Source organism: Oryctolagus cuniculus, chromosome 2 (genome assembly GCF_051225735.1).
Source record: "Oryctolagus cuniculus isolate XC-2025 breed Fujian yellow rabbit chromosome 2, ASM5122573v1, whole genome shotgun sequence".
NCBI lineage: Eukaryota > Metazoa > Chordata > Mammalia > Lagomorpha > Leporidae > Oryctolagus > Oryctolagus cuniculus.
The window spans coordinates 164,740,223-164,880,239 of NC_142868.1; the positions used below are offsets into that span (position 1 = coordinate 164,740,223).

The 140,017-nt window shown below is 55.7% G+C and overlaps 5 long non-coding RNA genes across 10 annotated transcripts; 4 read left to right on the plus strand and 1 right to left on the minus strand.

Moving 5' to 3' along the window:
- The first annotated feature begins 11,234 nt into the window (after positions 1–11,234).
- Positions 11,235–37,502, plus strand: LOC149128126 (uncharacterized). Of its 3 annotated transcripts, none has more exons than XR_016230421.1 (4): positions 11,235–11,601; positions 11,830–11,922; positions 24,481–24,651; positions 37,067–37,502. It is a non-coding gene; the product is annotated as an uncharacterized LOC149128126 (long non-coding RNA). The 3 variants fall into 3 exon arrangements; XR_016230422.1 differs by having other exon boundaries at positions 11,848–11,922; XR_016230420.1 differs by having other exon boundaries at positions 11,235–11,922.
- On the minus strand, positions 17,382–21,145 carry LOC149128127 (uncharacterized). The gene is made up of 2 exons (XR_016230423.1): positions 21,039–21,145; positions 17,382–17,502 (listed from the first exon to the last, which is right to left on the minus strand). It is a non-coding gene; the product is annotated as an uncharacterized LOC149128127 (long non-coding RNA).
- Positions 37,503–41,331: 3,829 nt separating the features above from the next.
- LOC127488766 (uncharacterized) lies at positions 41,332–44,168 on the plus strand. The gene is made up of 2 exons (XR_007916614.3): positions 41,332–42,056; positions 43,325–44,168. It is a non-coding gene; the product is annotated as an uncharacterized LOC127488766 (long non-coding RNA).
- A 196-nt stretch (positions 44,169–44,364) lies between these two features.
- On the plus strand, positions 44,365–106,725 carry LOC108176363 (uncharacterized). 4 transcript variants are annotated; one of them, XR_016230425.1, is made up of 6 exons: positions 44,365–45,368; positions 53,583–53,695; positions 65,941–66,011; positions 67,772–67,870; positions 102,486–102,659; positions 104,464–106,725. It is a non-coding gene; the product is annotated as an uncharacterized LOC108176363 (long non-coding RNA). The 4 variants fall into 4 exon arrangements; XR_007916606.3 differs by having other exon boundaries at positions 102,489–102,659; XR_016230424.1 differs by lacking the exon at positions 102,486–102,659.
- LOC149128128 (uncharacterized) lies at positions 84,709–85,318 on the plus strand. Its single transcript, XR_016230426.1, has 2 exons — positions 84,709–84,866; positions 85,092–85,318. It is a non-coding gene; the product is annotated as an uncharacterized LOC149128128 (long non-coding RNA).
- Positions 106,726–140,017: the final 33,292 nt, after the last annotated feature.

The following is a 140,017-nucleotide window of genomic DNA, read 5'->3' on the forward strand; positions in this document are numbered from 1 at the left end:
CAGGGGGGCTGGAGCAGGCCAGGCCGAGGGGTGCACATAGTGGGCCTTTGCAGCAATGCTGAGTCCAGCCCCAGGAAGAGGGCACCAGGGCGGACCCGGGAGGGGAAGGTCCCTGACATGGTCACCAGGCCTCATCCCAGCTGCAGGGGCCGAGGGAGGGACCCAAGGCTGTGTGGCACTTTGAGACTAGGGTGGGTGGGAGGAGACCTTGAGGGGCTTCAGAGCAAGTGCATTTGAGGAGAGGGACTGGGAGAGGGACAGAATGGGGGAGGGGTGGAGAGAGGGCTGTAGGGCTGGGGTGTATGCCAAGGAGCAGTCAGAATTTGTGCCCACGGTGGGCTGACAGCAAGGAGCACAGGCCTTGTTCCCAGGCTGGGCCAGCTCTGGCCTCCAGGACCCAGAGGTGCAGGCGGCTCTGCAGGAGAGGCCAGGAGGCGGCACCCCACACCTCCTGTTCTTGCTCAGCCTAACGCTCCCCACTGGCTTGCCGCACACCTGAGTGGATTCATCTGCTGGGAGCCTGGCTGGGTGCGAGGGCGCATGCGTACATGTGTGTGTGCACGAGTGTGCGCATGTATGCAAGTGTATGCGCGTGCATGCACACGTATGTGTGTGCATGTAAATGTATGTGTATGTGTGTGCACATGCGTGTGCATGTGTGTGTGTACCTGGGGCATTTCTAGATCTGAGAGTGCACAGAGGCCCTGCTAAAGGTCACCCTGTGAGGGCTAAGGGCCCAGCCCATGCTCTCAGGCCCTGGCACCCAGATAGCATCTCTCCCCGCAAGCTGACAGGCCTCTGAGTCAGGCAGGGCAGGGGGAGGGGCCACCGAGGGGCTCCACCCTCTTCTGAGTCTCAGGGTGAGGGATACTTGCTGGGGGGCTTCCTGCCACCAAAACCACGGCCAGCCTCCTTCGTCCACTGGGGGCTGGGGGTCAGCAACAGGAGAGGATATGCTCTGGCCCCTCCCACAGCCCCCCACAGCTGGGAAGGTCTGCAGTGGCGCTCCAGGAAGGCTGTGACCACACATGGCACTGGGGGGGGGGGCAGCCTGCAGCACCCATGCAGGGGAGAGGAAAGCTTGGGTCTGAGCTCTCTGAGGGCCTGGGAGCACCCCTGCAAATGTCAAGGGCTACACCGGGCTTCCTGGTCCCAGGGTGCAGCCTCTTGGGCCATGGCTGGGACCTCTCTCGGCTACAGAAGCTGCCTTTGAACTTTCTAGGAATGCTGGCCTGGGGTAGAGCTGCAGAGGGAAGGGAGGGTGTGGGCCAGAGGTTGTATGTCGGGGGAGAGATATGTTCCAGAATAGACTTGGACCCAACCTTGTTCCCACGGCCTCATGCCTGGCCACTCAAGAACCAGGAGGTCAAAGGGGATGTACCTGGCAACCCTAGAATGAGGTAGGCTGTGTGTGTGTGTGTGTGAGAGAGAGAGAGAGAGAGAGAAGGGGAGATTCGTTGGTTCATTCCCCAAATGCCCACAACAGCCAGGGCAGGGCCAGGTGGAAGCCAGGGATGTGGACGTTGCAAGTGGGGATTCAACCCACTGTGCCACCATGCATGTCTCTCAGGTTTTTTTTTTCCAGTAAGTTAAAGGGGTGCTTTTGACCTAGTGATTATGACAGAGTGAAGCCACCCACGTTCCACACTAGGGTGCCTGGGCTCAATTCCCAGCCCTAGCTCCTGGATTCGTTTTCCCGCTCATGTAGGCCCTGGGAGACGGTGGGGATGGCTCAGATAGTTACAGAGACCTGGATTGAGTTCTTCACTCCTGACTCCGGCCGTGGCCTAACCCCAGCATGGCAGATGTTTGAGGTGTGCATCAGCAAGTGGATGCTCTCTTTATCTTTCCATCTTGCTAATAAATAGATTTTTTAAAATAAATAAAAATAAGTTTAGCAAATTAAGCAACCACTTAGGACACCTGTATCCCATATCTGAGTGCCAGTTCCAGACCTGGCTACTCTTTTTTTTTTTTTTTGACAGGCAGAGTGGACAGTGAGAGAGAGAGACAGAGAAAGGTCTTCCTTTTGCCGTTGGTTCACCCTCCAATGGCTGCCATGGCTGGCGCACTGCGGCCGGCACACCGCACTGATCCGAAGCCAGGAGCCAGGTGCTTCTCCTGGTCTCCCATGCGGGTGCAGGGCCCAAGTACTTGGGCCATCCTCCACTGCACTCCCGGGCCACAGCAGAGAGCTGGCCTGGAAGAGGGGCAACCGGGACAGAATCCGGCGCCCCGACCGGGACTAGAACCTGGTGTGCCGGCGCCGCTAGGTGGAGGATTAGCCTAGTGAGCTGCGGCGCCGGCCCCAGACCTGGCTATTCTGCTTCTGATCTAGCTTCCTGCTAATGTGCCTGGGAAGACAATAGATGGTGATCCAAGTGCTTGGGTTCTTGCCACCCACCCGGGAGACCTAGGTGGAGTTCCAGTGTTGTCCAGGCCTGGCCATTTGCTGAACCAGGGGATAGAAGTGTGTGTGTGTGTGTGTGTGTGAGAGAGAGAGAGAGAGAGAGAGAGAGACTCAAGCCTTTCAAATAAATACTTAAATCTTTAACTTACAGAAGAGGGAGGGGCCAGCAATGTGATACAGTGAGTAAAGCTACCACCTGCAACACTGGCATCCCACACGGTGCCAGTTCGAGACCTGGCTGCTCTACTTCTTATCCAGCTCCCTGCTTATGGCCTGGGAAAGCAGCAGAAGATGGCCCAAGTGCTTGGGCCCCTGCATCCATGTGGGAGATCCACGGGAAACTCCTGGCTCCTGGCTTTGATCTGGCCCAGACTTGGCCACTGTGGCCACCTGGGGGAGTGAACCAGTGGACAGAAGATCTCCCTCTCTCTGCCTCTGCCTTTTTCTTATAACTCTGACTTTCAAATAAGTAAATCTTTTTAGAAAAAAGTTCCAGAAGAGACACAGTGAAGTGTTGTGGCGGAAATTGTAAGATCTGGATCCAAACAACCTGACTTGGAAGCCTGGCCGCCCGCCTCTAGCTGCTGTGGCTTCAGGAAGTTAGTGGAGCTGCCTCTGTGTCTCAGTCTCCACAGCTGTAAAATGGGCACCAGAGCCATGTCTGCCTCACAGGGCCATGGCGAGGACAGTGTGAGCACCTACAAGAATCAGGGTTAGAAATGAGCCTGATACCCAGGACACACTCGAGGACACACCCTCTGGCCCTGGCAGAAGGCGCGAGAACCCAGGTCAGTCAGCCAGTGGCTGCCAGCGTGGAGCTCTGGCCAACTTGGCCCATGTGGGGCGTGGCAGGGCAGCCATCGTCAGCACATCCAAAGTCCCCTGACCTGTGGCATGGCCCAGGGCCTGCCTGGGCACTCCCCAGCCCTGAGGAACACCCTGGAAAAGTGGTGGGGTCTCCTGAGGGGGTCAAGCCCCCAGCCTTGACTGAAATCCCCTTGCATTGGCCTCAGGACCCCCAGCCCTTGCTGAAGGGTGCCTCCCCCACCTTTCCATGGCAAACAGAGGCCATAAGGGTGCAGGGCCCTCTGCAGCCTCCCTGCGTGGCTGTAGTCATGGGCGTGCCCTTGTGGGCTCCAACCCCTCCAGCCCGTGGGTGCACCTCTGTTCTGACCAGAACCCCAGCACATGGCCCAGCATGGCCCATCGGTCACCAGTTCTTAGTGGACTTGCGGGCAATGGCTCTATCCAGCTTGTCAGTCAGTCAAAAAACATTTATTTGAGACACTATTGTATATCACACTATTAAGCTTGTGGGGTACAGAGGGGTATTTTTTTAAAAGATTCATTTTTATTTATTTGAAAGGCAGAGTTAGAGAGAGAGAGAGAGAGAGAGAGAGAGAGAAGCAGAGAGAGAGAGAGCTCTTCCATCCTCTGGTTCATTCCCTGAATGGCCACAACAGCTGGGGCTGGGCCAGGCCAAAGCCAGGAGCCAGGAGCTTCATCCGGGTTTCCATGTAGATGCAGAGGCCCAAACACTTGGGCCATCTTCCACTGCTTTTCCCAGGCCATTAGCAAAGTGCTGGATTAGAAGTAGAGCAGCCAGGACTGGACCGGCACCTATATGGGATTCCAGCACCGCAGGTGGCGGCTTTACCCACTGTGCCACAGCGCCGGGACGGCCCTGTCTTGAATGAAAGGAGGGGAAACGAGTTCTTGGCTATAGGAAGAGTGAGACAGGGTGTGAGGAACGAAAGGCCTGCCCAGGGCATGAGCAGGAGGCAGGCTCGGGGCTGAGATCAGCAATGACCCTGTGGGCACCTGGGTCCCCGGGGCCGGGGCCATGAGTTGTGCAGTGAGCCTCGGCTTCCTAGTGACCGCTTGTGCTCAGTGGGTCTGAGCATCCAGGTGGCCCCAGGCGCTGTAGACAGAATTGTATTTTCACCTGGAGTTGCGCAGTGGGTGGCCCTGTGGCGGCCGGGGGCGTGGGTATTCATGACCGTGTGGGTACCTGCGTGGTCAGCAAGTGTCTGTGGGACTGTGAGGCCACCACGGCCTGTATGCACATGTGTGCGGGCATCGGCCAGGATCAAAGGGCTTAGCCCCTGCCCATACCTCACCTGTGCACACCAGCTTGGGCTGGGCTCCCCGCAGTGGCAAAAGCCAGGATCTTACCTGGCAGAAAGGCGAGTCTCTGGGCACCAGGCCAAGCAGGTGTTGGCTCCCCGGGAGCCTGGCCTGGAGAGGATGCAGACAGAGGTGGGGTGGGGGCTCTGGGAGGGAAGAGCTCAGTCTATGGGCCCTTGTGGGCTTCCAAGAGTGACTTCCGGAGGAAGGTCTGGTGTCCCTCTTGGCCAGCTCCCCCACAGTGTTCATCCCCATCTGGCCATTGCAATCCTCCATCTGTGAGCCACCTTCCCCTGGCCTTCAGTCCATCTGTTAGTCTATCCATTTGGCCTCCTGTCTGTCCTTGGTCCCCTCTCCCATGGCCTGTGTGTTCTCCACTCATTGTCTGCAGGCTCCAGCCAGGGGCCTGTCCCAGCCCACGACACCCCCTCCTCAGTCCAGGTGCCCCAGTCTGCCCAATCAGCCTGCCTGTCATCCAGTGGGGGTTCTGAGGTCCCAGCTCAGACATGGTGCTCCTGGGCCAGTCCTGGAACCCAGAACGGTCACACCAATCAGCTCTGCCCCAGGGGTCCACTCAACTCTCATCTGCACCAGACTCCTCTCCTCCAGGGAGTCCTCCCTGATCGCCTACTTGGGGTGCCCCGCTCCACCACCAAGCTCTGCTTGTGTCTCCTTAGGTCTCAACTGGTCACTGTGGGAAACCTGGCCACTATCTGATGGGGATCTTCCATGACGTGGGCCCCACCCAGAATCCCATTCCCTCAGTGAGTAAACAGGAGTCCTCGCTTACCTCTCAGAGGCGCGAAGCTACTGTTTCCCAAAGTCCTGAGACTGTTCCCCCGACCCCGGCTTGGAGTCGGAGCATGGGGCAGCCAGAGAGAGAAGCAAGGCCCCTTCACACTGCCCAGTCCCGGGTAGAACTTGGTCCCAGGGCAGGCGTGGGGGCAGCAGGGGTCACCAGTCCCTGCATGTGCGCGTGCCAGAGTGTGTGGCGGTCGCTTCCAGAGCAGGGCACTGAGGTGACAGCAGGGAACAGGCCCGGCAGGGCCCTGTGCTGCAGAGGCTGCGGGCCGTGTTGGGGAGTGTGAGTGTTTGAGGATGAGGGGCTCCCATTGAACGGGGCCAGGCCTGAGCCAGGATGTGCACAGGTTCACTCGAGAGGGTGTCTTGGGGATCCACCAAGCCCATGCCAAGGATTCCGGGTCTGTGCAGGTTGAGAACCTATGTGCGGGTATGGGCCAGGTTGGGAGGCCATGGGGCAGCCACACTTGCCTGATTCCCAAGCCGCAGGGCTCATGACAGCCTGTAGATCCCACACACACCTGCCTAGGTGCCCCACTGCGGGGGAGGGCCCAGCCGGGCTGCCTGCAAAGGGCACCTGTCTCAGCCGGCACCACCGCTTCTCTGCCACGCAGGCCACACTGCAGACAGAGCAGCCCCGGCCTCTGCCTATCCAGCGTGGGCTGTACCAGGGCTCCGCTGGTGGATGGAGAATCCTACCCCCTTGTCTAACACCTGCAGCCCTAGCTCCTGTGCAGGAGGCCCGGCTCTGGAACCCTCCGAGGGCTCAGTGGGTGCAGCACGCCCAGCCCAGTCACCCCAAGAGGTGGGCCGCCCGGACTGGAGGTGGGAAGAGAAGGGAGTGTGGGGGGGTGATCTCTCATCTCACCACGTAGCTGGGCGCCTCCATCACTGCCTCCTTCCAGGGGGCGTGTCCTGGCTGCAGGTGCTCCAGCCAGAGAGGCAGAAGCTGGGCTGCCAGCGCGCCCCCCTCCCCGGCCTGACACCTCCTCATTCTCTGTCCCCAGTGTCCCTGTGTCTGCCTTTCTCTCTCTCTCTCACTTGTCATCTCTGAGTTCCCAACAGCCTACACTGAGCACCAGCTCCACAGGAGCCTGCGGGTAAGCGTTTTACCCAGAGAGCTTCTCATTTCGCTCTCCACGCAACCCTGCCGGGTCGGCGCTGTGATTGCCCTCGGCTAGGAGGCATCAGGTCGGCCCAGCAAGGAGCGCAGAGCGGGGCTGGAACCCAGGCCGCGGCCCCTCCTGGTGGTGCTCTGCCCAGACCAGATCGGGGTCTCTGTGCGTGGGCTGAGCTGGGGGAGGGAGGGGACATGGAGAGACACATTTGGGACTCCTGCAGTGACCGTGCCACGGCCTCCCAGGCTGACTTCCTGTCCTCTCGTGCCTCCCAGGCTGCCAACCCTCAGTGGCTCCCTACAGGCATTTTCCAGAGCAAGCTCAGGGTCCTCTCGGTCTGGTGGGTGTCCATGCCAGCACCATCCTGGCTCCTCCTCTGCACCAGGCCAGGCCCTGCTCAGGCCGCCTGCCCTCTCGTGCTGCTGCGGGCTGAGAAGGAGAGCCCTGGGCCCCCAGACCACCTTGCTCCATTTCGTCGGCATCATGTCCCTCCAGGCCGGTTTCCCTTCTCTTTACAAACGAGGAGACTGAGCTCAGCGGACGTACACAGCTGGTACCCGGCACAGGTGGGGTTCACAGCCAGGCTCGTTGGTCTCCCCCCAAGTGGAGATCTACACGGCGTGTAACTCAGTGCCAGCTGTGTGCCCAGGCCAGAGGGGAGAGGCAACACTAGGTGAGGGCTGGGCATACGGACATGGGGTTCAGACGCGACTTCCCACTGGAGGGAGCTGGGACGTCCTGTAGTCCTCTGCCATCCCCTCTCAGCCTAGGTGGGGAGGGAAGGCAGACGGGGAGGAGGGGCAGGTGCAGAATCACTCACCTCCCAGTCTTAAAGCCTTCACACGTGTGACCCGGGCCCCAGATGGTCCTTTTCAATGAGCTCCATTTCCCTTTAAAAGAGGGAGAGGGCATGAGAGAGGAGACAGTTTGTCCTGCAGTTTCGGGCCTCACTGGGGACAATTTGTCCCTTTGCCTCCCTCTGTCTTCCTCCTCCCCCACCTCCTGCCCCCAGTGGTCCAAAGGCCACAGGTAGCGTCTCCTCCATCCTCAGGGCCATGAGCACTGGGCTCCTCCAAGTTCCTGGGAAGCCAGGAGGATGGAGGGGGCACTTCTCACTTTTGCTCTGTTTAGTTTCATTTGTTAACCGTAAGTACATACCTCTTTTTTGATTTCATGATACAAAATCCAGTTAACAAACAAGTAACGGAGCCCCAGAGGAATGAAAGAAATCACCAGATGAACAGATAAATGAGTGGGTTCTAGGTGTCCCATAGGGGAGGGGCTCCCGCCCCCTGGGAGAGAGGACACAGCAGAGAGCCAGGGACCTCTGCCCCTGTGCGCTGGGGGAGGGCTTCCCCCGGGGGCCCGAGGATGCAGAGGCTGAGCAGGAGGAGGGGGGTGGGGGTGGCAGTGGAAGGTGCACGGGGTTTGTCCTGATGGGGCCTCTTTCCACCCCATCCCTACCCCTAGCTTCTCCCTACAGTATCTCGAGTCTGCAAAGTTCCAGCTCTTATCGTGGTACCTGGCATATAAACTGTGGCAAAAAAAAAAAAAGTGGTTGATGGAAGGGACTCAGTGTTAGTCACTTACATCTCTTCCCAACACCTGCCCCCACCCCAACAAGAGATGACTCTCAGGGCTGCTGTGTACAGCTGTGCAGGCTGCCCACTGCACAAGTCCGGGAGGCGCTGGTACAATTCTCGCTGACTGCCAAGTGATTGATGCTTCCTGGAGCTGCACGGTGCACTTGCAAACTGCTGTTTCTACCTCTTCTAAGCTCTGGGGGGGGGGGGGGGGACTGCCACCACATTGAGTGAAAGGGCAGCCTCCCCCACTCCCTTTGTTCCAGTGCCCAAGGCCCCTTCCTTTGTCCTTGTTAAGAAATTTTTTTAAAAAATTAATTTACATTTTATTTGAAAGGAAGCAAGACAGGGGAGAGAACGAGAGAGCGCGCACGCTTCCTTCTGCTTCTGGAGCCCAGAACTCCACCCACATGGCTGATAGGGACACATGCACTGCTTCCCAGGGCGCGTGCTAGCAGGAAAGTGCATTTGAAGCAGAGTAGCTGGAATGCTGAACAGGCACTCCAGTGAGGCAGGCGGGCCTCCCACACAGCCACTTAACCGCCCACCAAACGCTGCCCCGCCTCCGTTCTGCTCCAAGCTGGGCTTGAAGTGGCTCAGGCAGATCTGGCCGGTGACTCTGTCCCGTGCTGTGGAGAATGACCCTGCGAAAGAAAGCCCCGGGCGCCCCTCTGGGTCTGCTCCCCGGGGTGAGAAGGGAGTGCACGTGTCGGGGGCAACTCTTGACCACTTCCATTGGCTTGCAGGGACCTTAGGGGAGATTCCAGGTTGAAGGACGTCCTCCTGGTAGGACCTGGCATTCTCAGGGGGGCCAGGCCCAGCGCCCTGGCCTGGAAGGAAGCAGCGAGCTGGAAGCAAGCGGACTGTGTCCTGGCTCTGATGCTAATCACTCCGTGCTACTGAGCAAGCACAAGGCCCACCTGGGCCTCGGCTTCCCTCTTGACGTTTTAGCTTAGGCCAGACGGTTGAGTGGCAAGCGCTAGACCACGTTTGTCACTGCCTTTTCATTTTCTCTGTAATTTTTATATTTTTGTCTTTATTCTCTAAAAATATTATTTATTTTACTTGAAAGGCAGAGAGAGAGAGGGGGGGGGGAGAGAGAGAGAGAGCGCTCATTACTTCACTCCCCAAACACCCACAATAGACAGAGCCAGGCCATTTGAAGCCAGGAGCCAAGAACTCCACTGGATCTGCTCTGTGGGCAGCAGGGACCCCGGTACTGCTGCCTGCCAGGGTGCATGTTAACAGGAAGCTGGAGCAGAAGTGGAGAAGGGACTCGAACCCGGGTTCTCCAGTATGGGACGCAGGTGTCCAGGCAGCATCTTAACCAATAGGCCGAACGCCCTCTCCCTCTTTATTCCTGCTGGTTGCTGCCAACATACGCGCTCATGAAAGTTCAAACCAAACTAGGCAACCCAACCCTGGGTGACAATTATCCCTAAGTCACTGTGCAGGTTTTTTTGGGGTGACTTCTAATTCTGATATAATTTCAAGTCTTCAAAAAAGTTGCTAGATGACAAGATTAGGGCAGACTCTGCAATAACTTTCACGCAGATTCGCCACGCATTAACATTTTGTTCATGTTGCCTTACTATCTCTGCATATGCACACGAGTGTGTGTGTGCGTGTGTGTACAGTTTCCCCAAATTCCTCAGTTTGATAGTAATTTGCAGACAGTGTGCCCCTTCACTGCCAAATACTTCTGGGTATATTTCCCAAGAACAAGGACATTCTTTTCCAAGGCAGACTTACACAACCCCGCACAACATGAACAACATCAGGAAAGTCAGCATTGATGCCATACTATTATCTAATCCCAGGGCCAGGTTCAAAGTCAGTTGTGCTATGACCTTGTCAGAAAAATCAGGAGTTTTTCAACAGAGCTAACGTGTATGAGGGCGCTTCAAAGGGTGGTGGGAAATGAAGGTCCCGTACTGGAACGCTGGTGTGAGTCCCAGCCGCTCTGCTTCCCACCCAGCTTCCTGATGGTGCAGTCTGGACGCAGCAGGTGATGGCTCAAGTGCTTGGGCCCTGCCACCATGTGAAGTTTTGGGCTCCTGGCTTCATCCTGTCCCAGCCCTGCCTGGCTACTGTGGGCATTCGGAGAGTGAACCAGTGGATGGAAGATTTCACTTTCTCTCTTTCTCCTCGCTCTCTCATTCTCTCTATTTGTGCTTCAAATACAATGAAAATTACAAATAAAATTTAGGGGCTGGCGCTGTGGCTGCAGCCTGCAGTGCTGGCATCCCATATGGGCACTGGTTTGAGACCTGGCTGCTCCACTTCTGATCCAGCTCTCCGCTATGGCCTGGGAAAGCAGAGGAAGATGGCCCTAGTGCTTGGGCCTCTGCACCTGCATGGGAGACCCGGAAGAAGCTCCTGACTCCAGGCTCCTGGCTTTCAGCCTGGCCCAGTCCTGGTCATTGTGACCCCCCTACCCTGCCTCTGCCTCTCTATAAGTCTGCCTTTCAAATAAATAAATAAATCTTAAAAAAAGAAAATGGCTTTATTAAAAAAATAAAATTTAAAAAGTAATCTCAAATAAATGTGTTTTTAAAGTTGAGCCGATTTTGGCACAAAAAATTGACATCCATGCATATTATGAAAAAAACCTATGCGTGCATTTCAGCCTGGCTCAGACTGGTCTGCTATAGGCATTTGGGGAATGAACCAGGAGATGGAGGATCTCTGTCTCTCTGTCACTCTCTTTCAAATGAAACAAAAATAAATTAAAAAGTTTAAAAATATGCCCTGCCCTTTCCTTGTGTTTCTGTTGGTGTTTAAGATATTGCTTTTTTAAGATTTATTTTATTTATTTGAAAGACAGTTACAGAGAGAAGGAGAGTGAGAGAGAGAGAGAGAGAATGTCTTCCACTCACTGGTTCACTCTCTAAACGGCTGCAACAGCCAGAGCTGAGCCAATCTGAAACCAGGAGCCAGGGCCTTCTTTCTGATCTCCCACATGGGTGCAGGGGCCCAAGGATTTTGCTGCTTTCCCAGGCACATTAGCAGGGAGCTGGTTCAGAAGTGGAGCAGCTGGGACTCGAATCAGTGCCCATATGGGATGCCGGCACTGCAGGCTGGTGCTTTAACCCACTGCACCACAGCACCAACCCCAAAATGTTGCTTTTTAATGAGTTGATGGTAAGAGTAGAAAATGGTTTTTATTTATTTTCAACTTTTAAAATTTTACTCTGCAAAATAAAATGTGGGTGACTTTAGGTTGGTCCTCAGACTTCTGGCAGAGACCCCAAGGTGTGGGCCCCAGCTGCAGCTGTTTTCAAATTTCACCTGAGCTCCACGAAGAGTGCACCTGTTCCTAATGCTGGGGTGGGAGATGGGACAGGCAGCCGCAGGCTCTGCGCCCCCAGCAGGTGGTTCCCCCGACTCAGTGGATCTTTACCTTCCACAGACTCCACCTCTCTGTCTCCCCAGCAGCAGAGGCCCTGCTACTATAGAAACCAGAGCTCCCTGATCCCAGCCTCCTTTGCATCTGCTGTGGGCATGTGACCTGGCTCAGCCAATCAAGGACACCCACCCCAGAAAGCGGGCTCTGAAGCAGGTGATAGGTGATACAAGGAGGCAGGGTGGGAAGGACTGGGCCCTGGTGGGGCAGCAGCAGTAATGTTGTCAGGGGCAGTGAGCCTCAGGACCAGCCCCAGGGTCAAGTACACTGCTGTCCCCCGTGGGCTGGCCGTGGTGCAGCATGATTGGGGCTGGGATTCTGGCTGCAGTCCAGACCTCCGTGGTCCCCAAGCCTGGCTCTCTGGTTAACATGAGGAATCTACAGGCTTTCTGTCGCCTACAGCCAAGGACCCCAGGAAGCCAGTATTGATGGGGATGGAGCGCAACAGGGCCTGGAGTGTGGCCCCATCTAGCCCTGGTAAGCAGTGATTCTGAGGGGTGGGCAGCCACAGGCTGAAATGTGGACGGAACCTTGAGTGCCAGGTGCCACGCCCAGGCAGGAAGTGTTGAGTGGGGTGGGTGGCGGGAAATGCAGGATTGGCAAGCCTGGAGCTGGGTCCTGAGCTTGGGGCTGGGAGGGGGGAGCAGGGCTGAGTCAAGTCTACCCCTCCCCCAATGCCTTTTCACTCCTCTCTATGTGTCAGTGTGTTGGTAAATCAAACAGTTCAGGGATGGACGTTGTTATCGCCCTTTTAGACGTAAGGAAAGGGCACAGAGAAAGACTAAGTAACTTGTACGAGAGCAGGAGAGCTGAAAGGGCCAGGGTCAGGGTTCGAAGCTGGTTGTCCAGTGCTGACCCTGCCGCACTCAGGAACCTGAATGGATGCTCAGAGCGGAGAGGAAAGTCTGCTCAGCCTCAGAGTTTAAGAAATAAAAAAAATACTTAAGAGGGAGAGAGAACCCACGCGAGTGCTTCCATCCACCAGTTCACTCTCCAAATGCCTGCACCTGCAGAGAGCGCAATCTCCCATCCCCTGCAGGTAGCAGGACTGCACACAGCTGGGGCTGCGTTAGCAGGAAGCTGGAGTCAGGAGCCAGAGCTGGGAATTGAACTCAAGTCCTCCGGTGTGGGGTGCAAGAATCCGAATCTGCATCTTAACTATTGGGCCAGACACCTGCTCCAACTCCAGCTTAAATATATATATATATATATATTTGAGTACTTTATAATATATATATTTTATATATAAAAATATATATACTTGAGTACTTTATAATCTAATTGCTGTAAGTGCTTTGTGAGGCAGTATTGTTGAGTAAGAAAATTGGGGCCTGGCTCCCTCTGTAAATACCAATCATCCTCTTCTCTTTCCCCACCTGTGAAAAACGGGGCCCAACAAATGCGCGCCAGCACACACGGCTCAGTGCCTACTCGATGACTTGTCTGCCTCCCCTTACTCCGAGCCCGGCTTTGCTCCAGTGTTTGTCCCTCTCCTAGGCCCGAGGTTATGGCTGAGGCAGTGGATTCAGGCACGAGATGTGGCACGACTCTGGCCAACGGCCGATGAGGGAGCTTCCTGGGACTTCTAGGACAAGTTTCCCTGCATCTTAAAACGGGGTGCAAGGAGGCGTCGCTCCCCACTGTTGATCTGTTTCTGCAGCTGTGGACGTTGTTGCGTGATGCTGCGGTGCCTGGGTGGTGGCAGCCGTGTTGTGACCACGCTGCGAGCTGACCCAGGACAAGGCAGCTGAAGCATTAGGGAGAAAGGAGAGAGTCCTGGGTGGTGTGCTGAGCTTTGGATTAACCTCTCTGGAAACCGCCTTTCCTCTGGACTTCCTGCTCTGTGAGACAATACACTTCCCTTATCTGCCAAGTCTAGGGAATACAGCTGCTCTGTGTCTTGTCGCTAAAACAGCTTTACTGAGGCGTGAGCCCGGGATCAGCAGAATCAACACCCCGCACCCTCGGCTGATGTGTTAACGGCCACCGGCAGGAACGACAGTCATCCGTTACACCAGGAAAACCAATTCCTTGACCCAGGGAGGCCCTGGGCATTCCTTTCACTGCAGGTTTAGAGGGGTGGGGAGGTAGCCTGGAGCCGAGGCCCTGGCTCTGCCTCTCATCCCAGCACCAGGGCTGCCTTCGTCCAGGGGGGGCCCACCCCCCTCCTGACCTGTTTCCTGTGGGGTCAGCAGAGACAGGGGCTGGGGGAGGCAGAGGAAAGCAGCTTTATTTACTGATTCGGGATGGAAACCAGATGTCCGAGGGCCCCGCTGGGCCCAGGCTCACTCTGGACAGAGGCTGGGCCTGTTCTCGGCTCTGACCTGTGTGCCAGCCCCCTGTTCCCTGCCTCCTGTCCAGCCTTAGCTTCTCGAAAGCTCTGATACCCACTTTGATGTGTCGTCGTTGTTAAGCAACCTTTAACCCCTAGCTCACCCTCAAGTGACCAACTCTAGGAGGGCAGGAGGAAACACCCCCCCTCACCCCCCCCCCCCCACTGGAGCCTGCAGCGGGGCCCGCGTGGCTCCAGCTGCAGCCGTCTCGGGCTTGCACCCGCTGTGTCAGTTGTCAAGTGCTGCATAGCAAGCCCCACAAGCGTAGGGGCTCAAACCAACAACTGTTTCTTAGCTCACCGTCCTCACCCAGGCTTAGCCGAGCAGCTCACTGATCTCCACATGCTGGGGTGTTTTGCGAACCGGGGGTTGCCAGGAGCAGGGAGCATGCGCAGAGGAGACAGCGAGGCACGTGCTTGTCCCCCCCCCCCCACCCCTCTTCCATCCTCTCCCGCCATGGTCCTCTTTCCTTTCCGTTCTGCCATACCCGTGCGTGCGATGTCAGGCAGAGCAGTAAAAGTTGAGTGATTTTGTGTGGTGTTTCTTGTAAGAATAAAACGTATTCTTGTATGCAAATACGAGGCACGCCACCCACATCGCCTAACGCTTGATTGTACATGCGCACAGGGCTCTCCTATTCGCATGATATACAGCTGCACGGCACAAGGCACTCAGACTTTTTTTTTAAACATTTTAATTTCTCTTAAGATAACATTAAATAATCAATAAAAAACACCATGATGAGGTCAGAGAGACAGACCAGCCAAGAAAGGAAGAAGCTTCATAGTTTAGTACCTCTAACGTTTTTCCTTGCGGTCTGGTTTGACTCCTGCAGATCACATGGCTAGCCCCGGAGCCAGCTGTCTCTTAGGAGCATCACTTTCGCCACAGTCTGGTGGTTAAAGCAGGTCACAGGGGCAGCCCCAAGCCAGGGTGGGGGCGGTGACCATCGCGGGATGGGGATTGGGCTCCTGTTGAAGGGAGGCACAGGCTCTAAAACAGAGGGGCGAGGTGGGCATGGCTGTGTTTTCTCATTGTGGGACTCCTCGGTTTAGGATGGAAACAATCCTATTCACCTCCCAGGTTGTTTCAGAATAAAGGAAAGTAGTGGCTGCAATTCCTCCCCAGGGTCACTCCCTCCCCTTCATCCTTTAAATTATTTATTTGAAGGGAGGAGAGATACAGAGAGAGATCTCCCGTCCACTGGTTCATGGTCCAAGCACCTGCAACAGCCAGGACTGGGGGAGCCAGGAGCTGCAGACTCCATCCAAGTCTCCCTCGTGGCTGGCAGGGACCCGCATACCGGGGCCATCACCTGCTGCCTCCCAGGGTGTGCAGTAGCGGGAAGCTGGCGTGGAGAGCAGAGCCAGGACCCAGACCTCGGCACTCTGGTATGGGATGCGGATGTCCCGTGTGGCAGCTTAGCCACTGCGCCAAATGCCACTTCCCCTTCTGCCGTTCAGTCTTGGCTTCCTCAGTGCTTGCCTGTTCGCCATGTCCTTGTGTCCCAAGGGCCAGGCACTGTTCTAGGAGTGAGGGATCACAGCAGAAAACAAAACAGGCGGAAGTCTCTGCCCCCACAGTATTCATAAGAGACAGGCAATGGATAAGGCAAATAAAGCGAATGTTTAGGGATCTGCATTGTGGCACAGCAAACCTGCCACCTGTGATGCCAACACCCTGTATTGTCGCTCCCCCTCTTCGTGGAGGAACGACACAGAGTCCTGCCTAGGCTTCATATCCGAGTCACGGCACCATTATGTCGCTCCCCCTCTTCGTGGAGGAGCAACACAGGACCCTGCGCTGTTCTTTCGTCTGCTCGGCCCTCCCCGGGTTTGCTGCTGGTTCTTCCCAGGTTGGCTACTATCCCTTCCACCTCCGTGGAAGGGCGGTTCCCCCTGCCACATTCCCCACTTCTGCAGGGGAGCGGCACACCGCCGGCCGGCTCTTCTCGGGGGCTGCACAGGTGTTCCTTCAGCTAGATGTTCCCCATAGATGTTCCTGGTGCATGCCGTCTCTCTCCTCCTTTATAGTCCTCCTCCGCCAATCCTAACTCGGCTGCCCACACGCCGAGTACGCTGCTCTCCAATCAGGAGCAAGTCCTACAGTTTATTAGTTGAACTGGAGGCAGCTGTGCGGAAGCTGTTTACTTCTCTCCCAGCGCCATATTGTGGGAGAGCAGATGCATAGAATAAGTCTTAATTCGAGTAACTTAGTCTAGTCCGGATTGCTCCCCACACTGTATGAGCACTGGTTCGAGTCCCAGCTGCTCTGCTTCCAATCCAGCTCCCTTCTAATGCACCTGGGAAAGCAGTGGAGGATGCCCAAGCCCTAGGGCCCCTGCACCCATGTGGGAGACCCTGATGGAGTTCCAGGCTCCTGGCTTCAGCATGACCCAGTCCCTGATGTTGTAGCCATTTGGGAGTGAACCAATGAATGGAAGATCTCTCTCTCTCTCTCTCTCTCTGTCACTCCTTCTCTCTGTGACTCTTCAAATAAAAATTTTTAATGGAATTGAAAGATTTTTTTTTAAAGCAAACATGTAATATGTTTGGGATGAGATTAAGAGATGGGGCCAGGTGGAGGGAGCCCTGAACAGGGCACAGGGTTGGCTGGGGAGGAGGGGACACGAAGCTATCCCGGCAGAAGGCAGGGCCAGTGCGATGGCTCTGGGAGGGGAGCCGGTGTGGGAATGCGAGGAGGTGGGGAGGGCCCATCTTGCCGCCTCTGGGTGGGATGAGATGCATTGAGAGGTCTGGAGGGAGGCGTAGTGGCTGCAGGGTGGCCCAGAGACTGTGGCAGGGATGAGCGTGGAGACAGCTGGGATGGTGGCCTGGCGAGGGTGGTCGCAGTGGACGGGGAGGAAGTGGCTGGATCGGTGACAGTTGTTTGGAGTTAGGTCCCTGTGCCAGCCACAGCCACACGCACGGGAGGCCTCATGCACACGGATGTGTTCCATACACAGAGCGGCCCTGGGTACCGCCACAGCTAACCAGCTCCCGACACACCACAGGGGAAGCCCGGCTGCGCGGGGCCAGGTCACGCCTTCCCTCAGTCCTGGCTGGTCTGGTCTTCCTCAGGGTCTTTGTTCTGGCCGTTTCCTTTGGTGCGTTCCCCGCAGACCTGCTCGGCTCCCTGGTCCCCAAGCACCTGTTGAAGTGTCACTTTCTCGTGGGCCCTGCCTGGGCCACCCAGGTTACTAGAGGGCTCTGCGTGCACACACACAGTCGTCGCCTGCTTCCTGTTGCTGTAGCAAAACAGCTGAGTGCAACACATTTCTCTGGCACTCGGCGCTGGAAGTCTAAGCGCTGGCACTCTGCTCGGCTCCTGGCGAGGGTCTGGCTGCTGTCACCACGTGCAGAACGCCGTGCACCTGGGTCTCTTCCTCCTCTCAGTACCAACGCCACTGCAAGGGCCCTGCCCTCGTGACATCATCCACTCCTAAGCCCCTCCTAGAGGCCTGGCCTCCAGATGCCACTGGCATGTGACTGTGGGGACCCAGTTTCCAACATGTGAAATCTGGGGGGCGAACATCCAAAGCCTTGCACGTGTGCACACACGTGTGACTACACACACAGAGCTCTGCTCAGCTTTTCCCCACAGTACCCACTGCCTGTTGTCTCTCCCACCTCCACATGTGGGTCCCTCAGAGCAGGGGTCTTGGCTCCATTCCCCAAGGTTTCCCAAGTGCCTGGAGTGGCGTGGGCTGTTGACATCGGTCCGGCTGTTGAGACAGAGAAGGGAGAACTGTGTAGGAGAAGTGGGAGTGGCCTGGCTGTGCCTCGGAAGAGAGGGAAGTAGCTGGGGGGGGCACAGTCTCTGGCCCTCTGGACTCATGCTGGGGCTGGGGGAGGCCTAGCTCCCTTCTGTCCCACCAACCGCTTGCCTTCCTCCTGGGCAGTCTGCCAGGGGTGGGAGCTGCACCTCCACATCTGCCCCGCACACGCATGTTGGCAGAGCTGCGTGCGCCGCCTACGTGGCCCCACTTCCTGCCCGGCCCCTGTGCACGCGCCACTGACGTGGTTGTGGTTTTGAGGCCCCGGAGGTACAGATGAGAGTCGGGGCGTCCTGTCCTCTGTGGCTGCCACAGCAGGTAGGGACGGGGACGGGCTCCCCCACAAACAAGCCCCCGCAGAGTGCCTCTCTCCCCAGCCACATAGGCACACATGCGTATGCACGCACACATGCACAGATGGTGGCCTGGGATGGGGCCAAGGGAGATGCCCCCGCCTCGCCTCTGAACTTTACCTCCAGTGCTCTGCCCAATACATGAGCACCCCACTTAATTCTCATCCCTGGGGATCGGGTGCCACGTTAGCCCAGCTCATCTGGCCGGGGCCCCAACAGGCTTGTCCCCTGCCCAGAGAGCTGACCCGGCTCTCCAGAGCCTGCAGGGCCCAGCCCGACTCTTGGGTCTGGCACCGCAGGCCCGTGTGCCGCCTGCTCTGCTCCAGGCATCCCTGCTTTGATGGCAGATGCATGGCCTCAGGAGCCAGACACCCACGCGGGGCCCACTGCCAGCTCTGCACGAGCCAAGGTGAGTCCTGCAGCCTCTCCATGCCCTCGCCGAGTCAGTGCCGGGCTCAGTGCTGTGCAGGGAAGTGTCAATACAAGCTAGCTGCCACCAGGACTGTTTCCTGCCTCAGAGCCGGGAGGACCCCAGCAGTGGCCTCATCAGGCTTTGCAATGCAGCCCTGACTGTCCAGACTGAGCCAGCTGCCTCCTGGTCACCCAGGAGCTTGTGGGAGTCCCAGGGCCCCCAGAGATCCTAGTGTGGAGTGGGCTAGGTCAGGGGCTTGCATGTTGGCCTGCACCGATGAGCCTGGCAAGCAGCTCCCCCAGCCCCAGGCTGTCCACCTGCCAGGGATGCTCTCCCACAAGAAGAGTGCCCGTGTGGCTGCTGGCCCCGCCCCCAGTTCCTGAACCTCAGTTTCTCCAGCTGTGAGAAGAGCTATAGGTGCTCCCGTGAGGGGGTTACTGTCAAGTGGGCCATGCATGTCAAGGTCCCTTGCAGCCAGCCAGGCCAGCCGGCATCACTCCCCTCACTGTTCTTGCCTGCGCCCACACTGGGGGCACCTGCTTGCTATTCTAGCAGGGTCCGAGAGCCCACACTCCCAGCAGGCCTCAGGAAAGGCCTGTGGCACACGGTGGGTGCTGGTGGAATTGCTGCCTCATTGCCTTGGCCCTGGCTGAGCCGAAAGGTGGCACAGTGCCAGAGTCTGGGGTGGACCGCGCTCCCCCAACACAGCCGGAGTGAAGGAGGAAGGCAGAGAGGAGAGGGCCCCTCTGGAGGAAGCTGAAAGCTGGGCGGTGGTGTCACAGGCCCCGCCCCTTCACCCCCCACCCCAGCCTGGGTTGGCAGGTGCAGGTAGACACAGGGGTCCTCACCCCGCTGCTCTTTTATGAAAAGCGCCTCTTCTAGGGCTTTCTAGGACAGCCCTAGAAAATATCTACGGAGCACCTCCCATGTATCGGGATCTCACATCCGTGCCCTCGTTTAATCCTCAGCAATGCCCTGGCACGTTCTAGGAGAGGGAACCGGCTCAGAGATGCCAAGCATCCTGCCGAGGTTGCACAGCTCCCAGGCGGCCGTGCTGGTCTTCCCACCCAGGCTCCCGTCACTCCTCGGGCCCCCGCTGAGTGCATGATGCCGGCGGAGAGCCCTGGGCGAGCCAGTCCACCAGGGCCTCTTGTTTGTTAGGGGAGAACATGGATGCCAGCCCTGGGAAGTGGGCGCTGCAGGCTCCTGGCAGAAGCAGGCTGGGTCCTGAAAACTTCTTCTCACGTTGGGTGCCTGGAGGGTCCCCTCCCTCACTGCCTCCAGGTCTGTGCTCCGAGCCCAGGTCTTGGGACGGAAGCCCGTGTGGATGGTGCCAGCTGAGGCAGGGCCCTGCCCCCTGCCCCCTGCCCCCCGCCCGGCGCTATTCTCCGCTGTGGCACTTGCCCTCACTTGGAGTCTCAGGTATCAGGCTATTTGTTTCTTCCCCAACTGGAACGTGACCCGCATGAGCTCAGGGGGCGTCTGTCCCGTTCCCTCGCCTAGAATAGAACCTGGCACGAACTCAACAATTTTTTTGTGGAATGAATGAACGAGTGAGTGAATGAATGCAGTCAGGTGGTGAAAGAAGCCTCAGTGGAGGAAGTTGGCCGTGAAGATGAGCTTGTTCAGGGCAAGGTTGTTCTAGGTGGCTGGGGGTGAGGAGTCACTTAGGGAAGGGAGGGGGTGGGGCCGCCACAGGCAGCCGTGCAGCCTGGCTGTGACCTGCAAAGTAAGGGGGTGCCCCTTCCAGTTGCACAGTTCTTGACTTGGACAACTGTTCATGGTGCCCCTCCCCCACCAAGAGATGGGGAAAGGCAGGGCCGGAGGCAGCAAGGGGGCTGTGTGTGGGGGTGAGTCTACAGGTGCTACAGCAGGAGGAACGGGCTGTACCCCTGCGAGGACGCCATGTGGTCGCGGTTAGCAGCTTGCCATCCGGTGTTGTCTCTACACAGGCTGTCCCACCAGGGCCAGCAGCCGCTAGAACCTGGAGCAGCCAACAGGACACAGGAGGGAACCGAGCCCGGCCCACCCTCGAACACACACCCAGCTGTGGTGCGAGGGCGGGCCGCTTCCTCTCGAGGCACAGGACACCGTGTACCCAGAGCTCTGGGGAGCAGAGCGCAGGACTCGGCCCCTCCCCCTCCCCGCCGGTTGCCCCTTGGCGGTGGGGCTGCCTGCGGTGAGTCACCTTGCCCCCGCTGAGGCCGGCCAGGCGGTGTCATCAGCGCCTCTGCTTTCTTCATTGCGTGGCTGACATCACCAGTGCCCGTGCCCTCCCGCTCAGCACCACCACCTGCAGGGCTCCTTCAGGGGCTGCCAGGGCAGGTGCACAGGACCTGCAGATACTTAGCGTCGCTTCCTGCTGTGCCCCACACCACACCTGGGATCACCCCCCAGGACATGATTTCTGGGGTCCCATGCAGAGAGGCTGCACACCCGCTCCCTGTTGGCCTGGGGTCTCCTCGCGGGTGTGTCCAGTGGACTGTGGGACAGTAACCCCCAGGGCCAGCCCTCTGCAGGCCACACCTCTGCTCCCGGGTCGGTCTAGGGCAGGCCCAGCAGCCTTGCAGGCTCGGGGCCCCAGGCTCAGGCTGAGCCACCCACTGGCCTCTGCTTGCCTCTCTGCTGGCCAATCTGCCTTAGAGCCGCCCCTCCTGCCTCTGCCCCCTCTCCCCGACACCAGGCTTACCCTCCAGCCTCCCCTCCCCTCCCCTCCTCACCTTCTCAGTGCTACCTGCGGTCAGTGGCACCTGGAAGGGGCCTTCGGGACAATAGAGGGTGAGAGAGGTGACTAGATAGGTGCTGTTCCCCTTCAGCCTGCCCCGCTCTCTTCCTCTGAAACCTGGCGGGATGGGAAGAGAGAGGTTCATCCCCGCCCCCTATCCCCTCCCCCCCCGCTGCCGCCCACGGGCAAGAGGGAGGGCCCCCGCTTCCAGCTGACCAAGCGCACCCTCGGTGACCCGGGAGACAGCTCCTCCAGTGTCACTGCCAGGGCCTGGGACAAGGGGAGGTCTGTAAACTCCAATTGGACCAAAGTGAATTAATTGTTCCTTAGAAGCAAAAAGAAACACAGCAAACTGCCATTGAGGTCATGCCCGTGACCCTATCAGCAGAGGAGCCAGTCCTGAGGGTGGGTGACAGGCACACCTGGGTGGGGCAAGCCGCCCACTCCACACGGTCCGGCAGAGCAAGGCGTCGGGGTCTGGCTTGCTGCTGCGCATGCGCACACCATTCTTCCACCCTTCGGAACACTGTGGCGTCCAGAGACAGCCCCGGGGGAAGCAGCCTGGCTCAACCACATGGCCTGGGCCCCCGGGACTTCTGGTCTCCTCCTGGTGAGCACCGTGAGGTGCTGAGTGTGGAGGCGTTCGGAGCTGTGGTAGCTGCCAGGGGCTGTGCTCTTGCACACAAGGGAAGCGGGAGCGAGGGCGGGAAGAGAAGAGATCTCAGGTCTGTTGGCTCCAGCCGGTCTCAGATGTGTTAGGCTCCCGGTGCGTCCCTAACGGAGCGCTCATCTGTACGTCCAGCAAAGCGAACACCTTGAGAGTGATGGGCACCATGGCTGAGCTCGGCCCCTGGATCCTTTCCCAAGCTCTAGAACCCAACCTGGCCGGGTCTGGTGGGTGTCCTGTTGTGGTTCTTCCTTCTTGGTGGACTGAACTCAAATTCTGGGGGCCGGCGCTGTGGCATAGTGGGTAAAGCCCCAGCCTGCCGTTCTGGGATCCCATATGGATGTCGGTTTGAGTCCGAGTGCTCCACTTCTGATCCAGCTCTCTGCTGTGGCCTGGGAAGGCAGTGGAGGATGGCCCAAGTGCTTGGGCCCTTGCACCCGCATGGGAGACCTGGAGGAGGCTCCTGGCTCCTGGCTTCGGATCGTCCCAGCTCTGGCTGTTGCGGCCATTTGGTGAGTGAACCAATGGATGGAATCTCTCTCTCTCTCTCTCTCTCTCTCTCTCTCTAACTCTTTCAAATAAATAAATATTTAAAAATATTCCGGCAGCTGTGGTGGACGGTGTTGCCTGACTTTGGACTTGGTTTGAGCCCAAAGCTCACCTCCCTTGCTGTAGCCCAAATACCTCAACTCGGTTGTCCCAGCTGGAACCTATCATTCCCTCCTCGGCCCATTCCTCCACCGGCTGCTGGATCCCAGCTTCGGCCGCACCGCCCCAGCTCCCAAGCCAGGAGCTGAGTCACCCTTGGCCGCGGCATCAGATCAGCTGCCTCATCTGTGGATTCTAACCCTGGGTGTGAGGCTGCCCCAAGTCTCAGCCTCACTCAGTTCCTAGAGTATTTCAGGCCAGCCTGCCTGACTGCCTACCTGCTCTCCCCTCCCCCCCCCCCCCCAATTTATATATTTATTTGCAAGGCACAATGGCAGAGAGAGAGGAAAAAGATCTCATACCTGCTGGTCCACTCCCCCAAGGGCTGGGCCAGGCAGAAGCCAGGAGCCAGGAGCTCCATCTGGGTCTCCCATGTGGGTGGCAGGGATGCAGGCGCTTGGGCCATCTCCCACTGCCTTCCCAGGCACACTGGTGGGGAGCTGGATCAGAAGCAGAGGAGCCAGGACTCAAACCCAGTGCTCTGATATGGGGCGCCAGTGGCGTAAGCAGCAGCACACCGCGGTGCACCATGGTACTGAGCTTTTCTGATGCCACCGTGCCCTTCCCTCATGGTGGCTCCCCGCAGGCCACTCCAGCATCCTGCTTGGGCACTGCCGGACACAGCTGGGCCTCGATGGCCTCCCTGCGTCTGCTCAGGTTCCTCCTGCCAGAGCCTCCCTCTGCACCTCTCTTCCCCCTCCCCGCCCCGCCAGGCCTCTCCAGGCCACAGCCAGGAACTTATCCTCTCCCCCCCAGCCCCCAGCCCTCTGAGAGCATGGTGGGCGTGCGCCAGGCACACCTGGGAGTAGCCACAGGTCACTTTTTCTCCCTGGGTCTCCTTTCCTTGGCCATCAGCAGGACGGCTCTCAGAGCCACCAAATGCTGGCCACGGAGGCGGTAGTGGGTGGTGTCCGTGGCATCGCTGTGGCTAACTGCCAGGACCAGGAGCAAGGTACATCAGTGGCTCCCTGCCCTGCCCACCCCTCGGCCCCATTAACTGCTGTCCCCTCAGCTAGACAGGCAGTGAGCGAGGCTGCCTCTAACCCTTGCTACCACTTCCTCCGGGCACCCAGCCCTGTCCATGTGGGGCTGCCGTGTGCAGCATCCTCAGAGCTCCGCTCAGCCTGGGCACGGTGTGGGCGTCATGCTCTTCTCCCTGACTACAGGGGTTTGCTCAAAGCCCTAGAAGTTGTCCCAGGCACAAGGGGAGCAAGATGCTGACCTGGTCTTCAGGTCCCAAAGCCACGACTCCATCCTCTTTGCCCTGCTACCGCTGCATAGCCTTAGTCTTCTCATCTGCAAAATGGGCATAACTGCTTCTCCTCCTCCTTCAGCCAGAGGAAGGAGCCCTGTGAGGAGCTGGAGAACCTGAGGTGTACAAAGAAGGCAGGTGAGGCTGGGGTGGCTGATAGAACAGGAGTCCTCACCACCAGGCGCCTCCCTTCCAGGGCCGGAGTCCTGCCTGTGCCTGGGTCCACAGCGCCCCCTGCTGGCAGACCAGCCCAGAAGCTCCCTGTGGGCAGCTTGCCTTGAGCACTGGAGAGTGGCCTCTGCCCTCAGGGAGCCCGTGGTGGGGGGAGCCATGCCCACGTGTGAGCAGGGAGCGCCCCAGGCCACGGTGCTCTCTATGGCCTGCCAGGAGGCCTGGCGGGGTGCTCCAAGCCCAGAACAGCCCCTTATTTAGGACTACACCTGCCTCTCCTCACCCCCACAGCAGCCCCCCGGTCCTCCCAGCCATGCCCTGCACAGCCCCGGCCTCTCCTGCATCCTCTCCTTTGCCTGCTGTGCTGGGCGCGTGGGATTGGCCCCACCCCGCCATCTCCGCTCCCCTCCTTTATCCCCAGTGTCTGGCCTGCTCCCTGGCCTCTGAGATGCACCCTGGGAGGGAGGGAGCCTTCGCAAACAGACGGACTCCAGATGAAAACCCCTCCAGCCGTGCCACCTTCTTTCCTGTCCCTGGATGGTCTCTCGCTCACCCCCGACCCTGGGCTCTGCTCTTCTCTGAAATTGCCTCCTCCCCTGTTGTCTATGTGAGACCTATACAAAATTCTTCCTCTTCCAGGAAGCCCTCCTGGGTGGACCCCAGCCTCTGATTTCTCCTGGCTTCTGACTTTGGAAGGATCTCCCAGCACACCCTGCTTTGTCCTGGGAACATGCATCATCCCATCGGCCTCCCTAGAAGCTGCAGACCTCGGGAGGGAAGACCCACGTCTGCTCTTCTCCTGCCCCTCTGGTGAGACTCAGGGGCCGCTTCGTATTTGCTCCAATGCGTCCATTTAAATCAGTGGTTCTCCACAGGGCGTGGTTGTGCTCCCAGGAGATATTCGGCTGTTTCTAGAGATAATTGGGATCGTGACAAGGGGGTGGAGGGATGGGTGTTGTTGTGGTTGGCGAGTGGAGGTCAGGAATGCACAGACCTACCCACCTACCCCTGCACCAGGAGCTGTGCGTCCCGGAGTGCCAACAGCGCTGGGTTGAGAAGCCCTGAACCATGTGGTCATTCAGACTCAGTGTTAGGAGACATAGCAGCCAAAAAGGGGCGGGGGTCGCGCCGGAGACTGGTTCAGCCGGGAGACACCAGCCTTCCCTCTCTGTGCCTGCCTGTTGCTTGCGTCCCTGTGGGCAGAGGCTGGGGAAGGAGCTGGGAGTCGGGGGTGGGGGGGGAGTGCTTTCAGTTTTGGAAGTTGAGTGTCCTTGGCTTCCTCCGGCTGCAGGCTGAGGAGGCACTGCCCTGTAGCCCCCTCCCCAGGCGTTGTGGGGGGGTGGCTCTGTTGGCCTCCCCGGCGACAGCTGGAAGGACGGGAAGGCTTTGATAGGCTCCGGCAAGGCAGACTCCAGGGGCTGACGGGGCAGGCAGCAGAGGAGCCTGCAGCTGCGGACAGCTGTTGGCCAGGCCCCAGCGCAGACGTGGAGGCCGGGCAGGGTGCTCCCCCTGGGCTAGGGGTTAAGAATGTCCCTGAGGCTGGTGGCCCGGAGACAGCGCTCTCAGAGGCTGTCCAGGGCTCTCTGCACTCTGGGTGGACGCCCGTGGCCCAGGGCTCCTGCGAGCTGAGTGGAGGCGGCTTCCTGCCTGGCTCCTTTGCCTGGGGGCCTGGCTCCTTTGCCTGGGGGCCTGGCTCCTTTGCCTGGGGGCAGGGGAGAGCCAGCCCTGCCCACCTCCCGCCCCAGGCCCTGCGGCCCTCTTAGCTCAGAGGTGGCCTGGGCTCTGGCTAGCGAGGGGCGCTTCGCTCCCAGACCTCACAGATGTGCCTCCTGGAAGGCAGCCCAAACCTGACTGGAAGCAGAGCTAACTTGGGGTGGCTCCGTCAGCCCACAGCCCTCTAGAATGTTCCACAAGGAGAGTAGCACCTCCTGCGGAGGGGTGCGCGTGCATGCGTGTGCACACGCGTGTGTGGTCACACGCTGCGGGCTGGGCTGGAGCATCTGGGGTCTTACTGTGTGGTTTCATGGGTAACGGACTGTTCTGGAGTTAGCCCTGGGGCCAGAAGCTGGGCCCCCCCCCAGCCTGTGTCCCTGCCTGTGGGTGAGTGTGGTTAACAGGCCCTGCTGTTGGGTGGGGTCTGCGTGGGGACCGCGGCGCTACAGTGCCGCCGAGAGTGGTGTTTGCTGCTATGGCGGTAGCTGTCGTTGTCATCAGTGTTGTCACTGTGTGGATGAGCATCTTGGATTCCAGAATCTAGAGTTCACGCCATCTACAACCTGATGGAAAATCCAGCAATCGCTTGGGGAGCACTGTCAGCACTGTCACCTTTGTTGTTAATTTTTTTTTAATGATTTTTTATTTTCTTTGAAAGGCAGTCACATAGAGAAGGAGAGACAGAGTGAGAGAGAGAGAATCTTCCATCCACTGGTTCACTCCCCAAATGGCCACAATAGTCAGGGCTGGGCCAGGTTGAAGCCAGGAGCTCCATCCGGGTCTCCCACATGGGTGACAAGGGCTAAGGACTTGGGTCCTCCTCTGTTGCCCTCCCAGGCACATTAGCAGGGAGTTGGATTGGAAGTAGAGCAGCCGGGACTCAAACCAGCACCCGTATCGGACACCAACATTGCAGGCTGCAGCTTAACCCACTATGCCACGGTGCCAGTTCTCATTTTTTTTTCTTTTTCAAAGCGGCTTTGTAGAGCTGTCCTTGGGGGAAGGCTCAGTCCCACAAACACCTTGGACACTTGGGGTTCAGGATGAAAGCCACAGCTGTGGGGTGGCTGGGGCACAGCTGAGCCCATCTGTGTCCTTGTCACCTTAGCAGCAGGTGTGTGGAGTGTGTGTGGCAAGTGTGTGACCAGGCTTCGGAGTGATTGGAGCACTGTTTGGGTGTGTGCGAGTGTGTGTGGCAAGTGTGCACAGTCCTGGTGGGGGTCTTTGCAGGCTTCATGCATGCTGAGCGTGGGCCACATGGGAGGTCTCTCGGTGCTCAGTGTGTGGGGTGTCTCTACGGGTGGCCCACGGGGTTTATCTGCCTCACTGTTCCCAGGTGAGTGTCTCAGTTCCACTGCTGTGTGTGTTTTGTGGGTCTTTTGTGAAATTTTAAAATTTCATTTTATTTGAGAAGTGGACGATGTAGAGATAGAGATAGAGATAGAGATAGAGATAGAGATAGAGATAGAGAGAGAGATCTTTCATCTGCTAGTTCACTCCCCAGTGCCCACAACAGGAAGGGCTGGGCCAGGCTGAAGCCAGGAGCCAGGAACTACATCTGGTTCTCCCGTGTGGGTGGCAGGGGCCTAAGCACTTGAGCTATCGCTGGCTGCCTCCCATTAGCAGGAAGCTGGGATTGGAAGTGGAGAAGCCAGGACTGAACCCGGGCTCTCTGGTCAAGAGGCATCTTAACCACTGCACCACACAAACACTGTTTGTGGGTTCTTCTTCTTTTTTTCTTTTTTATAAGGATTGTATTTATTTATTTGAGAGGCAGAGTTATAGACAGAGAGAGGGAGAGATGGAGAGAGAGGTCTTCCATCACCAAAGCCACGCCAATCCAAAGCCAGGAGCCAGGAGCCACGAGCTTCCTCTGGGTCTGCCAGGTGGGTGCAGGGTCCCAAGGACTTGGGCCATCTTCTACTGCTTTCCCAGGCCATAGCAGAGAACTGGATGGGAAGTGGAGCAGTCGAGACTCGAACCTGCACCCATTTGGGATGCCAGCGTCCCAGGCAGAGGCTTAGCCTACCACTGCACCTCGGCACTGGTTCCTGTGGGTCCTTCCTAATGGTGTCCTTGAAGGGTGATTTGCAGGAGCTTCAGTTGGGTGAGGGGCTCCAGAGCTGGGCTGAATGGAGGCTGCGCAGCCCACTCCCCAGGGAGGGCTGGGCTTAGGGACCATGGAGGGTCTCTGCATAGGGGTTAAGGGCTCTGCCTTCCTCAAGTGCCTTCTAAACCTGACCGTGAGCAAGGAGGGACTGAGGGTTCACCCAGGACTTGTGCTCTCATTTACGGCCTGGGAGGCTGAGGAGCAGTGTCAGCAGTGGCTGGAGGCGTGGCCCTGGGCCTGGGCATGCTGTCAGGTGTGTCCCCAGCTGGGGGACAGACCACAGGTAGAGGCAGCTTGGACACCGTCTCCAGTGGGCCCGGGCAGCGATTGCCCGGGGAACAAGCCTCTGGGAGGCAGGGCTGCAGGTGAACAGGGAAGGTTCTGTTAGTGCAGGTTGTGTCCCAGATGCCGCACGGGACAGACATACTTACGCCGAGCAAGGAGGCTTCTTCATGGAGCTGGAGTGCAGTGCTGCAAGCCTAAATGTTCATTTGTTGAGCCGGCAGCCGAGTGCCAAAGGGGCCCAGACGCTGGTGGGAAAATGGGGAGGCTGAAGCTGTGTCCCGCCTGAGGCCAGCCAACCCTGGTCACCCCATGTCAGCTCATCTTGTGGAAGGTTTCGTGGGCCGCAGGCTCATGTGAGAACGTGGGGGTGAGTCTGAGATCCGCGGCCTTTGCCTGCTGGATCCACGTGGTCCGGCCCAGTGGGCCAGCGCACAGGGTCAGGAGGGCTCAGCGGGGCTCCAGCCGCCAGACTGGCCAACCCCAGCTTTCCTTCCCATGTGGCAGCTGTTTTTCAAGTGTCCAGAGATACTATTGTGATGAACAACATGCACATTTGTTGCAAGGCAAGCATTACATAATGGCCTTTGGCTAGTAAAGGTCTTTCTCAATCAAGAGAACACCATAGAGTAGAATTGCTAGTGGAGAGGGACTCTGTGGGTGTGCACTGGGGCCTGAATTTCAGTACGGAACGAGAACCCCAGATGGCCTTGCATGTACCCTGCACCCAGGCACACCCGGTGAAGCCTGAGGACCCCTTCTCAGAATTTGGTTTCCGAATGCATGAAACCAAGGCTGCGGCACTGCCAAAGTAACTGGTGATACCAAAGTGCAGACGCCAGAACACTAAAGCTGGCAGGGGGAATTAGGCTTAGGGGATGAACCACTGGTTAGGATGCGTGTGTCCCACCCAGGAGCACCCAGGTTCAATTCCCTTTTCTGGTCCCGATTCCGGCTTCCTGGGAGGAGGTGGTGATGGCACAAGTAGTTGGATCCCTGCTGCCCATGTGGGAGACCTGGATTGAGTTCCCAGCTCCTGGTCTCCGTTCCCCTACTCTCTGGCTGTTGTGGGCGTTTGAAGAGTGGTCTGGTGAATGGAATCTCCTTCTCTCCATCCCTCAGAAGTAGAAACATTAAAAAACATAGGAAACACCCTATGATAAAGTAACATATGGGCTTCTTTGTTGAGACTTGCACAGTGGTCATTTTGAAGTGAAGATGGGTGTAAATGGTACTTTAAAAAATCTGGGGGCCAGTGCTGTCACAGTGGGTAAGGCCACCGCCTGCAGTGCCGGCATCCCATATGGGCGCCAGTTTGAGTCCCGGCTGCTCCACTTCCCATCCAGCTCTCTGCTATGGCCTGAGAAAGCTGCGGAGGTTAGTCCAAGTCCTTGGGCCCCTGCACCTCCATGGGAGACCCAGAAGAAGCTCCTGGCTTTGGATGAGTACAGCTCTGGCTGTTGTGGCCATCTGGGGAGTGAACCAGCGGATGCAAGACCTCTCTCTCTCTCTCTCTCTCTCTCTGCTTCTCTGTAACTCTGACTTTAAAGTAAATAAAAAAATCTTTGAAAAAATAAATCTGCCACAGAGCCAGCGTGGTGGCACAGCAGGTTAACCACCGCCTGCAATGCCAGCATCCCACACAGGCACCAGTTTGAGTCCTGGTTGCTCCATTTCTAGTCCCACTCCCTGCTAATGCACCTGGGAAAAGCAGTGGAGAATGCCCAAGTCCTTGGGTCCCTGCACCCATGTGGGAGACCTGGAAGAAGCTCCTGGTTCCTGGCTTCAGCCTGGCCCAGCCCTGGCCATTGCTCACATCTGGGGAGTGAACCAGTAGATAGAAGATCTCTCTCTCTCTCTCTCTCCTCCCTCCTCTCCCTCTCTCCCTCTCTCCCTCTCTCCCTCCCTTCCTCTCTCTCTCTCTCTGTAACTTTGCCGTTTGAATGAATAAGTAAATCTTAAAAAAAAAAAAAGGTCTGCCACAACCCATGATACAGTCACAATTTCGCAAATACCATCATAAATTTCCCTACCATTATTTTGATAACAAATACTCAATTCTAGTTAGAGGCTAGTGAATATGCAGATACATATTTTCCCGCTCAAACTCACGTGCCCTTTGAGGTGGGCATTTGGCACAACAATTAAGATACCACTTAGGATACCTACATCCTGGCTGTGAGCCCCTCTGCGGTCTATTCCAACTTCCTGCTAATGCGCACCCCAGGAAGGCAGCAGGTGATAAGTAAATACATCTATAAAGTTAAAATTCATTAATAAACTGCAATCTAATTAATTTAGTTAATTTAAAAATTCATTCATTAACTAAAAATATTCACAAACCCTGAATTCTCTTCTCAGAGCTCTGGGGGGAGAGGAACATCTTTGGACTGAGGCTAGGAACACCTGCTCTGGAGGGAAACCTCAGGAAGATTAGAAGAGGAGTGGGCAGGAGTCACCCACACTCCGATGGCATGGGCCAGTGTGCAGGTGCACTCGGTGGCTGCCCCCAGGAGCCTCAGGGAAGACCCTGGTGTGTGCCCATCCACGCTGCCTGGCCCACAGTGCTTGGGTCAAACCACCCCCCAACCCCGCCAAGGCTTTGCTCAGTGTGGAGGGTGTGGTCAGACTTGATCCATCCTGGGCAGGCAGCCCAGGGCCACTGAGGCCTGGGATGGGGGCTGTTCTGGAGGGAAAGCCAAGAGGGGAGGGCCGCAGGCAGAGCTGGTGACCAGGTGAGACCAGGGCCCTGGTCCTGAGCGGAGCCGTGGCACCTTTGGAGTGAGAGGGAGGGACGGAGCCTGTAGTCATGCCAGGGCGGCTTTTGTTTGGATGAGATGCACAGGGGAGGGAACCATGAGGAAGTTTCTGGAAATCTGTGCCTTTGGCTTCCTTCCTGAACTTCCTCTCCACACTACCCCTCCTCCCACCCAGACCCAGAATCCAATTTCCTCTTCTTTCAAAGTACAACTCAAAACAGATTTGCTTTAAAATCTATTTATTTGTAGTTTATTTGAAAGTCAGGGGGAGAGGGTTGGAGGAGTGTGTGTTAGGGACAGTATCTTCTATCCATTAGTTTACTCCTTGGCTGGGCCAGGCTGATGCCTGAGTCTCCCACGTAGGTGGCAGGTACTGGAGTACTTGAGCCATCACCTGCTGCCTCCCAGGGTGTGCATTAGCAGGACTCTGGATTGCAGATAAAGGAGCCAGGCCTCGAGCAGGCGCTCAGAAATGGGGTCCCGCGTGTGGTGACGAAGCAGACTGAGTCCTGCAGGGGAAGCTGAGGAGGCGAGCTGCTCTGATGCTGTGAGGGGTACACGTACAGCACGTGGAGGGAGCTGGATCTCTGGGACACAGCTCGCAGTTGGTGTCCCTTCCCCATCCCACCTGCCCCTAGGCGGCTCCACCCCAAGGGGACCATTCAGAGACAACCACATAGCAACCCTAAATTCTGATAGGGACTGGCGCTCTGTGACCTATGGCAGATCATCAAGGCAGAGGCTAAGAATGCACATTCCTGGGCTCTCCCCCCCACCTCCACCACCAACCTGGGTGCCTTGAAGTCTGCTAGTGGCTGCTGGGACTTCTGCCCCAGTTCCCTGGCGGGTGGCCTGCTTGCTCAGAGAGCTCCGGGAGCCAGTGGGTGTTGGAGGCCTCTCAATGCTGTGCTGTAGAGATTGAGCTTCGGAGCTGGGCTTTGAGGCCTTTAAACAGTGCCTCTGAGAGCCTTGGGCATTCTGCAGTGGGGAGGTGGTGGCACGGGTGTGGCTCAGCCTGTGTAGCATGTGGTACACTCTGGTAGTGCCAGGTGATGGAGGGCACGGGGTGACATGTGGTGTGTTGGGGTCAACAGGCATATGCCACTACTCAGGTGGCATAGACATGATACTCCCTGACCCCCCACCATTCATGACCAGTGACCAAGGAAACAGATCATCCCATAGAAGTCCCTGGCTTTCCATTCCTCCAGGGCAAACTATCTCTGGTTCACCATGGCCACCTCTGTTTGTGACCTTAGAAATGCAAAGGCCTTCTCCACCAAGTTCTTTTTTCCTTAGAGACAGGTTTCTTTAAAGACTTTTATTTATTTATTTGAAAGTCAGAGTTAGAGAGAGAGAGAGAGGGAGAGAGAGAGATTGATCTTCCATCCTCTGGTTTACTCCCCAAATGGCTGCAATGGCCCAGGACTGGGCCAGGCCTAAGCCAGGAACTTCTTCCGGTCTCCCCTGTGGGTGCAGGGCCCACACCCTCGGGCCATCTTCCACTGCTTTCCCAGGTGCATTATCAGGGAGCTGGATTAGCACACAAACAAATGGGATGCTGGCACATGATGATGCTTTGAATGAATGCTTTGACTACGATTTAAATGTATTGATCAAATTAAAAAGATTGCCTTTCATGATGTGAGCCTCAGCCAAGAGATTTGAAGGCCTGAGCAGAACAAGGTGGCTCTTCCCTTGAGCAACAGAATTCTCCCATCCCAGGTCAGCAGCTCCACTGACGGCAGCAGCCTGCTGGACGCAAGGCTGAAGCGGCGCCCTCAGCTCTGCGGAGTTTGCACTTGCCAGCCTCTATGATGACTTGAGCCACTACCTTAAAAATATTTCTTCATTTACTTATGGGGGGAGAGAGAGAGAGAGAGAGTTACAACCCACTGTTCCAACCTCAAATGCTTGCAATGGCTAGACGGGGCTGGACTGAAGCTGGGAACTGGGGACTCAGTGTAGGTCTCCCTTGAGGGCGGAGGCAGCCCAACCACTTGAGCCATCACTGTTGTCTCCCAGGGTCTGCGTTAGCAGGAAGCTGAAGTCAGGAGCCAGCGGCAGGTACTGAACCCAGACACTCTGATATGGGATGTGGCATGTTAACTGTTAGGCCAAAGCCCTCCTCTGGAACCATTATCTTATACTAATTTTCTCTCCACGTGTGTGTGTATTCCATCTATTTATCTATATGGTAGATTCTGTTTCGATTTTCCTAGAGAATATTCACCAGTGTTGGTACTGAGAGGGAGGTGCTACTGTGACAAATTCCCAAGTATGCGGAAGTGGCTTTGGAACTGAGTATGGGCAGAGACTGAAAGGGTTTTGAGATGAACACTAGAAAAAGCCTGTTCGGCCTTGAAGAGACTGTTGGACGACAAGAACAATTCTGGTGAGGGCTCGGAAAGAAAAGAGGAGAGCCATAGAGAAAACGTCTATTATCTGAAAGAACACACTTCTCATCATGAATAGAGAACATTACATGTGCTTCTAGGGAGGTTTCAGTCAGAAATGAGGAACATGCTATTTCAAATTTCAAACTGTATTTTAGAAAAGCAATGCTTGTTATGAAGTGCCAAAGAATCTGGCTGAATTGTAGTTTTTATAAATGATGACCTTAGATATTTAACAGAGGAGATTTCTCAGAAAAGTATTGAAAATGTAGCCTGGTGTCTCCTCATTGCTTATAATAAAATGCAAGCAGAGAAAGAGAAATTTAAAGAATTACTAGGGAAAAAAATCAGTACTCAAAGATTTGGAAAATTTCCAGATTAACCATATTACAGAAGAAAAATAAAATGAAAATGTTTCTCTTCCCGGTGAAAACACTAAGCATGTGGCTAGAGATGCAGAGAGACAGAGAGAGATTTTCCATCCTCTGGTTCATTCCCCAAATGGTCTCAATGGCCGGAGCTGGGCCAATCCAAAGCCAGGAGCCAGGAACTTCTTCAAGGTCTCCCATGTGGGTGCAGGAGCCCAGGCATTTGGGCCATCTTCCACTGCTTTCCCAGGCCATCAGCAGGGAGCTGGATCAAAAGTGGAGCAGTGGCCGGCGCCATGGCTCAATAGGCTAATCCTCTGCCTGCGGCGCCGGCACACCGGGTTCTAGTCCCGGTTGGGGTGCTGGATTCTGTCCTGGTTGCTCCTCTTCCAGGCCAGCTCTCTGCTATGGCCCGGGAGTGCAGTGGAGGATGACCCAAGTCCTTGGGCCCTGCACCCACGTGGGAGACCAGAAGAAGCACCTGGCTCCTGGCTTCGGATCAGTATGGTGCGCCAGCTGCAGCGCGCCAGCCGCGGCGGCCATTGTGGGGTGAACCAATGGCAAAGGAAGACCTTTCTCTGTGTCTCTCTCTCTCACTGTCCACTCTGTCTGTCAAAAAAAAAGTGAGCAGCTGGGACTTGAACCAATGCCCATATGGGATGCTGGCACAGCAGGTGTCAGCTTTACCAGCTATGCCATGGCACCAGCCCCAAGGCTGTCTCTGCTACCAATCTCTTACGTTGATCTTGCGTACTCCTTAAGCTTTGGTCACATCCAGTTTCTGGTGTGATTTCTGTGATTGTTAATTTTATATGTAAACTTGATTGGGTCATGGGGTGCCCAGATATTTGGTCAAATATTGTTCTGGGTAATTCTGTGATGATGTCTTTGAATGATCCTTTGAGTGGGGTCTAAATAATTCCAGCTGGGATTAAAGGGGCCAGGAAAAACGAGAAGAAATGAAGGCAGCCTGCTGGACCTCTGGGGTTCCACACACAGAGTCCATGCACAGAGTCATGCAGCTCTGAACAAGCTTTCTCCTTCAGGACGAGGGTGGGAGGACCCTGGAGGTCATTCCGAGGTCATCAGGGCTACCAATGCCATCACAGGCCAAGGGGACCTGGTTGCTTCCTCTGCAGCTTCAGAGGGTGGGGCCGCCTCCGTGGTTTCAGTGGGCCAGGGGCAGATCCACCCCCAGAGCAGTGGGACTGGTTCTGTTGCTCCAGGGGGCCCGGGGCACAGCATCGAGCCCCAGTGTCTCCTTCTTGACCTCTATGAACTGGTGGGATTTGCCTTCCTGGGTTTTGGATTTGAATTTGTGACTCCTCCTTTCCAACTTCTCCCCTTGGCACTGGGCTTGCCACCGCTGCATTTGGGAAGCAGGTCAGCTGTTGGATTTCATGGATTCACAGCGGGAGAGGAACTGTGCCTCAGAGCGCATCGAACCTCAAGTTTCACTGCTCTCTGGTTACGATGTCTTGGAATTAATGCTGGAATGAGTTAGGACTTTTGGAGTGGGGTGAATGTGTTTTGGATGTCAAGAGGACATGAATTGGGGGGTAAGGGTGGAATATTATAGACTGAATTTTGACTCCCCAAATCCACATGTTGAAGCCCTGTGTCTCAATGGAACCGTATTTGGAAATAAGACCTTTAATGAGGTAATTAAGTTAAGTGAGGCCATGATGCTGGGGTTCTACTCTGATAGGGTTACTGTCCTCTAAGAAGAGGAGGAGACACCAGAGACCTCTTGCTCCTGGTATGTGTGCACGAGAAGAAAGGCCTTGAGAGCAGACAGCAAGATGCCACCATGTAGGCCCAGGAGGCCTGGCCAGAAAGCAGCCCTGCTGGCACCTCGCGCGTGGACTTCCAGCCTCAAGGCTGGGAGAGAGCGTACGTCTGGTTTTCAAGCCGTCCAGTCTGCAGCATTTGATTAGGCAGAGCTATGTGAGTGAGGAGTCAGGCAGACTTAGCTTTCAGTTCTGTCTTTCAAGGATTCATTCATTCTGCCAGCATTTAAGGTCAGCTCCCTGTTAGCCGCTGTGTCCAACGCTGGGTTCTGAAGGTGAGCGAGATGGACACAGGGACTATGTTTATGGCGCTTAAACTCAAGCGCACGAGATGCCCGTTCACCATGTAATTACTGAGACCCACCAGGGATGAGAGCTCTGCAGGGTGCCACTGGACAACAGGGTCACAGCCAAGTTCAGGAAGAAGTGACAGCAGATCTGGGCTCTGAGGGCCATTAGGGATAAACCAGGAGAACGGTGAGGAAGGGTGTTCCGTGCAGAAGGAACAGCATGTGCAAAAGATGCTGTTGCCAAGGAGCTGGTGGGGTTTAGGGGCCTGGCAAAGGCCACCCCGACCAGAATGGAATGTGTGTGTGTGTGTGTGTGTGTGTGGAGGGGTTCAGGCTGGACAGGGCTCAGGAAGAGGCTGGTTCTCACGGGCTGGGTAGACCTTAGCAAGGCCTTTTTATAAGCGGCCTGGGAAACCTCTGGGCTGTCTTAGCCTGGGAGTTGGCATGGTCAGCTGCATCTTCCCAAAATGCCCACGGCTGCTGCCTGCTAAGCAGGGTGCCCTGGAGCAGGAGCCGTGTGGACAGCAGCCAGGGGTCCCTGGCAGAAGTCCTGGAGGATCAGGCAGAGGGCTGGGACCACTCAGTGGCAGTGGAGATGGAGAGAAGGGCATGATTGGAGAGCGACTCCTACAGGCAAAACAGCTGGGCATTGGTGCCCAATTGTATATGGGAGGTGAGGGCGAGGGAGGAGTCGGGGAGGACCTATGCTTCCTGGGTGAGCAGCCCGGCGGGAGGTAGTACTGTCCCGTCAGGGAGAGAGGATGAAGAAGGCCAAGTCAAGGCCGGGGCAGCCACTTACGAAGAGTGCAGACCTGGGTGGGTCACTTTGAAGCATCTGTGTGCCTCCATTTCCGCATCTGATGTAAGTGATGCAAGTGAGGTGGTGTCTGGCAGGGTGCGCTCAGAGGCGCTGCCCCTGTGTCCCGGAGCCCCCATGCTTCCCGGTGCAGCGGCTCAGGCAGACGCTCCGGCTCTGGTGTGAAGAACAAGGAAGCCTCGACTGTGTCAGGGTGGAGCCCTGCCCAGAGTCACACACTGTTGGGACCAGGCTCACAGAGATGGAGCGGGCAGAGCCTTCCCTCGCTCGGCCAACCCTTAACGTGACTCACACATCCCAAGGGCAGAAAGGACTCCTGCACAGACTTTCCGTCGTCCCTGGAGGTGTGGTGCGTGTGGGGGATCAGGAGTGACAACGTCCCAGCTGGGCACGCTATTAGCAGAAGACAGAGTAGAGCAGGAGACAGGGGCAGGAGGTGAAATGCCAGTCGTGGTAGTAGCCCATTTCCAAAACATACGGTGCCCACAACACTTTATTTTCATTCCCTGCCGAGTCCACGATGCTGTGATTGGCAGGCAGCCTTCCTCTGAGTGGAGATTGCGGCACCCAGGCTCCTTCCAGCTTGTGGCTCTGCTGTCTTTGAGGTCACAGGTCATGGCAGATTGGAACGAGAGATGCAGCGAGGCCTTTGCTTCCTATTGTCTTTAGCTCGGAGGAGACACATTGCTTCTGTTCACAGTGCGGTGGCCATGCCTGACAGCAAAGGAGCCAGAAAAGTCATCTCCAGGGGTATCCAGGAAGAGGAGAGGGTGAGCTTTGGTAGCCGGCATCAGAGTCCAGATACAGCAGGTCAGAGGTCACCTCTGCATCCTGGATATTGTGTTCTAGAGTCCAGAAAGATCCATCCAAATGGACATGAACCTGAACTGTGCCAGCCAGGCTCCTGGAGTCCATCTGGGACAAGGCCTCTCTGCCAAGGTGGAGGGGAAGAGCAGAGAAAGACTGTCCATCGGCCTGCTGATTTCCCCAGGAGGGCAGAGGCCCAGTCCCAGGCTGAGCAAGTTGTGGGAACTGGCCGATGCTTGGCAGGGCCACCTCTGGGTCATGGATACAGCTAGCGGCCAAGGCAATTGAAATACTTGTCCTGGGTGCGTTGAGTGAGTTGGCTGTGAGGAGCTGGGAGGGGGGGGGGCAAAGCTGTCTGAATCTTATCTAATAAAATATCTGTGGCCTGGCAGAAAAAGGGACATGTGTGTGAACTTTAATAACGTGGCATCAGTGAAGGGACAGCCTCACTGAGAAGGGATATTTGAGACACAACACCACTGAGACTGGAACTTGGACTTGAGGAAGCCAAAGAGAGCAGCAAGTGCAACAGCCGTGTGGTGGGAGCAGGCCTGCTCGGTCCAGGGCCCCGCTGCCACCATCCTGGCCAGAGGTGAAGAAGGGAATAGCAGGTGGGGGCAAGCGGCGAGATCTGTTTTGTAGGGACAGCCCTCTGTCCCTCTCTTCTTTGCTTTCTCGGTTTTCTAGAAGGAGTATATGAATGTATTTCTGAACTGCAACCCCCACGAGGGCAGGAAGGGAGCCTGACTGCTCCCCACCCTCACAGCAGGCTCAGGGCTGCCTGTCCCCAAAGCCCCCTTAAAAGTGGCTGTGTCCTTAATCCTCAGACTTCCCAGGCTGAGCCCAGGGCTTGCCAGTCAGCATGGCGCTCACCGGTGTGCAAAGCTTCTTCGTGGTCTGGACACTCCTGTCCCGTTCTCGAGAGGACTCCTTTGTGTACCCAGCCAAAGGACTTGGAGCTTTGGGGTCAGGATGTATGAGAGACTAGCCCGGCCCTATCATGAAGGGCTCGGAGCTCCACTGCGGACAGCCTCACTGGTTCTGTTTCATCCTGGCTGTGCAGGGGTGCCCAGCGGGGATCCCCAGCCCCAACCAGCTTTGCCCAGGCGGGGAGCGCAGGACTCTGTGTGGCACGCTCCTTGCCGTGCATGTGGGAAGGACTCCAGGAGCCTCCAAGAAGCGTGCTGGGCTTGGTTGTGGGTGTCCTTCACCCACAGCCCTGCAGCCTTTGTTGAAGCTGGGAGCCCAGGGACCTTGCCAGCCCCCAACTGTTACAGACAGGTGCGGCTGCTGCTGACAGCCCCACGTACTCCGATGTTTGAGGGCCCTCCGTGTACACCTTCCACAAGCCCTACTGTCTCAAATTCAGAACCTACACGCAGGCTTATTTCCCAATCATGTGTTTTTAAGAGTCATGCATTTCCTGCACTCTCTTGCCCAAAGCCTTTTTCCCACTCACCTGTGGCCAGTCCTGCAGCAGGGTGGTTACAACAGGGCTGGGAGAGCATCGAGTACGTGACACCTGCACAGGCCTCCGAGCCCGTAAAACAAGGACAGTCCTAGTGTCCACCCCATAGCGTCATCATGAAGCTCAATCCAGGTAACCACAGAGGGGGCTGGGCATGCAATAATTGAGCTCTGAGCCTTCCTGTTCCTACCTCCTGCAGCCCTGAGCCCAGCACTCTTCAGCTCTGAGCAGAACACGAAAGCCCTGCTTACCCGGGCCTTGGGTGGCTGGGTGTGGGGGCGGTGAGTAGCTGCGACCATGAACGGTGCCTCTGCAGGTGCCAGAGACCCACAGCTCCACCCTCTCCCAGCAGTGCCGCCTCCCAGACCCTTGTCATCGGTCCCAACCTCCACTGCCTCCCGCTGCCCAAGTTTCATCAAAAGCTCAGTTGAGAGAAATGAAGTTCACGGGGGTTATTTAAAGGCCACGCATTCCATCCATTCTTCCAGAGGAGGGTTATCCCCGAGCCAGTCGGACTCTCACGAAACGGAGTCGTTCTGGGAGCACATGACTTGGTCCCCACGCAGTCCCAGTTGCGCCGCCCTTCACAGCGTCGGCGACTCCGTCCTGCTCTGATGCTTCTCCCTCACAGGCGGTCTCAGCTAAGGGTCCTTTTTGAGACCTCCAAGCAGAATACGGTTTAGGCACCCATGGCCAGTGATGCTCTACCTCCCCCGAGGGACCAGCCTTTGCACTCATGGGCAGTGAGGCTGGTGAAACCCCCTCGCACCCCCCCCCCCCAACACTTTGCTTGGGTTGCCAAGACACTCAGGGCTAAACTCAGCTTCAAGAATCTTAGAGGATCCCTGGGCCCTGCTATTTGAGGGAGGGGACTCCTTTCCCAGTGCTGATTTCTAACAGCTGGAATTGCGATTAGGCATTTGCATCTATCTGGTCGACCTCTTTGATAGGGCTCAGCAGGAGAGAGTCGAGAAAATAGTCTGCTCCCTGGCAAACAGGTGACTGCGGTGGCCAGGGTGAGTGGGAGACAGAGTGGGAGGGGGCAGTGTGGATGTGGAGGGCACAAGGCCTGGGGGCCGTAGGACAAGTGCCCCTTTCTCAGCCATGGTGGTGGCTGAGCAGGGTCTGGCTTCACAGAGCCACGGGGTGAGCACGAAAAGAGGATTTTCCATGTGTTTGAAAACAGAACCACAGCCCTTGCTCAACTTGAACTTCTCCCTGTGCCCCACCCCCCACCCCCCACCCCCGGCTTGCTGGGTATTTCTGTCCTGTTGTGAAATACTGAAACTTGCAGTGTCTCCTTTCTCTTCCTCTTCGCTCCCAACCCATCACACCCACCTTGCCTTTTTGTTTCTGAACAAACCACGCTCATCCCTTCCTCCATCCTGACTGCTGGTCTCGGGGGCCGTGATCCGGATCGTGCACTGTGACTCCTCCTGACACAGGTGCCCAGCACCCACAGTTTGCTGTTGGTGCAAACAAAGAAGGCTGAGTTCAGATCCTCCGGGACACAGCTATGTGGAGTCAGGAACATGAGCCTTTTGGAACTACTTTTATTGTCGTATTTTTCACTTAGTGTAGTGAATCCCATGTCTCAGTGCATGCGCATTTTTATTGTTTGTCTTAGCAAGGTCCCTTCACCCTTCTGTCAGTCCAGGTCTCTCCATCCCATCTTGGCACTATCGATGTTTCAGGCCTGCTCATCCTTTTGGTGTGTGTGTGCAGGTTCTGTGCACTGCAGGATGTTTGTAGCACCCCTGTATGTAGAGTCATGTATGGCACAGAAGATCACCCCCAGGGTGAGAGCCATTGTCACATGCCTCACCGTGAAAACCTCTCTGCTGCATTAGCTGTGTGCTCCTGTTTGCATACTGCCCTACTAATTGCCTGTTCACATCTTTGCCCAGTTTCCTATTCAGGTGCCATCTTCTTTGGATTTGCAAAGGGTGGCCTGATACATTCTAGATGTGAGTCTTATGTTGGTCTGGCCTTCTGTTGTCTTCTCATTTTCCATCATCTGTTCACTAAATCTCACCTTGCACGTGAGGTCATGGGCACAGAGCTACAGAGGTCAGTGTTCCCATAATAGACAGTGGTGGAGCCAGGCCCAGGCCTCTGTCTCCAGAGCCCTGGCTCATATCCTGGGGTTCCAGCAGTACCCATTCCATCTGAATGTGACTTCCCAGGATGGCACACAGGGGCAGGTGCTGCAGCCCAGGGGGAGGGAAAAGGAGGGGAGTGGCTTGCCTGAATATCTTGGAAATTCGGTTTAATGTTTCCTTTGGACTGGGAAAGATCAAGCAATTTTGCTCAAGCGTCCAACAGGAGACCCTAGTTCCAGACAAAAGAGGAGGTAGGGGATCTGAGAGGGTCTGCTTGGGGAGGGCTGTTTGCTCGCTGCCTTGGGAGAAGACAGGGCTGCCAGACTCAGAATTGGCAGATTTCTGGCTCTGGGCTTCCTGTGCTGGGCCTGTATGGGCAGCATTGCTGTCTGTGCCCCGGGCCCTGGCAGAAGCCCCAGGGGATGACTGATGGAGGGGGAGGGGGTGCAGTGGAGGGGGCTTTGTTCCCTAAATGCCATTCACATGACTCTGTGACCTCAGCCTCCTTCCCCTTTCTCTTGTCTTTTTCTCCTTCACTGCATTCTGCCCTGCTTTGGTTTCCCTTCTCTATTTTCCTCTTCTCAATCTGCACAAAGCCCTCAGAGGGCTGGAGCCGAGCTGGGGCCCCTCTTTCTGGCTGAGGTTGGTTTCCAGCTTTTGCACGACAGCCTGGGGGGCTTTCTGCCCTGGAGGTCCACGGGGATGCCTCGAGGTCCCCTGGGAAGGAGCAGGCAGGCCGGCCCTGTTCCCCTCCTCACAGGCCCTGGACGGCAGGCACCTGGTCTAGGCGACAGTCTCTCCCCTGCACCCTGACATACGTTCCTAGTTCTCCCCTGATCTCTTCTCACCAGCCTCCAGATCCTCCTGGGCAGAGAACGTGGGACCAGCAGGCAGGCCGAGGGGTTCACCCTTGTCTCCCAAAGGCTTCTTCCCAGTGGTTCCTACCCTCGACTGCTCAGTCAGACGCCCCGGTCCTGGGTAACTTTGTGAACAAGTGGGTGCCCAGGCCCCAGCTGAGGTTCTGAAGCCACTGATTGGTCTGTAGTGTGGCTGGCCACACGCATGGTGGGACACCTCTCCCTCCCCACCCCCACAGCTGTGATATGTGGCCAGGATCAGAGCATAGTGAAAACAACACTGAACGCCATGCCGGCAGCCTGGGGCTGGAATCTGGATGCTCGCTCGGGCTTGAAGCCATGGGAGGGGCATCCTGAGGAGAAAGGACCAAGCGGAAGAATTTGGGGTGTGGAAGGAACCAGGACACCCAACCGAGCTCTCCCGTCTTTCTGCACATGAGAAGCACCAGTCAGCAGGTCAGGATGAAAGCCAGCCAGGCCTTGGGCTGCCTCCGCCCCCAGCCTTCGCTGGCTCCACTGGGCCCCTCTGTGAGTTCTTGGGGGGACTGTTTCTCCCCATTGCTGCCTGGAAGAGGAGACTTGGCTGCAGAGCCGAGGAGGGAGGGAGGGAGGGAGGGGCAGCCGCGGCTCCAGCGAGAGGATGTGGGTCTCAGCCAAGCTTCGCAAGAAACTTTTGCAGAGCCGTTGACTTTCCGCAGCTGTTTTATAGGCCCTGTGGACTGGAGGGGGAAGCTGGGCTGTATTTAGAAAGTTGTCCACAAAGAGGAATGGCGGGGGTGGGGTGAGGGTGAGGAGCGCAGGGAGGAGGGTGGGCGATCTGGGAGGGGAGCCAGCAGGGACCTGAGGAGTAGGGTGTGAGTTGGGTCCACATGCTGTCACCCGGGGAGCTCTGGGGTTGGGCTGAAAGGGAGGGAGAAAGAGAAGGAAGGGGGCAGGGGAGGGAGACAGTTCCAAGGGTGTGAGCCCGGCTTTTTCTCAGGTTGGAAGCAAGGCTGAGTGTGCTGGGAGCATGCCCAGCCCTGCCGGACGGCTTCCTCTAAAGGGCAGTAGGGAGAGGGGAGGGAAGGTCAGGATGGCCCAGCCCCAGGGCAGGGAGAGGTTAAGAGAGACACTCGGAGATCTCTCTGGGGTCTGGGTCTGCTGGGGCGCTATAACAGAACACCCTAGACAGGGTGCTTCTCAACTGGTGGGAAACTCACAGTTGTGGAGGCAGGGATGCCCAAGATCAAGGTTTGGCAGACTGTCTGCTGAGGGTGCCTTCCCACCTTGGCCTCCACGGGGGAAGGATGAGTGAGCAGCCTCCTTCCTGAGGACACCAATGCCCCCAGGAGGCCCCACCTCTGGCCCTAACCACCCACCCACCCCATCGCCCTGGAGGAGGGAATTCCAGCCTAGGAATCTGGGAGCGCGTGAGCATCCGGGCAGCGGGAAGTAGCCCATCCTGAGGGCCAGGAGTGCCTCCGGTTCCTCCTGCGCTGAGCCGCAGGCCACCCTGGGAGCAGCAGGGCCTACTGCTCTCCCTCCCTCACTGCTACCTGCAGGGTGCTGCCCTGTGCGGGGACCCATGCCCAAATCTGGGGTGGGGGTGAGGGGTACCCCATAACTTCAGGCCAGAGCTCTTTTACAGAGGATCCTGCCCCTGTCCCAAGCACCCCCCAAACACTGAACCCTGGGCCAGGACCACGAAAAGAGAACCTTGTCCTAACTGGTACTGCCTTTCTCAGATGTGGCAGGATCACCAGGCAGGGGAGCCAGCTCTGAAGTTGAGAGTTAACGAGGCCTGCATTGGTTCTGACTCTGTAGCTAAGCAGCTGGGATCAGAGCACAGCTCCCAAGAAACTGCTCAGTGCACCCTGGCAACAAAGCAACTCAGCCCTCCCCATCCCAGTGTAATTCAGCTCAACGAGACTCCCATGCGCTCTGTTATTCTAAAAGTAGTTATTGAGTACCAGGGACGAGTCAGCCACCATGCGCGGAGCTGTGGAAGTAGAAGACGAAGTCCATGTCCCCAAGGAGACTGGATTCTTTTGTAGGGACTGAGGTTTCGACACACATCTGCCACTCTACTGAGCCCATGAAGGCGGCCGGGAGAGGGGAGAGAGACAAGGCCCTAACCTGTGACCTCACTGGGGAGACAAGGGTCCTGTATATGGGACACCAAAGGATTAGGAAGCTCATCATTGACCTTGGTGGCCACAAGTGGAAGTGAACGTGGCCAGGTTCAGGCTGTGTGTGCCTGCACATGCTCCGGGTGGACCCGACATGGCTGTTACATTCCCGGTGTCACGGGAGGACAGAGGGATTTGACTAGGTGGGCCTGACTGCTAAGTCACCTTGACAAACTGCACCAGCTCTGGCACGAGCGGAGTGGGCTGGGACATCTACACGGACTCTGCTGTGTCTCGGTTCCTTCTCACCATTGCCCACCCCCTCTCTGCTCCCTTCTCCCACCTCTCGGAGCAGGGAACCTTCCACAGAAAGCAGCTGGGCTCTAGGCTTGTTGGAATGCCTGCATTTAGGAAACAGTGCAAGTTGCAATAAACACCACACATCCTTAAGATCTTTAAACGGTCTTGGATTCACAAATCGCTGTAATGAGGAGAGTAAAAGATGTCTCTGAGCCCGAATATCTGTGTGTGTGGTGGGAAGGGGTGACAGGAGAGCTGAGTCCCATGCCTGGATACAGGACTTGGAATATCAATGTTATGTGCATGTGTGTGCATATGTGTGTGTGTGTATCCACCTGCTGCTGCCTACTGGTGTTTTTTTTTTTTTTTAATTTCAACCTTCAGAAAAATCATAAGAACATTGCAAGGAATTCCTACATAGCCTCTTCTCAGGATCATCCATTATTTATATTTTGAAATCCTTTGAGAAAAGGTTGGAAACATCCCGTCCCTTTTCCCATAAACACTTGAGCAAGGACGTCAAGAGTGTTCTCGTCTTCTTCAGACGGCACTGGATCATCCTACATGTGAAGTCATGGCTATTCAACCACGCTTTTCTGCCTCACGTCGCCACGCTGGTGGCCTGGCCGCTGGGGCTGCCCGGGTCCCAGTGACCCCTCCAGGAAACTCTGCCGGCCCGGGCGGCTGAGCTGGACGCAGTTGCTCTGTCTCCTCAGAGGTCTGGCCAGGCCTTCGCTGAACTCTCCTTCATCTCCCTGAAGCTCCCGCACATTTTCCCGCCCACAGGCGTGAACGGCGCAGGAGACCGGCTGTGCGCCGTCCAGCATGGCGAGGTGGAAGCAGAGGAGAGCGTGCCTGGGCGGCCTCTCTGGGCCCTGGAGAGCTGCCTGGGCTTCCTCTGCACACTCCGCGGGAGGAGCTGGGCCCTACGGTGCGGTCTGGCTCCGAGGCCTGTGGTCCTGCTCGGGACTGGCAGTCTTAGGCCGCGGAACATTTTCCAGGGTACAGCTAGGGGACAGAACGTCTCTGTGAGACAGGCTGGGCCGGGCAGGCATTTGGAAAGGCCCCTGCTTGTTCTGGGAGGTGTTCAGGACGCTGAGGCTTTGGAAGTCCATGGCAGCTCTTCACAACGGCTTCTGGCTCTGGGAGAGGGAACGGACGGGTGCCTGTTTCCTCGGGGCCAGCGGCGGCGCTGAAGCCCAGCACTGCTGACCTGGGAGCTGGGCGAGGAAGCCAGCCAGGAGACCTGGCCCTGCAGGCCTCAGTTCTGCCGTTCCCTCCAGTGGGCCTCGGCACCCGCCCTGACACAAAAACCAACAGGGCCTCTGGGCGGCTCTCAAGGGTGCCTTTGATGAAGCAGGTAGGAGAACCCCCAGTGAGCCCACGGGCAGAATGTGCTGGAAGCATCTGCCAGACCAGTCTCCTGCCCTTCGAGGCCAAGGGCGGGAGGGCTGGGGTGAGGCCTGCCGGGTCAGGGACTCTTGGGCGCGTGCCTTCTGTCCTGCTTTGTGCACCATCAGCAAGTCCAGGGCCAGTTCCAACTCTGTTTTCCCGTGACCTCGGACGCCTCAGCTGGCCTGCCAGGGCCTGGCTCCTCGTGTGCAAGGGGAAGAGCAGCGCCTGGCCATCGCCCTCTCGGAAACAGGATCTGAGGCACGTGTCTTGGGCAAGCCCCTCGGGGTGGCCCGTGCAGCGCAGTCCCCCAACCGGGGAGCAGGCTCCGGGCGCGCAGACCCGGGCCTGTGTTCGGCAGTTTTTCTGGTGTCCAGGAAGGCCCGGCCACGGGGCCACCCCCACGCCCCACCCCCACTGGGAGCCGGGCGCGGGTCCCGAGCGCACCCCCTCTCCATCCCCGAGCGCCAGGCTCAATGCGCCGCATTACCATTTCCATGGCGCTCTCCTCCAGGGGCCCCATGGAAATCACGAGGCTTTCTGAGGAGCCGCGCAGACTTCAGAAAAGCCCCCGGGCCCCCTGCCCGCCCGGGCTCCCCGGGCCGCTAATCCGGCGCGCAGGGGCCGGCACAGAGCCCCCAGTCTCCGCGCCGGGCGCGCGCTCTCCCCGGGGCCGCCGTTTCCCTGCGGCCCAGCTGGCTGCAGTTTTCAGGGATGACAATGTCCCCGGGGGAGGCGCGCCGCGGTGAATGGGCGCCTTTGTCCCGGGCCCTGTGAAGCCCGATTAATTATGCGGCGCGCAGCGCGGGGAGCGCCCGCTGAAAGGCCAGGGCTTGGGAGCGCGATCGCCCGCTCCGCGCCGCCGCACAAAGGGCCGCGAATTAGAAAACCGGCAATTACCCCGCATTTTGTATTTGCCCTTGTCTCGCTGACACTGGGGACCGCCCCTCCCCGGGCGGCTGCACTTTGAGGATTTTCAGGCCCTTTCTTGGTAACCAGGAGCGACCAGGCCGGGGGCTGGGGGCTGGGGGGCGCCAAGAGTCCGGTGGGATCGCGTGCACGGGGGTGGGAGGGGCGGCCCGGGGCGCGGGTGAAGGGGTGTGCGGGTGTCGCCCCTGGGGGAGGTATGGGGCGCCGCCCGCTTCTTGGCGCTGCAGAGCCGGAGCCTGTCCCGAATGCTGATTCCCAGGCCCCGCCGAGGGTAGAGGAGGAGGAGGGGGACTCAGCCTGTCTGGGGTTCCCAGGACCCTGCGTTTCAGCACAGATAATTATAGTTCTAAAAATTACAGTGTAGTGGGGAAAGGAAATACACAGGTCTTAAGTGTCACATCCCGTGAAGACAGAAGCATTCCATCACTCCAGACAATTCTGCGGCACCCCCTCCCCACTGCTGTTCTGATTTCTGCTCTTGTTCCTGAAGTTCAGGTGTTTCTGAACTTCACCATCAATGGAGTCCTACAATACAAGGCTGCTTCGTGAAGTTCATGGGCAGTGTATACTAGGAAAGAAAACTGCATGATTTCAAAACTTTTTTCACCAAATAAACTTATCTTTTAATTTTTTTTGTGAACTTCTAGAGGCTCCCTGTTCAGTACTTTTTAAAAGAATAATTTTTTTAAAGATTTATTTATTTATTTGAAAGGCAGAGTTACAGAGAGACACAGAGAGAGAGGTCTTCCATCCACTGGTTCACCCCTCCCCCCCCCCATGGCTGCAACAGCCCGAACTGTGCTGATCTAAAGCCAGGAGCCGGAGCTTCTTCTGGGTCTCCAATGTGGGTGCAGGGGCCCAAGGACTTAGGCCTTCTTCCGCTGCTTTCCCAGGCCATAACAAAGAGCTGGATCGAAGTGGAGCAGCTGAGACTTGAACCAGGGCCCATATGTGATGCTGGCACTGCAGGTGGCAGCTTTACCCACTCTGCCACAGCACCAGCTCCACTGTTTTGTTTTTCACTTTCCTCACTCAGCATAATGATTTTGAAATCTGTCCATATTGTGTGTATTTGCTTGTTTAATATTTAAAAGGCAGAGGCAGGTGGAGAGAGAGAGGGAAATCTTTTGTCTGCTGGTTCACTCCCCAAATGGAAACAACAGCAGCCTAGGCTGGCCCAGGCGAAGCCAGGAGCCTGGAACTCCACCTGGGTCTCCCACGCATGGCAGGGACTCAAGTACTTGATCCATTATCTGCTGCTTCCCAAATTCACATGAGCAGGAACTTGGATGGGAAACAGAGGCGAGACTGAAACACAGGCCTGCTGTGGGACACAGGCAGCCCAAGCAGCAGCTCGTCCTGTTGCACAACTCCTGCCTCTGTTCTGTGTGTTTGGAGTATATTTCATTTTTATTAAGCAATTTGCTTATCGGTTCGCCTACTGATGGCCGCGTGGACTGTCTCTAGTTCGGGACTGTTGTAAGTGAAGCAGCGAGGACCAGTTTTTACACGTGTCTTTTTATGCATGTAGGTTGTTTTGACTTGTGGGTAAATACCTAAGAGTGGAATCGCGAGATCACAGGGCAGTTCAGCTGTCATAGACACTGTCAACCTGCACGGAGATGCCGCCAGCGGCTCTTGGAGGGCTGCCAGGTCACACCAGGGCCTCGGCTCTGAGCCCACCCTGGCATACCAGGGAGGGAGCCCAGCGGCTGACTCTCAGGGGGACTCCACCCTCTATGATCTTCCCAGCTCTGGCCGTGGCTGACCTGTGCTGAGGCAACATCTGTACCAGGCTGATCCAATCAGGTTCTTTCTCTGCAGATTTTTCATTAAAAAAGTATTTATTTTATGTATTTAAAGGGCAGAGAGAGAGAGAGAGAGAGAGAGAGAAACAGAGATCTTCCAACTGTTGGTTCATTCCCCAAATGGCTACAATGGCCAGGGCTAGGCCAAGCTGAATCCAAGAGCCAGGAACTCCATTTGAGTCTTGTTCATGGGTACAGGGGCCCAAGCACTTGGACCATCTGCCACTGCTTTTCCAGGAGCATTCGCAGGGGGCTGGATCGGAAGTGGAGCAGCTGGGAAACGAACCGGCTCCCACGCGGGATGCTGGCATTTCACCACAGTGCTGGCCCCCAGATGTTGTAATTTTGAACTGGCAGAGCCTGGGGGCTGATGGGATGGAGCTGTCCTGCGGAGAAGTGAAGACATTCATTGACTCCAGATGCTCAGGTCCTTGGGCCCGCTGTGGCTCTGGCCTTCCCTGAAGTGTGATGGTTCAGCCTTTCCTGGAAAGTTCATAAATACATTCTGTTTGTCAGCCTTGATTTCTCTGACGTGGCCTACGGGGTGGGTTAATGTGTTATTATCTTCCAGCCTTCCCCCGGGGCTGCTGCAAATACTGACGGTATCTTTATTGAGTTAGGAAAAAGTGCCCCCTCTGGGTAGACAAATTAGGAAAAGATGGCAAGGCAGGCCCGGCTCCTCACCAGGGTGAAAGGTTTGGCCGGTGGAATGCGGGGCTGGGTTTCTGGCCCCACGCCACTCGATTCCTTGGTCGGGCTCCTTTGTGCAGTACACAGACTATGCAACCACTCATGGCGGCTCTGTGTGTTCCCTTGTTGATTTGTCCTCGTCAAGTTGTTGTTCCAGACAAGATTTACTTTAAAGCTTGGTCTGTCAGGCAAACTCTGCTGAAGACCTTAATACTCACGACAAGGATGTGAATTTCGATTGCTGTGTATAGAAATCTCTTCAAAGTCAAACCTTAAAGGAAATGTTGGAAACCCCACATCCTGGTGCAGTGTGCAGGGGCCTCGCCTCCTGGTGAACAGTCGCTGGGCTGTAGGGGACACCTTTGTCCAACACTAGACAGACGTGTGGGGCACACCACGGGACAGGCCTCCTTCCCGTGTGCACAAAGCCAGCTGGAAGGTGTGAAGAGGATCGCAGAGGCCGGTTGACAAGGAGGTGTCTGCAGGCCACAGCCAGAGCGACACAGAGACCACACCGCAGGCACCGATGGCCACGGGAAGGCGGGAGCACCTTGAACAGCGGCGGCTGCAGCTCTGGTGCGTGAACGCGCATGGCAGCCAGGCAGCCACTCCACGGCCCGGGAGCTGCTTGCAGATACTATGAGTTCTCTTATTGTCCGAGAAAAAGCGGAGTTCCGCAGCAGCAAGTCAGGAACTGTCCCAAATCAGGGGACCCTCCTCCCCCTCTTCTGCATCACAGAGACCATCTGTGTCTACGACCACAGGAGGCGGTGTAGACCTGCCAAGGACGTGCTTCTCAGGATGTCTGGGGTCAAGCTCAGTTTGGCTGCGCTCAGCTGTGTGGCCTTGAGCACCTTGCTCACCCCCTTGTGTGATCGAAGCATACCCGCCATCCTTTGAGTCTCCCCCCATCAACGGCAGAGTCGAGGTCCCTGCCCTTTGGAGCTGGGTGGGTATTTGGGAGTGGCTGGACGAGGGGAGTGTGGCGGAAGTGGCTCTGTGTCACTTCCAAGGCTGGGTACGGAATGGCGCTCAGTTCTGATGGTTCCTTTTGTGCTGTCACGTGGGCAGCCTTCAGCTGCCATGAAAGGAATCCAGCTGGCCCAGGCTGCCTTGTAGAGAGACCACATTCAAACTGAGAGATGGTGCAGCCATCCAGCCCCATGCAGTGGGTGTCTTTCTAGCCTGGGCCCCCGAAAGTGGGTGAGGAAGAACCGAAGCCAGCCCCAGTCGCAGCCGCAGCCACCACCTGATGGCAAACTCACAGGAGATCCAGAGTGGGAGCTGTCTGGCTGAGTCCCAGGCAGCCCCTGAATCCCTGAGCAAACCATGTGACTGTTGTTCCAAGAGCCCTGTCTGGGGTACTTTGTTAGGACGGAAGAAATAGCCCATAGAGACTTTTCTGTCACCCCGAAGTGGCTGGAGGCCACACCAGACCTGAGTCCCACAGCTCAGGCCGGGGAGGTGGGCTTTGAAGGTGTTGCTGTTGCAAGCCTGGGTGATCTTCCAGGAGGCTGCCGGTGGGGGCTGAAGGAAAAGCTGGACAGTGTAACTGGAAGCAGGAAGACAGGGAACTTAGCTGTGCGGTGGGAGACAGTTTAGCAACACTGTCACTTGCAGTGATGTGGCCAAGAGAACAGGAACCTCATGAGCTACTTGTTTGGGCTAGGAGGTTTTTTTTATGATAAATTTGTATTTTATTTTTAAAGATTTTATTTATTTGAAAGGAAGAGTCAGAGGGAGGGAGGGAGGCAGGGGGAGAGAGAGAGAGAGAGAGATCTTCCACACACGGGTTCACTCCCCAGATGGGTGCAGGACCTGAGGACTTGGGCCATCCTCCGCTACTTTCCCAAGCACATTAGCAGGGAGCTGGATTGCAAGCAGAGTGGCTGGGGCTTCGATATGGGGGCGCTGGAGTCTCAGGCGCCAACTTAATCTGCTGCGCCACAATGCTGGCCCCAGTTTTAGTTGCATATGAAAAGGGCAGAGAAAGCTGAGTTACATAGGAAACTGTCACTTTCCAGCAAAATTTATGAAAAACATAGAGCCCAGGACTTGCTGGGTTTGAAATCTGTTTCTCGTTCTCAGCTTCCACAGACGGCGAGGGTTCTCAAAGAACAGAAGTTGTCAGCACAAAGACAACATCCCTAGTGAAGCTGTAAGAATCTTTGTTAAAACATCAGTAAGAGAGGGGCTGGTGCTGTGGCGTAGTGGGCAAAGCCTCTGCCTGCGGTATGGGCATCCCACGTGGGCACCAGTTTGTGTCCCGGCTGCTCCTCTACTGATTCAGCTCTCTCTCTGCTTATGACCACCTGGGAAAGCAGTAGAAGATGGCCCAAGGGCTTGGGCCCCTGCACCCAAATGGGAGACCTGGAAGAAGCTCCTGGCTCCTGGCTTTAGATTGCCCCAGCTCTGGCTGTTGTGGCCATTTGGGGAGTGAACCTCCCTCTCTCTGTCTGTAAGTCTACCTCTAAAATAAACAAGTAAATAAAATCTTAAAACAAAACAAAACAAAAACAGAAAGAGGAGCAGGTGTTTGCTGCCACCTGGGATGCCTGGTGCCTGGTGCCTGGGTTGAAGTCCTGGCTCTGCTTTGATTCCAGCTTCCTGCCAATGCATAGCCTTGGAGGCTGCAGGTGGTGGCACAAGTACTTGGGTTCTTGCCGCTCATAGAAGTGACCTGGATGGAGTTCCCAGTTCCTAGCTTTGGCCTGGACCAGCACCAGCTATTGCAGGCATTTGGGAAGTTAACCAGTAGATAGAAGATATTTTTCTCCCTCCCTCCCTCCCTCCCTCCCTATCTCCTTTTCAAATTATAAAAAAACAAAACAAAACAAACAAACAAAAAAAAAAACAAAAAAAACTCTTTAAAAAGAACCTTGGGGGACCGGCATTGTAGTATAGCCAGTAAAGCTGCTGCCTGCAACGCCAGGATCCCATATGGATGCCAGTACATCCTGGCTGCTCCACTTCAGATCCAGCTCCCTGCTAATGCACCTGGGAAAGCAGTGGAAGATGGCCCAAATGCTTGGGTCCCTGCACCCACATGGAAGACCCAGATGAAGCTCCTGGCTCCTGGCTTTGGCCTGGCCCAGCTTTGTCTGCTGTAGCCATATGGGGAGTGAACCAGCAGATGGAAAATCTCTCTCTGTCTCTTCCCCCCGCCCCCCGTACCTCTGCCTTTCAAATAAACAAAATAATTCTTAAACAATGTTAATGTTAATTTTTAAAAAATTTTGTTTTATTTATTTGACAGATAGAGTTAGACAGTGAGACAGAGGCAGAGAAAGGTCTTCCTTCCATTAGTTCACCCCCCAAATGACCGCTATGGCAGATGCTGCGCTGATCTGAAGCCAGGAGCCAGGTGCTTCCTCCCGGTCTTCCATGTGGGTGCAGGGCCCAAGCACTTGGGCCATCCTCCACTGCACTCCCGGGCCATAGCAGAGAGCTGGACTGGAAGAGGAGCAACTGGGACTAAAACCGGTGCCCATATGGGATGCCAGTGCCGCAGGTGGAGGATTAACCAAGTGAGCCATGGCGCTGGCCCCAAATGTTAATTTAATGTTTCTTAAACTCTATCAGATAGACAAAGGCCCTGTAAATATTTCAGCAGTGTACCTCTCATATCCTCTTCTTAGACGATAGAGCTCCTGAGAGTCACGAGGGAATTGTCCCCCCAACAACTTCACACATATCTTTTTTTTTTTAATTTATTTATTTTATTTGAAAGGCAGAGATAGAAAGAGAGAGAGGTCTTCCATCCGCTGGTTCACCCACACCCCCAAGATGGCCGCAATGGCCAGAACTGTGCTGATCAGGAGCCAGGAGTTTCTTCTGGGTCTCCCACAGGGGTGGAGTCCTTGGGCCAGCGGATCCAAAGCCAGGAGCCAGGAGCTTCTTCCGGGTCTCCCATGTGGGTGCATGGGTCCAAGGTCTTGGGCCATCCTCCACTGCTTTCCCAGGCCACAACAGAGAGCTGGATCAGAAGTGGAGCAACTGGGACACAAACCCGCACCCATGAGGGATGCCAGTGCCACTATTTAAAAAAAAAAAAAAAAAAAAAAAAAAAAAGACCTCTGGACCCCCAAAAATCTGTGGGAAGAAAACATACTGAGAAGGTTATTCGGTGCAAACACCAGCCATTTTTCAACAGAGAAGGATTTAGAAGATGAACAGAGCCAAGAGCCACGGAGAATCATTCCCAGGCAGTAGGATTGAGCCCTAGTCAAGAAATTGATGCTGTGTGCCTGGATAGATTTCAGAACTGCTACGGACCAGTGACTGCCATGTGCCTCCTGCACGGCGTGTTAGCATGTGTTAGATAGTGGCTATCCTATGCCCGTCCCATCGCTGTAGGTTGCGTGGGGACAGAGCAGATAACGCATCCCTTCAGTTCACAGAGCTTTAGACAAAGGGGAGTAGAACTCTGGGCACCTGCACATGAGGACCCTCCTCTGTCCCTGGACGGCTTAGCTGATGGCATCCAAGCCCTCTTGCCAGCACCTGATGCCACCAGGCATGAGACTTGGGGGTCATTGGATGGGAGTTGGGGGTATTTTGCATGTGAAAAGAATATGAATGAGAGTAAACTATGGTGGCTGTAGGCATGGTGTAGGTTTGTAGTCAAGAAATAAATTGATACCCTGTAATTGCCTCACCAAACCAAGGCTGGGCCAGGAAAGGTGACACAGCTGTGCCCTGCTCTCTCTCAGGATACACACTGAGTTGTGGCATAAAAAATTCACCTGTTCTAGGGTGGCCACGTGCGCAAGCTGGTGGAGGGAAGCCGCCCAGAGCCAGGAGCAGACTTGTGAGTGAGGAACCCTGAAGACCCCATCCTCATGAGACCCCACAGAAACCATGAATGGTGAGAAACAATTGTTTGGAGCCACTACGTTTGCTTGGTTTGATATTCAGCAACTGATAACCTCTGTCCTCATCTGTGAAGTAGGGCTAACGATCAAGCCAACTTCAAAAGGGGGAAAAAAGGGGTCTGTGTTGTGGTATAGCGGGTAAAGCTGCTGCCTGCAGAGCCGGCATCCCACATGGATGCCAGTTTGAGTCCTGGCTGCTCCACATTCGATCCAGCTCTCTGTTGTGGCCTGGGAAAGTGGTAGAAGATGGCCCAAGTGCTTGGGCCTCTGCACTCACGTGGGAGACCCAGAGGAGGCTCCTGGCTCTTGTCTTTGGATTGGCCCAGCTCCGGCCATTGTGGTCCTCTGGGGAATGAACCAGTGGATGAAAGACCTGCCTCTCTCTCTCTCTCTCTCTGCTTCTCCTCTCTCTGTGTAACTCTGACTTTCAGATAAATAAGTAAATCTTTAAAAAGGGGAGGGGGTGAGTGAAAGTCTGTAAGGCACCAAGCGCGGGGTGTGCTCAGGCAGTACAGAAAACGCCTGCTGCAGATCTTGCTGATCTTCCCCGAGCTCCCCGGTGCTGCTGTCCCGATGGTGGCCAGGGATCAAAGAGGGCGTGGAGCTCAAGGACACTCTATTCAGGAAGGCCCCATGTTTCTGACTGTGAATTGTATTTTTAAACAAGATTGAATTTGATTTTTAAAAACAAATTTATTTATTTATTTGAAAAGCACTGTTACATAGGGAGGGGGAGACAGAGACACAAAGAGATATCTTCCATCTGCTGGTTCACTCCCTAAATGGCTATAACAACTAGGGCTGGGCCTATCCGAAGCCAGGAGCCAGGAGCTTCCTCTGGGTCTCCCACATGGGTGCAGGGGCCCAAGCACTTGGGCCATCTTCTTCTGCTTTTCCAGGTGTATTAGCAGGGAGCTGGATTAGAAGTGGAGGAGCCAGTGCTGTGGCTTAGAAGGTTAAGCCTCTGCCTGCAGTGTTGGCATCCCTTATGGGTGCCAGTTTGAGTCCTGGATGTTCCGCTTTCAATCTTAACCAACTGAAGGCTTTTTTGGGAGGGTGGGTGGTGGTAGCAAGTCTCCAAAGATAGCTGTTGACTACCTACACCTCCTGATACTGTCTTGCAGCATTCCCTCCCACACTGAGGCTGGTCCCAGCCTGTAACTCACCTTAACCAACAGAATATGGCAGAAATGATTCAGTTCTGGGACCAGCCTTAGCGTTCATAAGGCCTGGTGGCTTCCACCTTTGCACTTTGGCCAGGCCTGGGTATCAGGTCAAAAGTCTGGATGCCCTCTGGGAGAAACCTGCACAGGCAGGGAGAGGCCCTGAGAGTCCCTGGAGAGAGGGGATTGCAGCTGGACCCAGCCTCGCAGGCCCTGCCAGGGTGCCAGCTGTGTGAGTCCACCTTCTTGCCTTTGCCAAGTTCTGCCTGACTGTGCAGCATGAGGGACCCTAGTGAGACTGGTAGAAGGACTGCCCAGTCAGCTTATAAAATCACGAGAGAAGCTAGGTGTTTGTCATTTTAAGGTGGTGTTGATAATTAAACGGTGGTGTCTAAGGTGGTGCCTGGCATCCTGCAGGTGTTCCACGGGTGCTGGCTGAATAAGTGGATGAGCCACGTCATTCTTCTCCTCCCAGGCCTGGTCCCCTCGCCGTGCCCTCCCAGCACAGTGCTTGCTCTCCTCCTCCGCCCTCCCTCTGCCCTCCCCGCAGAACAGAGATGAAGACACACAGGGTGCTCTGGGGTGCGCAGAGCCCGCCCGAAAGGTTTTCTCTGCGGCACAACTCCTCTGCTTCTTGCTGCGGGGGGCAGGTCCCCATGTGTTGCAGGGAAAGCAGAGAAGAGAGATCGCCTTTGGGACTGATCGTCGCTGGGTTGGAGTTCCAGCTCCTCCTATGTCCTGACTGCGAGACAGTGCGCTGATCTCACCAAGTTCCTTCTCTGAAAATGGGCTCACTGTCCATCAGCTTTAGTGCAAACAGTGAGCGTGCCTCCGCTATCCAGCCCCCGTAGCCTGGCAGGTTGCGGGGTGGCTGTCAGTGGATCTGAGACATGGGTGCATCTCCTAACCATGCCATAGCGTGCAGTAAAGCCAGTTCTCCAGAGCACGCATTACCGGTGATGCCATTTGAAGGAAGGCAGAATTCATTCATTAATGGTGAGGGAAATTCACGAGTGGTCACTTCTGAGGGGAACGGGTAATGAGTGGGCAGGACATGTGCTGTGTTTCGTCCCCATGGCGTGCATGCACGGAGCCGTGCTGTTAAGATCGGTACGTTTTGCCGTGTGCCTTGTGTCTTAAAGAAGCGGAGAGTGTGAGCGTCTCCTGGCAGCGGGCGGGAGTGATCTCCAGGAAAGGAACGCTGTCGCTCCAGGTCCTGCCCCTCCTGCCCCTGCACCCGGAGCAGCCATGGAGAAGGAGTGGCTGCACCTTGCACCGCCTGGCTGGCACCCCCAGCTTGGCTCCAGGCCGAGTTCCAGGGTGGGGACTGTGCTGGGGATGAACTACCCTTCTGTTCCTGCCTAGGGCTCAGCATCTGGGCTGTGGGGTCCTGGCCACCCTCAGGGGCTTGTGAGTGAGAGTAGGGTCTCTCCCCCAACGCGCACGCAAAGAGCTTTTGGAGGAAGTGGGCAAGAGGAGCACATCCCGGGCTCGCTGGGCCTGGTTCCTGGAAGGAGGATGGTGCCGAGGGCTGAATTCAAGAGCGGGGCTGCTCCCAGCCCTGCTGTCTGGGCCTGGGAGCCACGACGTCCCTCAGAGTTTCCATTCTCTGTGCCGCAGCTGCTGGTTACGTGTTGCATTCAAAAGGCTGTGCAGGAAGCAGCGGCCTCCACATTCCAGGGCGTGTAGTCATCCCTTCTCCTGGCTGGGATTTAGAACTGTTCTTCAAACCACTCTGTCCTCGGCTGGACTCCCGGGAGGAAGTGGGTGGGTCCCTGGGGAAGGAGAATCCAGGCCTCAGTTCGGGGACAGAGTGAGGAAAAAAGATTAGGGCCCCCATAAGTAAAGTCCTGGCGAGCTCTGCTGAGCAGAGGCCCAGGGATCCGGCGGGGGGCGGGGGGTGCCTGGTGGGCGGTGGCTGTTGCTCGCCCCAGCCGCAGACCTAGCGGAAGGCAGAGGCTCCGGGACTTGTGCTGTGTGGCGTGGGGCAGAGCGGGGTCAGTGGCACTTCACACTCACTTTGCTGGCTGCCCCCAGGCTGGGCGTGTCATGCTGGAGCTTGGGGCAGGGAGAGAGCCTCTTTAGCAGGTGCTGCCGCAGATCCAGCATCCCAGAGAAAGCACCCTGCCCGTTCATCAGGGTGCCTGCGGTGGGGGTCTCAAGGCAGGGCTCCCTCCTCTGGTCATGGAGAGCCCAGAGGCAGATAGTAGAGGAGGAGAGCGAGGGGCTGCCCAGCCCAGGAACAACCTCTTCTCTAGCCACTGGGCAGCGGGAGGAGGACCCTAGAGACAGAGCAGGTGGAATTCTGAAGATGGGCCCGAGACTCCCCAGCCTAATCCCCGTGTGTGATGGGAGCAAAGCTTGTGATTCTAGGACGGTCTATGTGTGGCAAAATGGACTTCAAAGACCTGATTAAGGCGATGAGCCAGTCGGCCCTGAGTTCCTGCAGCGGGAGAGCTGGTCTGCGGGCCTCGTGCAGCCCGGGCTTCCTCTGGCTGGTGGCAGCAGAAGTCAGGGGGGATGACTTAAAAGCGATGGGGATCATGTGGCCGGGGCCTCAGAGAGCAGCTTCTAGGAGCTGAAAGGGATCCCTGGCTCATGGCCAGGAGGGAAACAGTGACCCCAGGAGCCTGGTTCTGCATAACCCGGATGAGCTGGGGAGCAGCTGCCCACCCAGAGCTGCTGGGTTCGAGCCCACTCTGCCCACACTGTGGGTTTTTGTCCTGGGAGACGCTAAGTGTGGCGGAGCCCACCTCGACATGTGCTCTGCCGAGCCGTGGAAGCGTAAGCGTGGTTGGTTTTCGTTGCTCATGTGGTGGTAATTTGTCACTTTCTCCCTCCCTCAGGAAGGCACTCGGGGAGGGTCGATGACTCCTGCTTCGCACACGGAGCAGGGCGGGGGCGTTGCCCTCTTTGCAGGTGTCGGACGGCGGTTCAGCGTGAGCCGCTCTTGAACCGGCCTAGGGTGTCCTGTCTTCCGGCATGGGGTCAGAAGGCCTGCGTCTTAGACTCCCCTGTGTTGGTAGCACCCGTGCTGCAGCCTGCAGGGCCGCCAAGCCATCCCAACCCTGCCACCTCCCAGGTGCCCTGGGCTCCAGGAAGGCAAGAGACAGGAGCTGGGATCTGAGGATCCCCACCCCCCTCCTGGGTTCTCCGGCTGGCCGGGCTGGGGACGATGAGACTTTCACACAGGCTTCCTTTGTCACGTGTTGGGAGCCCAGGAGTGTTCACAGTGAGGCAGGTTACACGTCTGCTCTACTGATTAAAAAGCCCTCACGAAGGTTTTCTTGTTCCCGCAGAAGGCCTGTTCTAAGAATCACCTCTAATTCTTCCCAGATGGCCCCGGGAGGGTGGGGCTTCGGGGAGTAGGAGGCTGTGTGTCTGGCAGACCTGGGACATCTGCTTTGTCACCCACCCCGAAGGGAGGGTAGGGGTGGGTGTGGTTCCCAAGAAAGTTTTTATACCCAAATAAACCATCTTCCATCTGCTGGTTCACTCCCCAAATGCCCACAACAGCCAGGGCTGGGCCAGGCGGAAGCCAGGAGCCCAGAGCTCCATCCAGACCTACCTCGTGGGTGGCAGGGGCCCAAGTACTTGAGCCATCACCTGCTGCTTCCCAGGGTGTGCACTAGTAGGGGGGCTGGACTGGAAGTGGAGCTGAGGCTCAGATCAGACACTCCGATAGGGAATGTGGGTGCTTGCCCCCGGGCCAGTTGACCACCCCAAGCTCATCTGGTAATCCCACTCTCTGAGAGCCTTTTGAAGTCGTCTCATGTCAGGGGCCTGGGGCAGGGCAGGGGTGGATACAGTTTTCCTCTCTGCCTGCCTTGCATGACCACAGAAGGAAACTTTTGGCCGGGGGTGGGGGGGTGGGCAACCAGAAATGAATTTTTATTCCCATGACAAGCAGAGCCAAAAGCAGTGCTCAGTCAGCAAACTTGGCCTGTGCGCCCACCCACCCCATTCTGCTTCCTCTCTCTGTGTCCTGTTTCCTGCCCCCAGCCAGCTCAGGGCCCTGGGGCAGGCCCGCGGGAAGAGATACAGTGCCGTGTGCATGAAGGAGGGCAGAGCCTCCTAGGGCAGATGCTGGGCCCTCGGGCTCTGAGGCAGATGGGCCAGGGGCACTCTTTCAATTTTATCTTTTAATTTATTTGAAAGGCAGAATTATAAACAGAGAGAGCGAGAGACAGAAAGAGAGGTCTTCCGTCTCTTGGTTCACTCTTCAAATAGCTGCAAAGGCCAGGGCTGGGCCAGGCTGAAGCCAGGAGCCAGGAGCTTCCTCCTGGTCTCCCATGCGGGTGCAGGGCCCCAAGGACTTGGGCCATCCTCCACTGCTTTCCCAGGCCACGGCAGAGAGCTGGATTGGAAGAGGAGCAGCCGGGACTTGAACCTGTGCCCACATGGGATGGGGCGCCCACTACGCTGGCCCCGGGGGGCACTCTTTTTGGCAGGGGAGGAGAGAGCTGCTCAGTCCCTCCAGGTGTCTGGCAGGCGGGGCCCAGGACCAGCCCGGCTGTATGAGCGTGGGCCTGCTACATGTCTCGGTGCTGACTGGGTTTGTGGGGTTGGAAGACTGCTCTTAGGCCTCGCCGATGGAACTCCAGTTGCTCAGCAGTGCATGGAGAAAAATATGCTTGATTTAAACTGCTCAAAGTGTCTGCTGCAAGGCCAGGGTGGGCTGTTGGGCCTGGGGGCAAAGTGTGGGGCCGTGGGAGTTACCTAAGTGTTTGGGGGGCAAGGCTTGGGAGGAGCTTGGGGGTCTGGGCCCTGGGCAGTGGCTCGGGGTGGGGAATGGCTGTGCTTTCTCTGCTGTTTCCTGCTCAGAAGTGTAGGACCCTAGGGTGTCCTGGAAGGAGGGTTTCTGGAGGCCACACAAGTCTCTGGGGTTGGGAGCAAAGCTTGTCTCTCCTGCACCCCTCAGGGCTGCTTCCAGGGCAGAGGCTGACGTGGGGCCCTCTTCCCCGGGCTGGGGCTCAGAGGCCGGGGCCAGGCGCTGCCCTCAGCTGCTCCACCCTCCTCCCTCAGGGCTGCGGGCTCAAAGCTGAGCCAAGCAGAAAACAGACAGCCTCTCTCTGCCTCTCTGTTCCCACCCCCGTCCTGACAGAGTCTGGTTTTCATCACCCATTAATCACGTGGCTTCCCACAGCCTGTCTGTCCATCCACACTCCCAGCTCCCTGCGCCCAGGCAGGGGGACAGACACACAGACAGGTGGACAGTCTCTGACTTGCAGAAGTTTCCGGCACACGGGGAAGAGGCGCACTTCCCGGCGCCTGAGAGGCCACCCCTGCCCCAGGCTGGCTGAAGCTGCCAGCCCGGCCCCTCACCCTGGCAGCAGGCAGTGGGGCTGGTCTCTGTCCCGCTCACCAGGAAGGAAATGGGTTGGAGGGCTGAGGAATTCTAATGAAGCTTCCCCAGCTGGCAGGCCGGCTGGCGAGTGAGAGCTGGCACCGCCACCCCCATGGTGGCTGGTGCCAGCCCTGCCCGGCCTGGCCTGCTTGATGCCCACCTGCTGCTGTGGGAACCCTAGTCTGCGGCTGTCATGCAAAGCCCCCAAAGATTCCCAGGCACCAGTGTTCTCGGCCCCTCGTGCCTCAAGCCAGTGTGATTTCTCTGCAGGAGGCAGGGGCTCCATGCTGCCTTGTGGAACCCATACATTCAAACATCATTGCACCCCCACTGCGGCTCTGGAGGCCTGGCACGGTCTGGCTGTGCCCTCATCCCTTGTGTGGCTTTGGTCTACTCACCTTTCTGGGCTTTGGTTTCTTTGACTATAAATGGGGTGATAATTCCAGTTCAGCCACGTCTCTGAGGGTTACCTCCCGTTATTACTAATTAGAATACCTCCCGCTTAAGGCTGCTGGGAGTAAAAGAGGATGTGCGGTTGGCTGCAGAGAGCACACGGTGCCCAGGAAGGCACTGGCACCCTCATCCCGGGATGGCTCTTCTCCCTTTCATGCCCGTGTCACCCTCCTGTCCACAGGCACCAGGACCTCCCTGCTGACCTGGCTCGAAGCTGCCTTCCAAACAGATTTGTCTTTTAAAACAGGGAACCAAGGGCTGGCGCTATGGCAGAGCAGGGTTAAACCACCACCTGCAGCACTGGCATCCCATATGGGCATCAGTTCCAGTCTCTGTTGCTCCATTTCCAGTCCAGCCCCTTGCTAAAGGCCTGGGAAGAGCAGTGGAAATGCTCAAGTCCCTGAGCTCCTGCACCCACGTGGGAGACCCGGAACAAGCTCCTGGCTTTGGCTTGGCTCAGTCCCAGCTGTTACAGCCATCTGGGGAGTGAACCAGTGGATGGAAGATCTCTCTTTTACTCTCTGTAACTCTACCTTTTGAAAGTAAATCTTAGGAATGAAACAAAAGAACCCAGGGGACTATGGACATATGAATGTCTCAAAGGCATGTGATTCTCCTGGGAATTACAGGCGCAGCTGTGGTTGAGTGGGGGAGAGTCTTGGGCAGGAGGACGGCTTTGGTTTTGGTGGTTGCCGGATGACCTCTGGTGGAGGGGCAGCTCTGGCCATGACCCTGGAACTTTCTCCCTCCCAACCCCGGACTTGGCCCCCTCCCCAAGTGTGCTGCCTGGGAGCTAGGTGCCTGTGGCCAGTGGGGCACAAGAGATGGAGGCGCTGGCAGTTTTTGGTGTCTGAGGGATTGAGGCTTGAAAACCAGCTCTATTATTTGCAGATAGGGTGACCTTGGCCTCTGTTTGTTCATCCACAAAATGGGATCAAAGCAGTGCTGGGTACTTGGTAGGTCTGTGGAGGAGTCATGTAGGCTGTGAATTTAACACGGTTAAAGTGCTTGCGCACAGTGTCTGCCAGAGAGGGAGCCATTCCATGGTGGCCAGCAGTGTTGGGGAGCCCCCAGATCCCCTAGTTCCTGCGGTGTGGCTACCTACTTGGGATCTGGGCTGAGGACGGGTGGCAGCACAGCACAGGACTGGGAGTGGTGGTGGCGGGGAGGAGTGGCGGGTAGCCACCGTCTCCCCGCCCGTGGCCATCTCAGCCAGAACCAAGTCAGAGTGGGGACCTGCTGTGGTCTTCCCTCCCTGGTCCCACACCCTGTGTTCCTCCAGAACTGTGTACCCAGACTCCAGGAGTCCCCAGCCCTGGCTACACTGCAGCCCTACCCCGAGGCAGGCCTCTGTCTCTGGAGCCTCTTGTCTGCTTGTCTGCCCCGGTGGGTGGGAGCAGCCTCACAGAGGATCAGAGGACACTGATCCCCAAAAGGTTTCCACCAGCGCCAGAATGCCGTGCAGTGGCCAACTCCCAGCCGTCACCATGCAAGATCGCAGGATCTGCAGCAGGCCGGGGAGGCCCTCGGAGAGCAAAGCTTGCCAGAACCAAGGACTCTGAAGTCCTAGGACTCCTTCCCACAAATCTAGGACACACATCTGCATATCATCGCACCATGGTTTGCATACATTTGCATCTGAACCCACCCTCCCAACCCCCCCACTCTTCCTTTTTCCACAAGGAAGATGAAATCTTTAGCAAGCAGCTTCAAAGTGTAGTGGCAAAGCCCTCAGACCCAATTGCATCCATTTTGAGTGTGTTTGGAGGGCCTGAGGCTTGTCCTAGCCCATAGCAGGGGCCTGCAGGGAGATGGGAGCTGCGGGAAATAGAGTCCTTGCTCTCAGGGTGCTGTAGCCTCCCTGGGGAAATGCAGGGTGAAACCCAGGGGGAAAGCACCAGACAGGGTAGACTCAGGTGCACAGCAGGTGCATCTGGTGGGGGTGCTGAGCGCTCAGGGTTGGCTGGAGGGTCTTGGGAGTTGAAATCCTGGGGCCCAGCACAGGGCTTGCACGTGCTGGGCACGGTGTTAGAGAGGGGTCTGCGACTTCAGTTTCTGGGGTCCTGTGGTCCTCTTCAGATCAGGCCCTACTAACGGTGGCCTTCCATTGTGCCACTGGTGTGCTCTCAGTCTCCACAGATTGGACCGAGCCTGGGCCAGAGCCAAAGGCAGTGTTTGGTGAGGCGGCTGGAAGTGGGGATTCTGAGCTAGCAGGAGGGGTGTCGCCACTCCAGGCCATGCCCATTCAAATGATGCAGGTGAAGGAAGAGGGGTGCAGGGCTGCTGGCAGGCTCAGGAGTCCACACAGGAAGAGGGCAGCCGGGGTATGACCGCCATGCAGCCTCTTGGGACAGGTTGGGCCGCACTGGGCTCTGGGCTCTGGGCTCTGGGCTCTGGGGCAGGAGTTAACAGTCAGGGGCTGCGGGGCTGGCTTGGAGGCCAGCTGCCCAGGTTCAAGACCCGACTCCACCTGCCGATGACCAGCTGTGTGACTTCAGGGAGGCCACGCTGTTCCTCAGCTGTTTCCTCACTTGTGGAGTGAGCATAACAAGGTCACTGCCTGGGGCTGGCATTGTGGCGTAGTCGGTAAAGCTGCTGCCTGCAAGGCCTGCAACCCAAATGGATGCTGGTTCAAGTCCTGGCTGTTCCACTTCTGATCCTTATCCCTGCTAATGGCCTAGGAAAAGCAGTGGAAGATGGCAAAGATGATTGGGCCTCTGCTACCCATGTGGGAGACCTGGAAGAAGCTTCTGACTTGGCCTGGCTAGGCCTGGCTGTTGCAGCCATCTGGGGAGTGAACCAGCAGACAGATCTCTCTTTGTCTCTCCCTCTCTCTGTAACTCTGAGTTTCAAATAAATACATAAATATTCTTTAAAAATAATGACATCTACCTCGCAGGACCAGAGGACACTGATCCCCAAATGCACATGGACCTGGCAGCAGCGTCTATGTGCAGACTTGTGGGGACCCCAGGAGGAGGCCAGGCGAGGGCCACGTGGGTCAGCCTGGCTGGAGCAGGGGCTGCCCAGGGAGGAGAAGGGGCCGGGCTGGGCCGAGAGGCAGGTGTGGTAGATGCCCAGAGCTGCCCAGGGCCTGGCAGCCTCACCCCTCTGTACTGCTCCTGCGCAGATGCTGGGAATCAGCCATTCTGCTCCTCAGAGGGGCCCTGGGGCTAGGGGTGAGCCACATCCTTCAACTCTAGACCCCCAAATGCAGACGTTATGAGGCAGTGGGCTAAGCCCTTTGTGGGATACCTATCTCCCATATAAGAGTGCTCATTTGACTCCCAGCTCCCCATTTCCGACCCAGCTCCCTGCTAATGCACCTGGGACGCAGCAGGTAGGTGATGGCTCAAGTCTTTGGGTTCTTGCCAGCCATGTGGGGGACCCGGATGGAGTTCCTGGCTCCTGGCTTTGGTCTGGCCTGGTCCTGGATGTTGTGGGCATTTGAGGAGTGAACGGCGAATGGAAGATCTTTCCGTCCCTGTCCCTCTGCCTTTCAAATAAGCAAAAACAAATAAATAACCATTAAAAAAGATGCCAGCAGTCTTTAAGGCCCGCATGACAGGATGTTGTGTTGCCTATGGTGACACTTAAAAGCAGTGCCCTAGGACTGAGGTTTTCTTTCTCTGCTTTCCTTAAAAGGCAAGTGCAAGAAGGAAGGGCACTGGGTGTCTCCACATGATGTCTGCAAAGTGATCAGACCCCACTGCCAAGGCCGGAGGCCTGGGGGCAGCAGGGAGACTGGGGGTATGCGGGGAAGAGGACCAGGGTGCTGACGGGGCAGATGGAGGACAGGCTAGGTATGTGGAGACACATCAGAGGAGCCTGATTTAGGGAGACACAGCGTGCACAGGCAGATGCACCCCTGGGTGCATGTTCCTTCTCAGACCCTCAGACTGTCATCAAAGAGACCCAGAGAGCGGCGAGCCAGCCGGGAGTTTTCTGGAATTATTCTCCTATGAGAGACTGTACAGGAGTCTGGTGGGAGTACACTTGAGCTGGTTGAGTTTCCCTCCTAACTGGAGCTGAAAGAGGGACTTGGCATCAGCCCTCTGCTGCTCAGCTGTGGCGGGGGGAAGAGGGAATGGGCAGATGGGGTATAACTCACATCTGCTTCTACCTTGGGTTCCTATCCCAAGGCCCAGCCCTGGTCAGGGGCCCCCCGGAAGGGTGGTCTGAGCTGGTCTGGCTTGTGCAGGCTCAGTTGGAGGGACAGGGGCTTGCCTGTGCTTCGGGCCACCCCAGCTTGGTCGGGTCTCTCAGACTCTCTAGGAAGAATGCTCTGGGCCCTCTCTGTTCCACTCTTGACTTTGTTTTTCTTTCCTGGGCTCTCTCCCCCAGAACTCCTCCTGTGTGCATGAGCTGGCTCCTTTAGGGCTGGCCACACTGTGGAGGTCACCGCATCGAGTGCACACTGGAGGGATGGCCATCGCTGTGTCTACACCCGCGTAACCACCAGATAAAGACACGATCATTTCCAGTTCCACAGGTGCTCCCCAGTCAGGACCACTCCTGGAGGTGGCTGCTTGTCTGCCTTCTATCACTGTAGATTCGTTCTGCATACTCGACCTGCATACAAGCGCTATTGTATGTATCGTCTCTTTGTATCTGGCTTCTTTCACTCAACCTAAAGCCCAGGAGAGTCACCCACGCTGCTGTGTGGCAGATGCTTCTGTCGGGTTTGATCACTGTGTAGTGCTCTGTTATGCGGGTGTATGGCCATCAGGCAGCCATTCTACTGGGGATAGCTATTGGGCTGCTCCCGGTTGAGTACTGTGATTAAAGCATTCCTGGGCATGTGCTTTTGTTTCTCTCGGAAGTGTAGCTGGGGATGGAATCGCTGGGTGACTTGGACTTTCAAGAGGTCATTGTGCATCCTGATCACCAGCCAGACTTGGGGACATGACGGCGTTAGTGCCGTCCCAGGTGCAGCCTCTTGGGAAGGTCATACAGCTGTTTCACATGGCAAGGAGGGGGGACCTGGATGCCTCACCCTGGTGGGCTTGTACCTTTCAAAAGACTGGCAGTGCTGCAGAGGGAATGAGGGGGTCTTCTTCAAGGGCTGGAAGGGAGGTCGGGGAAGCACGGGACCTAGGGTGGCAAGGCAGGAGGGATGGGGTTGCCCAAGATGCACAGGCCAGCTGAGGCTCCCGGATGAGTGGCCTGTCCACTGTCACATTGGCCAAGTATGTGGCCAACAGGTATGTCAGTGCAGGTGAGCCTCTGCCAGCTCGCGCTGTCTCAGTCCCAGCCAGCTGCCCTCTCTTTGCAGGAGGCCCTGGGGGACAAGCAGCTACTCGGGTTGTGGACTTGCTGGTGCTCTGCCCTGAAGGCACCCTCCAGGTAACCTGTTCTCAAGCTCTGCTTCTGTGCTTGGCCACCAAGTTCTGGCCCAGTCGCCTACCAGGGAGACATACAGAGGCCTTAGACAGCCTGAATCATGGCCATGAGCTGGGGCAGTAGGGGTGGGGAGGGGGAAAAAGAGAGGGACAGTGCCAGCCCAGGGGGGCTGGTATTTCCCAAGACCCCATGCCAGGACCTGCTGGTGAGCCAGCCACAGGTCAGTGGAGGCAGCCCCTAGAGAACATTCCTGGAAAACACGCTGCCCTGAGTAGCACCCTCAGGCTTTCTTGGCCAGCCCAGTGTATTCAGCCTCAAGTTGGCAGGGCCTGGGATGCCTGGGAGCATCTGGTGAGGCCTCAGCAGGTCAGGGGAGGTGCAGCTTTGGCCTCCTGGCCATGGTCATGTCCATGGAAGATTCAGGATGGTGGGGTTCTCAACTAATACCAGGTGTGGCTCATGGTGTGAAGATACTAGGCTGTGGACTTAGGGGTTCTCTGACTTTGTTCCAGGCCGGGAGAGTGGCTGGGTGTGCGTGCATGCGTGTGTTTTGTGTTTGTGTCTGAGTCATGTGTGCGTGTGTGTGAGTTCTATTACTTAGCTATGCATGCATTCATTCTGCAAATATTTACTAATTGCCTATTGTGTGCCATGGGGGATTCCACAGTGAATAAAAGACCCTGCCCTCAAAGGAGCTCATTAGAGCAGAACATGTCTCTGTGGCGTGTGTATGCACCTGAAGGCATGTGTCTGCTGGAACACATGGCTGCCTCTGTGTGTGTGTATGTATGCGCGCGTGTGTGTGTTATGCCCGAGAACATATGTGTCTGAGCATGAGTGTGAAGGGGAGAGAATTACTCATCCACTCAGAAGAGTGATGAAGCAAGGCCTCTCCCAGAGCAGTTATACTTTCATAAATACAAATAATCAGATAATGAGTTCATTTCCGATCTCCAGTTTGATGCCAACATTCCAGTGAAACAAGACCCGCTGGCGGGCTGGCTGCGCTCTGTGTGGCTTGGATTAGCTGAAGAAAGCATAGGGGAGGGGTGGGACAAGGCTACGGGGGAGAGAGGGATGTGGGGGTGCCCTACAAACCAAGGAGCCGCTGCGTGTGCCTGGGGCAGAGAAGCCCCTCACCCTCACCCTCACCCACACCCACACGGCAGCAGACCCCCCAACAGCATGCATGCAGATGGCCTCAACTTGCTCCCCCCATGCCTGTGGGCCCAGCTACAGGCAGTCTATGCCGCGTTGTAAATGCAGATGGCCCCGAAGCAGGGGCCCGCACGCTGCTGTGACTCCCCGAAGGCCCAGCAAACGCCCTCTCCCTGGATGCTCGCACCAGTGCTGTGGATGCCGGCTGGGAGAGCAGGGAGCAGGACACAGAAAGAGGCTGTGGTCGGAGCCTCGAGAGGAGGCAGAGACCCAGACCACAGCCCCTGCTCTCGCTCTGCAGCCCGGGAGTCACGTAGCTGCCTCAGCCTGGCATTCCCAGCCTCGCACAATGACTCCCACAGCCCAGCCCAGTCCTCCTCATCCATGTCCTCTGTCCCTGCCTGCGCCTGCTTAGGCTGTCCCCTCTCCTTGGAAGGCTCTTCCTCCAACCCTGCATGTCCAAGTTTACGCATTCTTGAAGACGCAAGTGTCACCCCCTTGGGGAAGGCGTCCCTCGTCCTGCGAGCCGGGACTGCTGTCCCGCTCTCCTCAAGGACACGAGCACTGCCTCTTATCTGTCTCCTGTATTTCCTCCTGGACTCTAGGTGCCAAGAGGTCAGGATCTGGGCTTCCTGCAGCTGATTTTCCTGCACAAGTCCTGGCCAGCCTGGAGATAGGGGTGTTCCTGGAAGCTGGCCAGAGAGGTAAGCTGAGCTGGCTTTGCTAGCACACTGCTGGCCTGGCTTGCGGGAACCCTTGAAGGGTTGTGCGCTGAGATATGCCCCTGCTCTGCGTCTGGGAACCAGTGCCACACAGGAATGCCTTGGCAGTTGGAGGGGGGGGTGCTGAGAAAAGGGTGCTGGGGGAGGGGGAGGGAGAGAGGGAAATGGGAGGGGCTTTGTCCAGGAGGCAGCACTTGGACCCCACATGGGGGCACCTTTGAGATATCAGGGAATGACACTGGGATGAGGGGACGGTGAGGATGGTCACCGCAGGGGTAGAGGCTGTTCATCTGCGAGTAGGACAGCGTCCAGAGTCTGTCTGTCCGCCTGTCTGTCCTGCCGTCCACTATTTGCTCACGCACTCATGCATTCAATGAGCAGCACTGCGTGGCTCTGGGCCGACAAAGCCCCCGGGGAGCCTGACAGCCCTGATTTTGTCTGCTGCTCACAGCAGCTGTGTGGAGAGTGCACGATTATCCCAGAGGTGGAAGCCGAGCCTCAGAGACGCTGAAATCCACGTTCAGGGTCACGCGGCTGCCGAGGGCCCCAGCCGGGGTTTACACTCAGCTCGGGCTCGAGCTCTTCCCACGCCAGGGAGGACAAATGGTTTATTTCTCCCGCTCTCCATGGCTTCAGGCTGAGCTGGATCATGGCCCTCGGGCAGCATGATTAAGCCTTGTTCTTTGTCCGAGAAGTTCAGCCCGTGTCCCCACCCCGTGCCCCCACGGTAATTTTGCGATCAGCCAGCTGTCTGTGTCTTCCAAAATCCACACTGGCCAGGCGATGAGCAGGGGCAGGGTCCTAACCCAAAAGAGCAAAACGCCAATTGCTAGCAGAGAGGGGGGAGTTTTGCTGGGCAGGGGCCTTCTCCCTTTGCCAAGAGATGGGGCCGGCATGGAGGGAGGAGCTGAAAATGTTCTTAAAATCACCCCAGAGGTGGCGACTGGGCGTGGTGGAGGAGCAGCCGGCTGGGGGTTTGGAAGCCTGAGTGGTTAATAATCCAGGAAGGTTCCTGATGTGAGTGGCCAGAGGAACAGGAACTGACGCACACCAAGCGTTCCCCCGCTGCACCGAGGATCATGCCACTGCTGGTGCAGAGTTCTCACGCTGTTGCCTGCACCACGCTGAATCCTAAACTCCTTGGAGCCCTTTTGTCTTGCTTTGGTTTTCCCATGTGCTGGGCCAGGGGCCTTCTTGGTCTCCACCAGCAGGTGCTTTTGGTGACCCCCCCCCCCACCTTCAGCCTCACCTCCCTGACTGTGACCTCCTGGGTCCCCACTGTATCATGCAGTGTATTTCCCCCTCACTCAGCTTTGGTGGCCTGCAGATTTGAGAGTCCTACTGTCCACACCCTCGTGCGAGTTCCTGGCACACAGCTGCAAGGGCTGGGCCCAAGGCCGTCTCCATGCGGCTGCCAGCCTTAGAGCCTCCCCGCCAGGAGGCACAAGTCCGTGAACCTGGACTGCTTAGGCCAGGCCTCCACCTCAAAGGGTGCTGCGAGAAGCTCGCTGGAATCCAGCCACAGGGGCTGTTCACTATCCTCCCTGGGCCTGCCAGCAGGACACCAAGCCGCTGGGATCAGAACCTGAACTCAGTGCTTAGTGTCCTTTGCACAGAGACCCACAGTTCAGTGCGTGTCCAGAACCTCGACGGTAAGTTCACCAAAAGGTTTCTCTCTGCACCCCCTACTCCAAGACTCGGGCCTGCCTTGGGGTCCAGGCTACAGAGTGATAGTCTTGAGGCCAGGGGAACCCTCGTGCATACGTGTGACCCACTGCCAGCGGGGAGGGGAGCAGGCTGGAGGTTTGGGTCAGGGGTCCGTGTGATTGTCAGTAAGCCCTGGAATGAAACTCCTCCCTTCCCTCTGGTGCCAAGAGCCGGGCTGCAGCCTTGTGCTTCCCTGGTGGGCCGGGAACTTGAGCCTGCAGCTGGTGGGGCGCAAGGCGGGGAAGAGGACTCAGGCTGACAGGTTCTGGGCCTGGCTGGGAACGCGGAGCTGGAAATTTGATCGGGCGCTGAAGCGGCTCCAGAAGTTTCCCACATTTCTGCAGGGCTTTCTCATCGGAATGTGGGTTTCTTTGAGTAATCTCTCCCCCACACCCCCGGCTGAACCCGTCCCCCAGGCTGACAGGGCGGTGAAGGGACTGGCTGGGGCAGGAAGCGAGCTTTTGCTGTGCTCTTAGTGTTTCAGGACTGGACGTCTTCGTTATGCTCAGTTACAGGCAGGGAGAGTGGGGGAGCCCTGGCCGAGAGGAGGATGAGCCAGCCCCAGGACGCCAGGGTGCTCCGTAGGGCGGCTGAGGTCTGGGGTCAGCACTGCTGGCGTGTCTGGCTCTCAGGCATCTTTCCTGGGTTCACACTGAGCAGGAGGGCACCTGCCCTGCAGCCAGTCTCTTCCTCTCCTGGGCTCGGACGCCCTGACGTCGGCTCCCTCAAGGCCTAGGGGACAGAAGGGCCTGCCCCTGGCTCCTTACCTCTGCCTCCTAGCCACGGGCCTGCGGCCTCAGCCCTGCCCGCATCCCAGTTTAGGCCAGGAGCGTTGAGTGCTTAGCCAAACAAGCCCGCCCCCTTAGGAGGGGCAGGAAGCTGCTGCCATCATAGAAGCTTTTCTTGTTTTGTAAACACACACTTTTTTTTTTTTTTTTAAATGCTTATTTATTTATTTGAAAGGCAGAGTTATAGAGACAGGAGAGACACAGAGAAAGAGATGTTTTCCATCTGCTGGTTCACTCCCCAAATGGCCACAATGGATGGGGCTGGGCCAGGCCAAAGCCAGGAGCCAGAAACTTCATCTGGCCCTGCCATGTGGGTGCAGGGGTCCAAGGACTTGGGCCATCTCCCAGGCACATTAACAGGGAGCTGGATTGGAATTGGAGCAGCAGGGACTCAAACTAGCCCATATGGGATGCCGGCATCATAAGCAGTGACTTAACTTGCTATACCACAACACCAGTCCCCCACATTTTTAAAACAATTTTTATGGGGCCAGCCTTGTGGCGTAGTGGGTAAAGCCACTGCCTGTAACACCAGCATCCCATTTGGCTGCCGGTTCAAGTCCTGACTGATTCATTTCTGATCCAGGTCCCTGCTAAGGCACCTGGGAAAGCAGTAGAAGATGCCCAAGGGCTTGGGCCCCTGAACCCGCATGGGAGACCTGGAAGGAGCTCCTGGCTTCTGGCTTCAGGCCGTTGCAGCCATTTGGGGAGTGAACCAGTGGATGAAAGATCTGTCTCTCCTCTCTCTCTCTCTCTCTCTCTAACTCTGCCTTTCACATAAATAAATCTTTTTTAAAAAAACCAATATTTATTTTCATTTTATTTGAAAGGCAGAAAGAGAGAGGGAGAGAGAGATCAAATGCCCACAACAGTCAAGGCTGGGCTAGGTGGAAGCTAGGAGCCCAGGTCTCAATCCAGGTCTCCCATGTGGACAGCAGGGGCCCAACCATGCAAGCTGCTGTCCCCTGGGGTGCACATCAGCAGGAAGCTGGGATCAGAAGCAGAGCAGGACATGAACCCAGGCACCGAGATGTGATGGGGTGTCCCAATCAGCATCCTAATGGCTGCACCAAATGCCTGCCTCTGAAGTTTTGGTCTCAGAAAGGAGGCAGCCAAAGGGGGAAGAAGGAGACTGCATCAGGCTGAACTGGCCACACCGCCAGGGCTCAGCATGGAGCCCCGGCAGCAGAACCTCCTTCCTACTCATGGTGCCCCCCCAGGAAAGTCGGGGGCCTGGGCGCCTGTCCTGTCTGTCCCAAGCTGTCTATGGACGAGAGACCTCTGCCAGGCTTCTCTGCCTTGTGGGCAACGTGCCTCACTCACCAAGCATCAGGGTGCCAGGTAATTTCCTATGGAAATAGCCACGTAGAGATGGACATTGCTTTGCAAATATCAGACTTGCTCCCAGATGCTCCCGCTCTCTCCACATCCTTCAGACAGATGCTCCAGCCCTCCGAGCGCAGGTTCTTCAGCTGAGAAATAGGACAGTGTCAACCCTAGGCACTTGGTGTGGGCCTGGGGTGGGGGTGGGGTGTGAGGAAGAGCCTGGCAGAGGCTGAACCTTCCTTGTCCTGTAAGAGCAGCTGTCGCAGAATTGTTCAGAGGCCACCCTGCCCTGGCCGAGCTGATGTGACCGTCTCAGCGCCCTGGCCACCTGCTTGTTCCCCTGGATCCCAGTGGTCTGGAGGGTTCCTGCCCAAGCCTTGTCCAGCCCACAGATCCCAGGGCAGTGCCTCCTTCATGGGGACAGCCTGCAGCAGGGCCAGATATTGCGCAGAGGCCGGGCAGCCTCCATCAGCGGCCTAACCCTTTCCTGTCACTGGCCCAGGAGGAGCAGGGGCGGAAGGGTGGGGTGGGGGGGACGCAGAAGAGGGACCAGGACTTCCTTCTTCCTGAGGCTCTGAGTACCCAGGAGGAGACAGTGAGGGCTGACCCGCAGGCTGGACCGGTCCACACCTGGGTGAGTGTGGCCCACACCAAGTGTTCACACCTGAACATCCTCCTTGGAAGGCCAGATCTCGCCTTTGTCTTGAAATACTCAGGTCCGGCCAGGCTAGAGAGAGCCCAGGAGAGCCTGTGACACAGAAGGCCCTGGGTCCTCCTCTTCCCTCCGCGGGGGCTGACACCAGCCCCTCAGGCTGCCCTGAGCTTCCGAGATTGCTGGGGGCTGCAAGCCCAGAGCCCCAAGGAAGGCAGGCTTCTGGGCAGGAGACACACAGTCACAGCCACACTTGAGTCCTGCGCCCCAGCCCTGGGGAGGGCGCCCTCACTTCCCAAACTTCCCAGGTGGCCACCCGCCATAGGGGTGAGGCCAGGGGCTCTCTGTGTCTCTTGCCTTGTCAAGACCCTGCCAACCTTGTCATTCACTGATTCACTCATTCATTCGTTCCTCACCCAATTGCTGAGTCCCAGCCAAGGCTCGAGGGCAGGCAAACCTCCTCCTCCTGTGTGACCACAGACAAGCTGTCTCACCTGCGGGACCCAAGGCAAGAGGTGGTTAGGAGGACCCCTCCCAGCTGCCGCCCCCCAGAGTGCTCAGTGAGCACCTCCCACGGCAGACTCTGGCTTGTCCCTCACTGCGGTGTCCCCTTCCCTGCCTCTGCCTCTCAGCCCCAAGTGCCAGGACGCAGCTCCCCTGCCGGCCAGGCCAGGTGCACAGAGGCCCCCATTCTCCGGACCCGCGTCCCCTGGCCCTGCTCCTGGGGACCCTGCCCCGCGACCTCACGACCCCTCCGTTCGCGCGGGCAAAGAGGGGCCTTTTGTTCCGGCCGGGCCGCCGGGCTGCGCGCTCCCGCCCTAATCCGGCTAATTAGCGTCCACAGGGCGCGCTCGCCCACCGCTTTCCCACGGCCGCGAAGAAAGCCCCTCAGTGCGGCGGCCGCGCGAACAGAGGCCGATTCAGCGCCCGCCGCCCGCCGCCGCCGCGCTCTGCGCTGCCAGCCCTGCCGCCTCCCCCGGCGCTCCCTGGCCGCCTCGCGCTCCCTCCGCCTATCTGCTCCGTCCCCGTGGCCCCGTTCTCGCAGCCTGGGTTCAACTTGCCCCTCACTGGGGCTACTGGGGGCCCTCGGCCAAGCCCAGCCCCAGGCCCTCTCGTGGGCTGGCCTGGGTCTGGGAACAAGTGCGCTAGAACTCCCGGGGAGGATGTGTACAGAGGGCGCTGGGCAGGTGAATGGGTCCTTTGGCCTTGGTGGTGGCGGAGGGGGGGGGGGGCGGGGGGGTAGTGTCAGGAAACTCCTTCGTTCGGTCGTTCGTTCATTCATTCATTCATCAGCACACACTAACTAGTGTTTATTGTGTGCCAGAAAGTGTTCCAAGCAGCAAGGAGAAGGCCAGGACCAAAGGAGGACCCTCTCCTACATTCTAGCGGGGAAGGCAAACCAAACCCCGAGGGTGGGAAGGGCTAAGGAAAGACACAAAATCACGATTGCCGTTGCAGGCGGTGAGCAGAGGATCCAGAGTGGCCTCTCTGTGTGGGTGACACTTTGGTGGGGACGCGAGGTGATGACGTCATGGTGCCCCTCCCCCCACCAGAGCTGCAGTGCCCTGAGGAGGGCCAGGCTGGGCAGGGCACAGAGGCCAGGGAGAGAGTGCCTGGAAGACCTGTGGCCCAGGAGAGCTGTTCTTCCTTGGTCGTCTTGTCTTTTCCTCGCCACTGTCAGGGACTTTTGAATGCACACACGAGGAATAAACCACACAGCCCCGTGGGAGGGGTCCTGCCGGGGCAGGGGTGGGGGGAGGGGCTGGCAGGCTGTATCCTGGCAGAAGTAGTGCTTCCTCTTTGTAGAAAACCAGGGGTTTCTTTACATTGAGGTAGTTAAGGAAAGAGGATGGGAGAGCTATAGCTCACAAAGCAACACAGTATTACGTGTTCAGGCAACAGGAAATTAAGAGAGGGACGTGGCCTCCCGTGGGCTTGTGCAGGCCGAGATCACGAAAGAGAGACCACAGAGGGTGGGGCAGGGCAGGTGGGCACATGGAAGACCCCGGCCAGGGCGGGGGTTGAGGGCCCTGAGGGAGCCGGAAGCCCCAGCCAGAGTGTGCTGGCTAAGTGCAGGGTGTGTGTCATGTTTGTGGGGACAGAGGAGGCCTGCGCCCGTTCTCAGCCTCTTCCAGCAGCCCGCTGCCCCGCCCTCACTTCCTGGGCTGGTGGAGCCCGGCCCTGGCTGAACTGCCCCTCCATCCAACAATCCCCTCATCCCAGCTAGCAGCACAGGGCCGGCCCGGGCTCGCAGGCCAGACAGCCTCAGGCCTTCTTCCTGTGGGCTGTGCTGTTGAGGCCAAACACCTGGAACCCTGGCTGGGCTGGACCTGGGGGCTTTCTTCATAACCCTGCCCCTCGCTACTGGGGGGCCTCTCTCACTGGAGAAAATCATAACACACGCACACACACACACACACGCACATGCACACGCGCACACACACACACACACGGCTTCTGCAAGGACAGGTGGGACAAGGGCGTGAGATGTGTGCTATTGGCCAGTGACTTCCTGTCTCTTTAGACCAGCGCGTTTCACGTTTTGATCTATTACCCACATGTGTGATCAGAGTGAGTGCATACGTGTCCTTGCAGTGTTGAATGCAGTGGTCTAGTCTGTTCCTTTTCGTTCCCATTGGATCTTGAACTACAGTTTGAGAAACATTGCCATTAAGTCACAGAATGGGTTGTAACAACTTTGTGGTCTCACCACCTGGAGGGGGCGCTGGGGAGCTGCCCCACTGGACGTACCTACCCCGACTCCAGCATGGCCTGCCTGCTCCTCTGCAGGTGACTTGAGCCTTCATCCATGCCCCCCTGGCCTGCCCCCAAAAGGTTCCCGCAGACCCCAATTGGCCTCATGCCAAGGCGACATAGTCTGCTGGGCTTGGACAGGGTCTTGGGGGTCCCCTTGTCCCTCATTTAACATAGGAGGAGCTGAGGCCCAGCCAAGGACCGTGGTTTATCCCAGGCCACCCAGAGAAGAGGCACAGAACCAGGACCAGAGCTCACATGTCCACCTGTCTGCCCATGGCTTACTTGCACGTCCAGCCCCGTTTTTCTGCCTGATGCCCAGCGTTCCCTCTTCCTTCCATTTCTGGGGTCTGGGAAGTACCCCTGGGCTGAGTGCAGAGGGGATAAAGCAGCAGGATCAGCCTGGAGTCTGCACACAGGAACCATGCGGCCAAAGGCGAGCCTGTTAACACCTGCAGGGACGGGGTGTTTGGCCTGAGGGCTGAGAGATGCTGGCTGGAATGCCCATGTCCCGTATCAGAGTGCCTGCGTGCCAGTCCCACCTCTGGGTTCTGACTCCAGCTTCTTGCTAGTGAAGACTCGATGACCTGGGTTCCTGCCACTCATGGTAGATCCAGATTGAGTTCTGGGCTTCTGCTGTGGTCTAGCTCCCCCCAGCCACTGTGGGCATTTGGAGCATGAACCAATGGATGGGATCTTTGTCTTTCTTTCTCTCTTCCTATCAAATCAATAAATAAAAATTAAAACAACAAAATGCTCGGAGCAGCCTCCTCTGGACAGTGGAAAAGATGTTTTCTGCTCTTCTCAACACAGAAGAGTGCTGCTTTGCAGGTTAAATGTGATGTGCACATGACAGACTTTGAAAAGCCTTTAGGTATACTTTAAAGTTGAAGAGTCCTTGAGGTTGGGGAAGGGTTGAGGTGAAGCCCAGGGCTTTCTTAAGAGGGTGAAATTATTTTCTTGGGACAGTGAATTTATTCTGTATGATATTGCTGTGGTAGACACACGCACTGGCCAGGACCCACGGAAGGAAAGAACAGACATAGCGGGGGGGGGGGGGAGTCAAGGGTTGGAATGGGATCCCAGGAAGGAAGGCGGGACATGACAAAGCTGCCTCGCTGTGTCACACACACCATGCAACAGCCTCCCTGAAGTTGGAGCTGGTGAGGCGGAGGAGTTTCTGAGCTAAGTTGCTTCGGAAATTAGTGGGATCTGCAAGACTAAAGAAACCTGGTGATGGAGCCATTTCCCAGGGAATATGGCTCAATTCCCAGCCCACTCTGCATGCATTTTGAAATTGAACAATTAAGTACACGGATGGTATATGGTAGATGGCCAGAGCTAGGTTTCTCACTGCAGGTGTGACGGGTCGCAGACAAGCCAGGGGAGCAGGCTACTCCTGTGACAATGACTTCTGTGGTGGTGGGTTACAGTTGTAACATCTGGGTAAAATCGGCTTTATCTTAATGTTGATGCAGATGGTCCAGTATAGAAATACCCATGGACAGATGTGCATTTAGTTAGCTGTGCACACGGGGCAGAATGCACGCCTGCGTTGCCATGCTCTGGCAGCTGAGGGGTCTTGGAGCAATGAGTACACGGGGTCTCCAGGTCTTGCTTTCTAATCTCATTTTTCCAATAAAAGGGATCAGGACTCTTTAGAGAAATGGCTAGTTATAGGACTGGGACAGGAAATCCACAAGTTGACCCTGCGACATCCTATAGGACTAGAAAGTAAAGATGTCTAAAGAAGAGATACAAATGATGGGAGTGTGTCAAAGGGATACAGGAGCCAACTGAAAGAGCTCCGGTGGCCACAGCACGTAAAGAAACACAAGGGCAGCATTTGGTCAAGAGGTGACACAGGTTAAGGCACCTGGGTCTCACGTTGGCGTGCCGGGTTTGATACCCGGCCCTGGTTCGCGACTCCAGCTTCCTGCTACTGCAGATCCTGGGAGACGGTGATCTTGCCTCAAGTGACTGGGTTCCTATCACCCTCATGAGAGACCTAAATTGGGTTCCCAGCTCCCAGTTTTGGCCTCAGCCAAGCTTAGCTGTTGTGGTCATTTGGGGGGTGAACCAGTGGGTGGCAGTTCCGTTTCTCTGTTTCTCCACCTCTCTCTCTCTGTCTCTCTCTCTCTCTCTCTCTGTCTCCCTCTTTCCCTTGCAAATTAAAAAAAAATGATTAAAATAAATGTAGTAGTTTGGATTACTACCCAAAGTATAAAATAAATTCTGTGAGCCCCTAAATAAATGATTAACTAAATAAACAAATGGGGGAGAAGATACAAAGCTGCTGTGTTGAAGAATCCAGATGACTTACATGCAAGGAGGAGCGGAGCTCCCGCCTCCTGAAAGTGGGCGGTGCCTAATAACTTCCACACAGTGAGAGGCATGCAGAGGGGAGGGAGGAACTTGTCTGCGGAGAAACCTGGCAAACACCGCCTCAGCCAGGCCTCAAGAGGGACCATCCCGCTGATGCGACGTGGCTTGCCGGCGTGGTCTTGCTTCCCCAACCCCATACGTAAGCCCAGTCTAACCTTGAGAAAAACACAGGTGCTCCTCCACCCAGTCAAGGTCAGAGTGGCCGTTTGGCACAGTGGTTACCAGGCCACCAGGGATGCCCACATCCCGTCTTGGAGTGCCTGGGTTCCGCTCCTGTCTCTGCTCTCCATTCCAGCTTCCTGTTACTAAGCGTCCCAGGAGACAGCAGGTGATGGCTCAGAGAGTTGGGTCCCTGCCACCCACGTGGAGACCCAGACTGAGCTATATTAATAATGCTAATGATATTGCAAGGCTGATGACAATGAATGAATATTGGTTTATTTGTTGTGGCGAATGCCCCGTACCACTGTAAGATAATAATAGGGGAGGCTGTGGGAGGGGTATGGAAACACTCCAGGCCATCTTGGAAATTTTTTCTCTCAGTCTCGGCGTAGTCTAAGGTACAAATGCTATAGAAAACAGTGAATGCCTCATTATGTTAATTACTCACAGTTTCTGAGGAATTGTGGACAAATGGAGCTAGAAGAAGGCCTTGGGGAAGGGTATTTCAGGGGCAGTGCTGCAACACAGCAGGTAAAACCACCACTTGTGGCACTGGCATCCCATCTGGGTGCTGGTTCAAGACCCACCTGCTCCACTTCCGATCCAGCTCCCTGCTAATGCACCTGGGAAAGCAGTAGAAGATGCCCTGAGTGCTGGGGCCCCTGCACCCACATGGGAGACCCAGAAGAAGCTTCCAGCTCCTTCCTTCAGACTGGCCCAGCTCCTGCCCTTGTGGCCATTTAGGGATTAAACCGGTGGATGGATGATCTGCCTCTGTGTTTGTCTCTCTCTATATATAGAACTCTAACTTTCAAATAAATAAATAAGTCTTTAAAATGTTTTTTCAAAACCCAAACAAGTAAAAAAGCAAATAGATCGACTTTTAAAATCAACAAATGCAAATAAACAAAATGAGACTGAAATCCTGTAAGAAAAGCATAGGAACCTAATCAAGACTGTCAACAAGTGACTGCTCCCTTCTGCGTCCTCCCGCCCACCCCCACTAGGATGGCTCCTGGTCCACCCCTTCATACAGAAGGCCCCAAGACTCTCTGCCAATTGCTGTATCACGCTGACACTCCCTTTTGGGAGAAGGTTTTAAGAAGGGCAGAGAGCACTTGGGGAACTGCTCAGGAGGAGGAGGGTTGTGGAAGAAGCTCTGTGCATGCCCCAGCCCGGGAGGAGGGGACAGAGGAAGGGCTCCTTGCACAGGGTTTCCTCGGCCCTTCCTGATCCGGGAGGGCCCCTGGAGGAGGTGAGCAGGTGAGGAGTCTCTCTGTGCTGGACTCCTCGCCCCCCGCCCCTTCCCAGCAAGCCCCATCAAACCTCTGGGGCCAGCTCTGCTCCACCCCCAACCCCGCCCCAGGGACAGCCCTGCAGAGCTGTTAAAGGCCAGCTCTGGAATCAACCAAGTTCTGCCACTCTGCCTCTTAGCAGCAGTGGGGCCTGGAGGAGTCGTCTGTCCTCTCTGAGGCTCAGAATAGCGCCAGGCGCTGTGGCAGAGGTCAATTGAGATAGTGCCTGCGAAGACAGGACCTGGTCCACGCCGGGGATGTGGCCAGTGGGCTGCAGTCAACCTACCTTCCAGCGAGACCCGGTAGTCGGCCGTGTCTCCCTCATCCCTGGGAACCAGTCCTGCCCTGCAGCCCAGGCCCACTGTGGCAGTTCTAAAACCTGATCCCCAAATGTGTAAGCCTCTCTCCATCAAGAGGTGAGGTTTCTGTCTGCTCCTGTGAAGTCTGGGCCATGTGGACACCTAAAACCTCAACTAACAGAAAATGGCAGAAGCGATGTTGTTGCCGGTTTCTGAGCCTAGGCTTTAAGGCAATGTCAGCTTCGACTTCCTGTCGCTTAGGACTCTCACTCTTGGAAGCCAGCCACCATGCCGAGAGGAAGTCGGAGCAGCCTGCAGAGAGGCCATGTGGAAGGGACAGAGGCCCTGGCTTGCAGGCCTGGCGGAGCTCCCAGCCCGCAGCCAGCTCTCGCTCGCTCACCACGCACAGAATCGTGCCTCCCCAGATGAGCTGCCCCAGCTTCCCCCTGCAGTGCAGAAACCAGCCTTTCCCAAGATGCTCATGTAGCAACATAAGCTGAATCAATGACTGGTGACGTGCTCAGCTACTAAGTTTTGGGGTTGCACAGCCCCATAACCTGAACATGTGATGCCTGGGTCCAGGACTCCTCCTTTTTCTCCTCCTCTGTGTGCTCAGTTGCAATGCAGGTTGTGGTGTGGTGGTTTAGTGCATGGAGTCTGGAGCCAGATTGCCTGGGTTCAAATCCCAACCTTCCCACACAGCAATAATATGATTCTAAGCAAGCTACCTATTCTCTCTGGGCCTCAGCTACTTCATCTATAAGATGGGGATCATGATAGTAGATATTATAGAAATGTGGGGAAGATTGAATGTACTAATAAACACGAGGCCTGTAGAAAATACCTACCAAGTCGAGGTGCCAGCCCTCCTGGGTCCTGGGGCACTGGGCTGCTGGGAGCTCCCTGGGATCTAAGATGAGCCTTGCCTGGCCATTGGGGCCCCCACCTGACTGCCCAGGTGTCACCAGTCTGCCTCCCCAGTCTGTGAGCTGTCATTCATCTTGCAGGTGCCAAGCTCTGTCCACGAGGTGGCCTTGCTCCCTCCCATGACCCTTCTGGCCCAGCCTCTCTGGCCCACAGCCCCTCCCTGCACGTCCCTGACCCTCTCGGCTGACTTCGCTCCTCTTGCTGGGCTGTTAGGGAATAAGGAAGAGTCGCTAGGTGAGGGTACAGACCCCCCTGTGGGAGCCAGTACACCGGTGTGTGGGTGATGAGTTTAGTTCATAGTTGCACTGGGAAATGGAAGCTGAAGACATTGAATCCATCGCAGAAATGAGTCCAGAGTGAATGGGCCGCGGCAGGGCAGGTTTCGTGGTGGGAAGCAAGAACATTTTTACTGTCTTTCCCAGGAAGAGCCTGGCAGCGTGGGCAGGTCCCCAGGAAGCTAAGGTTTCCACTTAACGAGGTTTAGCCAGAGAAGAAGGAGCACGCTCTGGGAGACTTTCCCACGCCTCCTGGCGCAGATTCTGAGGACCCAGAGCGCCTCGGCTTGGGGGCCCTTCCCCAGGACTGGGTGGGGGCAGCACACCCCAGCCCCTCCTCAGAGCTTTGCCTGAGCACTGAGGGGGTGAAATTCCCCCGGGGCACAGGGGCTTTGAAGGGGCAGAGCACAGGGACCGGTACCTGGCGGGAGTGATGCCTGCAGGACCGGTGCCAGCTCCAGCTGCTCTGCCCCTGAGCCCACCAGAGCACCATGGCTTCAGGCTGGGGAAAGCCACGTTCACCTGGCTGGGGACCTGTGGGAACAGAATGCGGGGCTGGGTCCTTACCTCCTCTCCCTCGGAAATAGGGAGGATGGAGAGAGCCTGGGCCCATGGCGGCTGTCGGGGAGGACAGGGGCCCGGTGGGAAGGGGAGGCAGGAGTGTAGCCAGGGAGGCGCTGTGTGGAGCAAGCCACCCTAGCCCAGGGGGCACCGAGGGGCCTGTTCCAGGATGGGTTGAGGGGGCGGGGAGAGAAGGGGAGCTGGGCAGAGCGGAGAGACCCTGGGTCCAAATTGGGCCCTGCAAGTGCACCCCCCCGCACCTGCTCACAACAGCTTCCACGGGAAAGACCGTCTTGCTCACAGGGTATCCTGTGAATCAGCCAGAGGAGCCAGAACTCAATGCAGTGCCAGACTTAACTGCCCTTGGTGTGGAGAGACGATCCTGTCTGGGGGCTCCCAGCCCGGTCAGAAGCTCTCAGTCCTGGCTGGCTGCATGGTGGAGTCTCCTAACGCTGGACTCCACTGCAGACCCACAGAAGCCAGGCAGCTGGTAAGGCCCAGGTGGCGGGGTTGGAGAGCCTGGGATCAGCCCCACAGAGGACTCTTCCACTAGCTGCACCTTGCTTCCCGTGCCCGCAGCAGGCTGGGGGCAGCAGCCAGGGCAAGATGGAGTCGGGCCATCTCTAGTTGTCACACACCCCTCGTGGGGCTCAGCAGATGTCCTGGCTCTGAACAGAGGCTCCGGCTTTCTGCCCCCCAAGACTGAAGTCTCCCAGCCTCTGCTGCCCTTGTGCGTCACCCCTCCCCCCCGACCAGGCCCAGCAGACCCATTGGCCTGGCACAGGCCAAGGCCCTCTCTCTCAGGTCTGGTGTGCAGCTGGCAGGAGGCTTGGATTCTGTGAGCAGCCACATTGAGATGCTGCCCCTGTTCTGCCCTAGTTCAGGATTTCAGAGCCTTAAGGCACCCTCCCTGGCCTTTTCCTGCTCCTGCTGTCACCCTGGAAACCAAGGGGGAGGGCGGGCAGGGTTGGGCATGGGTAGGGAGCTGTGCTGGCTGGCTGAGCGGAGAGAGGCCTAGCAGAACCAAGGCTGGGCTCAGCCTGGAGAAAGGCCTGTTTCCGAGGTTCCTGGCTCCAAGGGGGATGTTTTTTCTGGTTTGTCTCCCCCGATGAGGGTGCCTTTTCTTGTCTGCGCAGAAGTGTCCTAACTGGTGGCCGATGCATCGAGCTGCCTTTTGAGCAGCTTGTGGGGTTTGCTCCCAGAACTCCCCGTGGTGGCTTGCTCTGGCTCTGCCCCAGGCATCCCAGCAAGACAAGGAAAAGAATCACCCTCTCCTCCCAGATCCAAGCCAGCCAAGACCCCCAACTGCGGCTGGGACCGGAAGGCGCGGCAGGTGGCTGCGTGGAATCAGCCTCAGTTCCCTGGGCATCCCCTGCGCCCAGGAGCCCGTCACAGCCTCCTGGCCAGGGGGTTATCTGTGAGAATCAGCAGTGAGATCCAGCGGCCATGCTGAGTGCTCCATGACTCTCAGACTCCGCGAGCCTGGGAGCGCTCTCTCCAGCAGTCACGGCTGTGCACATGTCACACAGCCAGCGTGAAACTTGAGGGGAGGCACAGGAGGGGGGCCCTAAGTGAGAGGCCCTGCTCCAGATGCAAGGGCATTGTCCTGGGTCCCGGCCCCAGCTCTGCTGCTCTTTTTATTATTATTATTGTGGTTTTGTTGTTGCTGTTGTTGTGTTTATTTATTTATTTATTTATTTTGAAAATCAGAAATACAGAAAGCGGAAGATCTTCCATCTGCTCGGTCACTCCCTAGACGGCAAGGGCTGGGCTAGGCTGAAGCCAGGAGCCAGGAGCTTCTTCCAGGTCTCCCACATGGATGCAGGGGCTCAGGGACTTGGGCCATCTTCCACTGCTTTCCCAGGTGCATTAGCAGAGAGCTGGACCAGAAGTGGAGCGGCTGGGACTCAAACCTGCGCCCATACGGGATGTCCGCGCTGCAGGTCGGGGCTTTAACCTGCTGCACCACAGTGCAGCCCGTCTGCTGCTCTTGTATCACCTGTTCTTGGGTGTCCGGCCGCCATCTGGAGACAGGACTCTCGCCCTTCCCAGCCAGGGCTGCAGGTGGGTGGGAGGGCAGGTGCCTCCCTGGCCGACAGCTGCTCCCGCTGAGAGGGGTGATCAGGATGGCCTGGCCAGGCCCCTTCACCAGGCTGCAGTCCCTGTCCCAGCTGCTGTGAGAGTTGATTGCTAAGGCTCAGGGTTGCTCGCTTCTGCACAATCTGGGAGTGGATCCACTCCCAGGTACCCACCCCTGACCCACCATCTTGCCCTACTCACTGCCTGACCCAGGCTACCACATAGCAGGCCCTCAGCCTTCAAAGGGGACACAGCAATCCACAGTGCTCGGAGCTCCCATGGGGTCATGTTGAGGCTGGAGGCCACCCTCTGCCTCTGTTTCTCCCCTGCCCCACCCTCTGCCTTCCCTGTCCTGCTCCTATGAGTGCTACCCAGGCCACTTCCATAGGGATGCTGCTTCTAGGACCCCAGCCCAAGGCCCCAGCAGGGGGGCAGAGAAGCTTAGGGCCTGAGCTGGTGTGGGCGGAGGTAGGTAGTGGGCGGGGGGGGGCTGCTCCACCTTTTGCCACCCTCGTCTCACTGCGCCCCCTGAGCCTCCCACTGGGAGCCACCCATCGGTAGTCCTGTCCTACTGATACAGCAGCAGAGACCGGAAGGGCCCCTCTCCTCTAAACCTTGGGTCACCAAGGACACCGAGGGCTTCTTCCAGGCTCCAAAGCTAGTGTCCTGCCTGCTGCCCCACAGACAGCCCCCCTGTCCCTGCCCTGGGATTGGCAGAAGCCAGACCCTCAGCAGGAAAGGACTTGAGGACATTAAGACCTGGGTCCTCCCCTGGGGTAGGGAGGACAGGAGCAGCTGGCCTGGCCACCCAGCTGGCAGCTGGACGGGGCGGGGAGGGGGGGCTTCCTGCGTCCTTCCTTCCCCTTTCCTGCTGGGAGGAGGGGGCTCCCAGCTTCCTTCCTTCCTGCTGACACTGCCCTTTTCTGAGCGGGTGGGAGCGTGGGGACACGAAGCACTGGACACAAAAGCAGGGTATGTGGGAGCTGTCCAGGCACGGCCGCTGGCAAAGCTGGGGACTCGCAGGCCAGAGGGCTTCTTGGAGCCTGTCACTGCACCATGTCACACTCCCTCTGCTCTGGCTTCTGAAGAGAGGGAGGATCTTGGGCACCTGGGCTCTTCCCACCTCTGCACACACACGCCTGCCTCCCTGGGCCTTAGGGGAAGGGAAATCTCCAGCAAGGTTCAGGGGAGAGGCTGGGGGCCCCAGCTGGCGGGGGGGCCGAACGAGGAAGAGGAAGTAGCGGGTGTTTTGCTGACGGCCTAACACCCCATGTTGGCCTGGCCTGTCTCAGCAGCCTGGTGCCTGCATCAGTGGGTAGCTTACGGGCTGCAGCCACTGCTTCCTGTGCCCAGCCTGTGGGGAGGCTGCAACAGCCATGACTGCCAGGACCAGTGAACACTCTGAACCCGAGACCTGTTCTGATAAGCTCAGGCTCGGCCGGCGGAAGGAGGTGGTGGCCCCACAGCCCCAGCAGCCGGCCCTGAAAGCTATGTTTACCCCAAACCTTCCTTCCGCTCGGGTGCAGCCAGGAAAGCTGCAGCCGTCTGGGCTCTGGGGCGGGGCAGGGCATGCTGAAACAGGAGTTGACTGAGGCTTGTGGGCTTGTGCAAGCTTCCAGCCCCAGTGCGGAAGGGTGGGAGGAGGACAGTTGCAAGCCTTCTGGGGGCAGCTTGGCAAGGCGGATCTCAAGCCCCAGAGATGAACACAGCCTAGGATTCAGCACTCCGCTTCTGGGAAGGGAGCCGGAGGGAGGACGAGTATGTTCAGGTGAGGTGTGTGCACCAGGACACTTATCTCAGCCTCGGTTACAGCTGACCCAGTGCTGGGAGGTTGGGACAGGCACACGCGGAGAACTTGGCAGCTGCCATGAACATTCTGGTACATGGCCTTGGTTGCTGCCACACACGATTCTCCCGGGTGTAGACGAAATTCCTGGGTTCAAAGGACTGTGAGGTTGGAGATGACGCTGCAAAACTGTGTTTGTCCCAACAGCAGTCCCACCCCCGGTGCACGAGAGGCCCAGTTCTCCAGCATCTTTGCCAGCACTTAGTACCGGCAGCCTGTTGAGTTTTGGCTCTTCAGCTGAGTGTGTAAACGTGTTGACTGTGGTTTTAATCTGCATTTCCAAACATATGGCAACAGAAAAATGGACAAATTGTATGTATTTATAACATGAAAATCTACACGGCAATAAAAAAATGAACTACTCATTCACACAACTATGTGGATGAACCTCAAGACATGATCACACACACCTTGTATGCAGAAGAGCACACCCTACACAGTTCCATTCATGTGAAATTCCCAAACAGGCAAAACTAACCTAGGGTGATGAAGGTCAGAGCAGTTGCCTACAGGGCTGGGGGAGGCATTGACTAGGAAGAGAGTGAGGGAACTGTCTGGAATGTTGGAAATGTCCAATATCTCAATCTGTGTAGTGGTTAAATAAGTGTTTGCAGATGCAAAGTTTTATCAAACTTGTCATGTTTTTAATTTGTTGTATGTAACACATACTCACATAGAAGAAGATGTTTACATATTCAGCAAGCGGCTGGTGTAAGGCACAGCATGTTGAGCCACTGCCCGTGACACCACCATCCCATGAGTGCCAGCTCAATTCCTGGCTGCTGCACTTCTGATCCAGCTCTTTCTGATGGGCCTGTGAAAGCAGCAAAGATGGTCCAAGCACTTGGGCCCCTGCCACCCACTCTGAGACCCAAATGGAGGTACAGGCTCTTGGGTTCAGCCTGGCCCAGTCCTGGCCGTTGTGGCCATTTGGGGCGTTAACCAGCAGATGAAAGCGCGCTCTCTCTTTCTGTAATCTGCCTTCCAAATAACTAAAATAAATCTCTAAAAAAATTCATCACAAAGAGGAAAAATAATATAGACCTATATTGATTTGCCTGGAATTATGTTCAATATACATTAAGTGGGAAAAGTAGGTTGAAAATCTTGTGGTCATCTACAGATTCTCTAGCTAATTGTGCTTTGGAGAAAGTTAGGTGTATCTCTCACTTTAAGCTAACATATAATTGTAGGGTTTACATCTAAAATGTTTCCTTTGCCAAGGTTCCAAAGTGCATAGGAAACATCATATATAGATATGAAACAAACCAATGGTTCTCTGATGTGGAAGCCAAATATTACAGCTCGCAGTACACAGTTTGAAGAACTGAAGAAATGTGTATCTACAGGGCCATGATAAGACAGGAGAATCTGAATTATATTACATGGAAACAGTTGGAGGGATCTGGGGATATTTAACTTGGAAAATGGAAAACATAGAAGTGGTTACTTTTGAGAATTTGAAGCCTATTACCATATGGGTCTCATACTCCCTCAGTGCCATTGGAGAGAGTAACAAAAAGAAGCAAGGTGGACATCATTAGAGAGAGGGGCTTCTACCACTGAGGGGGTGAATGAGCTGGCCATCAAGGTTCCAGACATTCTCTCTCTCTCTCTCTCTCAAAGATTTATTCATTTATTTGAGAGGCAGAGTTACAGAGAGAGGGAGAGACAGAGAGAAAAGTCTTCCATCCACTTGTTCGCTTCCCAGATGACTGCAATGGCTCAAACTGGGCCAATCTGAAGCCAGGAGCCAGGAGCTTCTTCCAGGTCTCCCACGTGGGTGCAGGGGCCCAAGGACTTAGGCCATCTTCTGCTGCTTTCCCAGGCCATAGCAGAGAGCTGGATTGGAAGAGGAGCAGACGGAACTAGAAACGGTGCATTTATGGGATGCTGGCACCACAGGCGGAGGCTTAACCCACTATGCCACAGTGTCATCCCCTCTCTTTTAAAAAATTATTTATTTATTTGCAAGGTTGGAGACAGATCTCCTAGCCACTGGTTCACTCCCCAGATGCTCCCAACAGCCAGGGCTGGGTGAGGCCAATCCAGGAACCAGAAACTCATTCAGAGTCTCTCATGTGGGTGGCAGGGACCCAAGTACTTGGGCCATCACCTGCTGCTTCCCAGGATGAATTAGAAGAAACAGGAATCAGAAGCGGAGCTGGGACTTGACCCCATACACTCATTTTTGGATATGGGTGTCCCAAGCATTGTCTAGCCTTTGCACAATGCCTGCCCCTATTCCTTCCATCTCTGACTCCAACAGTCAGACGGTGAAGGAAAATGGTACAACCAGAGCCACACAGGGAAGCGATGCAACTAGAATCATAATCCTGCCCTCCAGCAGGGAGAGTCTACAAGAAAATCTGCGGAAAAGAACAAAAAATGTTAGACTGCTTGCAAAAAAGTCATCAACCCTTCCTTCTAGCCCTGCAAGAACACCCTTGCCAGCGTGGCTCTTCAGCGCCTCTCCTCAAGAGCCCGAGCTCTGGGACTTGCTTTGGCCGCTGGACCGTTAGCAAACGTGAAGCAAGCAGAGGTTGGAAAGGAGAGCTTCCGCTCTGGGCCTGCCCTCATTTGCTCTGTGGTTGCCGCCCTGTGACAACTCCAGTTAGCCTGCCCATCAGGCTAAAGTCCCAGCGCTCCCACCACCCCCAGCAGATAAGCAAGCGACAGCGAGTTCCAAACCCCAGACATGGGAGTGAGACCATCCCACCAAACAGCCCCCAGCTGACCCCCAGCTGCCTGCAGCCACCCAGGAGAGGCTGGGTGGGGCCAGCGGAAGTGCTGCCCCCAATGAGCCCAACCCACACTGCTGACCCACGAAATCATGAGCTGCTACACGCTTGTCTTAAGCCACTGAGATTTGGGGTGGGGTATTAGGTAGTAAAAGTTAAACAATGAGCATCTTCTATGTTTTTTTTTTAAAGTCATAGAAATCACACATTTCAAAGATTCTGGAGGCAAGGAGTAACTTAGTCATAATATATTTCCAAAATTAGAGAGCAGGTGTTTAAGCTAGCAGTTAAGATGCTTCATTCTACACTGGAGTACTTGACTTCAATCCCTCACTGACTTCTGCCTCCAGTTTCCCACCTATGCAGACCCTGGGAGTCAGTGGTGATGGTTCAAATACAGGGCTTCCTGCCACACACATGGGAGACCTGGATGGGGTTACTGGCTCCCGGCTGTGGCCATTCCGGGAGGGAACCCAGCAAATAGGAGCCCTCCTCCCCGACCTCTCTCTGTCTTTCCCTCTCTGCCTCTCTTTATAAACAAATAAATAAAATTAGGATACTCTCAGCCTTGGATGGAGATAGACAGGTTCCTGACAATATGAAAGAGAGAGATGTAGTAGGTATAAGGACAGCAGCAAATATAATGATTGCTAACATTACTGTGCAGGTGCACACCAAAGACCTTCCCCTACTTACTCATGGAATCATTTTAACAAGCCTTGAAGTCTGCTGTAAGACAGAGACGTGCCCCCTGGAAGATGGGGAGGCTCAACCCAGGCTGGTGCTTGTGAGGAGCGAGGGCCTCTTGGAGCAGTCATGGAGGGAGGACGTGTTCCCTTGGAACACCTGCTCACACCTCCCGGAGTTCTTTTCCACTCCGCAGCCTCCTTCCCCTTGAGCCATCCCCACCTGTCCTCTCCCTAGGAAATCTTCAGGGGGCTTCTACCTAGTGTTTGGTAATTTCCAGACTTCCAAGTCAGAGTCCCTCCTTCTAGACTTCCCACCGCCACTTCCCACCCTGCCCCACTCCCCTTTTCCTTCCAAAGCCAAAAGTTACTTTGGAGTTGCCCTTTGCACAGAGACAGAGACCAGGGAGCAGAAAAACTCAAGAACTAGCCCAAAGTCATCCAGCTGATCCCCCCTCGGTTAGCAGACCATGGACTTCTGAGGTCCCAGCCCTACGTTGTCCTATCATGTGAGAGTATTCTGGAGCTGTCCATGAACTTGATTGGGCTCTGGACTTTGGGCTCCAGGGTCCAGAGAAATGAAGACAATTCTCATAGTCTTTGAGCTGATGGAACCAATAAAACCTAAGGTTTTACCCAGTGGTGACAGTGTCGTTTTTCCTGTTCTACCTTGGCTTGCTCTATTTTCACCCCTTACTCTCTGAAATAATTTTGTTGTGAGGTGGCTGGGTCCAGGTTCCTGTCTCCAACACATGAAAGAATTTAAGAAATGCAGGGAGACACAAGATTTATTTGCATGCAAAAGCAAAAGTACACACTTGGGACAGAGTACAGGCATGCTCAAGAGAAAGTTGCCCTCCATGAGGTTCAAGTCTATCCCTTAGGAACAGGGAGCCATAGCAGATGGTGTCTGCGGTGGAGCTTAACTGCATATTCAGAGGGAGAGTTTGGGGCAGGGTTTGAGTACCACCCACTTCCTTGTCTTTTTTGGACAACTTGGAAATGTCGTGGCATCAGGTGCGTGATAAGAGCAGGTGTTTCAGCCATAGTTTTGATTGTAATGATCCTATAATGAGCTACAGGTCTTCGTGGGGACGCAGCTGGCAGCCATGTTGAATAATTTGAGCCGGTGCTGGTTCCTAGAGGTGAAACTGTGGAAGCTGTAGTTTTCCACTTCACAGAAAGGGGGTGCAGGTGGGGTTGCAGGGTAGGGGGGGTTGGTGGCCTTACCTCCTCCTTGCTAGCCCCTCCCTGCCTGTAAGGATTTCAGTCTCTCCCAGGGTTGGGCTTGTCCACACTGCTGGTGGACGTGAGAGGTCGGGTTGCTGTTGTGTGCAGCTGGGTGGGGGGATCTGCATGAGTGTGCGGGGACACGTCTGTCTGTCCGTGGAAGCCAGCATCTGTCTGTCTGGGTGTGATGTGACTCAGACGCTGAGGCTCACATTTCTCAGCACCCCCCACCCCTCCATCACTGCCCTGTAGCTCTCACAGCAGCTGTGTCCCCCCCTAACCCCCCCCCCCACCACCACAGGAAAAGAATGTCCCTGGCAGCCACGATGCCTGCCCCAGGCTGGATGCGGCAGCACAGGTGGGGGTGCCATGTCCAGCTGGCCCCAGGACAGGGCCGAATGCCCAGGGATGTTTCCCCGGAGCGTCCCCAGTCCCTGCTGCCCATAGCAGCTGCTGCTCTCTAGCATAGCATTGTCCTAAGAGGCGCTGCAACCCAGCTCTTGCCGGGGGCTCAGTCCATAGACTGAGTTGGCTGGTGATTCCCAGAGGACAGGACTCCACCACCTATGCATAGCCCACCCCCAGCACCTGTGTGCATCAGGAGCTGTGGCCTGGCCAGGGAGCTCTCAGTATGGCCAGGAAGAAATCCCCTTGCTAGATCTGAGTGGCCGGGGGTTGGGGTGGGTGGTGGGACTTCTTGGGGAAGGGCACGGTGATTCTTAGATGTTCAGTGGGAATTAAAAACTTGACACCATTAATTCTCATGACAACAGCAGGTCAAAACTGATCAGAGTCATGGGAAATGTTTAGAAACATAATTTTGGTGGTTTGGAGAGGCATAGTTGTGCTCTGGGGGGAAGGAGAGGCAGTGACACCTGCAATGGGTGGGTAGGCGGCCGAGGAGAAGGTGAGAGGGCAGTCTTGGCAGAGGCACTGGCTGGGCAGAGGATGGCCACTCTGGGAGCCCTTCTGGTTTTGTTGTGGGATCAGATCTGGTGGCCAGGACAGCAGTGATGGGAGAGGCCCTTGGTGAGACCCATGGGCCTAGGAAGGTTTCAGAGAGGAGGGGACAGAGACAAGGAGAAGGTCGAGGGCCCATGTGGGACGACAGCTTTCATGAACTTGGGAAGGCCTCTGCTCCCGGTCTTGAACCTGAAGGCCAGAGGCCCAAGGACTGGGGGCCAGAGTATCTGAGACAGGAGGGACCCTGAGCTTGTCTCAGCAAGGATGGCCAGGCCTGAGAATAGGGACATGAGGACATGAGGACTCAGCATGGCTCAGGAGACTCGGGTGCTGCCCAGCCTCCATCCAGCTCCTTCTGCAACTCCCAGGGGAGTCCCTGCCCTCACTCAGGCTGCACCTGAGCAGCCCAGAGGTGAGCAGGAAGCTCTGTGCTGTGTGACCTCACACACATCTCTCCCCCTCTCTCTGGGCCTGATTAACTAGTAAGGCTAGAGGGCCATGTAGAGGATTGCGGGACCTGCCCAGGCTCGGAGCGACAGATGCAGGGATCACTTGGTGATGTCTGCTTTGTCCTCTCAGGTGGCCTGGTAGCACATGTACCTCATATCTCCCATCTTCACAACACCCTTGGTGACATCCCATGCTCGAGCACTGGCCTGAGGACAAAGCCTCCACTGGGAAGTAGATCTCCCATTCCATCAGCCTTCCATATGTTTGCCCAGGGCCAGACATCTGCATAGAAGACAGGTGTCTCTGAGCCCCTGGCACCTGGCCTCAGGTAGACAAAGGCAAAGCCAGTCTGATAAGGAAGAGGAGGGAACGAAACACTCTCAGATCAGGAGTTCTTGGCCCATTTATTTTCTCTGGCATTTTGAGAAACTTGTGTCCCACTCCTCTTGTTTATAGCTAATAAGAAAGAAGTTTTGATTGTTGTTTTGTTTGTAGCTGAATCAGACAAACATTTGTAAGTACTGTCTAGAAAGAAAAGAACAAGGGAAACAGATGAATTGTACAATTTGGTTTAAATAGAACCCCAAATCTTAAGAACTTTAATTAGAAAATAAGAGTATATTTGTGGAGCTGGCACTGTGGCCAGTGGGTTATACCACTGCTGTGACACCAGGCATCCCTATCAGAGAGTGGGTTCAAGTCCCTGCTGTTCTGCCTCCAATCCAGCTCCCTGCTGTTGTGCCTGGGAAAGCAATGGATGATGGTCCAAGTACTTGGGTCGCTGCCACCATGTGGGAGACCCCAGTGGAGTTCTGGGCTCCCATTTGGAAAGTGAACCACTGGCTGAAAGATCTCTCTCTCTCTCTCTTTTTTTTTTTTTTTAAATTTATTTATTTATTTGAAACTCAGAGTTACACAGAGAGAGAAGGAGAGGCAGAGAGAGAGAGAAAGAGAGAGAGAGGTCTTCCATCCGCTGGTTCACTCCCCAATTGGCCGCAACAGCCAGAGCTGTGCCAATCTGAAGCCAGGAGTTTCCTCCAGGTCTCCCACGTGGGTGCAGTGGCCCAAAGACTTGGGCCATCTTCTACTACTTTCCCAGGCCATAGCAGAGAGCTGGATCGGAAGTGGAGCAGCCGGGTCTCGAAACAGCGCCCATATGGGATGCTGGCACTGCAGGTGGTGGCTTAACCCTCTATACCACAGCACTGGCCCCAGATCTCTCTCTCTCTCTCTCTCTCTCCTTGACTTTCTTCTTCCCTCTCTCCCTCTCCCTCTTCCCTCTCTGTCACTCTGCCTATCAAATAAGTAAATATTTTTAGAAGAGTATGTGAACTGTATATTCTATTGTATACTTGTCAATGTGTGTCTGTATGTAAATGTAGTGTATGATGATGTCCAAAGTGCTTACGTGGCATCACTGTGATATGAATGTGGATTTAGTGTGTGCATGTGTTATGCAGCAACTATGTTTACAGAGCATGCAGATGTATGACAATACTTCAAAAATTCATGAAGATGTAATTAAAAGATAAGCTTATTTGGGTACAAAAAGTTTTGAAACCCATGCAGTTTTTTCATAATGTGCATTTTCCTGTGTGTTCAGTGTACGTATAGGCATGGTGCGTAATGTAGACAGAAAACCTAGAAAAGGTAGGTATGGTATGAATGTGTGTGTCACGTGAGTGCACGTGACCCGTGACATGTGTGTTCCAGGTATGCATGGGGCATCCTTGCTCTGTGAGGCACTGGCCTTGAGCAGGGCCCGGCAATGGCGTGAAGTGACATTGAAGTTTGAAACAGCTGCCGGTGGGAAAATGAGCACAGCCAAAAATGAGCGCCAGGACCCCTGCACGTGCTTCGGGGCTCCCTCTTGCAGGAGGCTCTGGGGATCCTCCTGCTGGGCTCCCCGGCTCTGGGAAGCGCAGAGCGGTAGCAGTTGCTCACTGAGCCGGGTTCGGAGGCGCCACAGTAGAGAGGACGGCGGAGGGGACAGCCGACAGCCCGCCATGTGCCTGGCGGAAGCCATGGCGGCGGCTGTACTTCAGGCTCGGGTTTGTGGAGCCGGGTTGTTGATCTCAGCGCTTCCTGCCACAGCGGAAGTGCACAGGTCGGGGGCAGCGGCTGTGAATGTTTTTGCAGAGTTGGGGAGGGGCAGACCCCAGGGGTGAGGCTGTTCCTGGCGCGGGGCCGCTCGCTGGTAGGTGTCCAGTACAGAGCTGTGTGGCCCAGAGGGAACCTACGAGAGCGACAGCCTGATTTCCAGCACCCTCGGAGCGGGGCTTCCAGGGCAGGGCTGGGGCGGACATGTCTGTCCGCCCTGCTGCCCTCTTCCCTGCTGCCGTTATCCGGCCTCTCCCCCTGCAGCCCCAGTACTTCCCACGGCCTCCCGGTGCCATTGTTCGGTTTTCTCCGGACCCAGGCTGGCCTCCACCCTCCCTCAGACCAGAAAAACGGCATGGTGGCGGCAGACTGTGGGGAAGGGACAATTCTGGGGTTGAGGAGAAGAATTAGATTTCAAATGCGGCTGATCAGAGCAGCCTCAAGGGAGGAAGCCAAGGTTTAGGAAGAAATGGGGATGTCCCCAAGGTTACATGGAGAAGTGGTAGAATAATAATGGCCACCACAGCTCTCTGCTGTGGCCAGGGAGTGCAGTGGAGGATGGCCCAGGTGCTTGGGCCCTGCACCCCATGGGAGACCAGGAAAAGCACCTGGCTCCTGGCTCCTGCCATCGGATCAGCGCGGTGCGCCGGCCGCAGCGCGCCGGCCGCGGCGGCCATTGGAGGGTGAACCAACGGCAAAGGAAGACCTTTCTCTCTGTCTCTCTCTCTCACTGTCCACTCTGCCTGTTAAAAAATAAAAATAAAAAATATAATGGCCACCAGAATCACGGCTCCAGCAGTGTCTACTATATGGGTATACATGGGATACTGGAGTAATGTAAAAAATATTAACTAGTGTTTCTGCCAACATTCTTTAATGTATTTATTTATTTGAAAAGTAAGAGTTACAGAGAGAGGGAGAGATCTTATTATCCACCGGTTCACTCCCCAAATGGCTGCCACAGCTGGAGCTGGGCCAGGCTGGAGCCAGGAGCCTGGAATTCCATCCAAGTCTCCCACGAGGGTGCAGGGGCCCAAGCACTTGGGCTATCTTCTGCTGCTTTCCCAGGCACATTAGAAGGGAGCTGGATTGGAAGTGGAACAGCCGGGACTCGAACCGGCGCGCATATGGGATAGCAACATCACAGGCAGTGGCTTAACCCACTGTACCACAACACTGCCCCTCCCCACCACCCCATATTTTCCTGTGTTCCTTAGCTCCACCCCCACTTCCCTCCGCTGGTGTGCTCTGAGCATGCAGAGAGGATGTGAGCAGTTGCATGGCTCCTGGGGTTCCTGGGGGGGACCCAGTGGGGCTGCTGCAGGCTGAACCCCAGGAGCCTGGGTGGGAAGCCTGGGCTGCACCGCTCAGCTTTGGTCAGCTCAGGGAAGAGGCTGGAATTCTTGGACTCTGAGGTGCAGAAGCCAGAAGGAAGGTCTTCTAAAAGAGAAAGTAGTCATTGAAATGGAAATGTGGTGGAGTGAACAGGCTTGAGACAGGAGAGCTGAGAATCCATCCCAAATGCAACTCAAAGAAGTGAATCAGTAGGAACTAGGACAGTTGTTTGTTTGAGGGTATGAAAAACGGAATGGGCGTTCACCCTGTGCCAGGTCAAGCTCCAGAAGAGGGAAGGTCTCCTTCTCTGTGGATCGGGACCCTCTGAGGGGCAAGTCCGCCTGCTGAGCCTGATGTTGGGGAACAGCTGCCAGACAGTGCCCGCTCACAGCACTCCGGGACCCTGGCCCCTCCGGTCCTCTGCCCTTGAAGTTTCACTCGCTTTATTTTTAGATTTCTTCCCATTTTTGTCTGTTCTTTTTCTTTTCTTAAATATCTACGTATTTATTTACAAGGCAGAGTTATGGAGAGAAAGCGGGGGCGGGGGGGGGGGGGCTCATCCCCCATATGGCTGCATCGGGCCGGAGCTAGGCCAGGCCAAAGAATTCCATCCCGGTCTCCCTCATGGGTGGCAGAGCTTAAGCACTTGGGCCATCTTCTGCTGCCTTCCCAGGTGCATTGCAGGGAGCTGGGTTAGAAGTGAGGCATCTGGGACTCAAACCGGAGCTCATATGGATGCTGGTGTTACAGGTGGTGGCTTAACCTGCTGCGCCACAGCGCCGGCCTCTGCTCTTTTCTTTTTCGTCACATATTCATGAGGAACTACAAAGCAATGGCTCTTGCTTAATTCTGCTTAGGATGCCACAGGGAATTTTATGAACAGCCGAAATGTACTGCTCACAGTTCTGGAAGCTGGGAGCTCCAAGATGGAGGCGGTGTCTGCCGAGGGCTTGCTCTCTGCCCCAGAGATGCACCTGCTTGCTTCGTCCGTGGGCCTCTTCCACAGGGGCTCTCATCCTGGATGTCAGGGCTCTGCTCCACAAAAGCCCCACCTCTGAATGCTGCCACCTGTGGGTGTAGGCTCCCATGTATAAATTCAGGCTGTCCCCAGAGAACCTCGGCTGGAGTGAAGTTAGGAAGCTGCCCCACCCACCCTCCACCCCCAAAAGCTTCCACGCCGCTCTCTCCAAGGTTTACTCCTGGGAATGCTGCTTGGTGGTGATGTGTCCCATGAAAAAGCACTCCGTGGTCCTAGCTGGGAAACACAGAACTCCCCCTAGAGTGCGCTGGGTCTCTCCAGGACCCCTTGGAGACTCCTGTTGACCTTGAGCGCTGGGAGTGTCTCCCGGGGCAGCAGATGCACTGAGTTCTGGCACGCTGGCTGTGACATCCAGGTGGCCTCCGCAGGCTGGTGCTGTGCAGAAGGCATTGGGGGAGTCCTAGTGACGACTGTGGTTTCTCCCCACCTCGCAGAGCTCCACACCAAGACAGGAGGAGGCAGGAGCACGAGGGATTACACACAGCACTCTTCCGAGCCCTGCCTCAGGGTTCAGTCAGTCCCGTGGGAAGCCAGCCATGGCCAGGCCCTCTTTCTTCCTGTCTCTATTGCAGACAGACGTGGCCTGGCCCAGCACGGAGAGGGGAGCCCAGGTCCCAGGGGAGTTCTGCCTCACATATCTCTGTCTGGGGCTGAGCCAGCCCTTTGACCCTGGCCCAGAGAAGCCTGGTTCCCACCTGGAGGCCCCCTTCTTGGTGGGCTGTGCGGCTGCCCAGGCCTCCTCTTACCCGCAAGAAGAACTCCTGGAAGCTCAGTGCTCCGGGGGCAGTGAGGCAGGATGTCTCCCCACACCTTGCGGGAGTAGCCCTGCCGCCAGCCCTCCACCTCCAAGGGCTCTCTGTCCTGCAGCCCACCAGGCCTGCCTCCCCCACCTCAGGCTGCAGGAGCCGCGCTGGGGAGGAGGGGCAGGCTCCCTGCAGCTCTCCCAGGGACCACGTCTGGGCCTGGCCTTGTCTGGCCACCCCTGGTGCCAGCTTTCCTTTCTTTCCTACCCTGAGCCAGCAGCAAGGGGCTGGGATGCCACAGGGACCCAGGCAGCTCCATGTCTGGGGATCCCGGGGGTCGCAGTTCTCGAGCATCAGTATAATATTTTTAGCTGCGCTCCAGCTGGGATGAGGAGCGCCTTCCTGGGATACTTGGTTAAGCTCCGAGAACCCTCACTTGTGAGCAAGTGTGCTCCACGCGGCTGTGGCCCCCTAACTCTGCTCCCTTTGGCTCAGGTCCCCCATCTCTCCGTCTCCATCTCTGCCGCCCCGACCCTGCCTTGCCACGGTGGGGCTGCTGGTCCCAGGAGAAGGAGGCAAGGCTGGAGACTCCCCAGCTGGCCCGCCCTTTTGGACCCTCGTTCTTTCTGTCCTCGGTGACTCTGTTTCTATGGCTACAGCCGATGCCCCGGCCATCCTTCCTGGGGGGAAGTTGGACAGGAATTTCTGTGCTTTCAAAAGTCAGCATTGTCTTAGGGGCACCAGCAAAAACTCCAATCGTTTTGCCTGAGAGTGGACGTGGCTTAGGGGGACGGGAGGGCCTAGAGGGGGCAGGAAGTGCCTGGGAGTTCTGCGTCTTCCTCCCACTGGGGGCTCCCTGTGGCCATGGCCATGTCTCTGGGCCGGACCACCTAGAGGGCCAGGGCCCTGCCTCTGCCATCTGACTGCCGCACCCCCGAGGCCTGAGCAGGCCCTGAGAACTCAAGGCAGTTACAGATTTTTGCAGTTCCTGTCTTTGGTCCTGCCCAAGCCACCCCATCCTGCTTCCCCAAACCCCCCTGCGACCCTCAGGCCTGTGGAGATCTGAAAATTCTACCCCCAGCCCTGACCCCAGCCCTCTGACCCCATCAGCCTGGCTCCCCTGCTCAGCTACGCCCCACCCCGGCCTGGTTACTTGCAAATGTCCTCCCCACCCCATGTGCTTCTGAGTCTGCGCCCCCTCCCTGCCTTGGCTGAGCCATTGCCTGGGCCTGTGGAGCCCTTCACACCTCTCCTCTCACCAGCTTTTCCTCCGCCTCCGCCTCCCGGCAGCCTGCCCTGCCTGCCCTGCCCCCTGCCTGCCTCCCTCTCTCCATCCCTCTCCCTTGTGCCCTTCAGGGCAGTGCACCAGTCACTTAGTGGGGACTCTAACACCTCCGTGCCCAGCCCCGCGTGGAGGACACACGCTGGGGACGGCAGCATGATGGATGAGGCTGCAGGTGGCTTTGTTGCCCGCTGGGGCTACAGCGAGGAGACCTCCCCTCGGAGAAGCCTGATATTTTCCAGGAATTTCCTGAGGGAGGGGACCCAGGCCGCTGGAATGAGAGCCAGCTGTGGGGCTGAGGCTGGGCGGGGGAGGGGGCTCGGGCTTCCCTGCTGAGTCAGCGAGCATGCCTGGGTAGTGTACAGGCTGAGTCAGGGCAGGGGGCCGCGTGGGGGCTCTCAGTCTGCAGGTGGGCCAGGGGAAGTGAATGTGGCTGAGACCCCTTCTCCCCACCAGCCCCACCCCACCCCCCTCCACCTGGAGCTTGCGTAAGGGACCGCTGGGGATGGATGCAAGATGGCAAATGGGAAGAAGCCTCTGGCAGGCGCTGGGCTCCTGGAGGCAGAGGTGGGCCCGCTGCAGGGAGTTGGCTTGGGCGGCCCCAGAGCTCCTGCATCTCAGCCCCAGCTGCCGGCTCCTCCTTCCTGCTCTCATCCCGTCCCTTTCTGAACCAGTCTGGCTGAACTGCAAAGCGTATCTGGTGTTTGGGCCCCTTCTGCTACGGACCTGCTGGGCCAGGCAGGCTGTGCTTTCTCCTGAACCGGAAATCCTCGCTCGGACCAGACGGCCTGGCTTCTCCCAGCCATGAGTGGAGGTGTGGCCAGAGAGCCTGGGGCAGGGTCAGGGGGGTGAGGCCTGGAGGACAAGGTCGAGCCCCTGCCAGCCTGGGAGGGGTGCCCAAGAGCTGCCCTTTGGGGGCCACTGCAAGGGGCCCTGGTTGGAGATGGGGTTGGGGTAGGAGCAGCAGGGAGTTGGAGGCAGGGTATGTAGTCTCACGGGGGCACACGCATGCGCGCGCACACACACAGTCCTTTTCTGTCCGTATCCCTCAGCATTGAGCCTGGCACCCTATGGAAAAGTGAGTCCTGATGCCAGCCTTGTAGGGCCCTTGTCCTGCTCACAGTGCTGGGTGGGAGCATCCCCTTGGGCAGTGGGGCCGTTCGCAGACATCTGTAGCAGTTACCTCGCCGCGGAGGGCAGGCGGAGCCTTGCCATATCGGGCTCCCCTGGCCTACCCCTCACCCCTGCGTCTTTCAAAGAGCCCCTGGGTGCTACGCCTCTTGCTCTAGGTCAAGGCTGAAAGCCCCAGGAGGCCCTATCAGCAGGGTACACTTCAAACATCCCCAACAGGGACATGCAACCTGCAAAGGGATTTGCTGGGATTGTGATAGCTTGCGAAGGCATACAAAAGGAATCCTAAGGATTTGCTTTTCTTGATGAGAGTGGCCAAAGTGACATCAGATATGGCCAGCAGGGTCCTGGGCCAGCCAGTGTGTGCCTGTGCAGGCCGGGCGAGCGAGTGCTGGGCGTCCCTGCCAGAACGGTGTCTTTGAGCTGCTGCCCCACTGTCAGGCGAGACCAGTTTGCCTGCTAGCCCCCCCAAACTTAGGTTACTTGAGGAAGCAGCCCTGTCCCCTCACCTGTTTCTCACGAGCGGACGAGAAACGGGGGGCAGAGAGAGCACCTCTCGCCAGAGGCCCCAGAGCACAGTCGTCCTGCCAGCCTCAGCCGAGGGGTGAGAAACCTACAGCTGAAGCTTCCTGGGTGCCAGTCTGGGAGGCAGGGCTCGGGAGGCCCCGGCGGGCCGAGGATGGGAGAGGGGGCTCTGCTCCCTCTGCGCACTCTCCCCGTGGGTCACTGCCCCCCACTGCTCCCCAAACATGGCTAGAAATCCAGTCTTTGGCTTCTCTTAGCAGAGCACACTAAAAATCCAGGACGACCACACCTAGGGGCATTAATAATCCTGAAGGGAAGAAGACCCAGCACCCAGAAGATGTAGAAAACCAACGAGGCTTCCGCAAGCTGGGGAGTCCGCTTGGACCGCAGCCAGGCTCCCTCCAGTGTCTGCCAGGTTGTGTCCCACCAGGCTCCGGATAAAAAAGTACCCCAGTGCACCCCCAGCCAGGGCACTTGTCTGCATGCACTCACATCTTGCACACATGAGAGATTCCCAGGACCTGAGAAGCCCCCAGACTCGAAGAGTGGCAGGCTCTGCTTGTAGCCCCCAAGGCGTCTTCACATCACTCTACCACATCTGCCCCGATGGAGACACTCTGAGTTACCAGTGATTGACTTCGCTATTGAAAAACCAGCCATGGGAGCAGGTGTTCAGCCTAGTGGGAAATACGCCTGCATCCCACATTAGAGTGCCAGGGTTCAGTTCGCAGCTCCAGCTCCTGACTCCAGCTTCCTGCTAACGTAGACCCTGCTTGGGAGAGATTGAGCTCCCACTCCCAGCTTCAGATCTGCCCAGCCACTGTCATTGTGAGTCCTCTCTGTCTGTTGCCCTTCCTCTCTCTGATCCTAGATGGTGAAGATGATGATGATAACAACAATAACAGTAAAACCAACAGCACTTAAAAAACATGAGTCTAAGCCTATTGTAAAAAATATGAAAAACCTAGAAAAGTGCCAAGAATAAAATACCTTGTAATCTTGCTAGATAGGCATAACCATTATTATCACACACACATTTAAATAAAATATTGTGCATGTGTGCACATACAAATGCATATGTCTATATAAAACATTGACTTTTTTCCATATAAATTACATCATAAGAATTTTCCTGGGTAATTAAAGTATTCTTTGAAAATATACTTTTATTAAATTTTTTATGTTTAAATTTGTATTTATTCAAAAGCAGAGAGACAGAGATAAAGAGAGACATCCCATCTGCTGGTTCACTCCCCAAATGCCCACCACAAATGCCCACCACAGCAAGGACTGGGCTAGTTCAAAGTCAGGATCTTAGAACTCAGTTCAGCTGTCCCAGGTGGGTGGCAGGGACCCAAGTACTTGTGCCATCACCTGCTGCTTCCCAGGGTACATTTTTGCAGGAATCTGGAATTGACAGCAAAGCTGGGATTTGAACCCAAGAATTTTGATTAGGGATATTGACTCTTAAAAAAAAAAAGATGTATTTATTTATTTGAAAGTCAAAGTTACAGAGAAGGGGGAAGAGACAAAGAGAGATCTTCCATTTGCTGGTTCATTCTCCAAATGGTTGCAATGGACAGGGTTAGGCCAGACCAAAAACTAGGAGCCAGGAGCTTCCTCCTGGTCTCCCATGTGGGTAGCAGGGGCACAAGCACTTGGGCTATCTTCCATTGCTTTCCCAGGCCATTAGCAGGGAGCTGGATCAGAAGCAGAGCAGTAGGGACATGAACCAGCACCAATATAGGATGCTGGCATCCCAGGTTGCAGCTTTACCTGCTTCTCTGCAATGCCACTACCCTCTTTCTGGAAAAAAAAAAAGATTTATTTATTTATTTGAAATTCAGAGTTACAGAGAGAGAGGGAGACACACACACACACATACAGAGAGAGAGAGAGAGAGAGAGAGCTTCCATCCACTGGTCATTCCTTAAATGGCCACAACAGCTAGGACTGGGTCAGGCAAGAGGAATCCAAGAGCTTCCTCAGGGTCTCTCATGTGGGTGACAGGGACACAAGGACTTGGACCATCTTCTGTTGCCTTCCCTGGTGCATTAGCAGGGAGCTGGATTGGAAGTGGAGCAGCCAAAGACATAAACTGGTGCCCATACGGGGTGTCAGCATTGCAGACAGTGGCTTAACCCGCTGTGCCACAATGCTGGCTCCTGGGTGTGGACATCTTAACCACTATACCAAATACACACCCTCAAGTAGGCTCTTAACCTCTGCACCAAAAAGCCACCCCTGTAAATACCATTTTAAATGGCTTTATAGTAGTATCCCATTGTATGGCACTTTAATTATTAAACCAGTCTCCTATTGTTAGGCAGGCAGGCTGTTTCCAGTGTGTTTGCTATTGTAAATAACAATTTAATAAGCACTCTCACATATGCATCTTTGCAAACAGCTCTGATTATTTGTTCAGTTAAAGTCTTCAAAGTGGAATTACCAAGGAAGGCATGTGAGTGCCTTCAGAGTTCCCGGTGTCTGGAATTAATGTATACTAATTATTTTGTGTTAACTTGGGGGTGAGAGTTTGGCTCAGTGGTTAAGACACTACTTGAGGTGTCTGGGTTCAAGTTCCAGCTCTGTTTCCCATTCCAGTTAGGAGGCAGCAGGTAGTGACTTAAGTAACTGGGTCCCTGCCACCTACATGGGAGACCTGGATTGAGCTCCAGGCTCCTGGCTCCCACCTGGCCCAGATCCCACTGTTGGGACAGAATTTGGGGAGTGAACCAGTGGATGAAAGATCTCTGTCTCTGTCTTTCTTTAATATCTCTCTTGTGTGATTTTCACACAAATGGATAATAATTTTTACAAAATTGTATTAATGTGAACCATACAGACAGGATCCATTCAGTGCCTCATCACTCAGAACATGCAATTCTGTCCCACAAGCCCCCCAAAGCCTGTGGGGCTGCCCCTGGCTGTACCTGGACCCCTGGCTACCACACGGCAGCTGCCCGCAGCTTCCCAGAAATGTCCCGGGAATTGGGGAGCCGTGAGGAGCTGAGCAGAGGGAGCTCAGGGTGGGGTCATCACTGGGGGCCCCAAGGCCACTCAGTGGGGGGGATTTCCTTTCAACTGATCCTTATGGCCCCCTGGGAATGTGACAAAGCCGGGGCCCCCACTCCCCCCACCCCCAGATGGGGAGTCTGAGGCCCTGAGCAAGGCCAGCAGAGACCAAGTGAGAGTTGGGACTCAGGAATGGGGCTCCCCAACTCTCCCCACACCCAACATTGCCAACCACTCCACCGGGGGAAGGGGTGCAGGCCCCCAGGGAGGCAGCCAGGGCTCACCCCCCGTCTGTTTTCAGCAGAGATTTGTTGAGCACCTGCTATGTTCCAGACATGGTGACACAGCTGTGAGCCAGAGAAGAGGCCAGTCTCCTGCCCTCCATGTTCTCATGGGGGAAACAGAGAGGAAGCCCCGAACCAAGTCGAACAGTGTTCAAAGCTACGAGAAAAACCGAGCAGGGTCAAGGGGATGGGTGAGTCCCAAGCAGGGTCGTGGTGGGGTGGGTACCTCTCGGATGGGGTCGATCTCGCTAGGCTGAGATCTGAGCCAAGGCCCGAACGAGTTGGATGAATGAGAGCCGTGGGTATCTGGAGCCCACGGGACAAAGCCAGGGCCGAGGTCCCGAGGCTGGTACAAGTGGCGTGTCAAGTAGAAGCCAGGAGGCCGGGGGGCTGCAGGAGGGTGAGGGAGCGGAGAGCACAGGGAGTGGGGTCCCGGGCTAGCCGTGGTCCCAGCCAGATGAGGGGCTACTGTGTGTGAGCGCCTACAGGCCCAGGCACCCCCCAGGGCACAAGTCTTTAAGGGGGCTGGACCCTGCTGTGATGGCCTGGCCTAGGCCAGAGAATGGCAGAGGACAGCCTCTGCAGCTCTGATGCCCTGGTCGCAAAAACTCTGAGGAGGGAGGCAAGTTCAAGACCTGGATCCCACTGTGCCAGGGGGTGAGGGTCCAAGTTGACTAGGCCAAAGGCCTACTTCAAAAGGGTTCACAACCCCGTGGGGCCAACAGATGGGCACAGGTAGCCAGCCCATGGCGTGACCGAGAGAGAGAAGACTTCCTGGAGGAGGTGATGTTTGCATGGGGCATTGAGGGATGAATAGGTGAAATGGGTCCCGACGGACAGGAAAGCAGGAGATGTGCTTTGGTTAGAAACACCTGCTCGTTGGGGAAGGGAAGGGGGTGCCCTCCAGAGCTGGAAGTTGAGTGTGCAGCCCAGGCCTTGACTGGGAGTTACTCCTGGGGCACAAGAGAGGGGGAGAGCGAGAAGAGAAAGGGTGCAGAAGAGAACTCTGGGTCACACGAACATGTGGAAGAAGCAAGTGATGGGGAAAAGATCAGACAGCCAGGAGGTCAAGAGAGAGGCCTGCGAAGGGCCCCTGGTGGGCGAGAGCTGGTCCCTGGAGGCTGCGGCCGGGGCCTGGGTGGCAGAGGCAGAGGTCTCGGGGCTGCGGCTCAAACCACCACCAACTGATGCTTCAAGCAGCACGCGCCGTCCTCTGACAGTCCTGGGGGTCAGAAGGCCAAAGCCAGCATCCCCCGGCTGACACCAGGTGTCTGGGGGCTGGCCGCTGCTGCAGCTTCCACAGAAGCTCTCCTGGCCACCCCCCCAGCTACCCCTGCCGGCTTACCAGAGCATGGCCCCCACTCGGCTGCCTTCATCTCGGCACTGTGTCTGAGTCCCTTTCCTCCTATGCCCTCTTCTAGGGCACCCCTGTGTGCGTCAGGCCCACCCAGATAACCCCAAGGGATCTCCCCATCTCAGGATCCTGAATTTCACTGCCGCTGAGACAGGAACTCCTGGGGGTGGGAGCGGGCGGGGGGCGTGACTCAACTTGCCTCCTGGTCCCGCAGGTGGCCCTCGCTCAAGGTGTCAGGGAAAGAGAGGGAAGGCAGGTGGGATGGAGATGGCCGAGCAGGTCAACGTGGCTTTCAGGATTTGTCTTCCTGAGCCTGTTACGCTCCTGCCCCTCCTCCTTGGCCCCCAAACCCAGGCGGAAAATTAGAAACAGAATCTGTGTTGTCACTTGCATGTGCTGCTGTTTCCGGGACCCCAGCCACCCCAGGCCCTTCCAGGCCGGCTGAGCTACGAATCAACATTTCTCACCCACAAAGAAGAGCCGCCCCGAGCCACCCAGAGCCGCGGGCTGGTGCCCTGGAGTGGGCGAGGAAGCCGTATGTGTAGATTGAACACTCAGGATGGGTTGTGTGCCTTTTTGTTTTACTTGTCTCTCCTCTTTCTCTTCCCTTCAGTAAACTGGTTTTCAACTTTGTTTTTCAGTGAAAACCATTTCCTGCTCGCTGTGGACCAGGTCCAGAGGCTGCGCCCGAGGCTCCCACGCCAACCGTCCAGTGTCCTTGGCCGAGGGCAGGGATCTCGCCGCCTTTCCCCCTTCCTCAGCCAAACCCTCGAACTCCCGCAGCCGAATCGCCGGAGGCCAGGAAAGACCCTCGCCTGTCCCTTGCAGCAAGAGTGACAGACGTGGGCAGAGGCCATGTTCGTCCCCACAGACAGCCTCGCTTCCCTGCTCCACTTGCCTTTCCCCAGGGCAGCTGCGGACCGGGCCTGCATGGGAGCCAGCCCCCACTACCCACCAGAACCAGCAGCCCCCAGAGAGCTGACAGGGACCTGCAGGAGCGGGCGCTTCGTGGTGCCCGGCAAAAGCCTCCTGGGCAGAGGACACAAACATACTGAGGACAGAAAACAGCTGTTGGCCCAGGATGGCAGGGTCTGGGGTGGGGTGGCGGGTACGTGTCCCTGGCCCGCGGGAGTCCCTTCTCTGGTGGGAGCCGCGCCTCCCGCCAGTTGCCACCTGGTCAGCTCGGGAGATGTGGAGAATGCATTTCACAGTGATTTCCACTGGGCCGTGGCACCGAGACAGCTGCGGGGGGGGGGGGGGCACAGCTGGTGCCGCCCTCAGCCCGCCACTGAGTGTCTCTGGAGTGATGCCTCCGCCCCATGGCGGGTCTCAGGGTCTCACTTGCTGTGGCTCCAGGGGCCACGGGAAGGTGTCTTTAAGCTGAACCCCCATTTTCAAGGGCAAGACTTGGCTTTTATTAAAAATAAAGTCCCATCATCATTTACTCCAGTGGCTCCCAAATCAGGCTAACCAGCAGGATCTTCCAGGATGTTTATTAGAAAATAAAGATAAATCAAGAGTTTCAGACCCCATCAGTCAGATCTCTTAGGGTCAGCCCAGGCTGGGGTCCAATTGCTTTCCTGAGTCCAGGAGGTTGAGCCCATCGAGTGAGACGGGGAGGGCGGAGTGGTGAGGGTGGAGGTGAGGGGAGTCATGTTTGCAGACCGGCTCATCAGAGAGGAATCGTAGCTGCCCACATGTCCTCGCGCTCAGCTTCAAGACAAACCTGTGTGCTGTGTCTGATTATTGTCCCTGTTTTGATGATGAAGAAACGACCACACACACACACACACACAGCCGGGAAGAGGCCGCGCCAGCACTCAGACCCAGATCTGTCTCTCAACTGCTCGGCCATGGAAGGGATAATCTGAAACCTCGGTGTCACCTTGGAGTCAGGCCACCGAGTGACATCACACAGCTGCTTTCTGGACGCGCGTCTCTGGTGGCTCTCTCTGTGTCAGGGGCTCAGCTGGCCCTGGCTCAAGTCCCTCCACAGCAGTTCACCATGCACCTGGGGACACAGACGTGACCAGGACACGGCCCTCATCAAGGCGACCGGTGCATGGCAAAGGCACCGGGCTGGCATCGGAGAGGGACTCGTGGTCTCAGAGCTCTGACAGGGAACACAGTGTCCTTCCCGAGCAGGGGGCCTGGGCTGCCTGAGGTCTGGGCACCTGGCCAGACAGACGCGCTGGCACCCCCACGCCAGCTCCCAGCCCTGCGGATGCCTCTGTCTGCCCGACGACACTGGTGGCCGCGCCTCGTGCCCCTCTGCTTCCTGTCGACAGCCAGCACCGTGTCCGGCACACGCAGGTGCTCAGTGAGGCAGCTGTACGCCCATTGAAAGGCCCAGGCACTGGGCTGAAAGGTTAGGGATTCGCAGTGAGCCTCCATCTCCATGGAGCGTACAGCCTCACTGGGGAGGAAGACAGGAAACATAATTAATCCATTACCATTGTGGTGAAAGCTGGAAGGAAAAACAATAAGGTGGTTTAGGAGTGGTGTGTGTGTGTGTGTGCGTGTGTGTGTGTGTGTCTCACCGAGGGATCAATGAAAACTTTTCCTCATCAAAGAACATTTACGGGGACCGGTGCTGTGGCGTTGCGGGTAAAACTGCCGCCTGCAGTGCCGGCATCCCATATGGGCGCTGGTTTGAGTCCTGGCTCCTCTACTTCTGATCCAGCTCTCTGCTATGGCCTGGGAAAGCAGTGGAAGATGGACCATGTGGGAGAACCAGAAGAAGCTCCTGGCTCCTGGCTTCAGATCGGCGCAGTCCCGGCCATTGTGGCCATCTGGGGAGTGAACCAGCAGATGGAAGACTTCTCTCTCTCTCTCTCTCTGCCTCTGCCCCTCTGTAACTCTACCTTTCAAATAAATAAATAAATCTTGGGAAAAAAATAGGAGCAAGACTCAACAATTAGGGGAGAGATAAATAGATAGATAGATAGATAGATAGATCTATATAAAGAACATTTACTCTGAGATCAGAAGGATGAAGAGGAGACAGAAGGACATGGGCAGTGAGGAGAGAGTAGGGAAGGTGCCCCAGGCAGAGGGCGATGGGGACGCTTGGAGGCTGAGCCAATGGGGCATCCCCCAGGGCTGCCTCTGGCTCAGAGGTCTTGGTGACAGACCCACTGTCTTTGTACGGACACCAGGATTCTGCCCCCCACATTGCAGATGGGCAGTCGAGGACCCTGTCCTAGAGAAAGGCAGAGTTGAAGCCCTAAACTAAGATGGAGCTGGAGGGAGCTCTCCCCATGCTGTGGGCGCGCCTCGGGCACCGGATGCAGGGCAGACAGGGCCTCCCTTCGGATGACGAAGAGCCGCAGGTGGGTGACCCAGAGATGCGGCGCTGAGCAGAGAGCACTGGGCTCCAGCCCATTTTGCCAGAGGTCTAATGAGGCAAGAGGCCCAGGGTCTTCCAGCAGTGCTGGAGAGGCCGGGGGAGGCTGAACGTGTCCTAACCCCCAGGACTTCCAATGGTGATACCTTAACATGCAGGTGCAGGTCAGCGAAGGAGCCCATGCTGGGGACTGTCTAGGCAGGCCAGGTGTGATCAGATGGGGTCCTAGGAGAGGGTGCAGGACCGGTGGAAATGAGACATGATGCTGTGATGAAGGACCAGAGCCGGGAGCCATGCTCTGGGAGGGGCTGTGCACCCAGCGGTGCAGGCGGTGCCCTGGGCAAGGCCAGGGAAAGGACGGGAAAGCCTTCTCCTGGGGAAGCTGCAGGAGGGGCCAGCCCTGCCGACACCTGGAGTCAGCCCCGGAGGCTGGGTTTGGGCTTTGGAGAATGACTGTGTGCTGCCTCAAGCCACTCTCGGGGGGACCTGTTACAGCAGCCGGTGGGGACCAATACTTGCGCCCTGGGCGTGAAGACTGGCAAGGGCCGGCCTGCTCTGCACATGCCAGGAATCCCCAGCCCCGTGCCGGCTGGCGCCGCAGCGGTGGCCCACGGACCAGTGCTGGGTCGCGTGCGTGTGTGAGAGAGAAAGGAAGAACACGTCTCCCTCACACGTCAGGGCTGCTCCGGGTGGGCCATCTTCCCAGGCTTGTCAACATTTTTCTCTCCAGGAAAACAGAACACAGTCTGCACCGAGAAAGTCAGCATTTCACACGCGCACACATGGATGGACTTTGTGGTCCCAGACAGACATGCACGCCACACTGGCTCCCGGCGCCTTCGGTTTTCTCAGAATAGGGAGTGAGGCTGGGGGGACCGAGGGAACTGCCCACAGCCGCATGGTGACATCTGTTTCCCCACAGCTCTCCCGGCCCCTATGGCCCTGAAATCTCAGGGAAGATTTGACACACGTCTCAACAGTGGGCAGCAGCTGGACTTTCCAGCCCCATTCCAGATGTGGGGCTGGCTGGCAGGGAGTTTGGCTTTGGAAAGCATCGGGGAGGCCAAGCGCCCCCTGAGACCCTTAGCGCTGCCTGCCCTGCCATGCACGTGTCTCCCTCCTCAGGGTCCTGGGTCTGGGCTTTCAGCGGGAGCTACAGAGTGCCTGTGCATGGGATTTGCACATGCGTGGCAAAGGCTGAGGGGACCAGGGAGCTGGCAGGCGGGAGCCCCACGGAGAACAAGAGGCCCGTGGGGCTGGGAGAGGGGCCAGGGCAGGAATTCAGAGGGGAAATGGACAAGGTGAGCTGGCGAGGGGTGCATGGGTGAGCGGACCTGGCCTCAGACGGAGCCAGGTTTGGATATGGGGCAGGCTAGGAGGTGCTGAGGGAGACGCAGGGGGCCCAGGTGAGGCAGCAGTGCTGTAACAGCAGGTGCCCAGCCTGGAGCCACTGGGAGGCCTGGTGCGTGGTGCCCATGGCTGCTCAAGCCCCAGACAGGACTGCTTGGCATCACAGGACAGGAGTGAGGGTCCCTCTGGGTGCCTCAGTAAGCAGCAGGAGGACCGAGAACGCCACTCGCTCTTGCTGGCCTGTGACTGCCCTTTTTGGTGGACAGAATGATGGCTCCCCAGAGAGGCCCACGCCCTGTCTCCCAGAACCTGTGAATGTGTGACCTGACAGGCAAAAGGACTCTGTGGACGAGATTATGTGTCGAATCTCGAGATGAGGGGATTATCCTGGATTATCGGGAGCAGCAAGTCATCACCGGAGTCCTCACGAGAGGGTCGGCGGCAGTGAACAGGGCGGCTTGAAGACGCCACGTGCAGCTGGCTCGGAGGGTGCAGGAAGGGGCCGCGTGCCCAGGAGTGCAGGCAGCCACTGGATGGGAGCTGGAAAAGCCAAGGAAACAGCTTCTCCCCTGCAGCCCAGGAGGAGCCCAGCCCTGACGATGCCTTGGTGTTAACCCAGTGAGGCTGATTTTGGACTTGTGGCTTCCAGAGCTGCATCATAACAAATGTGCATTGTGTTAAGCCAGTACGTTTGTGGTGCTCCGTTATTGTTGAAATAGGAAAGTGACACAGCTTCCCATCACATGCTGGGCTCCAGACTCTGGCCCGGTGCTCCATACAAGGGTTTTCAACACAACACAGGGGCCCATTGCCCCAGCTCTGGCTGAGCACTGTGCAGACCCTGGCAGGGGGGCCAGAGGAGCTGCTGCCGCCAGCCAGGCTCCTGGCCAGGGTTGGTTCTCCCATGGCCGCCACCTTCTTTGCTCACGGGTGAGCCAGCCCTGGACATGTTGTCTCCCCGTGGGCCCCGCCCTGCCTCCCCCTCCCCGACCCCTCGCTCTCGGGCTCTGGTCTCCCTCCCAACCAGGGGGACAGGGTCTACAGACTGCAGAGGAGCGACTCCGAACAGACGGCGCTCTGGAAAGCCTTGTCTCTGGGCGCTCAGGTCAGCAGCACCTGCTGTCAGTGGGGTTTTAACAAACAGACTGGGGGACTGTGCTGGGCAGGGGGCAGGAGACGTCCAGGCTGGGTCAGCGTGTGTGGGCAAGGGACATCCCCGACCCCAAGAATGTTGATTTCAAAGCACACCCCCACGCAGCCCAGCGTCGCCAATCCAAGCAGTGGCATCTATTCACAAACTCTACAGGCACCCACACGCACACAAACACACAGGCCCACGAGCAGTGCATCTGCAAGGAGAAGTCAGATACCACCCAACACAAACAAGCAGCTGTGCACAGGCACCCACAGACACTTTACACGCCCACAAATGCAGACGCGGCCGCATGCATGCCCACAAACACTGACACACCCATGCGCGAATACAGGCCGCCCATGCATGTAGACACCTGGACACCTGGCAGCTGGGCAGCAGGCCCAGAACGGCCCGTGGCTGCCTCCCCCACCAGGAGCCCTCCTGTGCTCTGCTCTGCTCTGCTCTGGAGACCTCTGCTGGTGGAGCCAGGCAAGGGCTACCAGGCCCTCCCCTTGGCCGTGGCGCCCAGCCAGGCTGGACTGAGGCTGTGGACAGAAGGGGAATAGGAGAGCAGAGGGGCCCGCAGGCCAGTGCCCAGGTGCTCAGCACCGCAGCTGCCGCTTGGCCCCCGGAACTCTCTGGTCTTGGCTCCAGTGTGGAAGGAGATGTTTCTTCTCTAAAAACCTCCCTTGGGCTCCTTGCCAGGCCAAGCCTGCCCAGTGCTGCCAGTGGGCCCTGCTGGTGTGCCTGGTGCAGAGGAAAGGGCCCTGTGCTGGCCGCAGGAGCAAGGCTCTCCACTCTCCCGCACTCCAAGAGCTCACGCTGGTGCCCCCGTGCCTTGCCCGGCCTGGGCTGTCTCCCAGAGCTGCTGGGCACACAGCTTCCCTCCCAGCCACCCGCTGGGTCTCTGACATGGTGTGTTGCAGCTCCCTATCCCAGCTCCACCTCCTAGATGTCCTCCTGGGTCCCACCCTCCTGCTGCCAGTGGCTCCTTCGCATTCTCCTGCAGGAGGTAGACAAAGTGAAGAATATAGGTCTTGGGAATAAGACAGGTGAGCCTGAACTCCCATCTCGGCTCAAAGGTGGGACTTCCTCGTTCGCCACAGACCTCTCCGGGAGCTAAGCTAGCTGCCCTCAGCCCCAGTGGCACCAGGTGGGGTGGACATGGTGATAGTCTGAGGGCAGGGGATGAAATGAGACAATGTACGTGTGCCTAGCACCAGGCAGCTGCTCAGGGGCCATCTTTACCAGGTACCCCAGCATCATAGGAATGAGAGGGAGACAAAGAAAACTGCCCAGGACTCCCATAAGGGATGCTTGGAGGCTCTGTTCTGATGCGCTACTTGTGATGGGGTGTCAGGGGGCCGGGATTTGGAGTGCTTTGTTCCCCAGTGGGTCCCATGTTGGAAGGCCGGCCTCCATATGGTGATGGGAGAGGTGGTAGAACCTATGAGAGGTAGGGCCTGGGGCAGGTGATTAGGTCACTGGGGGATCTCCCTTGGAAGGAGTTAATGTGGTTCTCATGGAACCCTGCTTAGTTCTTGGGAGAGTGGGTTGTCGTAACCAAGACCATCCCTCCCTGGTCTCTGGCTTCCTGTCTCTCCACCTCCCAAGTTGTGTTGCAGCCAAAGGGGCCTCACCAGAAGCTGAACAGATGGAGGCACACAATCTTGGACTTTGAGCCTCCAAACCTGGGTGCTAAATAAACCTCTTGTCTTCATAAAGCCTCTAGCCCCAGGCATTCTATTATAGTGACAGAAGTCAGACTGATACGGCAGGGGTCCCGAGGAGCAGGCCAGCACGATGACAGGCAGTCCCTCAGAGTGGGAAGAGGCTATGCAAGGTCTGGTTTTATCGAACTGGGGTCGGGTCAGGGCTGCCCAGGGAGACGGGGAGCTGTCCGTAGGGGCCCTCCTACCTGTCCACTCTCTCACTCCTCCGGGCGGAACTCAGCTTGCACCACAAGTAGGGTTGATAGCAAAAGAATGTGACTTTTGCAGGACACAGAACTAACTATTAGGTTGCCAGGGCAACCCCCTTGTGTCTGTTGAGTCGATCCCTCCGGCTCGTGGCCCTACGGCCTCTCTCCAGCCCCTCCACTCAGCGCTTCGCTCTCTTCTTCCCCACCTGACCTTGACCTTGTGCCCACGGCTCACTTAGCCCCTCTCCTCCTGGGCATTGAGCGGGGGTCAGCACTTCCATTTCCTGGAAATCGCATGGTTGTCGCCTCTCAGCCAGCAGCAACAGCAAGGGCAAGGAGACACCACTTTGCCCTGGAAAGTGTCTCAGCATCCTTCCCCACTTCCCCGTGAGCTGTATTTCAGAACATTCCAGAAGGCCCAAGACTCAGTGTTATGAATGCGCTTCAGTTTTCCAGGTCGGGCCACAAATGCCCATTGAACAAAGCTCAGAGCTGGGCTGCCACACATGCACCAGGGAAATAATCCTGCTGATCTGAAGATTTATTTGTTTGAAAGGCAGAGTTGCAGAGACGGAAGGACAGACAGAGAGAGAGAGAGAGAGAGAGAGAGCTTCCACCCGCTGGTTTACTTCCCAAATGGCCCAAACAGCTGGGACTTGGCCAGGGCAAAACCAGGAGCCAGGAGCTTCCTCCAGGTCTCCCACATGGTGCAGGGGCCCAAGCACTTGGGCCATCTTCCACTGCTTTCCCAGGCCATAGCAGAGAGCTGGATCGGAAGAGGAACAGCCAGGACTCGAACCGACGCCCATATGGGATGCCGGAACTGCAGGTGGATGCTTAACCTGTAATTTGTGTTTTAAAGGCGGCCTGAGAGAGAATGAGCTGAAGTGAACTGATCGATCATGGTCGAAAGAGCCAAATCGAGAAAAGAGAGATGATGATGGCACATGGGTGACCCCGCCGCCCAGGCAGTTCCAAGGATGGCCACTAGGTGACACCACAGGCCCAGCACAGCTTGGTTGCTGCTGGCTGCAGGTGGAGGGGACCAGGAGCCTGAGGGCAGAGGGGTGCCAGGCAGTGGTTCTGATGGGGCTCCTTTCTGCATGCATGGGAGGAAGTTTGCCCCATGCACCTCTCCTGCCTTCCCCAGCCACCACCCCTGGCTCCCCTGAGGGGTTTGTGCAGGTGTGCAGGATGAGGGAGGGATGGGAAGGTGCCCAGAGAGCCAGGGGCCAGGGAGCGGAGGGTGAGGGAAGGGACAGGAAGGAGGGCTCAGGCAGGCCTTGGATAGAACCTTGATAGCGGAGGGGACAGGAAACAATGAGCCTTTATTCAGAGTCCGCCCCCACTCACAGGTCCTGGCAGAGGGAGACCCAGAGGCAAACCCAGGGGCCCCGCCCACCAGCTGGAGGCAGGTGATTCAGAGCTCAGGTTTGGGCTGATAAAGCCCCACCCCACCCGCTGAGAATGGGTCCTTTGTGAGGGTCACCCCTCCCCAGCCCTCTCCTCACAGCTGGGCTGGCTGGAACAGGCCCAGAGGAGGGCCTGACAGCAGAGAGCCCAGTAGCCTCTGCTTGCGGTGAGGTGCTGTTGGAGAACCTGGCGATGCCACAGGGCCCTTGCACGGCACAGCTGTGCAGGAGAACGAGACAGCAGGGCTGGAGCCCACGTGTTTTCTTCCAGGTTCCCAGCCTCAGCTGTGTCCCCTTGCAATCCACTCATTGCCCCAGGGAGGAAAAACCTACCGCTTCCAGTAAAGTCAGAACTCTGAATTGCAAATGGCCAAAACCCAGCTTGAACCAGTCAGCCGAGGACGGAGCAGGCCCCTGAGGTGAGGGCTGCTCACCAGCTGGCCAGATGATATTCTTTCATCTCTTCCCTTTGCATCTCTGAGACTGGCTGCACCTTTTGCTCTGTGGCTGAGCTTTGTATGTTCACCTGTCCCCCCCCATTCCCCAACAGGGAGAAAGATCACAGCTGGTTCAGAGTTACATCCTCAGTCTCCCGGCCGAAAGGGAACTGCTCCATTGGCTACCACTCTGATTGTATCCTCTTGAGTCACGTGCTCAGCTCTGGACCAATCGCTGTGGCCAGGGCAGATGCATAATTTTCCCACATTGGGTCTCTCACTCATCCTGTGGCCAGGGTTCATGGGGCTCAGGGCAGACAAATGCAATACAATCCTTGTTGTGCCTTGTGGATCCCATGACAATCTCCCCCTTACTCTCATAGATCAAAAGGTGTTTTCTGGACACGTGCCTGCCTGGAATAAAAACCATGTTGCCCAGACTCCCTTGCAGCTAAGGATAACCGCGTGTTGAAGAGTTCTGGCCAATGGGATGGGACAGAAACACTGTGTGCAACCTCCAGATGGTGCCTTCACAAGGAGGCCATCCTCCTCTCTTGGTCCTCTTGCCCCTGCTTCATATGGGCGAGTCGTCTTAGACCAGACAGGTGAGGACAAAGCAATGGCAAGTGACTTAGGAGAAGCCGGAGTCCCTGAGACTGTTTGGGCCCTGTTTATCCCTGCTTATCCTACAAAAGAAGAGAAACCGCTGTCTTGTTTGAACCACTCATTGTGGGTGTCTGCTTTATTAGCCCCGTCTACTTTGCCTGCGGCGCCGGCACCCCGGGTTCTAGTCCCAGTCTGGGCGCCGGATTCTGTCCCGGTTGCCCCTCTTCCAGTCTCTCTACTGTGGCCCGGGAGTGCAGTGGAGGATGGCCCAAGTCCTTGAGCCCTGCACCCCATGGGAGACCAGGAGAAGCACCTGGCTCCTGGCTTCGCATCAGCGCGGTGCGCCGGCCACAGCGTGCAGGCTGCAGCAGCCATTGGAGGGTGAACCAACGCCAAAAAAGGAAGACCTTTCTCTCTGTCTCTCTCTCTCTCTCTCTCTCTCTCTCTCTCACACTGTCCACTCTGCCTGTCCAAAAAAAAATTTTTTTTAAATAAAATAAATAAAATTTAAAAAAATATTAGCCCAGTCTACATCCTGTGAAATAGAACCCCTGGGAAGCCACTTGGTATGATTAGAATATGACTTGTCCCCCAGACTCATGCAGGAGTTTAACCCACAGTCTTGTATGATATGAAGCTGGTGGAAACCTTATCTGATTGCCAAGTTTAGAAGCACGGCCTTTGGACAGTGGCTGGATTAAGTCACGAGGACAGAGCCCCCAGGAGCACGTCCCCATGGCTTTATAAGGGTGGAGAGACCACACAGACACAGACAGGCACGTGCCTTTGTCCGGTGGGAAGTTAAAAATTAGCCTGCGTGTGTGCGTGTGTGCATGTGTGTGTGTGTGTGTGTGTGTGTGAACGGCCTGAAGAAAAGCTCCCAGGAGAATTCCTCTCCTCAGGACCAAATGAGTTACCTGACCTAGTAACACGGGGCAATAAAACCTGCCCAGACGCCCTAGGGGAAGCCCCTCTTCTGCCTCCAGCAGACCTGGGGAGGAACTTGCTGATTTGCTCTCCACAAAACCTTTTATCCTAACGGAGAAGGGGGAGGGGATAAAGAGCCTCCCTTAAAAACCAGGCATCTAAACAAGGACTGCAGCTCAGCTCTCTGCTCTCTGCTGAGCCCGCCTGCCCAGCCCAGCCCAGGTGTCCTCCCTCCATTCAGTCGTGGAACCTTGCTCCCTCCCAGTCCGAGTGACTGGGCGTCCTCTCTGTCCCTTCCATTCTGACGGATGCCCTGTCCCCAATAGAGCCTTGTCGCTGTGCTCTCTGTCTCATGCCTGAATTCTTTCTTGGGTGAAGACAAGAACCTGGGGCTCTTCTCCAGTGGCACCTGCTGTCTCTTGCCACACGATGTTCTGCGTCACCTGGCGATTCTGCCGGATGCTGTGTTAGACCTCGCACCTCCAAACCATGAGCCAAGCCAGCCTGCCTCAGGTCTTCCCTTACAGTAATGAGAAGCTCAATACTATTCCTCCGCTGTGGGCTAAAACCTCTATCTCTTATATGGGAAACAATACAAATAGTGTTAGGTAGGAAGTCAGTTATGAGCTTATGTGTGTGTGACATAAAGGCCTAAAGAGAAGACATCTATGTCCAGCATATGCATCTGCATCTCAAAGTCATCCTGACAATGTTTCAGGGGCAGCCCGGTCTTCGAATCCTGCCCTGCCCCCTTCTACCTGATAACCTGCCAGGTGGAGGTCCCCGCCCTTTCTGCCTGACAAATCTTCCACAATCTCCCAGATGCAGCCCAGTATCTGCATTTCAAACACCCTGCTCAGAATCCCCATTCTCTAGGGGGTCCTGCTCACCCTTCCTCTGAACCCAGGATGGTACCAGCTAGGCTTCCTCCTGTCTGAAACCTTCAAGGGAAAACTCAGATAGGAACTTCTTAATATTTACAGCCATAAAATCCTTTGTTTCAGGAGGAAATGTGTGAAGACAAAGACCCATCTCCTTAAAAACCCCCAGCCTCAACTGAACTGCACGCTCAGCCCTCTGCCTCTCTGCTGAGCCGCCCGCCTGGTCTGGCCAGGTGTACTCCACTCAACCATGTAACCTCACTCCTTCCTCCCCCCTCCCCCAGTCGGAGCGACTGCACTCTTTCCCAGGTCCTGTCTGGAGAGGTGCCCATCCATCCTTACGGATGTCCCTTCCCTAATAAACCTTGCTATTTTACCTCCCACTACTCTCTGTCTCACACCTGAATTCTTTCTTGCGCGAAGACAAGACCCCTGCAATTTCTCCAGTAACACAGGGATCCCTTCCCACCCTCATTCCAAGCTTGCAAAATTGAGTGGAGCCCAACCAGGAAAGTCCAGAAGGAAACAAGGCCTGGGACCACAGCAATGCAGGCTGGAGCTGGGCTGGAGCTGGGCTGTACAGGCCGGGCTCTGTGCGGGCGGGGCTCTTCCTCTCTTTCTGTACGGATTGTATTCCAGAACAATGGTGGGCAGGCCCACGTCTCTCTTAGCCCTTCCTGGGTTCCCAAGGAACCCTTCACTCCTTCTTCCTCCTCTCCATGTCTCCTCCCTTAGGTGGGGGCTCTCCGGAGCCAAAGCAGCGTCTCTCCCCTCGGATAGGGCTCCGAAGACGGTGGGAAGGCCAGCCGGTCAGTGCACCACCCTGGGTGCCATCACACCCCGCCTGAGCCAGCAAGAAGGCGACACTTGGCTTCCAGGCCAGAGCGCGGGCCCCATCTCTAACCACATTGATTCTCTGCACTGCTGTCCCCTGACACCAGGGCTAGACCCAAGGGAACGGACGCGGTGCCCTGCCCATGAGGAACTCCAAGCCTGAGTGACAAGCACAGCTGATGCCATTGCCAGGGAGCCAGGGCAGTGAGAACCAGGCCATTTCGAGAAATCTACAGCTGCCTGCAGCTTGTGAGGCTCAGCCAAGGCCAAGGTCAGCAGGAGCCAGTCACTGCCCGCCTTAACTGAGTCCCGAGGGGCTGCTTGCTTCAGCTCATCTGCCTTACCCCTCCCCGCCCCTCCCCCTTTTTGAGGGGGGAATTAGGGAGAAATTTTCTTCCATTCATTGGATCACTCCCCCAAAAGCCCACAACAGCCAGGGCAGGGCTAGGCCAAAGCTGGGAGCCCAGAACTCAATCCTGGTGTTTCATGTGGGGGTAGCAGGGATCCAAGGCCTTGAACCATTGCCTGCTGCCTCCCAGGTGCACATCAGCAGGAAAGTGGAATTGGAAACCGAGGCAGGACTCAAACTCGGGCACTCGGATGTAGGACGTGGGCTTCCCCGTGGCATCTTAACTGCAGTGCCAAATGCCCAGCCCACCCTTGCCCTGTGGTCAGCACACTCCCCTCCAGCTTCATGCTGCTCTAGGAAGCCCTGAGCCACACAGCCCTCTCAGAAACCATGCAGGGACCAGTGTTGTCGGGGAGGGAGGAGGGCCTAATGAAATAGGATTCCATGGGCTGTCACTGCATTACTCTCTTGCAAAGTGTACTGGACCCCCCTCCTAGTCCCAACATGGAATCACCTGTACTGATCGTGTCTTATTCTTCCCATCACGGAGGAAGAACTGCCACATTTTCTTAGTCACAGAAAAATTCCATCACTGCCAGTCATCATCAATTCCTCCCTCTCTAACACATCCCCCAGCATACGGTCCTGCTCTGGTCTCTCCCACCTTGAAAACAAAGCTTTATTAGTGAGGATAAGAGTTAGGCTGCTGAAACAAAGAGATCCCAGGGCAGCGCACCAGGCTAGCAGAAGGCTAACCCTTGCCAGAGCCGCCAGGGAAGGGAGTGACACAGTAGCTGCTCCTGGAGGTCGCTCTGCCATCCTCAGTCTGCTTTTCCCTCCAAGGTGGACGCTCCAGCTACTGGCAGAGTTTCAACCTTCCAACCAGAAGGAAAGGGAAATGAGCCAGAAAGGCTCGGGCTGGAACTGCATAGGTCACATGCACTCACATTCCCGTGCCTTAGCCTTAGTCATAGACATACCTACCTGCAAAAGAAGTTAGAGAACAGAGTCTTTATCTGGACAGCAATGTGTCCAGTTAAATATTCCACTATCACTGAGGAAGCAAGAGTGGATATTGAGGGAAGGCTGGTGATTTATTCTGCCACAGTCTGTATCTTTGGCCTCTCGAATACATGCGCATGCTCTTTCCAAGCATGGAACATGCTCTGATCCCCTTCCCAAATGCAGAGCCCACAAGGCTTGCATTACTACAACCAGCTCAAGGTCAGGGTCCTCTTGGCAAGTGTCTGATCTTGGTACGAGATTCAGATATTGGTCTAGTAACATGCAGACTAAAAGGCCAGACACCTATTTGATCCCTCCAACAGCCAACAACAAACACACATGTACACACACACATACATACACAGAGAGTATACAACAGGGGTAGGAACAGGAGAAACACAATTTAGGAGGAGACAATTGGAAAACACGCAGCCATCAGCAGATCCCTCTAGACAAGAATTCCAAAGGCCCCCCTCCCCCCCCAGGGGACCAAGTTCACTGGCACTGACTACCAGGAAACATCTTCCTTATCCATCATTCTCTGTGGTCCCTGGCCCTGCCTCCTGGGAGGTCGCCCAGGGCCCCACCTGGAGAGGCCATTGGAGACCACGGCCTTCTGGAGTGGGGAGAACACGGCCTTCACAGCTGCTTCCTGCGTGTGCAGATCCGGAAGCTCTGGACTCCCTGTAGGAGCTGAGCAACCCCAGACGTGCGCAGAGCAGGCTCGCAGTTGCAAACATGAAATTTAAAACTCCACTTTCGATCGTACTGAAAGGAATAAACTGTGTGGGACTAAGTTTGACAACGAAGTGTAGGACTTGTCTATTGGAACTGCAAAACAGCATTAAAAGAAATTAAAGAAGATCTAAATAATAAGACCCTGCGTTCATGGATTAAAATTCTTTAATGTGGTTAAAATGGCAGTACTCTTGAAAGTGACCTACAGATTCGATGCCATCCCTATGAAATCCAGCTGATCCTGAAATGCATATGGAATTGCAAGGACCCGGATTAGCTAAAATAATCTTGAAAAAGGACAAAGTGGGAAGATTTACAAGTCTCTGTTTCAAAACATATGATGATGATGAAGCTATAAGACATCAAGATAGGCTCAAACTGGCATCCCGATACACATATAGGGAGCCGGCACCGTGGCGCAGCGGGCTAAGCTGCAGCCTGCACCACTCGCACCACCTCATATCAGAGCACCAGTTTGAGGCCTATCCAGCTCCCTGCCAATGCACCTGGGAAAGCTGCAGAAGATGGCCCGAATACTTGGACCTCTGCCACCCACACGAGAGGCTCAGACAGAGCTCCTGGCTTCGGCTAGGCCCAGCCCTGATCCAAGTGGCCATTTGGGGAGTGAACCAACGCATGGAAGATCTCTTTCTCTCTCCCTCTCTCTCTGTCACTCTACCTTTCAAATATATTTTAAAAAATTAAATATAGACATACAGATCAATGGAATAGAACTGAGAGTTTAGAAATAAACCCTCATATATGAGGAACCTTCAAAAAGTTCGTAGAAATATAACATAAAAAACTGCATGATTTTTATTCTTTTGTCATCAAAATAAACTCTTTTACTTCCATTTTTCCACAAATGTTCTGAAGTATCCTCAAATATGGCCAACTGATTTTCCAAAAGAATGCCAATACAATGCTTGGAGCAAGAACAGTCTTTTCAGTAAGCAGTGCTGGGACAACTGGATATTCACATTCAAAAGAATGGAACTGGATCCCTGCTTCACACCACCTACAAAGTTAACTCCTCATGGATCACACATCTAAATAAAACTGCTAAAACTGTAAAACCTTAGGATGTTGGTTTCTTAGATATGATGTCAAAACAAAAGCAAAATGAAAAGAAAAAATAAACTGGATGTCATCGAAGTAACAAACTTTTTTGCTTCAAAGAACACCAGCAAGAAAGTGAAAAGATGACCCAAAGATTGGCAGAAAATATTTGCAAATCCTGAGTCCGATAAAAGATTTATACCCAGAGTATATAAAGAAACCTTAAAACTCAACAGGAAAGAAGACAACCCATTTAATTTTTAATGTGCAAAGGATTTGAAAGGACACTTCTCTGAAGAAGGTATGTGAATGGGGGATCAACAAGGAAGCTGCTCTGTGCGTGGTCCTTAAACTGCAGACGCATGCGCGCATGTCACTTACTGGCTTGTCCACCTGGGCGTGCCCTGCCATGCCAGCCTCCCCTGACTTAGGCTGAAGTCCTGAGAAAGCAGCAACACCCCTGAGCAGAGCCAGGCTGCTGGGCAGACTCCCCTCACCTGTCGGAGAATCTCGTCTAGGGTTAGAGCCACGGCCTGAGGTGCTGGGAAGCTGCCTCTCCGAGCCACGTGGTGCCACTGCTGCCATTGGGAGCACAGTGGCAGCTGCAGATGCTGGCCCCTCAGTCCCTCTAGATGACTGGCACAGCAGAGAGGCCTGCGTTGTCACCTCCGCTCGAACACTGCTGGCTCTATTCTGAATTTCTCGCTTACGGGGTCTTGCTAAACGTGAAAAGAAGCCAATACCCTCCAACAAGTGGTTCTTTCATGCCCTAGAGCTAGAAGCTCAGGAGGCGTGTGACTGCCTTCCAAGATATCCTAGGAGAGAGTGGTACCCAATGTTTTGCATAGCGTGGGTCACCAGCTTTCCAAGCCAAATATCTGCCCAGAGTCTGACAGCAGCCCCAACGCCTCATATTTAATATTTTCACACCAACACTCTACTTCTAGACATCGATTCCTATGTTCATCAGAATATGGCTTAGACTGTTGCCACAAAGAGATTCTAAACTATCTAAACAAGGGAGCAATCCGTTTTCCTGTCACCTAAGTGGATGGCCCAGGGTTGCTATGGTGGTTCAATGATTTTGGAGTTCCCAGGTTCCTTCTATCTTGTCATTTCCCTGTTTTCATTGTTCTCATTGCTACTTTCATAGGGACAGCACCATGCCTCCTTGTGCATATGACAACAGGAGGAAGAACCATGTGGATCTCTCTCTTTTTATTTTTAAGATTTATTTGTTTGTTTGTTTGTTTGAAAGGCAGAACTACAGAGAGGCAGAGGCAGAGAGAGACAGAGAGGGGTCTTCCATCTGCTGATCCAGGTAGCTATACAGCCAGAGCTGAGCTGATCTGAAGCTAGGAGCCAGGAGCTTCTTCCGGGTCTCCCACACAGGTACAGGAGCCCAAGGACTTGAGCCACCTTCCACTGCTTTCCCAGGCCACAGCAGAGAGCTGGATCGGAAGTGGAGCAGCCAGGACTTAAACCGGCACCCATATGAGATGCCAGCACTAAAGGCCAGGGCTTTAACCCACTGTGCCACAGTGCCAGCCCCCACATGTGGCCCATGTGAGAGAGAAGAGGGCGGGGCCAGCAGCTCACTCCCACAGTCTCCAGGAGAAGGGGGCCTGCCCTGGAAGCCTAGGCCAACGCTGACCATGGGCCCAGCAGAGAGAGGCCCGAGTTCCCCTGTTGCACCTTCATTTCCCCGAGAGGTCCAAGTAGAAGTGGTACAGACAAGACCACAGGGCCTGCCTTCCCTGGGCACATTTGTGTCCCTACACAGGAACCACCTGGGAGGAGGAGAGAGGTGGGAGAGGAAGAGGAGAAGCCAACGAGAGGAATGGAGAAGTCCAGAGACAGGCAGCCGCTGAGAGCGGGGCTAGGCAGGGGGGCGGTGGAAGGAAAGAAGTTACTTTTCCTTTTTCTTTTCTTATTTTTTTTTAATTTGAAAGTCAGGGTTTCAGAGCAAGAAGAGGGGGGCAGAGAGAGGTCTTCCATCTATTAGTTCATGTCCCAAATGGCCGCAACAGCCAGAGCTGGGCCAGGCCGAAGCCAGGAGCCAGGAGCTTCCTCCTACATGTGTGCAGGGGCCCAAGCACTAGGGCCACCTTCCACTGCTTTCCCAGGTGCATCAGCAGTGAGCTGGATTGGAAGTGGAGAAGCCAGGACTCAAACCGACACCCATATGGGATGCTGGCATCCCAGGCGGCAGCCTTACCTGCTATGTCACAGCGCCGGCCCCCAGAAGTTATTCTTTTTGAGCAGCACCCTAAGTCAATGTTTAACCCTGATCTAGGCCCAGGAATGCTCTATCTGAGACATGCAATTACAGGAGGTTGGGTTACAGCCCCAGCACTGGCAAGGGCTCAGTGGCAGGAGATAAGAAGGTGGCACCAGGAAGGGCTGTGTGTGTGCTAAACTGTGGGCTCCCAGTACACCCCCGGGCCGGCTCACAAGGCCTCCATTGTTGGGGTCTGGCTCCCAGCCCATCACCAGCCAGATAGGAGCTGCTGTTTTGACAAGGCAAGAAAAGCACACCCCAAGTTCGTAGAGATGCTGTTACCCCATCCTTATCAGGCAGGGGGAAGGGAGCTTGCACAGCCAATGTTGATCCAGAGGAAAAAAAGGAAAAAAATATTAGCGATCAGGGCAAAAGTCAGTTCCGGCAGCAGAGGCAGGGTCAAGGGTGCCAGGTCTGGCCTGGCTGGGGTTTCCGAAAGTGTGGAGCACCTGAGCGAGGAGGCCCCGTGGTGTCCCACCCTGCTCTATGTTGCTGTGGTGCGGGGGCAGGAGCCAGCACGGCTCCCACTTCCCAGGGCTCACTTCTGCAGCCGAATGTAACCAGGAACCCACACGCACAGGCTCAGCTGCAGGTGCCGTGGGTTTGGGCTGCTGAGGCCCAAATGGGATGCGCCTACAAGTGCACGGGTGGGGTCGGACAGAGGGAAGGGGACAGGGCGTGGGGGGAGCAGTCAGGTAAGGCAGCGAGGGCTGGGGCTGGGCTGGGGGCTGAAGGTGAAATGCAGGTTATTACTAAGAGGCTCCCGTGTGAGTCCCAGCACCTCCCGCTGGCTGACTCCAGGCAAGGAACTTCGTCTCAGCGAGCCACACTAACGTGGGGTTGGGGGCAGGGGTCCGGTGCAGTGGCTAAGACGTCTCTTGGGATTTCTGCTTCCCATATCAGAGTGCCTGGATTTGAGTCCCAGCTCAGCTCCTCCTCCTCTTCCTTCTTCTTCTTCTTAACTTTTGTTTATATTTATGAAATGCAGAATTACAGAGAAAGAGAGGGAGGAACAGAGGGAGAGATCTTCCATCCTCTGGTTCAATTCCCAAAGGGCTGCTGTGGCTGGGACTGTGCCAGGCTGAAGCCAGGAGCCAAGGAGCTTCTTCCAGTTCTCCCAAATGGATGCAGGGGCTCAGGCACTTGGGTCATGCTCCACTGCCCTCCCAGGTGCATTAGCAGGGAGCTGGATCAGAAGTGGAGCAGTCAGTTCAGGAACCGGCACCCCTGTGGGATGTCTGCATCGCAGGTGGTGGCCCAGCCCACTACGCCACAATGCTGGGCCCCCAGCTCAGCTTCTAATCCAGCCCCCTGCTAATGTGCATCCTGGGAGGCAGCAGGCAATGGCTCAAGCACCTGAGTCCTTGCCTCCTGTGTGGGAAATCTGGGTTGATGTCTGGGTTCTTGGCTTCGCCTTGGCCCATACCCTGCTGGGCATTTGGGCAGTGAATCAGAGGATGGGAGCTCTCTGCCTGTCTCTCTGCTTCTCAAATAAGTGAATAAAATAAATAAAGAACTAACATGGGGCTGATGAGAGGGACCAACCAAGAAGGTTAATATTGAGGATGGGAAGAGAGCAATGAGCTCAGGACCCTCCCTGCGTGTTGGCACACAGTGGGCCCTGGGCAACTCCATGTCACCCATCAGTGCTGGCAAAGGGCAGCCTAAGGTGGGAAGTGAGATGGACAATGTGGTGGAGGGGCCGGGGTGAGGCCAGTCGGTGAGGAGGGGGGAGGGCACGAGCCCAGACTGTGGTGGGGTGGGGGTCATCACACACCCACCCCGCTGTGAGGCCGGGCGCTGGGGCGAGTGGGCCACAGTTGTGCACGTAAGTGTCAGCACTGTTGTGCCCTGTGCGCGCACTTCCGAACTCAGTTCCGGAAGGGAGGAGCAGAGCTGAGCACGTTCAGGGGAAAAGTCCCTAGAAAAGGCGAGGTTGTGGATCTGCCGCCGCAAATGCGAGCATCAGGAAGCCGACTCAGCCAGGATTAGACATGGCTGAAGACGGAGTGAGGGTGTCAGGCACGGCTAGCTGCTGGGGAAAACCCGCAGATTAGAGAGGGGCTGTGGGGTGACTGACCCCACGTCCTGTGCGCGCGCCTAGGGAGTCTGCCACAGAGCTGCCACGGCTGGCCGGGGAGGAAAAGAGACTGAACGCGTCTTCTTGGGCTGCCGCCACAGTGCCTTAAACAACAGGGTTCTGGGGCGTGGCAAGTCCAAGACCAGGGGGCCAGCCGACCGGGCTGCTGGGGAGGGCGCTCCTCCCGCCTGCGGACGGCAGCCCTCTGTAGCTGTCTCTTCACGGGGCCCCTCCTGTGCGTGCTAGCAGAGAGATTTCTCACGGCTCTCCCTCTTACAAAGACACCAGCCCAGGCCAGCGCCACAGCTCACTAGGCTAATCCTCCGCCTGTGGCTCTGGCACACAGGGTTCTAGTCCAGGTCAGGGCGCCAGATTCTGTCCTGGTTGCTCCTCTTCCAGTCCAGCTCTCTGCTGTGGCCTGGGAGTGCAGTGGAGGATGGCCCAAGTGCTTGGGCCCTGCACCTGCATGGGAGACCAGGAGAAGCACCTGGCTCTTGGCTTCGGATCGACGTGGTGCACTGGCTGCATTGGGGGGTGAACCAATGGTAGAGGAAGACCTTTCTGTCTCTTTCTCTCTCTCACTGTCTACTCTTCTGCCTGTCAAAAAAAAAAAAAAAAAGACACCAGCCCAGGAGGATTAAGGTTGCAGCCTTACAACCTCACTAACCTTAATCACTTCCTCAGAGGCCCCGTCCCCAAATACAGCCACGGTCGGGGTTTAGGGCTGTAATATCTGAATTTTGGAGGGCCACGGACATTGGGTAACAGAGGCTTCCTAATGCGGTGTGCAAGATTTGAGGCCTCTCCTGGGGCTGCGGGACAGACCCAGGCATGGAGTCCTCCTCCTCCTCGGGCAGTTAAAGTCGACAGCACAAGAAGAGCTACGGTCCACTGCTCATCAGCAACTCTGAGAAAAATTCTGGAAATATTCTTAATCTAAGTGGAAAAAATAGCTTCTGTCAGTAGAGGCTTCCTGATGGAAGCGCTGTGCCCACATGTTTGATTTAGTTTAGTCTTTTTTTTTTTTTTTTTTTTTTTTGACAGGCAGAGTTAGACAGTGAGAGAGAGAGACAGAGAGAGAAAGGTCTTCCTTCCGTTGGTTCACCCCCCAAATGGCCGCTACAGCCGGTGCGCTGCACCGATCCAAAGCCAGGAGCCAGGTGCTTATCCTGGTCTCCCATGGGGTGCAGGGCCCAAGCACCTGGGCCATCCTCCACTGCACTCCCTGGCCACAGCAGAGAGCTGGCCTGGAAGAGGGGCAACCGGGACAGAATCTGGCGCCCCGACCAGGACTAGAACCCGGTGTGCCGGCGCCGCAAGGTGGAGGATTAGCCTAGTGAGCCGCGGCGCCGGCCTTAGTTCAGTCTTAACCACTGGAGATAGCAAGTCTGTGCTTCTCAGCTTGAGAGAAAAAATGTAATTATAGAAAAAGCATACAAGGGTAGCCAAGAAGTACTATCTTTTGTCCCCGAACCATGAATTCCTAATCTTTTAAAAAGAGATCTATTTATTTGAAAGGCAGAAAGAGAGAGTGAGTTTCCATCCATCCACTGCTTTACTCCCCAAATGTCCACAACAGCAGGGCCGGACCAGGGCCCATGCCATTGGGCCATCTGCTGCTGCTCTCCCAAGTTCATTAGCAAGCTGCATCAGAAGTGGAACAGTCAGGATTCGAACTAGCACTCCAACATAGGATGCCAGTGTTGCAAGCGGTGCCTTAGCCCACTGCACCACAGCACCATCTCAACTGGCTGGTTCACATCATCATAATGTGCTGCTGTTGATATCCATGTGGTACTGAGGGCTGACTAGCAGGCACGATACTTGGAGAGAAGAAAAACATCCTTTTCTGGAGCCTATGTGCCTGCTATCTTAGAGACATAATCTCACGCAATCTTTAGAAGAACCCTGAAAATTAGCATTAGTCCCATTTATTTCCTTGTTTAGTTTAAGGTTAGGTTTGGGGAAATTTTTTCTTGTTTTACAAAGAGGGGGACTGAGGCTTGGAGAGTCACATGACTGGAGATTCTGCAGCCAGCAAGGGGCAGGGGGGCATTTAACACAGCTTATGGGAAAATGGAAGTCAAAGACGATGTGCATTTTCTACAAACTTCCCTTGAAGAGCTGGGACTGGAACTCAGGCCTTCTCACGTCAATGCCCACATCCCTTACATTCTTTGCTGACGTGGTCTTGCAAACCCAAACCCATGAGGCAGCCACAAGAGCCCTGTGCTCACAAGCACGCAGCCACGTGTGCTCACACATCATTCCCTTGTGTGTGGTGCTCACAGGCAGACCTGCACCTGGCCCCTGCTGGCCATCACCCTGCCCACATCCAGCCACAGGTCAGCTGTTTGGTCCCAGCGAGGGACCACCTAGTGGAAAGGATACAAAGGGGTCGGCGGGCCCAGCACAAAGTCAAGGTGATGCCTGACTCTTCTTGATACCAGGAGCTCCACCAACGGGGCCTTCTTTGCCTCAGCCTTTGCTAGAAGACAGAGACGACGTTCACAGCTTCTGCTCCCTTCCTCCCCGGGAGTACCACCTTGCAACAGAGTCACAGAGAGAGGGAGAGAGAGAGGTCTTCCATCCGCTGGTTCACTCCCCAAATGGCCACACCGGCCAGGGGTGGGCCAGACCGAAGTCAGGATCGAGGAGCTTCTTCTGGGTCTGCCACATGAGTGCAGGGGCCCAAGCACTTGGGCCATCCTCCAGGACTTTCCCAGGCATTAGCAGGGAGCTGGATCAGAAGTGGAGCAGCGGGGACTCAAACTGGCACCCATATGGCAAGTGGTAGGTTAACCCGTTACACCAAATGTCAGTCCCTCCCCTACTTAATTTTTAAGACTTAAGTATGTTACCTCCCTCCAGGAAGCTTCCTTTGACTCCCAAAGCCAGGCTTGCTTCCCCTTGCCTGAGTTCCAGAGATAGGCTGAAATTCCCCATGTCTATCAGACTGGCAGCTCCCGGGGGCAGGTGCAGAGTCCACTGCCGCTGTGTCTCAGGGGCACAGTTCACAGTCGGCTGTGAAATTTAGTAAATAAAAACGCAGGATGCCCAGTTACATTTGAATTTCAGGTAAATAATGAATAACAACAATAATGGATAAAAATATTATAGTATTTTTTTTCTGGCTACTCAGTGGTCAGAGTATTAATTAAGACATGAATGACTGACAGTGCAGGGAAGGGAAAACAGTCTACATGGAAGAAAATACGAGTAATCAGTTCTGGAACAAAAGACTCGCATAGAAGTCAGGCAGCGACCGCGCACCAGTGTGCTCCAAGCAGTGCCCCGTGCCCAGTGAGCGCCCATCAGGAGCCACCGACACCGGCTCAGCGAATTCAGTGTGGAGGGGGTGCTGTTGGATGCCGAAACAAGTAGCGAGGTTGTCAACACAGAGATGGGGGTGTAGCTCTGGCACTGTGGCATAGCAGGCAAAGCCGCTGCCTGGGACGCCAGCATCCCATACAGGCGCTGGTTTGAATCCTGGCTGCTCTGCTTCCAATCCAGCTCCCTGCCTGTGCACCTGGGAAAGCAGCAGATGATGGCCCAAGTTCTTGGGCCCCTGCACCCACATGGGAAACCCAGATGGAGTTCCAGGACCCTGGCTTTGGCCTGGCCAGCCCCAGCTGTTGCAGCCATTTGGGGGATTGAACAGCAGATGTAGGATCTCGATCTCTCTCTCTCTCTCTGTCTCTCTCTCTCTCTCTAAGTCTGCCTTTCAAATAAATAAATATTTTTTAAAAAGGCCGGCGCCGCGGCTCAGTAGGCTAATCCTCCGCCTTGTGGCGCCGGCACACCAGGTTCTAGTCCCGGTCGGGGCGCCGGATTCTGTCCTGGTTGCCCCTCTTCCAGGCCAGCTCTCTGCTGGGGCCTGGGAGTGCAGTGGAGGATGGCCCAGGTGCTTGGGCCTTGCACCCCATGGGAGACCAGAATAAGTACCTGGCTCCTGCCTTCGGATAGGCGCGGTGCACCGGCCACAGCGCGCTGTCCGCAGCGGCCATTGGAGGGTGAACCAACTGTAGAGAAAGACCTTTCTCTCTGTCTCTCTCTCTCTCTCATTGAAAGAATTGGAAAGTGTGGAGAGGATAGTGGATTTGCTCAGAGGGCATTTGGAAGGGTCAGCACTCGGCCTGCCAGCGTGGCCATGCGCGGATGTGATGAGAAGTGGAAGCTCTCCTCCCAGGCGTCACAGGATCCTGCACTCACCTCCGGCAGGGGCAGCCCCGGCAGCCGAGGCCTCCCCAGAGGGCCCAGTCGCCCCTCCGCAGCACTTCCCTGGGCTTTTGCCTGAGTTGATGCCCAGTGGACCCAGTAAGTGCAAACCCCGGTCTCCCCTTCTCATCCAGCGAGCAGAGGGGCCGCCAGTTCCCTGAGGGTGCGTAAGGGCCAGAGTCCCACGTCCCCCATTAGACTGGGGCTCCCCTGGAGCACCTCTCGCAACAAGGCCGGGGGAGTTCCCCCAGGCCCCGGAGGCGGGCGGCTGGGCTCCCAGGTCCCAGGCTGCCAGGCCCAGCGCTCCAGGAGGAAACAGGCACCCGTTGTCCGCCCAGGCCTGGCAGCACAATGGGAGCCTGTGTCCAGGCAGCAGCTGTGTGTGGCTCTGACGGTGGGGGATAGCGGGCTTGGAGAAGCTCGCAGCCCCGGGGACCCCGTCTGTTTCAGGTGCCCCCGAGTGGGACCAGCCCGGACCTGCACACTGTGTGTCCACACCCCTGGGCCTGACCTGGGGACACAGGGGTGCCTGGGGCTGGCCTGCAGAGTCTGCAGTTCCATGCACCTGTGAGTCTGTGTGCCCTCAAACAGAGGGCTTCCTACGTGCGGGGGCACACGTGCCCATCAGGGTGCCTTCCGCAAGAAGGCAGCTAGGGAGGGCATAACTGGCCGTCAAGCTCCTTTGAAAGAAAGGTCCTGGGAGGCTGGGACCGTAGCTTTGTCCAGCGGAGACGCGGGATCCGCCCTCACACGGGTGCAGGCAGGGCAGGGAGAGTCTTCTGTAGGGCATCGGCTGCCCAGATGCTCCCTGGGGCCTTGGCCTCGGTTGCCACCTTCACTCGGCCCCTCCTTACCCCTAGCCTCTTCCTCCTGCTGCTTCCCTGCCTCCTGGACGATCAGACCCTCATCTGGGTTGGGACCCTCAGACAAGTAGTGCAGGCGAGAGGACAGGACCGGCCAAGGCTCTTCCAGGTTCAGCACGGCCCCTGAGGACTCAGCTGCATCCTCCCAGCCCTCCCACCACCAATCAGAGTTCACCCAGCCCAGCCCGTGCTCTCAACCCTACCAGAATCAGGAAATGAGATTCCAACTCCATTCAGGTGAACCCGACAAATATTTACAGAAGATCTTCGCTGCGCCAAGCTCTGGGAAGCCGGGAGGAGTGGGCAGAGGCTCTCTGCTGGGCCCTGCCTCCCAGGATGACCCCAGGCTCAGGACCAGCAGGCCCCACAATAGGACTTGGCTCTGCACCCTCACCAAAGCTGCTGCCGGAGCTCCAGCCCTGCTCCCTGCCTCTGATGGGTGTATGGGGCGGGGGGCTCCCAGGGAAAAGGCTGTGCCCCCACCTGCCCAAGTACAAAGGAGCCCACTGAGGGACACCAGAGGGGGAGGGGCAAGGGATGAGGTGTCCCCTGCCCCTTTCAGGAGCTGAGGAGCTCCAGAGCCTGCACCTGCCTTCTGATGAGAAAGGCCGGGGATTACTCCCACCACCCCCATGCCGGGCCCCCTCTGCCTTCGCTGTCCCAGTGGGCAGGCAGGAGTGGGGCTGCTCATCGGACAGAAGTGCCTGCCTGTCTTGGTCCCCGTGGTGAATGGCAGTCTGATCCCTCGGGTGAGGCATCAAAATAGTGAGTCGGTTGTTTTTCTCTTTAATCTGGACTTGAAGAAGGACTTAGCAAACCTCTAATGAAAGGATGGACCCTGTGCTCCCCTTTAGTCCCCATTTCAGCTTGTCCTGAGTTCCAGAAGGTTCTGCAGGAATTCTGGGATTGTGGGTATGGGGGGCACCTTTGCATTCTGGCTCACTTTTGGAGGATGGCATCGCTGGTCCCCGAGAGTTGGTGTGTCGCCAGTGTGCTTGGTTTTATGAAAGCAATGCCATAAACCGACTATTTGCACACTTCACAAATGAGAAGAGCACACAGCAAACTCCCCTGGAGGGCAAGTCCTCTGGGTGTTGAGTTTAAGGACAATTTGTGTATTTTTGCTTTGACAGAAAGATCAGAGTCACTGACCTTTTCAATGACAAGTGGCCGTTAGTGTCGCTCCCCGTCTTCGTGGAGGAACGACACAGGACCCTGTGCTGTTCTTTTGTCTGCTCGGCCCTCCCCGGGTTTGCTGCTGGTTCTTCCCAGGTTGGCTACCGTCCCTTCCACCTCCGTGGAAGGGCGGTTCCCCCTAGCCACTTTCCCCACTTCCACGGGGGAGCGGCACACCGCCGGCCGGCTCTCTCGGGGGCTGCACAGGTGTTCCTCTTAAATGTTCCCCTTAGATGTTCCTGGTGCATGTTGTCTCTCTCCTCCTTTATAGTCCTTTTCCACCAATCCCAACTCTGCTACCCACACACCGAGTATGCTGCTCTCCTCCAATCAGGAGCAGGTCCTGCTGTTTATTGATTGAACTGGAGGCAGCTGTGTAGAAGCTGTTTCTCCCTTCTCAGCGCCATATTGTGGGAAAGCAGATGCATAGAATAAGTCTTAATTCCAGTAACTTAGTCTAGTCCGGGTTGCTCCCCACACGTTAGTAAAAGACAACTCTATTTCAGACGAAAACAGCCTGTCCTATCAAGGTATGGGAGACTTCTCACCAGTGAGTGAAAGGGAAACAGCTTTTCACCTGGAACGTACTGGGGGAGAAAGCATTTGAAAATGGTAATTCGAAATGTTTCCATCATAAAGTGAATGGGGGGCTCAAAACTGTGTTGATATATCACTCACTCTGCACATTTGAAAAATAGGCTTAGAAAAGTTTCCAAATAAAAGGTTTAAGAGAATTTTTATCTACTAGAGAAGCAGAGAGAAATAACTCTCACCCTCTGGTTCACTCCCCCAGCTTGAAACCGGGAGCCACAATCCAGGTCTCTCACTTGAGTGGCAGGAATTCAAGCACTTGAGCCGCCACCGACTGCCTCCCGGCATCTGCATTAGCAAGAAGTTGGAGTTCGGAACTTGGGGCCACCTGTGGAACCCATACGGAACAAGGGCACCAACTGCTGAGCTAACGCCCACTTCTTCCAGAGAATTTCGAATCAGCCTATTAAAATCACAAAGACACAAGACTTCACAGTGATTTTGCAGGAACAACTGTCTAACATTGGGAGAGATGAAAATTTATTAGCTAAATGTCAATTCAGTTGCACAATCGGTGGATGACATGTGAATGTTATGATTTAATGAACACAGTGAATAATTTGCATTTATCATTTGGTGAGATATCTCATAAAGTGATGGCCATTATGGACACGTTGAACCAAATTGCCGTACCACCAAAGTGTTAAAAAAATTGTAGTGCTTTGACCAAAGACAGAATAGTGAGCATTTTAATAAAAAAGAAACTTGATAGCACCCTTGGGCCTGTGGATCCACCCAGCCAGAGTGTGTCCAACTCTGGCCTCCCTGTTTCGTGAGATCATAAATGTCCTCATTTATTTAAACTGGCACAAGTCAGAGTTTCTTTTCACTTTGCTTTTTTTTTTTTTTTTTGACAGGCAGAAGAGTGGACAGTGAGAGAGAGAGAGACAGAGAGAAAGGTCTTCCTTTGTCATTGGTTCACACTCCAATGGCCGCTGTGGTCGGCGCTGCGGCCAGTGCACCACGCTGATCCGAAGCCAGGAGCCAGGTGCTTTTCCTGGTCTCCCATGGGGTGCAGGGCCCAAGCACTTGGGCCATCCTCCACTGCACTCCCTGGCCACAGCAAAGAGCTGGCCTGGAAGAGGGGCAACTGGGACAGAATCCGGCGCCCCGACCGGGACTAGAACCCAGTGTACCGGCGCCACAAGGCGGAGGATTAGCCTATTGAGCCACGGCGCCAGCCCCTTTTACTTTGCTTTTAAAATTCATTTTTTTTTTTTTTTGACAGGCAGAGTGGACAGTGAGAGAGAGAGACAGAGAGAAAGGTCTTCCTTTGCCGTTGGTTCACCCTCCAATGGCCGCCGCGGCTGGCGCGCTGCGGCCAGCGCACCGCGCTGATCCGATGACAGGAGCCAGGAGCCAGGTGCTTTTCCTGGTCTCCCATGGGGTGCAGGGCCCAAGCACCTGGGCCATCCTCCACTGCACTCCCGGGCCACAGCAGAGGGCTGGCCTGGAAGAGGGGCAACCGGGACAGAATCCGGCGCCCCGACCGGGACTAGAACCCGGTGTGCTGGCGCCGCTAGGCGGAGGATTAGCCTAGTGAGCCGCGGCGCCGGCCAAAATTCATTTATTTTTAAAGGTAGACACACAGAGGCTTCACTTCCTAAACAGCTGAAACCTGGAACTCCATCCGGGTCTCACAGGTGGATGACTGGAACCGAGTATTTAAGCCATCACTGCTACCTCCCAGGGGCCACATTAACAGGAAGCTGACATCAGGAATGAAGGCAAGACTTGAACCCAGGCACTCTGATAAGGGACCCGGCTGTCCCTAGCAGTGTCTTCGCCACATTGCCAAATGCACACCCCCCAAGTCACTATCTCTATCACTTGTGGTGGGAAGCTGCCTGATCCACCAGCTGAGCAGCCGGTCCCACTCTTGCCTTTAGCCTGAGGGCTTCACTGGAGCTGGCTCCTAGGGTGGCATCTCCAAGGGAATTCTGGGTTGCGAGATCAGGGAGAGAGAACACCAGCCCAGCATTTGCAGTCTCCCTCCCTCCCTTTCTGCGAGCAAACAGGAGCATCTAAGAATGTCCTAGCCCGTGATCTAATAATAATGCAAGCAATATCAATGGCTAATATTTGCAGAACGTTTATGTGCCAGGCTCTATTCTAAGTGCATTGCATGTCATTCCATATCACCTGAATGACAGTCTGATGGGGTATTGCTGCTGTTCTCCATTTACACGTGCGGGCCCTGAGCCTCCGAGAGGTCGTCCCAAGTCACGGAGTTGTCAACGCCAGAGTGGGAATTTGAATCCAGGCAGTCTTGTTCCATGCCTCTAAGTTTTTTTTTTTTTAAGTCAACTTTATTGAGGTACAACTGGGGTACAAAACCCTGCAGATATTTAAAGAATCCAATTGGATGAGTTAGCACATATGGGTACACCTATGAAATCCACACTCCGATCAGGGTAGGAGCCGTAACTAGCCATCACCTCTGACAGTCCCTTAATGCTTTCTTGTTCTATTTTGGTTTGTTATAAGAACACTTAACATGAGATCTACCCTCACCTATGCCATTCTCCCTCTTTTTCTCCTTCTTCTCTTCTTTTTTGCTTTTATAAACTTTTATTTACTATTTAGTGTATCCAGAAAGTATTCAATCTTTTTTCTAAAAAATATTTTTATTTATTTGAAAGGCAGAATGACAAAGAGAAGGAGAGGGAAAGAGAGAGAGAAAGACAGCAATATTTTCCATCCACTGGTTCACTCCCCAAATGGCCTTAATGGTGGGGCTGGGCCAAGCCAAAGCCAGGAGCCTGGAACTCCATCCAAGTCTCCCACAAAGGTGGCAAGAGCCCAAGCACTTGGGCCATCATGCACTGCTTCCCCAGGTGCCTTGGCAGGGAGCTGGACCGGAAGCAGAACAGCCAGGACCCAAGCCGGCGCTCAGACATGGGATGCTGACATTGCAAGTGGCAGCTTAACTTGCTGTGGAACAGTGCTGGCTCCAACACCCGATTCTCAACCACTACACCACTTGTCCCCTAACCCTTGCATTCTTGCCTGACAATAGGGAGATGATCCAAATTACAGAGCATGCCTGCCGAGGGAGACTTCAGCTTACTGAGCTTTCCTTATGACTGCCCATAAAATTCATTCCATCTGGCAATAACAACCGTAATGACATCACCCACCCATAATTGAGAACATGAGTCCCAACCTCAGAGCCTGACATCTTGAAAAGAGTGGATACCCCTGTTCCACTTTCTCCAAAAAACACCAAAGTCTTTCCCAGATATCTCCCATATTTCCCCTGGAATCTTCCCCAAAAGAAGACATGGAGATGCTACCAGCACAGTGTGGCTGTTCCTTCTCTTTATGCGCCACTGCGAGAGGCAGGCAGGGAAAGAGCCTGCACCTGGAGCGCAGTGGAACATCACAGTTAATAGCATCTCCATGAGCCCGTCGTGGCCGGCCAGTTTTCAGCTGAGCGAACTTGGACTAGTGACTTGACCTTCTTGTATTGGCACTTCTCTTCTGTAAAGTATGAGAAATAATAGTACTGACAACAGAGGGGTTTTAAGAAGATTAAATTAGTTAATATTTGTAAAGCACTTGAAGCAATGTTTTCGAGAATATCTACAAATAACTCTTATAAAGCAATAGCAAGAAGAACCTAGTGGAAAACTAGGCATAGGGGTGGGCATTTGGCACAGGGATGAGGTCACCACATAGGATGCCCACGTCCCATATCAGAGTTCCTGCGTGGAGTGACGGCTGCTCTATTTCCAGTCCAGCTTCCTGCTAATGCACACTCTGGGAAGCAGCAGGTGATGGCTCAAGTACCTGGGGCTCTAACACCTACTTGGAAGACCAGATTAAGTTCCAGGCTCCTGGCTTTGGCCTGGCCCACCCTGGCAGTTGCAGGCATTTGGGAAGTGGACCAGCAGATGAAAGAGCTCGCTCGCATGCTCTCACTCTCACTCCCTTAAGAAAAGAAAAGAAAAGAGAAGAAAAGAAGCAATGACTTATTTTCAAAGAGTTCTTTTTATTTAAAAGGCAGAGTTACAGGCAGAGAGAGAGAGAGAGAGAGGTCTTCCATCCACTGGTTTTGAACTAGCACCCATGGGATGCTGGCACTGTAGGCAGTGGCTTTACCCACTATGTCACAGTGCTGGGCCCAGCAATAATTTTTTTCCTAATATTTATTTATTTTATTTGAAAGGCCGAGTTACAGAGAGGCAGAGGCAGAGAGAGAGAAAGGCCTTCCATCCACTAGTTCAGTCCCCCAATGGCCACAATGGCCAGAGCTGCGCTGATCCAAAGCCAGGAGCCAGGAACTTCTTCTGGGTCTCCCACGCGGGAGCAGGGGCCCGAGGACTTGAGCCATCTTCCACTGCTTTCCCAGGCCATAGCAGAGAGCTGGATCAGAAGTGGAGCAGCCAGGACTCGATCCAGTGTCCATATGGGATGCCGGGCACTGCAGGTGATGGCTTTACCCACTACGCCACAGCACCAGCCCCCAGCAATGACTTTAAAAAAATTTTTTTAAATAAGCTAAATATTTGAATAGTCACCCATGAAAACACATAGCTTAAAAAACATAAACGATCTTTTGCCTCAGTAGTTATTTGGGAAAGTCCAATAAAGCCAGAGGCAATACCACTCATGGCAGCTACAATCCCCTCAGTTTAAAAAAGCTAACACCGCTGAGTGCAGAGGGCAACACAGAGCAGCTGGAGCCTTCATGCACTGCTGATGGGAACACAGAGAGAGGCAGACACCTGGGGACACAGCCAGGGAGGTGCTTACAAAATTAAATGTTCCCATATCAAAGGATTCCATGGTCCCGGCTTCTAGAAGTGAAAACACATGTGCACACACCCATACACAAATGTTTATAATGTCTTTCTTCATAACTGCCCCAAGCCAGAAACAACCCAAATGTTCACCGTGCAATGAATGAGCCAATGATGGTATGGCCACACAATAGAGTACTATTTAGCAAAGAAAAGGAACAAGCTACCCATCTACTCCACATGGATAAATCTCCAAGCAAAACGCCGAGTGAAGGAAGCCGGTCGCACACGGTCACATACTGTGATTCCACTTATGTGCCACCTGGAAGAGGCAAAAATATAGGGACAGGAATCAGATACCTGATTCCTGAGAACAGAAAGAAGAAAATGACTATAAAAGGGCATGGATGGGGCCAGCTCTGTGGAGCAGCAGATTAAAGCCCCAGCCTGCAGTGGCAGCATCTCATTTGAGTGCCAGTTCAAGTCCCAGCTGCTCCACTTCTGATCCAGCTCTCTGCTATGGCCTGGGAAAGCAGTAGAAGATGGCCCAAGTGCTTGGGCCTCTGCACCTGTGTAGGAGATCCAGAAGAAGCTCCTGGCTCCTGGCTTTGGATCAGCTCAGCTCTGGCCATTGCAGTCATTTGAGGAATGAACCAGCAGATGGAAGACCTCTCTCTCTCTCTCTCTGCCTCTGCCTCTCTCTAACTGTGTCTTTCAAATAAATCTTAAGGGGGGGGGGGGTGCATGGAGGAGTTTCCTGGAGTGCTAACAATGGTATATACCCTGACTGTGATGTTATTTACATACCTTTATATATTTGTCAAAATTCATTCAACTGTACATTTGAAGATTAACTTTATCATGTGTAAATTATACTCAATAAACCTAACATAAAAACCCAGTGCTTATCACATTCTAAATGCTACGTAACTACTTAAAAAGCAAATACGTTAAAGCTGAGAAGTAACACATCCACAATGCTGTCACCATCTCTGAGTGCTGAGATTGGTGTGATTTTCTCCTTTTTACTTGTGTTCTGTGCCTAAAAAATAAACAGAGGCATTTTTAGAAAATCGACATTGAAACACTGATTCCATGATTCACATGGAAGTGCAAAGCACCTAGACTAGTCAAAACAACTTTTGAAGAATAATACTGGAAGACAAACAATACGTGATTTAGAAACTCATTATAGGCCCAGCACTGTGGTGTAGTGGGCTAAGCCTCCACCTGTGGCACCAGAGTCCCATACAGGTGCCAGTTTGTGTTCCAGATGCTTCTCTTCTGGTCTAGTTCTCTGCTATGGCCTCGGAAAGCAGTAGAAGATGGCCCAAGTCTTGGGGCCCTGCACCCCTTTGGGAGACCCAGAAAAAGCTCCTGGCTCCTGGCTTCGGATTGGCGCAGCTCCGGCCACTGCGGCTATTTGGGGAGTGAATCAGCCCAGGAAGACCTTTCTCTCTATTTCTCCCTGCCTCTCTCTGTAATTCTGACTCTCAAATAAATAAAATAAAAATAAAAACTCTTTATAATAAAAACTCAGAGTAATCAAGACAATATGATGTTGGTGCAAAGATAGACAAACAGATTAGTGAAACAGAATTGAAAGTGCAGAAATAAAGCCACACCGATACGGACCAGTGATTTTGGCAAGGGAACCACGGCCATGCAGCGCAGGAAGGACGGCCTTTTCGGCAAATGGGATGGGAACAATCCCATGTCCATGAGCAGAACAGTAAATTCTACTTCGCACCCTATGTAAAACCTAACCCCAAGTGGGTACAGATCTGAATGTAAAATTTTAAACTATAAAATATCTAAAAGAAAATACCTGTGACCATGTTGTACGAAACAGCTTCCTAGAAACAACACCAAAAGCAGGATCCATAAAAGAAAAAAGTTTGATAAATTGGGCTTTGGCAAAATTAAAACATTTGCTCTTAATAACACTGTCAAGGCAATCAAAAGTGGAACTTCATAGTGAGAGAAAATGTTTTCTTTTTTTATATATATATATTTTTGACAGGCAGAGTGGACAGTGAGAGAGACAGAGAGAAAGGTCTTCCTTTGCCGTTGGTTCACCCTCCAATGGCTGCCACGGCCAGCGCGCTACGGCCGGCGCACCGCGCTGATCTGAAGCCAAGAGCCAGGTGCTTCTCCTGGTCTCCCATGGGGTGCAGGGCCCAAGCACTTGGGCCATCCTCCACTGCACTCCCTGGCCACAGCAGAGAGCTGGCCTGGAAGAGGGGCAACCAGGACAGAATCCGGCGCCCTGACCGGGACTAGAACCTGGGGTGCCGGCACCGCAGGTGGAGGATTAGCCTATTGAGCCGTAGCGCTTGCGAGAGAAAACGTTTTCAAACAATATACCTGACAAAGGGATTGTATGTGTCGCTCCCGGTCTTCGTGGAGGAACGACACTGAACCCTGTGCTGTTCTTTTGTCTGCTCGGCCCTCCCCGGGTTTGCTGCTGGTTCTTCCCAGGTTGGCTACCGTCCCTTCCACCTCCGTGGAAGGGCGGTTCCCCCTGCCACTTTCCCCACTTCCGCGGGGGAGCGGCACACCACCGGCCGGCTCTTTCGGGGGCTGCACAGGTGTTCCTTCAGATAGATGTTCCTGGTGCATGTTGTCTCTCTCCTCCTTTATAGTCCTCTTCCACCAATCCCAACTCTGCTACCCACACGCCGAGTACGCTGCTCTCCTCCAATCAGGAGCAGGTCCTGCTGTTTATTGGTTGAACTGGAGGCAGCTGTGTAGAAGCTGTTTCCTCCTCTCCCAGCGCCATATTGTGGGAGAGCAGATGTATAGAATAAGTCTTAATTCCAGTAACAGTCTAGTCCGAGTTGCTCCCCACAGTATGTATTCACAGTTTAGAGAAAACCCTTAAAAGTTAACAAAAAAAAATGGACAACCTAAAAAAATACAGAAGATTCGCGATACCACTCTTACAGTAGTGAAAATGAGAAAGACCGACCATACCAAGTGTTGGTGAGGATGTGGAAGAAACAGAATTCTCATCCACGAGTGATAAGGACATAAAATGGTGCCATCACAAACTACCTTGGGAAATATTTGGCAATTTCATTTGAAAAGTACAGTTAGACCTACTGGCTAACTCAGTCATTCCCCTTAGGGGTTTAGCTAGAGAAATGAAAGTCTGTGTTCATATAAAGACTTATTCATGAGTGCTCCCAGCAGCTTTATGTGTAATAGCCTAGAACTGGAAACACTCCAATGTCCATCACAGGATGAATGGATACACAGTGCTGCGTCTACACAGCAGGATAGTATTCAGCTTTTGAAATAAATTAACTATTAGTACATGCAGAAACATGGGAGACTGTGAAATAATTATGCTGAGAGAAAGAGCCAAAGAGCATGTACAGTATCATTTCATTTATATAAAATTCCCCCAAATCCAAACTCATCTATGGTGATAGAAAACAGATCAGTGTTGGGGCCAGCACTTATGCATAGCAGGTTAAGCCATATCTGCATCCCGTATCACAGCACTGGCTGGGGTCCCAGCTGCTCCACTTGGGATCCAGCTCCCTGCTGATGTCTCTGGGGAGGTAGTGGACGTGGTTTTGGCCTAGAACAGTCCCAGCCATTGTGGCCATTTGGGGAGTGAACCAGTGAACAGACGATCTCTCTCTGTCTCTCCCTCTCTCGATGTCACTCTGCTGTTCAAATAAACAAATAAGTCCAAAAGAAGAACGAAAGAAAACATATCTATCATTTTGGGGAGGATGAGAGGAAAGAGGGATGATTACGCAGGAGGAAACTTTTGGAGTGATGGAAATGTTAACTTCTCGGTTGTGGTGATGGATTCAAGACTGCATAGCTATGTCAAAACTTATCATGTTACATAATTTAAATATGTGCCATTGTTATAGGTCAATTATACCTCAATAAAGCTGTTAAAATAAACTTCTTTTGTAATGAAGCTGAATTTTTTAAAAGGCAGAAATATGAGAACAAGGACGTTGTATCATTATACATGCATACTTTTTGCGGTTAGGTACTGTGTGGTCCTATTTCCTAATTCATACACTACTTTGAAAGTCTTGTGATGCATAGATTATGAATGTACCTTTCTAACTATTTGAATTTGGTTTTGTGGTCAGTATAAAAATTTGTGCATCCAGTCCTTGGCCAAGAACATAATCCTATTATAAAACTACTTCTATGGGAAAACCAGAATTGACTTACATTACATTTACATAGTTCCTTCTTTCCGCCTC